Source organism: Peromyscus leucopus, chromosome 4 (assembly GCF_004664715.2).
Source record: "Peromyscus leucopus breed LL Stock chromosome 4, UCI_PerLeu_2.1, whole genome shotgun sequence".
In the NCBI taxonomy this organism is placed as follows: domain Eukaryota; kingdom Metazoa; phylum Chordata; class Mammalia; order Rodentia; family Cricetidae; genus Peromyscus; species Peromyscus leucopus.
Window position 1 is genome coordinate 80,071,970 of NC_051066.1, and position 144,179 is coordinate 80,216,148.

At 46.0% G+C, this 144,179-nt stretch overlaps 2 protein-coding genes across 9 annotated transcripts; one reads left to right on the plus strand and one right to left on the minus strand.

Moving 5' to 3' along the window:
- The first annotated feature begins 38,260 nt into the window (after positions 1 to 38,260).
- On the plus strand, positions 38,261 to 87,054 carry Wt1 (WT1 transcription factor). 8 transcript variants are annotated; one of them, XM_028877880.2, is made up of 10 exons: positions 38,261 to 39,206; positions 44,623 to 44,745; positions 45,155 to 45,257; positions 54,815 to 54,892; positions 55,854 to 55,904; positions 77,112 to 77,208; positions 80,067 to 80,217; positions 82,403 to 82,492; positions 83,326 to 83,418; positions 85,656 to 87,054. In XM_028877880.2, exons 1-10 carry the CDS (start codon positions 38,762 to 38,764, stop codon positions 85,775 to 85,777), a joined length of 1,353 nt encoding a protein of 450 aa, XP_028733713.1. In that variant the 5' UTR covers positions 38,261 to 38,761; the 3' UTR covers positions 85,778 to 87,054. The 8 variants fall into 8 exon arrangements, with proteins under 8 accessions (XP_028733713.1, XP_028733714.1, XP_028733715.1 ...); XM_028877882.2 differs by lacking the exon at positions 38,261 to 39,206 and adding an exon at positions 42,787 to 42,884; XM_028877883.2 differs by lacking the exon at positions 38,261 to 39,206 and adding an exon at positions 42,787 to 42,884 and having other exon boundaries at positions 83,326 to 83,409.
- A 17,720-nt stretch (positions 87,055 to 104,774) lies between these two features.
- Positions 104,775 to 105,297, minus strand: LOC114698956 (40S ribosomal protein S16-like). The gene is given in 2 exon segments (XM_037204395.1): positions 104,775 to 105,143; positions 105,146 to 105,297. Coding segments are annotated over 2 exon segments (432 nt in total). The 5' UTR covers positions 105,255 to 105,297; the 3' UTR covers positions 104,775 to 104,820.
- Between the last annotated feature and the right edge of the window lie 38,882 nt (positions 105,298 to 144,179).

The window sequence follows — 144,179 nt, forward strand, 5'->3', positions numbered from 1 at the left end:
AAAGGAACTCTAGAGTTGGGGGGAGGGCTGCAGATGAGAGGGAGATAAGAGAGGGTGTGGGCAGGGGTGCTAAAACTAAACGTGCTCTCTACATATATGAAATTAGTCCAAGAACAAATTTAATCAATACAAATGGGAAATTTGATTCTACAAAAACATAAAAAGATAAGACACTCTTCTGCTGTATCTATCATGTTATAGCATTAAGTCTTATAAGCATACAGTAAACATTTATTGACCAATGGATAAAGCATTTTTTTTTTTTTTTTTTTTTTGGTTTTTCGAGACAGGGTTTCTCTGTGTAGCTTTGCGCCTTTCCTGGAACTCACTTGGTAGCCCAGGCTGGCCTCGAACTCACAGAGATCCGCCTGGCTCTGCCTCCCGAGTGCTGGGATTAAAGGCGTGCGCCACCACCGCCTGGCGGATAAAGCATTTTTAAAGCTAACTCTTGAGGGAGACGGGAGACCTAAGGGAGGCAAAAGGGCTGGTTTGCTTGGGAGCTCACTGGATTTGTGGCAAGCAGATGGATGAAATACCTTCCCCTGGACAGTTCTGGGCATGAGTGACACCTTGGATAGACCCAGTTGTGTGCTATATTTGCCTCACACAGACTTCAAGGCCAGGCCATGCCCTGGGAGAGCTGGAGTGGATGCTCCAGAGACTTGAGGTCTCTTCTACAAACCGAAGGGTTGGGTTTGGTGGTGGCTAAGCCAAGCTTGGGATTTGGCATGTGCACCCTGAGCCTGGCCAACCCCAGTGTCTCCAGACTGTCATTTCTGATTGGCACAATAGTTAAATATTCTGACTGTTATCCTTACCCTCGGGTTTCTTCCACAGGAGGACAACGTTTTGCAGGTATTTACAAGACCAGGGTAGTTTGGTTTGGGGGGAAGAGAAGATTCACACAAGTTTGCCCAAACTGTGTTTGCTTATCGCTTCTAAGTACTCTCCTGGCTACTTCAGGTGCAAGTGTGTTCTGCAAACCAAACCACCTTCCTGTCGCTGGCTCTCTGCTCCCAGTCTCCATGTGTTAACCTCCTCCGAACCTTTCCTCCCTCTACTCTAGAACGATATTTTCCTTGGCTCACAACACGTGCCCAGTTTCCTCGTGAGTGGGGAAAGTAAGAATGGGAAGTTTGAACCCCGAGTGTCCGGGGTTCTCTCTTGGTCCCTCCCTGCTCCGACTTGGGAGAAATCCAAACACAAAGAAAGGACCGTGAGCTGCCAGGCAGCCAGAGAGAGGCAGGCATTCTCTCACTTCTCTGTTTCCCTGTACTCTTCCTCTCTCATCCACTCTGGAACACCTCATCCCACCGACTCTTCTGCTACTGTAACATTCATGCATTTGTACACAATGAAGTTATCGTCTCATAAGTGTTACCTGTACATTTATATCTCATGACTAGGAGATGGGTTGCTTTTTTATGTGCCCCGTTGTCCAGCACAACACAGGGCATAGAGAAGCCTGGTGTGCTGTAGCTGTCAATCATAGTCTGGGTAGCACTAGCCCCCTCCAACCTGCCTCAAGAAACAACTACGTGAATCAGAGCATGCACATGTGACCCTGGATCTGGGAAGGTAAGATTTCTGTGCAAAGTCCCCACCTCTCAGTCTTAGGGACTAGCAGTCAGAAAATATGGCCACTGGAGAGTCACACAGAACTATGGCCACCAATCATGACCTTGAGATGATGTCAGTGTAGGAAGTTCACCTGAGAGGGGGTGTCAGGAAGCATCCATGAGATGGGGGAAAGTGAGGAAGGGAAAAAGAGAAATGTGAATAAAAGATGCCCTGTGAGCCAGTTACCGCCTTGAGAAACTGTGGCTGACTCTCTTGAGACTCCGAGACTCCGGGGCCAGGTTCCACTGTCCTATCGGGGAACAGGAAAGACTGGCCACATCCACTTGTTTGTCATTCACTTGATGACTTCTCGCCTGCGCTGGCTTTGGTTGAGTCTGCCTCCAGCCCAAGAGAAATTAGAGAAACACAGTTGAACACATGGGGCATGTGATGACTGATCTTGGCTGTCAACTTGACTGCATGTGGAATCAACGAAAACCCAAGCAACTGGGCATGCTCAGGAAGGGTTTGCTTGACTAGACCATTTGAGGTTGAGAAGACACACCCTAAATCTGGTCCACACTTTCTGGTAGCAGTCCACATAAAAGGACACGGAGGAAGGAAGTTCTGGCTTTTTTGTCTGCTTGCCTTTACTCTCCACAGCAAGTTCATCTATCCTGTTCCTGAGCCATTCCCTCACCAGTATTAGAACCTACATCTTTGGAATTCCAACACAGATGGAAGACCAGCAGCTCTCTGGCTTTTCTGGGACTCCAGGACCAGATTAGAACTCTTGAGACATCCAGTCTTGAGGGCTGAACAACTACCGGATCTTTTGGTCAGGAGATAGTCATTGCTGGACTACCCAGATCACAGCTTGTAAGCCTCTCTGATAAACCAGTTCTGTTCCTCTAGAGAACCTTAACTAATCCATAACAGTCTCCAAGGCAGGACAGAGGACCTAAGCAGCCCATTGACGGTGCTAGGCCTGCTGCAGTAACTCTAGGCCAAACCTAAGCCCAAGTTGTGCTGTGGCCTAACTTACAGAGCCCTGCATCAGGGGCTGATGGGTTGAGAGAAAAGTGTGGTGAAGAAGCTGGAGCAACGGCCTAAAGTCACAGGGACAGAGCAGAGGCCTGGCCGTCACATCACTGAGTTTATCAGCAGCCGCATGAGCTTGCTGGTGTGGTTGCTGTGGAGCCATGCCCCAGGATTGGCCAACTACAATGGCTCTTCAGTTCTCTGACTTGTTTGTCTCAGCTCCTGTTCATACAAATGATGGTCAGTCTTGAGCTGCTCTTGACGTGAATGATGCTCTCCATGACATCAAAAGACTCTTCTGTCCCCACATCTGTCTCCTGAGCTACATGAACCTCCTTCTTGTTCATGTAGCCTTTGGAATGTCTGATTCTAACTTTCAGTACACACACACACACACACACACACACACACACACACACTTTTAAAAATTTCTTTGCAGTAGTTGTTATCATCACACATAGTAGTGTTGGGTCAAAACTGCCTGTCCAAACACAAACATGGTATCAGACGAGGAAGCCAGAGCAGAACAGTGTGGATCACAGGGTGTGTTCAGCACTCTATAGAAGGAGCTCCGCTCACTGGCTGGGAGCCGCTGCAGGCCTGTACAGGAAGGCTCACTGACCAAGACTGGCCAGTGTGTTTTCTTTTCTGTATCTGTGTATTAGTCCATTCTGCATTACTTTGGTAAAATATCTGAGGAAAGCTAACTTCAGAAAGTGAGAAGGTTTGCTTAGCTCACAGTTCTGGAGTTTCAAGAGCAATAACTCATCAGCTCCTCCCTGCTGAGGATGCCCATGGTGGACCACAGGACCACTTGACAAGGGTGAAGTCATAGCCCGAGAATGGGAAGCCAGAGTCACTAGGGTTCCACAAGCCCTTTTGAAGAAGCACCACTGAATGGCCTTGGGATTCCCGACTAGACCAAACTTCTTAGAGCTCCCACTCACCTCAATGTTCACACATCATGTAGGCACATCTCCCATATGCACTTTTGGTCACCATCCACATCCAATCATAGCAAGCTACTATTAGCCAAGGATGTGTGAAGGTTAAAACTATTTCCTTTAAAAGTATCCCATTGCTTAAATGAGAAACTTTCCATTTCTGTAACACCAGCGAATCATATATAAAGAGTATACCATGTGTTTGCCTCTGTCCGAAGGGTAGGAGAGAGAGAGAGAGAGAAATTGATTAAGGAATTGGCTCATGCACTTCTAGAGTTTAGTAAATCAAAAATCTGCATGGTAGACCTCAGGCTAGAGACACAGTTCAAGTCTAAAGGCACCTGCTGGCAGAATTCCCTGTTTCTTGGGGGAGGGAGGAGTCAGTTGTTTTGCTATCAGAACCTTCACCTGATTGGATGAGGCCCACGCATGTCATGGAGGGTGGTCCATTTCACCCAAAGTCTGCTGAGTTAAATGTTAATTTCATCTTAAATGCCTTCGTGGGCGTGTCTAGAACGAGGTTTGATCATATATCTGGGTTCTATGGCTTTGCCCATTTGACACATACAAATAAATAGCTACGGTACCACACACCTCTGATCCTCAGCAGTGGTGTCTTAGTTTGTGTTTGTCTAATGAGTGAATAAGTGAAAAAAATCTTCCTGACTTTGTCCTTAAATTTAGAGACAGCCTTGACTTTTTGCTCAACAGACAGACTGAGCAAAACCTCACTTGCACACACACACATGCTCAAGAATGCTCTTCTGAGCCTCGTTAGCAACATTCCTGCACTGGAAATAACGAGAATGCCCATCGACATTCTGTGACCCAAAGGCCACTGTCACAACCAACATAAACTACAGTTGCAGGCAAGAGGGAGAGCCTCACACAGACGAGGTGGAGCCGAAGAGGCCACCGCAGAAGAATTAGTTCCGTCTATGTAAAGTTTTGAAGTGGATGTGGTCGAACCCAATTCTATTTATTAAGAGATGATGTCTACTCAGGTGCTAAACAATTTAGAATTTCTCTGGGTACAAAAGAAACACTGTCCCCTGACACCTCCTGACATCACTACTAACTGTCACTACTGGCTAAGCTTCACTTTTCTGTATGACTGTCACACTTCACAGTGAAAAGCTTCAACAGTTTCCTCCAAGGTCCCCTCATACCAACTCCTAAAAAACCGAAAGTCGGACCCACGCCTCAAATGACTTATGGCTAAGGAGGTCAGCGTCTTCGCTCTGGACTTGCTGCCCAATCGCTTCTCCTTGAGACCCTATTCCATCTCTCCACTTCCTCCAGGACAGATGTCTCCATCTCAGCACTGTGGTTAGATTTACAATATAACCAGTTTAACAGTTGGGAGTCCTGAAATCCAGCCCCGGCGGAACTTGCCGAGCAGCTGCAAAAAAGATGGATGTCTCTCCTGGGATCAAAAGCCTGGAGGGTTTTCGGGGAAAAGTTCAGTAGTGTGTGCATGCAAAGCCTATTTTAAGCAGAAGGCCCTGTTAGGGTTGAAGCACCCGTCTATCTCATTATTAGCTGGGAGAGGCCGAGGTGACATGCTTTGAGCCCCCGACCCCCTATTGCTGGCCTGAAACCTAGGGACAGCCGGTAGGCTGTCTCGATCCAGAGCTTCCGGGATTCTGAGATGGCAGTGGGCTGCAGGGCAGGTGTGGGTAGCTCCCTTAAGCATCTTTTCATACCTGTTAGTTAGTAGTTGTAAATGTGCAGTTACATATACTTTCTCCCCACTCCCCACCCAGGAACACACCCCACACCCTCCCTCTCTGCCTGGAGAATAACAACTTTCACACGCCGCCGCCGCAGCCGCACGGAAACCCGAAGAGAAGCATGCGAGCCTCTAGACACCTCTCCTCAGACTGGCTGTCACAGATGCCGGCTTCAGTCCGGCTGTTTAAACTCCGTCAGAGTAGCATTTATCTACACCGGGGTCATTTTATAGATCCATTAAACCTACATTTTCTCTTGGGCTCCTTTCCCCCAGCTCCCCTCAACCCTTCTTCCAGTCACACACTCTTAAAAAAAAAAAAAAAAAAAATCCTTAAGCCCCAGAAATAAATCTCTATAAACTGCCAAGCATTCAATCAGGCTTTTACTATATCTCTTTGCAATTAGAATAAATTTACTGCTTGGAGAGATGAGGGGAAATATGTAAGGTACTCCTTGGATAAATATACTCCAGTGAGAAAAGTAGAGGCTCTGTTAAAATTATCTCTGTGAATTCAACAAGAATCAAGGTCACGGGAACAGCCACATACCAGGGAACGTTAATTAATGGGCCTGCAGCTGGTGGTACCACTTGGCCGCTCTGCTCCAGCTGCCTGCTCTATATTTCTCTCATTTGTAGGACCGTTCTTGGCCCAAATCCCATCTCTCTCTCTCTCTCTTTTTTTTCCCTTTCCAAGTACATAAGTCTGTTCTGGAAGGATGCCAACTTTTCAGAGCACTAAGGCAAGGGGTGTTTCTTCACTGTTTTTATCTCCTCTTTAAAAGGAAGGCTACTCTATCACCTCTGGAGTGGGATTACTGGTAATCAGTGATGGGGCTGTGGTCTGAGGTCAGTGGTCTGGCGCTGTGTGCTAAGCCAGCGAGGCGAGGTCCTCTTGTGTCTTCTCCTCCAACAAACAGAGAAGACAACTGAAATCTCCCCCTATCGTCTTTGCAGGTTTTTGGGTTAGGCCAGGCTGGGGGAAAGGCGAAGTATAGTCAGCAGGCAGTTACCACATCCGCACTGCAGAGGCAGGAGGAAGGAAGCCGGAGCTAAGAGGCGAATGGAGAAGCAAGTTTTCCCAGGGTCAGAGGAGTATATACCAGTTAAGTCTACTGGGAAGCAGTAAATGAGTAGACCTCTCAGCTGGGACCCACGAAGTGGGTTAATTACAGTGTAATCTCACAATGGAAGCCTAGCTGTTCAGTCTGGTTTTCCCCACGATGCTTTAGACTGTATTTCAGCTGTACATCATTCTGGCTAAGCACAACTCAGAGTTAGAAAGATCTGGAAGCTAGACACTGTGACACACACACACACCACACACACACACACACACCTATAATCCCAGCATCCAAGCAGCTGAGATGGAAGGATGTAGAGTTACAGTTAACTTAGTTAACTATCTATCTATCTATCTATCTATCTATCTATATTACATAAAGTTATACTAGTTTACCTAGTCTACATGGTAAGATCATGTCTTTTAAAAACAAAAACAGGCTGGGGACCTGGCTTAATGAGCAAAGCCCTTGGCAGGTGAGTGTGAGGATCTGAGTTTGAATCTCTAGGACCCATGTAAAGTTGGACACAGTGGCCCACATCTGCAGTCCTGGTGACCCTACAGTAAGATGGGGATCAGAGACGACAGGGGCAGCCCTGGAAACTTGTGGGCCAGACAGCCTGGTGTATGCAAGAACCAGAAATAAAAGACTCTCCTTTAAACAATGTGGAAGGTGAGGGCTAACACCTGAGGTTGCCCTCTGACCCCTACAGGTTTGCTGTAACCCTCACACACCTGTGAGCGCGCGCGCGCGCGCGCACACACACACACACACACACACACACACACACACATCTGTATAGCACACAGATTTTTTTTTTTTGAATCTGTGTTTGAATCTTGATCGAATACTAAGCGGCTGTGACCACAGGCGTTGTCACATGGGAAGTTAGGCAGCCCATCTACACCTTGACTTCCTCCTATGTCATACAGAACTCACAGGAAGGCACTTGCCTCGCTGCTCTCTACAGAGGAGCTGCATATGGAATCTGAGGCACAGGACTGGGTGTGCTGGAGCTCCACGAGTTCCTTCACTGTGACCACTTGGCTCAGGAGCTATGGCTAAGCGTTTCCATGGCAGCAAGGGATGAGGAAGGGAGTTGGCCTCTGAGCTGATGAAGGCAGAGCCCAGTGCAGTGGAGTGTCATCCCATTTACGGCCTGCCTTGTTTTTCTTCTCTCTTGGAAGCTTTCTCTCCCTCAGTGTTGTGTTTTGGAGGGCCTGGGCGTTCTTCCACACAGTGACAGACATGCGAATCTTGCCCAGAAATAACAGGGAAAAGGCCTGACTCTGCAGTTTGAAGGAATTCTCCAGGTAGTCATTAGGCATGAACTCAAGCAGAGCCCTAGGGGAGGCTGCCCCCACCCCCAAGCCAGGAGACTGGCTAGGGCCAGTCTCTGCAAAGGAGACTCAGCTTTACTATGCCCTTCAAGGAAGGAAGAATGTTCAGAAAACATTTGAAAGGTTCTCTGTTACTGCTTCCAAACTGTAAAATGATATTTGGGTCCTTTAAATGACTTGGGAATTTTTCTGAAATTAAGGAATATGGATTTGATGGAGGCCTTGGTGGATTAAAGTTTTCCTTCTCTTTGAAGCATTTCAAACAACTTTAATCTGCTTTCAAAAGTGCAGCTCAATTCGCCACGGCATTCTTAAAGTATTGTTGCCTTCTGCACGGAACTGATACTTTCGTGTCTTGTTTTAAATGCATTTGCAGAAATATTTGAGGTACAAGAAAAAGTTAATATTGCTCATGAAGCCTAAGACTATACAGAGTAAAGACCTGGCTTCTAAAGTGCGTGAAAGACATTTAATTTTTTTTGTTTGGGGCATAAGAAAATTTAACGAGTGGCTGGAAAGATTGCTCAGTGGCTGTGGTGTACATGCTCTTATAGTACAAGATACAAGTCAGTTCCTGGCATTCACATCAGGCAGCTCAACTGCCTGTAACTCCAGCTTCAAGGGAGTCTGACACCCTCCTTTGGCCTCTAAGAGCACTGCATTCATGTATAAAAATTCACACACACACACACACACACACACACACACACACACACACACACAAACACACGAGAAGAGCCAGTTTGGGCGCCTTCAATTTCTGTAACAGGACTCTGAAATACCCAGAGTTGATGGGCTTTCCTGTTCTCCATCATTTGAACCTCCAGGACAATGATCCACAGTCCTTGTGATAACTAGGCACTAGGGAGAGAAGGATTGAGCTAAGTTCATTGAATGGCTCGCATCCTCTTTTGATGTCCATCCATTCAGACAACATAAGCAGCAGCGGCAGCCATTCCCTAGTCATTGGAGTCCAGTGTTGTCTGAATCTTCATCAAGCCAGGATCCAAAACCTGTGCCCATCTTCCCTCTCCATCCCCACAGAGCACATCAGCATGTGATTCAGGTGTTCAGAATCAGTCTAGGGACACAATTATCTGCAGGGAGGTAACCTGCTGGTCTTCTGACAGAGAAGAATGATCTGAATTAGGGCACTGTGGCTCAGATGGTAGAGAACTGGACTATAGTCTGGACCATCGACTATGGACCTTTATCACTACATCTCCATGCTTGGCTTTGAGGTGAATGGAACCACACTGGATGCATTCTTTTGAGTGGCTCCCCTCACATTGTATACTAATCTTAGCCTCATTCTTGCTGAGTCATACCTTAGCCCTTCATCTCTTTTTATCCCAGGCTGTTTTGTGGTATGGACACAGCACATTTTGTCAGTCCATTTGATAGTGGAGACTTGATTTTGTGAATTTTACATGATGAAAGATTCATCCATGGAGAGTGTGCAGCTGCTGCTATTTCCACATGTAGACTGTTCATGATGTATACAGGCTACATGGTCTGTTTTCCTGTTGGTGAGTATGGCCTACTGAGGACCTTCCTCACTTTCTACTACCAAGGATGATGGAGCAAGTTTTATGAAAGGGGGTTTATTTTGGCTAACGCTTCTGAAGAGCCATGATCAGAGGCCCTCATTTGGTGACAACCTTGCTGGCAGAATCCCGAGGCAGAGCAGGAACCTGAGGCTGCTGGTCACATCGCAGCTGCACTCAGGAATCAGAGAGCGAACAGAAAGTGAAGCCGGGTTCTAGAAGCCCAAGGCCCTCTCCCAGTGACCCACTAGCAAGGTTCTGCCTCCTAAAGGATTCTGCGGTCTTTCCAACCACAGCCACAGGCTGAGTGAGGACCAAGTGTTCAGATGTATAAGGCCGGGGGGGACATTTCACAATCGGTCCACAGTGCCTTCCCATACTTAAAAAGCAGCATATAATAAGATCATGAGGCTAGTCAACAGGCCCTTAGTACAGGTCAGATGGGATAGTGCTCAGAGTTACAGAAACTGTCTTTGTGGGTTTTACAAACAGCCTTAAGAGGCAACTTTTATCATTAGCCCCTTTTACAGACAAGGAAACTAAACTCAAAGTGAAACAGATAACAAGGAGAGAGCCAGGATGCGAGCATAGGAAGGCTGGCCTAATCTATGTTTGGAGGACTTGACTGATAAGTCCTGTTCCTGCCAGTTGGAGTGATGATTGTGTGGCAAAGCTTTTCCTGGGGAGACACAACACATATCTACTCACCCCAGATAGCGATCCCACAGCAGACTGAAGTATGTATACAACGAGGTACAATGTGGTTAACCAATGAGCTTTATTGGGATTACTTACAGAAGTATGGGTAAAGGGTTAGTTACAGGAGCAGAAATGACTCACAGACAACTCCATCACCAGAGTCCACCCCAGCATGGATGACAGCTCACAAGGCTGGGAGCCTGGAGCACACGGCACAGCCTGCGGGCAGCTCAAAAGGTTGGAGAGTGTGCTTTCCAGGTGACTCTGGTCTAAACCTCTTCCAGGCAGCAGGTCTGGTCTCAGTGTCCTCTGCAGCTCTGTTTGTCTCACAGGGACTCTGCACTTTGATTGTTTACTCTGGCTGGGAGGGGCCTAGTGAATCTGGTCAGTTTCGGGAACTTCCTCAAGTTATTTTGAATTTTTTTTTTTTTTACCTCCTTGTTTAAGGAGCTTTCCTATAGGATAGGATGGTTCTTGAGGAAACTGTTACACACAGTGATATGATCTCCGAATGGATCCTGAAACTCTCTGGGCCTGCTCTTCTGAATCTGTTTCCACTCAGGAGAATGAGAAGCATGTCTCGTGGCAGAGCTGCTGCGTGGTATGAGTGGGATGCAAACGTGGCGGCTTCGGGTGGTGCCCGGCACACCGTAAAGGGTCAGCATGTTGCAGGCAGTCAGCATGGTCCACCTGTGCCAGTGGGGAGAGAAGAGCATGGTTGTCAGAAGCAGGTTCGGTTCCTGATGCTGTAATATTCTGGACTTGGGTACAAACAGGGAGCGGAGGGACACACAAGGTGGAGTTCACGTCTCAGCTGGAAAAGCAGCTTTGGGAATGACCGTCAGCATCTGTTATCTAGGGATGGGCCTGGCCAGCGGTGAAGCAGCTGATGTAGAGTCGTGGAAGACCTGGGCCTAAGAGGCGCAGATGCCCACATGTGCCAGCCTTGGGGTCAATGGTAAAGAGGCTGTGGGGTCACAAGACTGGGCTGAAGAGAGTTAATTAAACTAATTAGTTGTAAAGGAGGCTGTAAAGGAAGATATGGGAAGAAAAAAATGTTATGAATAACAAAGGATGAAGCATATCCATATGTAAAATATTATTTATCCATAAAAAGAATGGCATACTGTTATATGTTACAGAACTGATAAGCCTTAAAAACAGTATGCTCAGTGAAACAGACACAAACGGCCATGTATTATATGGTTGCATCCATTTTAGAAGCACAGGTGGAGAGATAGTATACAGATTTGTAGTTGGCAGGGGCTAGAAGGGAGAAGGAACAGAGCCTGGCAACGGGTTCAGGGTTTGCGTGAGTATGATGAAAACGTCCTGGAATAATAAATACAGTGGCAAAGGAGGCAAAACATGGGTAAAGGGGCTTGCTACCAAAGCTGAGGGTCTGAGTTCAATCCCAAGCCTTCACATAAAAGGACAGAACCCATTCCTACAAGTTGTTCTCTGACCTCCACACAAGCATGAACACAATGAATAATCATGATACCATTATTTTAAAATAGTGGGTTATGTTATGTGAAGTATATCTTAGGTGGAAGATTAAAACCAGAAATTAAGCAATTAAATCCCAATATTCTAGAACAAATACAAATGGTTTTAAATGTTAAAATTAGCAATATTATATTTTTCTTCATCTTTTATAATTCTCTATAAAAATATAATTCTATACTTCTCTATAAAAAGCATGAATTGCTTTTTCAAAAGGCTTTTTGTTTCTAAAGCATTGGCTATTCACAGGAAGTTGCAAAGACGGTAGGCCAGGTCCCAGTACCCAGTTTCCCTTCAGTGGTTGCAATCTGGCATTACTGTGTCCACATGGGATCCAGGAAGTTGACATTGATACAATCAATGTTTGCTAGTCTAACCCTGAGAGATTTGTTAGTGCTAAAATAAAGACACACAGCCATTTCTTCCCCAGTCAGCTCTGTCCTGCTGGTCCTTTCATTTACACCTCTACCCTCCCCACCCCCAGTCCTAACCAATGGCGACTGCTCATCTTCTCCATCTCTGTCATGTTGCCATAACTAGGCTGTTTATAACTATGTAGATAGAATCCTAAAGTATTTGACTTGAGATCAGCTGTTTCCAGTCAGTAGGATGCCTGTTTCTATGAACACTGGTGGGTAGATGTTTGTGTAGATATAAGCTTTCTTTACTCTGGGGTAAAGGGCAGGAAATACGAATGCAGACTCCTATCAAGGATAGGAGTATATGCTTAGTTTTTAAGAGAGTCCCAACTTAGCTGCAGAGAGTCTGGACCATTTAATGCAGTGTTCTCAACCTTCCTAATGTTGTGACCCTTCAATACAATTCTTCATGCTGTGGTGACCCTCAACATAAAATTATTTTTGTTGCTACTTCATAACTGTAATTTTGCTACTGTTAGGAATCATCTTGTAAGTATCTGTGTTTTTCAATGATCTTAGGGGACCCAAGAGAAAGAGTTGTTCGACCCAAGGGGTTGTGACCCACAAGTAGAGAACTACTGACATCACCAGCAATGCAGCAGTGATCCAGCTCTCTGCATCTGGGGGTGGGGGAGGGCACACAATGGTAGAATTTTGCTGGATAGCCTCGGCTGACTTGGAATTCTCAGTCCTCCTGCCCCAGCCTTCCTAGTGCTGGACACCCTAAATGTTTGCTTCTAATTGTGCTCATTGTGTTTCCTCACTGGGGGAAAGATTCTGGCTAGCTTTTCATTGGCTTAGCTTTTGTTTTTGTATTTTTTCCCCTCCTTCTACATTTATTGCTTTCAATATTGAATTTTGAGAAATACATATGAGTCCTGTCAGAAGGTGTGGTTTGCAGAGGTCTTCTCTCATCCAGCACATCGTCTCTTCTGCTCCTTTTAGCAAAGACTTTCTCAGGGCATTAAAAAATTTTTTTTTTCTTTTCTGTGAAGCTTATTTTACCCGTTGTTCCTTTGGTACGGATGGATTACGTATTTGCTGTTGTCTAAGAACTGCCTTCCCCAAACCGATCCTGTAGATTCTCTATGACCTTTTCTTTGAAAGGTTTTACAGTTATGAGTGTCTTCATCGCGTGGATGGATGTGGAGGGAAGGATGTGTACCACATCAACTACACAGAAGTCAGAAGAGCCAGTTCCCTCCTTCCATCCCCACGGATGGAGTTCCTGCTGCCGGGCTTGTGTGCTGACAATGCCTTTACCAACTGAGCCATCCCATCAGCCCCTACGAATTATTTTATAAAAGTTCCCTCCCCCCTATTCCTGAATATAGACGAAATGCGTGCACATCGCTGACCATTCGAAACATAAAAAGAAGTTAACGGGAAAATTAAAATAGTGGGGCAACAACCTCCTGAAGCATGTTTTGATATTAGGCTTCAATTTTAATAAAAATGTGACCTCTTTTGTAACATGCCACTGGACCCCTCCCACAGTGAACCAGAGAGAATCAGCCAGTTGCTGAGGGAGAGAGAGGTAGGTGCCTCGCTCAGAGCTGAGCTCAGCTGGGGGAGTTGGCGCTCAGACAAGACCAAGAACTACTGACCCTAACGGTAAGACGCGTGTTTATGAACTGCAGCGGTTACTCACAGACCGTAATTACCTCACCAGATAAAGAAGCTATTTAAGACAGCAGGTTGCTATGACCAAAAATGAAACAGGAAAGTCTTTTTGAAAATCACCGGCTTGTAACCAAGGAGAACGTCAGTTTGGAAGGGCGGAATGGATCGGTGTGCACTGCTCGCGTGGAGACAGAGGCTGACGCAGCACAAAAACAGCCAGGCCTTGGCTCTATTCCGTTTTATGGCACAGCAAACCCCTGAGGTTTCCTTTCTCCGGCCTAGCCTGTGGGGCCTTTCGACAGGCAACATCCTCCTATTCTACTCACTTCTGATTCCGGATGTACCGAACTCTGCCTTGGTCCCACACCTTGACCTGTTTGCTTTGTTGGCCAGAGGGGAGCATCTTGGATGGGAGCCGTGGACTCCCATCAGCTCTCTGTATTCACAACAGAGCAAGTTAGTTTCTCTTTTGTTTGTTTGTTTTGTTTGTGATGGTACCTTGCCACGTAGCCCAGGCTAGCCTTAAATTAGCAATCTTCCTGCCTTAGCCTCCTGAGTGCTGGAGTCACAGGCATGGGTCACTGGAATGCCTGGTTAGTAGGTTAGTGGGTTGGGGATGGGGCTCAGTGGTAGAAGACATAGGCAGAAGTCCGTGGGATTCATCTCCAGTAAACAAACTAAAAATTAAAATCAATCAGTCACTCAGTCGTGGGGCATCAAGAAGCCACAGACATATTTCCCCACCTCCCACATAGCCTGGAATTCTAGGTTAGTTGATAATAAGTGAAACTTGACACAAATTCTTTTATGAAGTTAAGAAACACTTCTGCATTTGATTTGGTAAATTTTTGTGTTTGTATTTCAGGTTTGCACCCCTTGGAGCATTATTTAAATTTCTTGGCCCATGTTGGCAAAGAAAATCTTACTTTTAATTACCAACTAAGAACCACTGTTATATATTAGATATGAAAAAATTGAGCAGATCTTCTGGATCCCCTTAGAGGCATGTAAAAATTCCACAATATCTAGATCCAAAGTTAATTATATAATGAAAAGCCACAACCAAAATAACCATCAAGAGAGCATTGGTTAACTGAAGTTGTGACTACCCATATAAAAACTAGACATAGATTGTCACGGAAAGGTGTCTACATACACTGAATTAAGAATCAGCTTACAGATTGTCATGTAGAATTTAACTTTTTTTTTTTTTAAGATATGGAAAAAGAAGGCTCTTTAAGTATTTTCCGTGGAGAGGAGCACGGTGCCATACACCTGCAATCCCAGCACTCAGGAGGCTGAGGCAGGAGGATTGCTACAACTTTAAGGCCAGCCTGAGCTATAAAGTTAGACTGAAGAAAACAATGAGTGGAAGAATGAACGAAATATTATCAGTGGTAAGCTGGAGAGATGGCTCAGCAGTTAAGTGAACTTGCTGCTCTCCTGGAGGACCCGAGTTCAGTTCCTAGCACCCAAAATGAATGTAGGTTGAAATGTGAGAATTCTCAACCTTTTTTATCCCTAGAACCTCCTCGGTGTGTAACAACTTTCTGGGGGTGGGGAGTATTTTAAAATCAGAGATTTCACACCAAGAGTCGATCAGCGGGCCTTGAGAGGGCTTTGCAAGAGGTGAATGAAATCCGCCAGCCTGCTGCTGGCCAGCTCTTCACCTGTATCGCACACTCTCCTCAAGGCACTGCCCTACAAGCAAGAGGAGTCCCCTTCTTTCCAGTCTCAGTGCGTGGGTTCCCACAGACAGTGACCCTCAGCCAGGCACACAAATTAGTGTGCTCTCCAACCCATATGAGTCAATTCAAGTTCAAGTTGTTCATTTCAACGGTGAGTGGCATGGGCAGCTGGCCTTGCTCCTGCTGCTTGGAGGCTCTCTCTCTCTCTCTCTCTCTCTCTCTCTCTCTCTCTCTCTCTCTCTCTCTCTCTCTCTCCTGCATCACTTGCCTCCTTGTGTTGGATTTAGTAGTTTAATAGTGACCCCCGAGGTTTTAGTGTAGCACAGCCGTAGATTGTATGTCTTTAGGTAAGTCCAAAAGTTCCAGCCCCAGCACCAGAGGGAAGGCAGAAGGTTGGACCTTCTTCTCCCTTGGTACTTCACCTTAAATGTCCTTTGGAGGAGACAGCGGTAGGCTAAGCTGGCAGAGCCAGGCCCTCATTCTCCATCATACCCCTCATCTTATCGCTGGCAGAGCTTACTGAAGTCTGTAATTTAGTGTATTGATGCCTCACCTTGGCCTTCTTTCTCTTCCCAGGTCGTAAACACCACAATAGTGGGGATGAATGTATTTGAATTCACCTTTGTTTAGCTGGTTTACAGGCCAGAATGGACATTCCACACAGCCCATGATAAGACAGACAGTGTTAACAGTGTTTCCAAGCCTTTCTTTGGGATGAACTCTAACTTCATCAGTGCTGTAGATGATGATGATAATGAATTCAGTCATTTTTTTTCACACACTCTTTCATTGAGGAATCAATACATTTTCACTGAGCCTGCGATTGGCTGGACTTAGCTGCGTACTGGGTGTATTGGTGACTTACTGGACCCTTCGGTCTAGCAAGGAAGAGAAAAACAGACAATTACGATCCGGGGAGATGGGGGTTGTGCTGAGTCCCACACAGCTTTGAGGACACACAGACAGCTATTTCCTAATCTTTTTGAGGACTACAGCTACCTTGACATCCATGCAGACCCAACCACTTCTCCCTAACCTTCACGTGAGAGAGCTCCAAGTTTGTGTAGAAAGGCTGTACCTTGCTTTTTTAAGCAGAGGGTAGATAATGTACAACCTGATGACATAACAAAGGAGAACCAGAGAATTAGTTTTATATTTGAAAAGTCCAAGTTTATAAACTCACAATTGTGGGCTGGGGATGCAACTCTGTGGGTGGAATACTTTTCTCTGTGGGTACAGTGCTCGTCTGGCTTGTACAAATCCCTGGATCCTATCCCCAGCTCTGCATAAATCAGGTATGGCAGCTCATGCCTTGTAATCCCAGTGCTCAGGAGGTGGAGGCAGGAGGATCAGAAGTTCAAGGTCGTCCTTAGCCTAATAGCAAATCGGAGGCAAGCTTGGGATATGTGAGACAGTCACCCGGCAACCAACCCTGAAAAAAAAAAAAAAAAAGGAAATTACTCTTTCTTCATCCTTCCCTCCTTTTTTCTTCCTCCCAATTTCTTCTCTTTACACGAGCAGATCAGACACAAGACGCGGACAAGCAAATGTTTTCTGGCTGGATGACTTCAGCAGATTAGCGCTCCTTTGAAAGTGATATTGTTAGGGCCATAGAGTGTTTATGTGCAACACAGACATCTTTATGTATAACACAGACATGTCTGTGGGGGAAAGCTCAAACCCTGGCCTTGTCAATTAGTAAGGTAGGAAGTTCAGCCTGGAGCTACAGACCCCAGAGCTCTGGGGAATCTTGATATGGGATAAGGAGGGAATTGGAAAAAAGAAGAGAGTTTTTTTTTTCAAAGGTTATTTATCTTTTTTCTCCCTTTTCCCATCTCTCCTGGGCTTACCTCCTACTCCCTGAAAAACTATTCCCTTCTAATTCAGCTGGGATGGCTGTCAAGCAGGGGTACCTTGTTAATGATAGCAGTAATAAAAAAAAAAATAAAATAAAAGAGGGTCTCAGGTGATTAGAAACTGCGGGTAAATCAGAGAGACACCAGGGAAGTTTTATTGTCACTTGATGGGAAAACATTTATTTCAGACGCCGACAACAGTATCACAGGAATGAATTAGGGGGAAGATTCTCACAGTTTCCTTCATACATCAAAATACAGTTTAGAGGGCTTGGGGGATGATTCCGTCGGAAAAGGGCCAGCTCTACAAGCGTGAGGATCCAAGTTCAGATCTTTGGCACTCATGTGTAAAAAGCCAGGAATGTGGGGCACGTGGGGCACACTTATAGTCCCAGCACTATGCAGGTTGACACAGGAGGAGCCCTAGCGTTTGTGAGGCAGCCTTCCTACTAACTAGTGAGCTCTAGGCTCAGTGAGAGCCTCTGTCTGGAAAAACAAGGTAGGAGGCAATCAAGGTCAACCTACCTCCGACTTCCACACATAGGTGCGTGCATACATGTACATACTTACCCTCGCACACAGGTGCATGCATGCAAACCCACACATATACACACACAATGTATACAGGCATAATCATACAAATTAACTTCTCTTGAGTGACTTAAGATCCTTTATTATTCTTTGTAAATGATGAAAGTAACCCATGTGTACCATAACAAAATCAAACAATACAGAAGTCTATAAAGTAAAAAAACCTCCAAGCCTGGCCAATCCCTCCTCCACTCAACTCCTATGAGCAGTGAGTCCAGTAACAATGCAAGGCCAGCCCATATGTGGCCTTTAAAACAGGAAGAGGAAATAGGTGACATTAATTTTAGTCGCACATTTTGTTTAGATTGATGTATGAAAATGATCATTTCAAAGTGTCGTCAAATTATTGAGATGTAAAACTATTGTTGAGACTTGTTTGTGATTGTTGTGTTGCCTCTGTATCTACTGTGTAGTTTATATTAGACATCTCTCTGATGATGCTTGCCTCTCTCGTTGGAGACGCTCCATCTATGTTTTGAATCACTAAAACTCACAGTTGAAAAGCAGTTCTGGCTGAAAAGCTAGGTCTATGTACTCAAGTTACTGAAAGCTTTCCAAAAACCGAATCAAATATCAGATTTTATGTAAAATTTCAAGGAATTCAAATGAAGTCCATTAAACTTTTCAGTTTGTCTGTTACACCAGCACCATGTTGGGTACTCAGGAGTCACTACTCTGCAGAGCTATGAAAGTTTAACCCTCTTAAGTTTGATCAGAATTAGTCTCAGCTCTTTATGTTTATACCTATAAATAGAAATGTATAATTAAACAAATATGATCTACTATACTCCACAATACATATATCTAAATTTCATTTCAGGAAATTTAATAAATCATTATGTATATTTTACTGAACAATCTAGTTTTCACATGAAGTTGTATTTGGATGCATGTTGTATTGTGTATGCGTGTGCGTGTGTGCATGCGCGCGTGTGCGCATGTGTGTGTGTGTTTCTTTTTAAGATTTATTTTTATTATATATGTATATATATACATATATACATATATATAATGTTTACTTGCATGTATCTATGTGTACCACATGCGTGCCTGGTGCCCTTATAGGTCAGAAGAGGGCATCAGATCGCCTGGAACTGGAGTTAAGGACAGTTGTGAGCCACTATGCAGGTGCTGGAAACAGAGAACCCAATTCCTCTGCAAGAGCACCAAGTGCTCTAAACTGCTGAGCCATCTCTGTACCCCGTTTTTTGTTTGTTTGTTTGTTTTGTTTTGTTTCTGTTTTTGAGACAGGTCTCTCACTAAACCTGGAGCTCACAGTTTTTGGTTAGACTGACTGGTCGGTGAGCCTCCAGGCTCTGTCTGTCTCCATCTCTTCTGTGCTGAGGTTCCAGGCACATGCCTCTGCACCCAGCTGTTACATGCGTTCTGGGAATCCAAACTCAGACTTTTATGCTTGCAGAGCATGCACTTAAGAGGTGGTTACTGAACCGTCTCTCTAGCCCTTGGTTCCTTTTAGAGTATGTGGATCTGCAATCATAGTGGTTGCAGATTTCTTTATCTTACCCCCTGCTAATGGGCTTCCGAATTGAACTTGATGTTTTACTGTTCCAAACATCCACACTTGAATATTTATGCTAATATTTCCATATAACACTGCTTAAGAAAGGACATTTCAGGGCCAAAGGGTGTGCCATTAAAAACACTGGAAATAAACCCCACCAGTCCCCAGAAGTCATGCCATTTCTTATCAGACACTCATGGCTTGCAGTGTTCTCTAGCATCTGTAGATGCTCCAAATGCCTGAATCAAAGAATGTTGGGGGAAGGGGCCTTTGAGATCATCTGTTCCGATCTTTTATTTCAGGGGCCTGAAGCTCCAAAGCCAAATGCAGGGAAGAGGGAGCACTACATATTGGTAGCAAGGCTGGGATCTGAGCCATTTTCTTGGCCTCTCTCTTGGGTGCAGCGGGGGCTGCCCCAGTCTCCACAGCATCCCCAGGAAGGTGGCTCTCCCTCCTGTTCCCAGGCACCCTTTGCCTGTGGTGCTGTATCAGTATCAGGCAGCCTGGCAAATCAGCAAGCCTTTCAGTGGAGCATCCCACACCTCCCCAGTAAGCAAGGCAGGGGAGCCAAGGCTTCCTCTTGATATTTATATCCAGAGTAGAACTGAATCAGCTCAAAGACTCGCTACAGTTTCAAAGTATGCTTTCCTGCCTCCCTGCAGCTGAGCACAGCCAAGTCACAGACCCTGACAGAAGTACCTGGCAAGCCAAACATTTTGCCTTGAATAGAAGCCACTGGGGAATACAGAAGCAGAGGGTTTTCTTGTTAGGGAGCACCCCTTCCCTCCAATAATTCACGCTGGTGGGCTGGCAAGAGGTTAAAGCCAGCTATGTGGGCAATCTGTGTGATAACTGCGTAGAGCTTAGTCGTCTACTGAGTGTATGGCCACAAATGCTGGCACGTCTCGCCAACTCCTCACAGAGTTAATCGAACAGGGAGATTATCAGAGATTTCTATACTGGAGTTCATTGGGGGCAAAGCCAGGGCAGACAACAGTTTCCCTGCCTCTATTTCTAGAATGTTCTCCTCTTCCCCATCAGTCCTGGGTGTCCTATATCCTGGACACTCTCAATAGGCTTAGGATGAATGTTCCTCACTTTCCACAGCTCTGCCTCAATTGTGTGAGGAACATGAAAAAAATATTTTATACTCCACAGATGTATTTTTTGTTTAAAAGAAAAAAAAAGTCAATCCAGCCAGCATGGTGATGGCCATCTTTAATCCCAGCACTTGGCAGACAGAGGCAGGCTGATCTCTGTGAGTTTGAGGTCAGTCTGGTCTACACAGTGAGTTCCAGGTCAGCTTGAGCTACACAATAAAACCCTGTCTCAAAATCAATCAATCAATCAATCAATCAATCCAGACATTTTTAATTCTATTTATTTTCTTTTTTAATTAAAACTTTTGTTTATTTATTGGTGGGGTGTGCTACAGCTTGTGTGTGGAATTAGGTAGGGTCTATGGGTCAAACTTAGCTTGTCAGGCCTGATGGCAAAGTAACCCGCTGGGCCGTCTCATGGCCCCTCCATTTTTCTCTCTCATCTTACACTCCTACTTTCTGGCCTATCACAAGGCTTTCATGATCCCGACACCAACAAGCTGTGGTACAGGGAGAAGCTAAGTCTCCTGTTTCTCCATGCATGCCAGGAAGTCTGTCTTATCTATCTTAGCAATCTAAGGAAACACTGATAGGTTTGCCGTTTGGGGGGAGTCATTTTATTTTTTAACCTTAATGGTCACTATGGAAGTTAATGGCAGATGCTGAGGTTTTTATGTGAAGTGACTCTGGGTGCTGAAGGGATTTGGGGTGTACCGGTCAGTCTTTTATTGACTGTCAGTGTGAAAAAGAAATAGGAAGAATCCACTTTTCCTAAAAGACAGGGCGAGGGAGGGTGAGTTCCCAGCCTAAGCACAGCTCCAGCTTCCACGGGTGACCCCTCTCCTCTCGAAATGCCAAAGCTGTAAGACTCAGCCAGAGGTGGGCGGGGTTTCCACTTTGCTCAGGATTTAGCTCAAGAGTCTCCGGCCTTCCAGCGGGCAGAAGGTGAAACTATTACCTACTCCAGGGATGGGCTCCATGAAAAAGTGCCCCTTTGTCAAAAAATAATATTATTAGAAAACCCTGTGAGGAAATTGTCAGTTGCCAGATTCTGGCCCAATTAATCACTGAACAGTCACGGTCGGAGACCTCCCTTCCTGGGGCTGTTCTCATGCAAGGATCATTGCAAGGCAGATTTATGAAACATGGCCCGAGCTGCTTACATTCCATGTGCTACACTTTACACATTCTTGTGGGGTCAAGGTGGGGAAAGGCACGCACACTAATAGCTTTCACGCAAACCTTCTTCCCGGCTCATTTTACCGGCACATTACAATACACTTTTTTTAAAAAAAAAAAAATAAATGACATTTTAAGGTCATGAATGAATGCTTCCTAATTTCCATTTTTAGAGGATTACAGATCTCAAAAGGGCAGTGAGAGGTTTTTAGACTATCTCAGTTTCCTGGCCACAACTCTATTTGAACCATCTCAGCAGACCTCCAAGAAGACAAAAGAACATTTTCCTGTAAGTCTCACAATCTCGATTCACCCAGGTCCTTTTTCTTAAATCTCTGGGGTTTTGTGGTTATATGGGCCCAAGCATATGTATTTTACTCTGTGTTTAAAGTCCTAAAATAAGGGCCCCCTTGCGGAATACTTCTACAAAAGGCTTGCAAGGTGGTTCAGAGGGTAAGTGTGCTTGCTGCCAAGGCCAACGCCATGAGTTCAAGCCCTAGAACCCACATAAAGGATAGAAGAGATTCCTTCAAGTTGTCCTCTGACCTCACAGACCCACAGTGACACATGTGTACCCACATACTTACACAGACACACTAAAATAGATGTTTAAAAAAGTAAAAAGAGAAAGGAAATATTCAACAAAGCTGTTGAATCCAAAGGCCACCACGAAGTGGGTCTACCATTTTGCTGGAACCCTCCCACCCACCCACCCACCCACCCAGGGTGTTGGCTTCTTGGCAGGAGGCCGAAGGTCCTAAGGCTTTGCGTTAATTTTTTTTCTGACCTGAATGGTCAGCCAGAGTCTGTCTTTGTTCCATTTGTCAAAACACCATTGTTCTTTCTCTTCACTGTGGTGGTTTCATTTCCATTGTTTACATTATCAGAAGTCAGAGCAGCCTTGAGTGGATGGACACAGAGCTTGTTGACGGCCTTTGTGGCCAGGAGCCAGGCTCATCTTGGGTGTTCAGCGGACCGTGGAAATCATAGCCTGCCAACCAACTTTGGCTCCGTCGCAAGGTTACCACTCACAAAAGAGTTTCTGTCACCGTTCGCTCTGTCCCAGGGCCACGGCACACTGGATGGTGAGTCCCCGAAGAGGGCATTCTCTGCTCCCAGACCTGCTATCTTTATGTACAAGAGGCTCATTAAGGAGAAAGCACAACATTTTGCTAAGAGAAGTATCTGATAGGCCGGGTTTTGTTCTGTTGTTGCTGTGTTTTGTACTTTTAAAGAGATTGTGTTCTTACATTGTTGTGAAAAGACACTCACTGTTCAAAGTTAACCTGGGACCTCACCTTCATGGGGGACAGAGTAACTGGGACATATTAGCTCCTGGAAGAAATAATACGTTTTGAATGATCCTTCAGTTGTGAATTGTTTTATATTGGACTCTTATTTGCTCAAAAACCATATCTTAAAACAATTTAAAATGCCGTGTACCCATGCTGGGTGAGGTGGTGCAGGCCTATAATAATCCCAATACTTGGGAGAAAGAGGCAGGAAAACTGCGAGTTTGACACCAGCCTGGGCTCTATAATAAAATCTTGTCATAAATAAGTAAATAGAATAAACAAAACATAGGATAACAACACTGAAAATCCTGATTCTTACGTTAAGTGTCAAATACTGTGTGAAAGGGGATTACTTAAAAAATGGTAATTGCCTTTTCTGATTCTATAAATTGTCATCTTAAAGTTTGTTGGGATCATTTATTAAATATGTGAATATTTAAAAAAATAATTACGGGAATTCAGTTGGGCCATTTGGGGTATTCTTTCAGAGAAGGTCTGGTCAACTTTCCTGAGGGAAAATACTAGTTTCATATATGGGCTCCATGCAAAGGATGGCTTTATATTTCTAGAAACCAACAATAGATGTGAAAGAACAAAGAACAATGTCTTCAAAGCCTGAGTGAAATAATCCTTATTCTGTAACGACCAAAACGGGGAAACACCGGTGAAAAGGAGGTTAACATCATTTTGAGATATATAAGCTCCGAATCCACGTCGCTTTCGGTGTTTTCTGGCCCTGGACACTAGTCTGCATGGACGGTACTGATGAGACCCAGCCTTCCACTCCCAGGAGTCTGGCCATTGGTAAACACTGGCTGAGTTGAGAAGGAAGGAGAAAAATACATCATCAGCCTATTTGTTAGCTGTGTTCCTTCCCGAAGGTCAGCCCTCCTTGCGGACAGACCTCCTCACTCTCTCTGGTCTGGTCTCTTCTCTCAGGCACAGGGATGGGGATAGGCTGGCTCCCTGCTGGCCAGAGCCTGGAAAGTCAACACCCCTATTAGTTTTACTTAGTCTTGCTTACATTTTAAGATATAGACTATGCATTTACTATCCCTCAGTGACTCTACTGGAGTGTATTTCTGTCTCCTGCAGGACCCTAACCCACATGGTTGCCTGGAAGACCAATGGATGGTGCTGGCTTACTTAATTCTCTAACATGGCACAGTGGTTAGAATTACTTTGGACTCACCTCCTCCTGGGCTCTGCCACACCCCAGCTGTAAGAGTTTGGACAAATGACTAGCTCTCTATGTCTCATATGAAAAAAAGGAGATTTAGTTGATTGACTGACTGGAGATTCTAAGAATAGAGTTTAAGACCTCAGGCATGTACTCGACCACCTAGTCACATCTTCAGCTCAAAAATGGGGTTAGTTTTTATGACTTAATTTTTTTCATATGTATGTGTGCTGGCATGCATGTGAGCACACGTATGTGGGGTGTGTATAACGTGTGCACATGTGCATGTAGAGGCCAGAGGCTGACATCAGGAGTCTTCCCCAGCTGCCCTCCATCTTGTTCTTTGAGGTGGGGTCTCTTAGTTAGACACAGAACTCACCAATAGAGCTAGCCTGGCTAACCAGCTTGCTGTAGGCATCTCCTGCTTCTGCCTTCCAAGTGCTGGAATTGCAAGCAGACCTCGACTGTAAATGGATTCTGGAAAGACAAATCGGGTCCTCAGGGCGGCATGGCAAGGGTTTAATCACCGAGCCTTCTCCCCAGCCCTGTTTTTATGACTTTTTACTTGGCATGTCTGTGAGGACCAAATGATACAATCTTAGAAAACATGTCGTACGGTGGCTGTCACTTAGTGAGAACTCTATAAAAAGCAGTTACTGCTATTTCCTATGATTATCCCAGTGCCCTTGCTAGCCTGCCCTGCAAAGAGGCCAAGTGGGAATAAAGCCCCAAAGCTGTATTTATGCTTTCTTAAAGGTTTAGAAGGAAGCTTCAATGAGGGGAAAGCTTCATCAATGTCTCTGCAATATGCCTTTGGGGTGAGAATGATGCTCTTGCTTCCTGGGTTGAATCCTAGCAGGCATGGCTGGTGGCCTCTGACAGCTGACTCTGCGTTTTGCCCACCGACCTCAAAAAAGGAACAGAACTAAGACATGCATTTTAGAGGCTTGGGAATTTCCAGCTACCTGACCCGCTCTCCTTTGAAGAGAGAATGATTCAGAAATGGTGGTGGGGGATGGGAAATCACCGTGGGATTCCTGAAGGAGCAGAAAAGCAGATTCTTTTTGTAATTTCCACACAGTGCATTGGCATTGTTCTTTATTGTAATTAACAACACGATAACAAAAAAAATCCATTTTAAGGAAGCAAAATGGGGAATGCTAGGACTTGGTCTGAATAGGGAGTGCGGTGCCAGACTTCAGCGCTGTGTGGAGGAAACATTCTGTGACAAAGCATTTGGATTCCACTCTGGCCTGTGGATCTTTCTGTGATCTGACTGGATCACAGTTGCATGAATGACACCAGAGGCTGATGCGGATGCGCATGCGTCTCAGACCCTCAGCCATCTCCACTTCCTCCCTTTTGGAATTCTGAGTCCTGAAGGTTCTATCCAACCCTACAGCTGCTGCTGTGCCCACACTGTATTTTGGATGGAGAAGGGTGGCCATCCCGGTCTCCCAGCTTAGGCTTCCTTGTTAAGGATGCGGTGTAACGACCCCTTCTTGAAATGGCAGTTGTGAGAAGTAAAGAGAATGGAGGAGAGCCTCGAGGATGCAGTCAAGAATAGCTAATAAGAGCGCGTATCGCTGTAAAAAGAAGGCAGGAGGAGGAGGGAAGGAGGACGGAAGAAGAGGGAAAACACATCCTGATTCCACGGAGCAGCCACCCCACAGCAAGCCATTTGGGACGCATAGGAGTGAGTTTATACATACTTTGAAAAATCTGACCGCTCTTTTAAAGAGGATCGTTAAATTCCCCACTAGGGTTGTTTCTGTTCATAAGCTTCAGCTTAGAAATATGTCTTGATTGTGGCAATATTTTAGTTTTTACATCAAACATCATCAGTTCTTTTTTTCGTTTTTCTTTTTTATCTTTTTCAGTTTCATCCACAGCTTTGGTTACTCTTGCCCAGTCATCCTAGGGTCACCCAAGTGCTTTTATTCTAGAGACCTTCCAAAGTCAGCCAAGGCAGTGGTTTTGAAAACTGTCCTTGTTTGTCGACAAAAGTACGTTAAAACAACCAAGGGCCTGACTCCTGCCCAGGATGATTATTTTTAATGTCTTACTGGACACGTTTGAAATGCTTTTTGGGTCCTTGGGGAGTTGAATTGGGAGAAATTGCTTTTTTCTTCTTGTATTTTGTTTTAAGTCTTGAGATGTGATTTTTGGTGAATGTCTGTGATGTCTGCACATTGCGTTATACTCCCTCCAAAGGCTGCTGGGATTTCATCAGCATCAAAAGGCAGCAAGGGCACAGGATGGAGAAGATGAGCCATGTCTCCCAGCTTCCTGCTCCTCTTCCCTTGACTATGCTGCTCCAGGAGCTTTAGGGGATTGGTCTTTCAGGTTGGATCAGCCAGGCGCTCCAACTCTTTCCACATCAGAACAACTTCCGCTCCAGGCGTCAGTGACTAAGTCTAGAAAAAGACACCATCAATATGCCAAGTATCCCAATGAAGTGCAATGATGTTTTTCTAATTATGACAACCTCGTAATTAGCCCATTATTTGCATACTCACCAGAGACCCTCTCTGTGAAACTTGAGTGGTCATTAGTCTCTCTAGATAACACAGTGAGGAACTGAAGAGAATCCAGACAACTTCCTGGATCTGGTGTAAGTGAAAATTTTTCTGTAATGCTTCTGTTTAAAATAATGATTTATTATTATTAATTATTAATATCATTATTATTATTAATGTATGTTTGGAGGTCAGAGGACAACTTTGCAGAATTAGTTCTCTCTTCCATCGTGGGTTCCAGGAACAAAACACAGGTGGCAAAGTTTGTGCATCACATGCCTTTACCTACGCTGAGCCATCTCACTGGCCCCCAAGGACACTTATTAGAGGAGAAAGTGCCTCAAATTATGACCAAATCCTGTAGCATAACCAGAACCCAGAAACCAGTATTATACGCCCCAGTTTGGTTGCTGGGCCTGTAAAAGTTACTTGGCAAGGGAAAGTGAATGCTCTTTGTAAAAGAAAGTGGGTCCTCCCTTCACACAACCCATATGTTATCTTATCTGAGAGAGGGATGAGACATGATGCTCTCAAAAGTCTTGTGCATTGTGTAACTTTCTGCAAACTTAAGACTCAAGTCCGTGAAAAAATGTTTTCCATATCCCATTCAACTAGGTGATACCTGAAGAAGGTGCCAGGTTGAATTAGGAAAAGTTGAATGACATCTTAGCAATACTTAGACTCCCCATACCCACATGAATACTAAAGACATGGGTGGTATTTCCTTTAAAACAATGATGAGCAGCTACCTCCAGGATTCATCTTTCATAAAAGCTCAGTGGATGAAGGTCTGACACACTCTCCATTCTATGGCACTGTGTGCATGTGACCCTCCTGCTGTGAGCAGGCGATGTGGTCTCTTGTTTGAAAACCTAATTTCTGAGCACAGAGCCAAGTGAGGGTCGGGCTGGGTGTTCTACTTCCTTCTCGGATCCATTTGTGATGGACTCCGGGCTGCATTCAGGGAAAAAAAAAAAGAAAAAAAACAGAAAAACAAAAAAAAACCTTGTCTTTACAGAAACAGGGCTAGCTTGACTGAACAGATGGCCCTGCTTGTCCGATAATAATAATGATACACTGTGTTTATTTGAAAGATGACTCAATTATTCATTCTGACTCCAAGGTCCCAGTGCAAAATCCTGGATTCCAATCCTGTGGATTTATCACACCCACTGGAGGATTCTGGCTTTCCAAACCTCTGCATGGATCGTCGTCTTCCATTAGAGTGGGTTCGCCCTTTCCAAATGATAAAATCTTTCTTCCCTAGCCTGAGTTTGCCTCAACTTCTTTCAAACCACGATCTGTGTAAACAATGTGTGAGAACACAGGACAATAGGAAGCGCTGGTGGGAACGCTGCAATAAATATGTCAGGTGCATAAACTCGCCGATGATATTTATTTGGTTCTCAAGAAGAAAGTATTGGGATATGATAAATTACGACCATTTTTCAACATCTCCGATTTCTCTAGTAATGCATATATGTTGGCAGACCTCAGTGGATCTTGCTAATTTATTTGTAGATCATCAAAGAAACACATAAAATGTAAGTCTCCAGGCAAGCAAACTGACTGGGAAGCTGAATTGGGTAACAGCAGTATTTTCCTACACCGTAAGTAAACATGTCAACATGATGACAAGGGTTTTTGTCCCACTCCTGGCTGAACTTTGAGGGGTGAGATGGCTAATATCGAGGGACTGGGCTTTGTAGTCTCCCTCACAGAGTGTCTCGTGACTCCAGAGAAGGATACTCTGCAGCTTGACACAGAGAACAGGGTCAGAATATTTCTTAACAGAGATTCCTATGGTGTCATTGAATTACAGCAGGGGTTCAGGATTTTCTGTGCCTTCATAGGCTGTATTTTAAAGTTGGCACACTTTTTTAAAGCTAATGTGCTATAAAATGGAGTCACAGTGAATCCCCATTATGAAAGTGGTGGGAAATGACATGGGGAGAGGAAGTAAAATATGGATCTGTACATACGCCACAAGCTGATATTCCAAAGATGATCTTTGTGAACATAAAAGTTAATGCTGTCTTTGATTGGTGAGATTTCAAAACACACTCGCACAGATTCTGTTACCAGATGAGAGCCATGGACCTAGGGTTATTTCCTCCTTTTGCTTGGCTGTCAGGAAACTCAGAGCCACATCTTTCTGCTTGATTATACTAACTATTTTCATCCTTTGATTTTTAATATTTTAATATGAGACAATCTTTTCATCTCACTAGCCCCACTTAACGCTGGCTTGCTTAAGACTTCTTTTCTTGTAAAGAAAAAAATAATTTTTTTTTTTTGAGTCAGGGTTTCTCTGTGTAGCCCTGGCTGTCCTGGAACTCACTCTGTAGACCAGGCTGGCCTTAAACTCAGAGAGATATGCCTTCCTCTGCCTCCTGATTGCTGGGATTAAAGGTGTGCACCACCACCAACTGGTCACATTTTTGATGTATAAAGAGAAAGAGGTGCCACACAGACAGATTCTGCCATTTTAAGAGCTAATGCTGCCCTCACGCAGCTTGGTGATGACATCTCTTTCCTTCCTTCCTTCCTTCCTTCCTTCCTTCCTTCCTTCCTTCCTTCCTTCCTTCCTTCCTTCTTTCCTTCTTTCCTTTCTTCTTTTCTTTTCTTTTGTTTTTTGAATCAGGGTTTCTCTGTGTAGCCCTGGCTATCCTGGAACTCACTCTATAGACCAGGATGGCCTCCAACTCACAGAGATCTACCTGCCTCTTCCTCCCAAGTCCTGGGATTAAATGTGTGCTGTACCATGCCAGTCATAAAATAAAAATTTTAAGTAAAAGACGTATACTTATTATTTACCACCCAAACTAGGGCACTTTGGAAATACAGGGAGAGCAGTTTATAATTAACTGGGGACAGCAGCTCAGACTGAGACAGTCTTTCCCAAAATGAATGATCCTCCAGTACAGAGTACACATCACAGATAATGGTTATTCCATTCCCGGGTAGGAGATAATTAAAGACAAATATGGACCCGACACAGAGAACCATGGCTAAGTTATGTGCTTATTTATCTTGCATCACACGTGTTGATTGGAGTGTAATATTTATTATCTCTTGGGAAGTTTTATAATTAGCCTCTGTATCAATAGAGAAAAACATGCTGGGCTTTGGATGTGATTTCTACAGTGATGGGGTTGTCTCAGATCTGGAAGAGTGATCACAATAGGACACCCACTATTGGACTGTGATTTATGGAGTCTTGGATAAACACACTATAGAGTAGTGTTAGATTTCCAGTGACTCTGTCCTGTCGTTCCTGAGTCACTTCTCATAAACGTTTGTAATTCTTGAACAGCAAGCTGATACCATGCTTAAGCTTATTTACAGAACTCTTAACAAATGCTATGAGGTAGTTTCAGGAAGAGGCTCAAACTGCTTTTTCTCTGCATTTGCTGAAAACACTCTCCTTCTTCTTTGGGAAAACACGGGATTGCCAGAGTCCTGGATAGGTGCTTCAGATGTCGTAAACAGTAATAGTAATGGAGAGTCAGCAGAAGGCTCAAAGTCAAAGGTCTGAAACTCAGCCAGTGCCGGGACACGACCGGACAATTTTTCAGACATGAAAGAGTGGGATTTCAACATGCGGAAAGCATAAGGAAGATAGTAATTCATTTCTGTGCATGGTTAGAATGTGTGCTTGTGATGCACGGAACATGCCATTCTGTGAAGGCTGTAATTCAAGCTGAGGCTGGCTGACTTATTTTTTGGTCAAGGTTACTATCTGATTAGCCAAACTGAAAGTTTAATAACTATCAGTTATTAATGTTCTATTGTATGCCAGGCAACACACCAATACTTTATATATTTTTTAATGTACTGGGATTTTAGGAGTATTGCCTGACCTTTTCATTCACTCATTTGTCCCATCATTCAGTCAACATTCATTGGTCTCTTTTCCTTTGCCACGCATTGTGTAAAAAGTATAAATGAATCATAACACTTTTTTGTGGCTCTATTAGTTCATTCTCAAAACAAAGCGATGGCTGGTGCTATCATCCGGTCCTGTTCAGAGTCAGGAAAACGATGGCTCTGAGAATACAGAAGTCACCTTGAGTCAGGAAGTTAGAGCAAAGGAGGACTTGAACCTTAGCAGCCTGGCCCGAAGGACCTGCTCTTTCTGCCCAGCGGGTGCCTGCACAGTGAAAACCCATCAGTGGAAAAACTCTAAGCCTCAGAAAGAAGATCACTCCCCCAGTCATGGTGGCACCCACTCTGTCCTAGGTAGAGTTCTGAAAGGTTACGGGTATGTTCTCATTCACTCGTCTTACGCCATGCTCACTTTAGGAAACGCAACAGCAGCCCAGTCTGAGAAGATGGCTCCCTGGGTCCAATGCTCTCTGTGAAAGCATAAGGGACCTGAGTTTCGATCCCCAGCACCCAGGTAAAATAGCCTGGCATCGTGAGGCATGCCTGTAACCCAGTCCTGGGGATGGGAGAGTAGAACAGGTAAAGAAACCCCAGAGCCAGTCAGCTATTGTTAAATCACTGAATGTCCACTCAGGAGAGACCCTGTCTCAAATAAAAAACCCAAAAAAAAACCAAAAAACAAAACAAACAAACAAACAAGCCATGGAGAATGATCAAAGAAGACACCAGTGTTGACCTCTTGCCTCCACATACATGTATGCAGCGAGCACACCTGCGCACACGCGCGTGTACACACACACACACACACACACACACACACAATGTAATATGCAGCTTTCTTCTTTTTTTTTTTCATGTCCACACATAGCAGAGGCTGGTCATCTGCACTGTCTAGCACTTTGGTTTTTATTATCATTCTAATTTACAGATAACAATACTGAAATATGAAGGACTCTCCTTATTTCCTCAAGGTCCTGACCACTGGCAGAGGCAGGCCTAGAGCTCCGTGTTTTCATACCTGATCCGAACTCTTTATTATTATGGACATGCCATTCACACTTGACGACCTTCGGCTGTGGAGTCAGGGCAACCCCAGGTCTTACAAGCCTGTGTGAACGTCTAGTCTTGAAAAAAAAAAATCTCCATTTGATTTTGAAAGAAAAGCTCTCTATTTCCTGTCTTAGGACAAATTTCAGTTTCCTTTGAAATGGCAAGTTTTGTTTAAGGTTAACAAAGTTTTTTACTTCCTGCCCTTCTCTGCTATCACTCATACTTCTAAGCCTAGAACGCACCAGTTAATAACAAGCAAAACAGGCCAAGTTATAGACCATCCTCACGAAGAATAACCACCCTGAAGGACTGCTTCCCAGGGGCTAAGAAATGGCCATGCCTTACCTCTTCTACTTTTCACAACAGCAGTAGGCCATGATTTCCCTCTCCCCCCACCCCACCTTGAAGACAGGAAAACTAAGTTTTTATATTTATAACTCCAGAGTCACTTGGCTGGGGGCAGAGGTGATTTATTTACTCTAGCTCTGCCTCGGTAACTGTCCTTAATTCTATAGGGCTGTGTAGGCTGTGTGGAGACTTCTCTAGACCTAGTGTTCCAGATCCTTCAAACCCCTTCTATCTGTGAGTAGGGTAGGGCACTCACTGAACGCATTCCAACAGGGCCGGTGACAAGAAATGCGGGCCCTAGGTCATTCCCCTCCCAAGCTCCTTTTCCCGGTTGTCCAGTCCTATAGCAACCCTGTTCCTTCACAGTGTTTGATATTGTTTCCCAGAGAGCTGCCTGCATGCCTCCTGGAATGGATGGTCCCTGCGGGCAAAGGAGGGCTCTCCTGTCGCTAATGAATTCCAAGTCTCTGCTGCAATGCTGCTAGTGAGCGGTATCAATGCAGTCACCACGAGGTGTATGAGTGCGTGAGCGGCCCCAGAAAGATGAACATGCTCATCCCTTTTCTCTCATAAGCACTCCACTTACAGAAAATCTGGACATTTTTTTTTTCAGCTGTTCTGTTTGAACTGTTTGTTTTTTAAAAGATTATTTAAGTGTGTGTGTGTGTGTGTGTGTGTGTGTGTGTGTGTGTGTGTGTGAGAGAGAGAGAGAGAGAGAGAGAGAGAGAGAGAGAGAGAGAGAGAGGAGAGAGAGAGAGAGAGAGAGAGAGTCGGGTGGGATGGGGGGTGCATGCCACAGTATCTGTGTGTGGAAAGTCAGACCACTTTCCCAGAGTTGGCTCGCTCCTCTCATTCCGGGGACAGAACTCAGGTTGTCAAGCTGGGCACTAAGGACCTCTCCCAGCTGAGCCCACCCACCCCCCTCTCTCTCTGGCTTGGTTTGTCTGATTTCTGTCTTGGTAAACTTCTGCTAGAAATTCCCTTCAGTCAGTCTCCCTTCCTGACTCCCCGCCCCCCCCCTTCCTCATCCACCTCCAGTGAACAGTGATCCCCCTGCCGGCTAGCTGGGCTCAGACAGAGACCCAGGTGGTTGGTTCTTCACTGAAGGCTAATCTGTTACCTTCAGGAAGTGCAGGGCCCTTTCTAACTGGATTTTTCTGAAGCTGACTGATCTTAGGAAAACACTGATCCCTCCCCACCCCCTGCACCACAAACATATCTTGTAGACTTTTCTACATCTCCCCCCCCCCCACAACAAACAGAAATGGAAAAACCAGCTCTGTGGAAGACTGAGATGCACACTGTCCAGAGCTATCACAGACTGGAAGCCCAAACAAGGTTATCACCCTACCGTGATACCACCTTCCTTATTCCTAATTCAACATTTGCATATTCTTACAACGTGCACTCAGGCTGAGTGTGAATAGGGATACTGTGTTTTATATGAACATTTATACACCAGTACCCTGGCAAGAGGCTGACTTCATTGGAATACTTTACGGCTTAATACATCTGAATGATTTATAACTCATTTTGTCTGGGCATTTATGCTAATAAATTAACAGGTTCCCCAGTACTGCCTGGTCCTTCGTCTCTTCAGGGAGTCAAGGTGAGAGAAAAATAAAAGAGCATACTATTAATGGAAAGAAGAAATTGCTGTACTGAATTTAGAACCCAAATAAAATTACAACACAAATAAAATCTCTGATTAAAGCTAAACTGAAGAAAAGGCAGGGGAGGGAGAAAAGGAGAGAGAGAGACAGAGACAGAGAGACACAGAGAGCTCTGAGTTCACATGCAGTTCTGTATTTATGCTACTTATCAAAGGGAAATCACAACGTGATGTTTAGATTTAGCAAGCTAGTTTTCTGAGGAATAATTCATTCATCTATAATTAAATCCAACGATGACAGAAAAGTGACAGACTGAGTGTGGCCAGGAGTGAAGGGGATGAGATGAAACCCTGCCGATAAAAGATACTATCTTTCATAGGTTAAAAACACAGAAACAAATACTTTGAAAACATTTTCTAAGATGAGGAGATTTTAAGTCTTTTTTAAAAAACAGGTGTGGAATAAGTCGACTTCTTTTCCTTTTCTTCTTCTTCTTCTTCTTCTTCTTCTTCTTCTTCTTCTTCTTCTTCTCCTTCCTCTTCCTCTTCTTTTCCTTTCTTTTTTCTTCTTCTTTCCATTTCTTCCCCTTGCTTGCAAAGTTGAATCTGGGGTCAGGAGTTCTAATTGTAACCTCAGACTGGAATTCCAGATGGTGCGCTCTGGACTGGAAGCTCCTCTCAGTTCATCAATTTCATGGGCTTCCAGACCTGCGCTGGCCACGGCCTGGTCTCCATCCCCACTGTGGCATTAATGCAGAACAAATTGAGACATATCCTCTATATAATTAGTTCCAGAATTTAAAAAGATTTACGGGATAATAATAGAGGCAGCCCTGCTGAATCCTTTCACTGGGGCTCTTTGAGAGCTGGGGAACCGGTGGTACGGCGTCAAAACACTGCGGCTCCAGGCACTATGAACCGGAGAAAGGGCAAATTTTGCCTCTCGCACCAGGCAGCGCTAGGTGGTTCTAGCCCCTTAACCAGTCCAAGGAGGAGAATTTAAAGCCCAGATGTGAGATCAGTTTAAAGGGGGGGGGGAGGATTGAGACAATTTTCAAATGAAAGAAGCCTAAGGGTGGGCTGTGTCACAAAAGGCCCTCCGATGTTTACATTTTTTCTTTTATTTTGCAAAATGAAGCTTTGGTTTTTGCCAACTCTGTCAGTCTGGAAACTGCGCCCTCTGCGCCTTCCCCACAGGCAGCCTTAGGCAGATTGCTGACTTAGAAACGCTGGGAGAGAGAAACAGAGCTGGCTGGTTTGCCCTGCTCTTGGGGCTCAGGACGTTCGCTCGGCCCAAGGGCAGCGGCTAACCCGATGATTAGTGGCTTGGAGGTCGGGCCACTCTTCACGCCATTCCCTTGCCCCGGGCGGGGGCTGGCGGCCTCAGCCATTGACAGATCCCAGGGCTTTGGCGTGTTTATTCAATTGTCAACAGCCCCGGGGTGACCAGCGGGATCGCGGCCCTGGCGTGCGCGTGCTGGTCCCTGGGGCCACGGCAGAGGCCGGGCTCTGGGCTCAGCTAGAAGCAGTTGACGGCTCTGATATGAAAGATCTTTGCCCCCCCTTCCACCAGGATGCAATGTCTTAATCTTGTAATAATTATGCGCCTTCTAAGACGAGACGGGTACACTTTGTCCTCGCACTGAAGCCACATAGACTGCCAGGGTCTCTCTTTTCTTCCGTATGCCATCAGTACTAAGGAAGCAGAGACGGTGGTTTAAACCACCCCTGAATGAACTGGACATTGAAAGTTCTGGTTTTCGGTTGAGCTTGACCAAAAATCTTTCTATACGTCTTTGAACAGTATCACTATCAAAGCCCTGTGGTTTTAGAGCAAACAGAACACTACCTTTCACCTGATTCGTCTCCAACCCTGAAAGGTGGAACGCTAGCTAGTGTCAATATTTTCTCTGTTGATCACCAATAAGGAAACTGAGGCTCAAAAATACTACAGCACTCATCTGGGGTCATACAGCTGTTGGTTACCAGGTGAAAGTGAGATCTCATTCTCAAGCTGCCAGGCCTTGCCTTGAACCCCAGTGCTGGACTAAGGCTTGCTTTTCCTACCTCGGTTGCGCATCAGTTTCCTCGGCGGGCTTGAGTTTAATCGCTGGCTTTGCTTACGCGGACAGATGGTTCAAAGTGCGATCCTTCCGAGGCCTGAGTCTTTGCGCCACCGTGGTGGGAAAAAGAAAGAGGGTAGGAAGCTCTTATTTCTCCGTGACCTTCATTTTTCTGGAACCCCGGAGGGCCTCAGATGAAGGAGGTTCAGGGTGGGCAGCAGGTGCGACACCCCCTGGCCAGGCTGTGGTTCTCGCAGCCTGAGTAGCAGCGCATCTGCTGGGAGAACCTCAGGACTCGAGTAAAGAAGGTTCTCGAGAGGAGAAAGGTAGGACGCGGGAGGAATGGGTTATCCTGTGACCCCAAAGGTGTGCGGGTCCTAGAGCACTGGCTTACCGGTGCTTGGGCTTCTAGACCAGGGTGGGCGAGGGTATCTCAGGAGCGGCCACTCTTACTGGAGGCCCTCCATCTGGGCTGCGGCTTCCCATTCTCGCTCTGCTGGGAACTTCCTACCACTTTTATGCTGGGAGAAGTCGGGTCGAGAGGGCACCCCGGGGTGGAAATGAAGAATTAACCGTATGTTTCCTAGGTTCCCCCTCAAAAATTCTGGGAAAAAAAATGACAGAGAAGTTCGAAAAAATTTGGAGCGTCGCTTTCCTCTCACCCATGTTTATAAGCCCCCCTCTTCTCACCGCAGCCCCCCCCCGACACAAACGAAAACTTTAGACAGGGAGGCAGAGGTGTGTCCTTTCTCATTCCCGAGATACAAAACTCACAAGCGCTCACATCACAGCAGCCTCTCTACACACCGTTTCCATTCATACCCCTCCCCCCAAATCTGCAGGGGACTAAAAAAGAAATGAGCTCCACTTTCCTTTGGTGATGAAACCCCGGCTCTTCCCAAAGGGCTCCTCTACCCTCCGTGGCGGAGTTCAAGTTAAAGAAAACGACTTCGCAGTAGAAATGAGAACCAGGAGGAGGGGAAGGGGACAGGGGCATGGGGCTTTCGGGGTCGGCCTGGCGGGGGTGGGGGAGTCTTGGCCCAAAGGGTCTGTTTCCGCCAAAAAGACCGATAGCTCTGCGCCCTATTACGCGTTTAGGAATAGAGAATGGAAAAGGAGAGGGCAGGGTGTAGGCAGAAGCTTGTCTTGAGGACCCTGCATTTCTTTAAAATAAAACAAAACAAAAAAAAAGGGGGAGGAAGGAAAAGAAGAAGGGGGAAAAAAAGAAAGCGTCTGGTTCACTACAAATCAGTCAAAATTCCAAAGCAGCGCGCGCGGGGTCCACCACGGTGAAAGTGAAGGGGCAGTCTTTTAACCTTCCTTAGGATCTTCTTTACCTAGATAGATTGTGCAACCCCGAGAGCGGGTGATTGCTTATGCCAGTACTTTCTGAGCCCACAGAATTCACGGCGAGGCTGGATTCATGAGTCTATGTGAGTTAAAACCAACGTGTAGCAACTGGAGAATGAAGACGCGAAGACCACTGAAACGTTAGGTTTCTTCGTATTCATGGTCAGCATCCTTGAGTGTTGCTTTAGCAGGTTTAGTGGGAAAGCTTCGAGCCTCATCCCGGTTCTGAAAGCCCAACTACTACGGCGCTTCCCGCCCCGCGCCGGGCAGTCCCTTCGACGGCGCGGCCTCCAGGACTCCCGGGGGTCTGCCTGGTGCCCAGAAACCCACTTCACTCCGCTACCCGCAGGCTTCTTCTTGCTCACAGATTGTCCCCCACCCCATATCCCACTACTTTAGAAGACCTAAACCCATCCACACCACCCCAAACACCGGTTCTAAGGCAAGGGAGTCCCAAACAGCTCCGGGCGGAGGGAGGAGTTGTTTTTGGGGAAGCCATTCTCTGGGAACTCTCCGGGCGGTGCGAACACACCTCTCGCCACCGGCCAATGACGCCGCTCCCCGACCCATTTCTCGGCGAGTCCTACTGGTTTGCATCCCCCTCATCCATCACCGCAGGTCCATAACGGGTCCCTCATCACTAGAGGAAGCCTTGCTTGGCAAAGCAGCTTTCTAGGCCACACTCTTCCTGCTGGTTTCGTGGCCACAGCTTCTCCATTCCCATTCTTTCTCAACATGGCGTCAGAGCGTTCCCACAAGAATCAAAGCAGGTTTCTGGGCATTTCTGCTAAGAGCACCCCCACAGAAAAACAAAACAAAAAACAAACAACATGAACAAAAACCAGCTGCAATTTCCCCCAGTTAATATAAGGTCTAGTAGATACTCCTTGCTGGGCCAGTAAGTGTTGTTTTCACTGATTTTTAGGTAGGCAGCAACCACCTTCTGGGTTCCAACCTCACCACAGAACCCGCTACCAGACAACTGAATCGCCCCCCCCCCGCCCCGGCGCTTGTCACAACTGATGTCACACTTCAGAGTTACCATCCCGAACAGTTTCACCTTGGATCTCAACCTTTGAACCCGTAGGAACCGACCTCCTAAAGGGACCCCGAGGTTAGGCTCTAGGGTTCTGGACGTGAAAGTTAGGCTAGCCTCCTCAGAACCCAGGAGAGTTCTCTCTGGTTCCCGCCCTCTTGGAGCCCACCCGCCCCTCCCTCCACCCCACCCTCTCTGATTAACAACCCCGACTCTACTCCCACCTCGATCCGACGCGCCGAGGGTGTGTGTGTTTTGGGGGGGGGGCGGGAGGAAGGGGGACACACGACTTACCTAGAGGGCCTTGCCTTAAAGCGCTCGCACTCGGGAAGGCCGGCTGGGGAGGCAAGGGGAGGTTTGCTCCACAGGCCAGCGGAGAGCACGTGGTGGGCCAGAGAGGGGGTTGTCTCTGAGAGGGACGCTCCCTCGGGCCCGCCCCACACCCCCGCGACGAGCCCCCGGGACGGGCGGCGCGCGCTGCCGCCGGGGCAGGCAGGCAGGGGCTGGAGTGTGAATGGAGCGGCCGAGCGTCCTGGCTCCTCCTCCTTCCCCCGCAGCCGGCCCCTCTTATTTGAGCTTTGGGAAGCCGGGGGCAGCCAGGCAGCTGGGGTAAGGAGTTCAAGGCAGCGCCCACACCCGGGGGCTCTCCGCCGCCACCGGATAGCCAGCCTGCTCCCCCTTTCCCTTTCCCGCCCTCCCTCCCCACCCACCCACTCACTCACTCACTCACCCACCCACCCAGAGCGAGGACGGCAGCCCAGGAACCCCGGGCCGGCCGCCTCCTCGCCCGCCCGCGATCCTGGACTTCCTCCTGTCGCAGGAGCCGGCTTCCACGTGTGTCCCGGAGCCGGCGTCTCAGCACACGCTCCGCCGTGAGCCCGGGCGTCTTCAGCAGCAGCAGCAGGAGCAGCCGGGGGATCGAGGTCCCCGCGGCACCTGGGCCAAGCCCAGAGGCGACAGTCCGCAGGATCGCAGGAGCGGAGGGCCGTCCGGGTCCGAGCCGCCGCTGATGGGTTCCGACGTGCGGGACCTGAACGCGCTCCTGCCCGCCGTGTCCTCGCTGGGCAGCGGCGGCGGCTGCGGGCTCCCCGTGAGCGGCGCGGCGCAGTGGGCGCCGGTGCTGGACTTCGCGCCTCCCGGCGCCTCGGCTTACGGGTCGCTGGGCGGTCCCGCGCCTCCGCCCGCTCCGCCGCCGCCGCCGCCGCCGCCGCCGCCCCACTCCTTCATCAAACAGGAGCCCAGCTGGGGCGGCGCCGAGCCGCACGAGGAGCAATGTCTGAGCGCCTTCACCTTGCACTTCTCCGGCCAGTTCACCGGGACCGCCGGGGCCTGTCGCTACGGACCCTTCGGTCCTCCCCCGCCCAGCCAGGCGTCCTCCGGCCAGGCCAGGATGTTCCCCAATGCGCCCTACCTGCCCAGCTGCCTGGAGAGCCAGCCCACCATCCGCAACCAAGGTACGGAGTCCGGACAGCCCGCCCTCCACGCGCGACAGTGGCCGGGCGTCCTCGCCCCACGCGGCCTCTCCCCTCCCCTGTTTCTTCCTGATCCTAGCTCTTACCTCGCTGCCTTCCAAGGATTCTGAAAGTAGGGAAGAGTGGACTCTGTGAGTGCTAACACACACACACACACACACACACACACACACACCACACACACACACACCAGAGTCCGATAGTTCGCAGGACCCGGGAGGACATCTCGGGTCCTAGGGTGCCTGAGAGATTCCGGGACTCCACGGGAAGAGAAAGAGGGGATTGGTTGTAGGGTTGGTTGTAGCATGTGGCTCTGCACTGGGGAAAGGTCTGATGCCTCACCAGATTACCACCAGGCACCGACCCTTTCAGACGTCTAGGATAGACGGACTTAGAGGACTCAGGAGTCGGATCAGCGTTTAGGACCCCCGTGATGCGCCTCTGACAAGGTTCAAACCTGAAGAATCCCTAGCTCTCCACAGGCGCCGGCTCACTTCAGGCCCACCAGAAGCAAGAAGGGAGCTTTGGAATGGGGGGAGGGGATTAACACTTTGGGGACCGTGTCGGGTTTGCACACAGCTTGTGGGAAAGGTAGTACTGTAGGGATCTCTCCGGGCCACGCAAAGTCTCGGGCCATGCAGACAGCGGGAATGGAAGACAGCCCGACTGGGCCAACTCCAAACGTTAACCAAATCCGTGGAGGGAGTCTGGGGGGAGGTGGTTTTCTTGCTTTTAGCGCTCCTCGGATGCTTCCCAGTCACACACACGGAGGTTAGGTTGGGGAAATGTTCCTCAGGCGTGGGACATTGCCACAAGAACAAGTGTATTGGCGATCTTCCGTCAACGTACAAGGGACCTTGTATGCCATAAGTATGTGTTCTAACTCTGGCAGGCTCCCCCACACCTCTCCTTCGTTAGCGCCCTGGCGGGATCATGGTTGCTACACCACTGTGGTTATCTTCGTTTGTTCTCATTTGATTCCTTTGCTGTTGAGAATCTAATTTGGTTTCATTCGATGTTTGGGGGAAATATTTACTAACACAGCGGCGGATGCTTTTCTTGAACCAAAAAATTCTGCTGTCCTTGGTCTGGGTGTTTCTGAAATATGTGGGAAGGGCGGGTACTGTTTGCGGGAGGTGTGGAAGCGTTCTCCGGGGCCTTCTGAACCCACCCTGCAGCACCGCGACCACCCGAAGCTCTAGCGAAACCGAAACCGCTGAAGAATGGACGCTCCTGGTCTCAAGGAGCAACCTGGAGCGGACTCAGGGGGCCCCTCCGTTTCGGGTCTTCCTTAAATGAAACTAGCGTTTTGATCAAGAGATGTTGGAAGCAATCGGTGCCTTTGCATCCCTTTCTAGTAGGCAGGTGTTGCCGTTGGCAAACCTCCAGGTCAGTTCGCTGATACCCTAAGAGAAGAGCTGAGATGGCTTAAGGCTGAAAAGTTACAGGTCAAACGCGAGGAAGCCCCACCAGGCTCTAAACGCAGAACACACAGCCCACCTAAACCTCCCTGGGTCAGAAACCCTGCCACTGGCAGGCATGTGTGTGACTTGGGTGAGCATGCCTCTTATTTGGAGAGACTCGCTGACCTATAACCCTCCGGGGGAGCAAATACTAACATGCCACCATCTTTTTGAGTCCTTCTAGGCTCATGGGGGCTGTGTGTGTGTGTGTGTGTGTGTGTGTGTGTGTGTGTGTGTGTGTGTGTGTGATGTGTAGCATTCTGCACTGCAAGTCTAGTAGAAGCCCATAGGAGAAGGTGGGTGGGACTGAGAATTTAAAGCCCGTGGGCATTGCCATTACGTGGGTGGTGGTGGTCCAGATTCTTCTGGAGTAGACAGGCCGGGTTGCTACTGGAGAAAGAGCTTGGGAGCTGAGGACCAGGACCAGCAGGTGAAGCCTCCGCACCACCCTCTCTGCTCTTCTCACACCCCACAGGAAAAGGCTGGTGGGGAGATGTCTTCAGGACAGAGTCATACCCTGGAAGCAGGTTCCTGTCAGGGAACTTACCTTTCTCTCTCCTAGTTAAAACAAGTGGTTGTACAGGTGCAGTCTGTGGGCTCCCTTGGCCGCTGGGAGCTGAAGTGAGGCATTATGGGGCTGCTATTCCTCCCTCCCCTCCGGCCCCAACTCCAGGTGACAACTAGGGCAGACCCTGGAGATCTGAGATTCTCTGAGTAGTCATTCTTCTTACTATGGGAGTTCCTACGGATCGTTTCCATAATGTAGGGTTTAGTTTGGGTTTTTGATGAGAAGGTGCCAGCTGTCGCGGGAAAATGTGAGAATGGCCATCGCCGTGCTTTGCTCAGATTCCACTGCAGAGACGAGTCCAGAGTTACCTGTATGCAAATCATGGAGCCTAACTATGGCGTTCATTCATCTCTTCTTCTGTTTCTTAACGACACCCCCCCATTTCTTATATAACTGTCGCCCCCAATCCTCTAAACATTAATTTAGCAAACACTGAAACCTTACCGGCTCGGGTGAGGGTGTAGATGGACTATGGACAGCTAATGGCTATGGGAACCTTTACAAGAAGCACATAGCCTCTTAATAGTGGACGCTGAACTCCAGGCACTAGGAAGTTAGACTTCCAGAGACCTCTTAGGTCTTGGCAGAGCTAGGATTTGAACCCACAGTTTTCTCCGTGGTTGAAATGGATGTTCTCTGTCCTGTTGAATAGCCCTGACAACTTACGAGTGTGAGATGGTTGGAAAGTCGGCCAAGACCCAGAAGTGAGGGTGAGGGTTTTCCTAGTCTGGACCCAATGTGGGCTTGCGGTCAGCTTCTGACACACACACACACACACACACACACACACACACACACACCACCACCCCCCCCAGCCTTGCTAGTGCTCACACCAGCGTGAGCCTAGGCCCTGGAGATCACTGCCCTTCCGAAGCTGGTCACGCGGGGAGACCAGCTGTGATGGGGCCTAAGGCGCCCCCCTCCGGTCACATCAAAGACGGTTGTTGGGTAGGAGTGAGGGCGGCTGGGTTGTCTGCAACACCTTCCAGGCTTAGCCCGCTGTGGGATCTCCCCCTCAGCTCCTCAGGGCCAAGCCGGGGCAGTCTGTTCCGGGCTCCTCCGCAGTGGAGGCAGGGGAGGAGAGCTCAAGCGATACTCTCCTTCCCGCCGTGTCAAGGTTGCTCTCCCTTCCCTGGTCCAGACCAACCGTGGGAAAGTGGCTACCTTGGCTTCGAGGGCCTCTCCCTTCGCGGCCTGGACAAGAAGCCTTTGAATACGCCCCGATACTTCGCAGAGTCAGCAGCCTCTCCCCCGGCCCCCACTCCCGCCCTCTGCGAACTGGGCTCAGCTCAGCGCGGGTACAGCGGGTTCCTAATCAGCCCCGGTTCCGATAAGCTTCTAATTAAAAGAGCTCGCCCTCCGATCCCTTTCACCGTTGCCCCTCCCAGGAGCCCCGAGGGAGGGGCTCAAGGTTGCTGCTGCCCGCCGCCGCCGCCGTGGTCTGCGGGGCTCATCTACAACTAGGCGGGTAGGGAGCTTTGCCGTCGGAGTGCCGGAGCGCGGAGCGGACGTGCCCAGCGTGGGAGCAGCAGCCTGGCACCAGCAGCTCTCGCTACCAGCGGTTGAGCAGCGGGTCTCAGACTGTGCGTGCCTTAGGTCATTGGCAGCTCGGCTCAGAAATGGAGAAGGGTTCGTTTGGAGAAACTTTATTGCTTCTACCGCCCTGCCCTCCCCCCGGTTTTTTTTTTTTTTTGTTGTTGTTTTGTTTTGTTTAAATGTTCTTTCACAAACTACTAAATTCTGCTGGGAAAATTCGGGTGGGTGCCTAGACCCATATTTCGTTTGTAAGCTGTAGGCCTCAAGTAGGGCGAGGCCTTTTCTCTCAAAAGGAAGTCTCGGAGAAAGCCAAACGTACTTACTTATTGATCCACGCCCAAGAGCTGTTAGGGTTGGGGATTATCTTTCTCCACTTCACAGGAAGAAAAATGAGGCTCTCTGGGCTCTCCCAGGTTGAGAAGCTTGTTGATTCCTCAGTCACTAACCGGAGCTCCCGGGGCACTCAGGCCTTCCCAGGGCATGACTCGGTAATTCACACGGTGTCTCATTCCATTCCTTCTCTGTGAAACACCTCAATCTGGACGGGACGGTGTGCGTTTACTGCTCCGGAGTGACCCCGATAGAAGCTCGGGATTTTGTTGGGGCAGTGGGTGTCCCCTTTATATTTTGAAGTTGGCGCTAACCGGCTTCCTGTCTCTGTACTGAATGAATGGTCTCAGCGACCCCCTTATTGAAGAACCTTGATCCCTAGAGCTTTTGGGGTTGTAGAGACTGGGCCGTAGTAGGAAGCCACCGGGCTGCTGCGAGGGTCGGGAGGGGAGGAGAGTAGCCACTCTCAGGGTCTAGAAGGGCTCTCATTCGCACTCTAACCTGGGAGTCCAGGCTTCTTCTACCAAGCTTCACCACAGGAGGCGGAGGCCCCACCCCCATAAAGTCCCCGGGAGGATTCTTAGGATGCTCCCTCTTACACCAACTTGAGCTTTGGCAAAGCAGGTGGGTTGTGTGTTTATAGAAATTTAGAAACAATATCGTACAAGAGTAAGATTTCGGAGACTCCACATTTCATCCATTCGAGAGATAGGAAAGAGCACCGGCCTCTGTTTCTCAGCAGGGAAACTGAGGCAAGAATTTGAGACACTGCTACCCAGGGACATGTAAGGCCAGTGTCCTGCACACTTTAAAAGAAGTCGGTTTTCCGGCCTGTAGGGCAAGAAGGCTAGTCACTACAGCAGTGGTCCCAGGAGTTGGGCCCTCCAGGCCCCAGGTGGGCGTGGGGGGGGGAAGGACTCGACCCAACTGGAAGGGTCCTTTCTTTCCACCCCTACAAGCTTTCCTAAAGGCTTTGAGTGTCTTGGTGTCAGGCTGTGCAGCCCAGGGACATAACTGTGCCCTGGTTAATTACTCTCCGCATTGACAGCGCAGACCGTTGAACTGGCTCCGAGTAATTAATGGAAGTTGGTGCACGGGCCCCTGATTTACAGCCCCGAGTCAAAGCGGGGTCAGCGGAGGAAACTCAGTCCCCTGGGCCGAGCCGCCCTTGCGCGAGAGAGAGCCACGGTGTTGTTTGTTTTTAAGAAGGGCACCTTCTCCGCCAGGCGGGCGACGGTTTTTACACCTAACGTGCTGGAGCTATTCAGCAATGGAAGAACTGGGGAGCAGAAGGGAGCTTGGGATTTTAGTTGGGAGAAGGGGTGGGATGAGGTCACGTCACAGAGCTTAGTCCCTGCTCCAAGCCTCAAGTCCTAGAGGCCGGAGGGGCAGGGAACCCCTTACTGCTGATGCGAATTCCGGCATCAGGTCCAATGTCGCGCCCTCCCTCGCCTATTCAGGAGCCTAACTGACTCTGTGCTTCTTTCTGGCGGTTCCTCAGGGTACAGCACGGTCACTTTCGACGGGGCGCCCAGCTACGGTCACACGCCATCGCACCATGCGACGCAGTTTCCCAACCACTCCTTCAAACACGAGGACCCCATGAGCCAGCAGGGCTCTCTGGGTAAGTGGATGGGAAAGATGCGGGTCTTTACCCGCGGCTGCCTCCATCTCTTTCCCCGTTTCCTACCTGGATTTCCAAGCCTTAGCAAATTGGGGAAGGAAGCAGAGGCCATCTCAAGGGATCCTAGAAAGAATAGCTGGCTTTACTCTATTTGAAAGATCGAAGCTCCTTCTGCTCCAAGTAAGTTACGGAAAAGTGCCACTCAGACCAGGCAACCAAGGCTAGAGTGCCTGCCAGGCAACCCAAAGCGAAGACGTTTTCGGTCCCCGAGTTGAGAGCGGCCTCGCTGTCACGCGGCTGGCGCCAGGCCCCGCGGCCGAAGCTCAGCACGCTCTCCCCCGCCCCAGAACCCCGGCGTGTGCCTCACACTCTTCAGTCCCACTTACTGCTGCCCTTGGCTCTCTGGCAGGCGAGCAGCAGTATTCGGTGCCGCCCCCGGTGTACGGCTGTCACACCCCTTCGGACAGCTGCACAGGCAGCCAGGCCCTGCTGCTGAGGACGCCCTACAGCAGGTAAGAAGGTGCACCACCCCTGTGTCCTGGTGACCCTGGAGGTGCAGGGGAGCGGGCCGCCGGGGAACGCCAGACCCTGGCCATCGCCGCCAGCAGGAGGGTCTTGGAGGCCAAGAAAGTCTGTACCCGGCCCAGACACTCAAATTAAAGCAGGTGCCTGCCTTGGATATCAATTTGCTTTGCATATAAATGGAGGCCGTTAGGTTTGGAGATTAAAAAAAAAAAAGAAGCTGCGGGCTTCACGGGTTATTTCTTTTATTTGATATTTCGAGACAAGCGTTTTTCTGTGTATACCTGGTTGTCCTGATACTTGCTCTGTAGACCAGGGTGGCTTCGAACTTAGGGGTCCGCCTCTCTTTCTCTCTCTTCTCTCCCCCCCCCCCCCGAGTGCTGAGATTAAACGAGTTGTGCCACCATGCCCGGTCACGATTTATTTCCTAATGGTCTTTGCTGGAAGTTCAACTTCCCCAGGACCCAAAAACTAAGGACCAAGTCCACTCCCACTCCATCCTTTTGTTTAAAGCCTTCCGCCAACTGGCCACAGGGGCCAAACTACTTAAATTGCGTCTGGAGTGGGCCACATCCTTCCTCTGCCCCTTACCCTCCAGCGTTTTGACCTGTGGCAGTGTTCTGTGGACGTGGTTTGTGGCAGCCTTGTGCGCGCTCTGGGGCGAGACCCTTTGCTCTAGAGGGTTGATCAGGGAGACATCTGCACACAAGCGCGCACCCTTCTTGCTCCCGGAGAAGGAAGGTCAGATTTTTTTCCTCACCGAAGCTCTGCTCCCTCCCCCTTCTCTAGTCTCTGGTTCCACTCTCCACCCTTTCTCCCCCAAATTTATTCTTCAACTTTGGGTGAACTTGGCCGGCATCCCGCGTATCAGATAGGGTTGCTTAGTAACTGCGATGCACACACACCGGTCCGCTGGAAGGTGGCCGCGCTGCCGGTCTTGGCTGCAGAGGATTGGGTGCGCATTACCTCACCGCTCCCTCCTCCCCCCGGGTACTGCGGGGATCCTGACACCGACTGCCCCAAACCCATCCCCATCCTCCCGCCCCTCGGCTCCGGGAGGCTGACGTCAAGGGAAGGAGGCAGTGAGGTAATGAAGGAAGGAAAAGCTTCTGTCTTGGGAGATTGGGTGGGGGAATGGCCGCGCCTGGGGACCTCCAGTCCCTCAGGGGGAGGAGGGGCACGTCCTTGCTCTGGAGTCCAGAGCTTGCGGTGCAGCGGTGCATCCTAGGGTCTCAGGTGCATTTACGAAATTGACTCTGGGGCTGGTCTGACTGTCCCATCCGGGTATCGAGGCACAATGCCTGGGCTCTTCTCTTTTTGCCCTCTGGAGGGCTCAGACTTTGGAAACGTTTCTGTTTGGTGTGAAGAAACAAACAAACAAACAACAACAAAAAACAGCCTTCACATCTAACCAGATCTTGGATTCCGCATCGCTTTTCTTCAAATGGGAGGCAGAGATATATATGCCCAAGGTGCGGAGAGGGGACACAAGCCTTTTCTCCCCCCTGGCTAGAAAGTACTCAAGATTTGCATGCACTCCCTGCTGGAAGCCTCTTCCCTTAGGGGGTGATGGTGGTAACAAGCTACAGACATCCTTCCTGTCTACTGCTAAGAGTGTCATCGCTGTTATTCTAGTAGCTATAAGGGAGGTCCCTGGAACAGTTCCCGGTGTGAAGACCTTGGTCCCCTCAGTCAGGAAAAAGGGCTTGGTGTAGGTGTAGGAGTGGACGTTGTTGGGATGGTGCTTGTACCTTCTTGGGGCCTAGGGGCTGGCAAGATGTAGCTCGTGAGTGTGTGTGTGTGTGTGTTACTTACAGACACATCCTTCATTCCTTTTTCTGCCAAAGCCTGGCCCATGCTGAGGAACTCTAGGAAGGGCGTCCATCAGAAAGTGATCACAATCTACAATTTAGTGTCATTTTTCCCAAATGGAGTTTGGATTTTTCTTTCGGATTTTTACTTGGGGAGGATCTGAGATGGATTCTGACCTGGGGATGAATCTGTGGTTACCATCGGAAGGGAAAGTCATTCTGGTGGTTACAGTTTTGTCGCTGGGACCTCTTGCATGCCAAGCATCTGCTCTACCATGGAACTATATTACCTTACCCCAAGATCATATTTTATTATAAAACATATTTTCTAGCCCAGCTTCTGACTGGCCATTGTTGAAAGTAATTTTGTCAGATTCACCTTGCATAAATATTCGTTTTTCCCTTTATTCTTTCTATGACATTCTACAACATTTTTTGATCTTGTTTTTTTTTTGCACTGATCTCATAAAAACACCATTTTCTCCCACTACAGAAATTTCCTTAGTAGAAACATAGCAAAAACAGTTGGACCCTTGTAGGAAAAAAGCCTGCTCCCTTGAAGCATTCATGTGGGCCTCTGGTGCTCTTTTCACCCTCAATTCGCAGTGTCGAGAACCCCTTTTCCAAAATCACGTAACTGTGCCACAGGAGGGATGAGTAGGCAAATATACTGAAGCTGCAAACTTCTCTTCTGTTTCTGAAATCATTTGGAGGTGTTCAAACACTTGTGTGAATGTAACAGTTAAGATGCACAGAAAATGGGAGCAAACTTTAATGACTAAATGGCGTCAGTTCTGAATTTTAGATGGCTAGTGATTGGCTACTTATGGTCCTTGGCTTGGTACCCTTTTCCTTCTAAAGCTGGGAACAACTGGGAGAGAAAGGCTTGCTTGTCCTTTGTCTGCCTTGCTGCCTTTGGTACCCTGAGGCAGACGCTCTGCCTCCTCTTCTTCTGCCTCCCCACCACACCGCACCCATCTCTCCCCAGATAAACTGTTGTCTCCCCAGGCTTGGGATCCACTTTCCTTCTGTTGTTTGGGATACAGGAAATGGTACACACCTGTGGCATTGAATAAGCCGAGGACTACTGTGAGCCTGTTTTGCGGAAATCTCAAAACGTCAGCTCTTTTGTCCCCTACACCATTCCCTCTCTCCAGTAGCATGCTCAGCCCACCCACTAATCTTACTACCTATGAAGGAGACACTATAATTTCCACCTTACTGATAAGGAGGTGAGAGACCTGAGACATCTTGATGAAGATCACACAGTAAGTGAGAGTCCAAAGCCTATTTATACTTGGAAAGTGAGTGATTCTGGACCACTTGCTTGGATTATGCCCCTTTCTATGCCAGGATCTTTTATTGATAAACAGTAAGCACAAATACTTGCTTGCATAGACCTTGTTATGTGTCAGGTGCCATTGTAAAGCACCTTATGGGTGCTGACTTCTTTAATCCACACCACTGGTTTGGGAGGTGGCACTAGGTTATCACCTCCGTTTTACAAAGGAAGACACTAAGACCCTGGGAGGTGATTTTTTTTCCCCAGTGGGACATAGTAAGAAATATAATTTGGATTCGAATTCAGACAACAAGGATGCAATCTTTTCTTCCTCTCCCTCTCACATGGCTAAGTGACACTCTCTAAAGATGTTATGTGTCATCATTCTTGCTGGAGGATGGACTTTATCTCCCACAGTAGTGGAAGTCCATTTTACTCATAGCCACCATAGAAAGTGTTATGGGCAGTGTTTGCCCCGGTGGGTATTGTCAAAAGCAGCATTCTCCAGACTCCTTCAGCTTCATCCTTACCGTTGGGCATATTGCACCAGGATGAAACTCAGAACAGTAGAAGCCTCCTAAAGACTTCTAGAGCATAAACCTCTCTTTTCACCTGTCTGCTTTAGGAGGCTTGCTTCTGGGCCCTCCTGGTGTGTGCTTGCCCAGAAGCAAGGTCTCAGGGAAGAGTGGACTGCATGATCTCCCAGAGTGAGGAGTAACCAAGTCCAGCCTCATGCAGTAGACCCCACTGCAGTCTCTAGCCAGACAAGGCAGCTAGCTGGTCACTGTCTCCAAGCCTTGCTGTTAGGCTCTTCTGCTGGCTGACTGCCTCAGAGCTGCTGCTCCCTGCTGTCCATGGGGTGAGCCTCACAGCTACTGTGAACAGTGCTGGGCACTGTGTACGGAACACATTCCTATTTGTACTGATTTGTTTCATAGTCTAGTTTTTTTTAACCCATCCTTTTGCTTTCCTATTAGCTTTATACGTCTCTCTTTTTTAAAATTGTGTTTGTTTTCTGTATACGGTGTTTTGTCCGCTTGTATATCTCTGTACCATATACATTCAGTGACCAAAGGAGAGTGTTTGATCCCTGGGACTAGAATTATAGGTGGTTGTGAGCCTCCATGTGGGTGCTGGGACTTGAACTCTGGTCTTCTGGAAGAGCAGCCTGTGTTCTTAACTGCTGAGCCATCTCTCCAGCCCATAGCTTTACTTGGATTTCTTTCTCCGTGCTGTGGGCTTAAATGAGAAGATTTCCTTGGGTTCTCTGTTTGCTCTTTAGCAGATAGCACTACTCCAATTCTAAAAAACTTATGCTTCAGATATTTTAATGGACTATTGATGATTCCTGAATACTGATGTGGTCAGTAGACCCGTTAATTTCACAGACGATCAACCACCTTAGCAACCATAGAGTTTCTGTGGAATTTTGGAAACTGTAGGTCAAAGGGATATCCATGACTTGCCACGTGGACTTGGCCTCAATTAAGTCATAAATCAGGCGACAGCTGTACTCAAAATAAAATTACCATTAATTTTGCCTGTCTTCACTTGTGAAACCATGTACAACGTACAGTATATTTTTATATTTGTTTCCCACAGAAGCTAAAATGGAAGGACTGAAGTGGTTTCCAGCGTGGTGGGCCATGTTATCAAAGCCACAGGCTTGAATTGAACCCCGTCTCCAGGGAGGGGGAAAAATCTAGTTCCAAATATTCCTGTAACTTGTGTGCTGACCAAGTGTTTATTATTAGAAATTGAATCCCTAGTGGGTTTTCCTTTGGTTAGCTGATGAGCTTGAGAGCAAATACAATACCAAGAGAGCGACTATGAAATAATTATTCACTGTAGCCTGCTGGGCAGAAAGTTCAGGGCAGTCAGCCTCCACGGCGCCACAGTGGAGGAAGGGTCGCAGGAAAAAAGGCTCCGTGGAAGTCTGCATGTAGTCTCCCCGTGTGTACCTGGCTTAGGAGGTAGAGGCAAGGCCACAGAGACTTCTCCTTTGGTACAGGGCTGGGCCATCATGGCAGAAGCCCTTATCTCAAAGTCTTACCACTGACTTCAGTGGTAAAATCCTTTTCAACAATTGTCTGTCTTAATCCTATGGGGAAGCTTCACCTGTGCTGAGATTCTCTTTTCCCAGCCACAGCCACAGTGGTTGAAGAACTGTGATCTCAAACAGACCAGTCAGAGGATTCTGACAGGATCCTTTCATCCGTCTTCTGTCAAATATAGTAAACACACTTACAGATGGAAACGTGCTCGAGTCCACTGTATTTGAAGGTGGGGGAGTTCTAGTCTAGATAATAGCGGAGGTTTTTTTCCTTCCTTTCTTTTGTGTAGAGGTCAAGAACACAGTAATTCTGCAATCCAGGCCAAAACAAACTATACGATCTACTACTGATTTCCTTTTAAGTTCCCCTTTTTGCTAGGACTGACTTCCTTTCATTTTACTCCAACTCGCATTAATCCCAGCTATACAAGTTGCTTTCCTTTCTCCCTTGCCTCTGACTTCAAACATTCTTTTTTAACATAGGAAACAAGTGACTTAAAAAAATCTACTTAAAATATATAAAGGATATCATGACATTGGGAATATATTTTGGTAGTCTGTAGCTTCAGGTCCACTTCCGACCAGGCAGAACTTAATGGTTGGAGCTGAAATGTCTACGTGACCACTGGGGCTGCCTTGAGCCAAACCACATGTTTATCTGATTCCTTCTGGGGATGAGGTGGTGGATACTGACCACGGCCATTTAATAAGTAAATGCTCCATTTGCCAGAGGTCAATATTCCCTGCTCTTTCCCCAGGCTTCCATGGTGAGAGCTGGGTGTTAGCCGATTGCCTAAAGAGATGGGAATCGTCATGACTATGGTGTGTCTCAGTATTTTTTTGACTCAAGTTGACACTCTGCCCTCGGCAGCAGTGGGTCACTGTCATTGCCTCCACGGGCTTTAGAGGAAAGCTGTGCCATGCAGCCAGTCTACTGAGCCAGCAGAAGGCAGGGTATGGTTAAGGAAACCTACTAGTAGCTTGGAGATTTTCTGCAACCCCTTCTCCTCTATTCCATCTCCCAGCCTCCCTCCTCTGAAGCTTTATGGCTGAGCTATCAGAACAAGTGGAGCACAGAGTGTTGGGAGGTCAGTCACCTGGCGGGGGGGATGCACTATCCTCAGTCAGTAGAAGAGTCTACAACAGGCATCTTGCATCCCCGCAGCTTCCATGAGCTGCTGGTCCTGATGTTCCTTTGGATAAACCCCTCCTTTGGTCTTTCACCTCCAGATTCTTTGCTGTACTGTTACATAAATGATAGTATAGGTTCAATTGTTGGATCATGCCCAGGAGCCTCTAAAGGAGCATGGAAGAGGGTCATCAGACATCCTAGCAGCAGGTATCCCTCTGAGGGCCAAGCCTTGTCTCACAAATGGGGATGATAGCTTCATGAAGTTGTTGGGAACGATGCCGAGAACGCACAAATGTGGCAGATAAAATTTGACAGGTTAGAGAACTGTATATTCTCCTTACCATCTTCGGAGCACTAGTATGAACATCAATCTCTTTGAGCCTTACAATATCCCTATAAAATGAGACTAAGATTAATTTTCTCATTTGATAGATGTGAAGTCTAAGGTACAGAGAGCTGTACGGTAATTTCCTTAGATTTTTCTCACAGACTCAAAACATAATCCCTTTGATTCCTAAGGGTCTTTATGCAGAAAGGTTACAAAGAGAAAACATATTTTTAAAATTAGTGGTGTTATTTAAAATTTTTGCTATGATTATTATTGTGAGAGTATGATTACTGTGTAAATGACAGTGAACTAGACGAACTAGGCTCAGATGCCAAGTGCTTCCAAAGGAGCAGAACATACCAAGTGCCACTCAAAGGTACCACTGTCTAGTAGAAACTTAGTATAAGCCATGGATGTATTTGAAATGTGCTAGTAACCAAATTAAAATAAGAAAAAAAAGAGGCTTGTTATATGAAACATTGTACTTGACCCAGTGTAGCCCAACTTTATCTCAATGAGGCTCTATGTCTGATGTTCACTAGCCACACATGGCTAGTGGCTGCCATATTGGACAATGCAGTACAGAGGTTTTTTTTTTTAAGTAAATATCCCATAGGAAGACATACATGTGTATGTTCTGCATTTGAGAAACTTCTTCTGGGGACCAAAGAAATGCATTTAAAGTTATTTGTCTTTGATATCTTTTATGTATTGAGGCAATTAGGAATCAACAGGACTGTGCATTGAGTCTTAGAAAATCTCTAAATATGGATTTAGAGATTTGGGATTCATTCATCCAACCTTAGGCATCAACTTCTGTCACTCACCTTATTTCCCAACTTTCTTGAAAATGACCATAGCCAGGCATGGTGGTGCATGTCTTTAATCCCAGCACTTGAGAGGCAGAGGCAGATGGATCTCTGTGAGTTTGAGGCCAGCCTGGTCTACAAAGTGAATTCCAGGACAATCAAGACTGTTACATAGAGAAACCTTTTCTCAAAAAACCAATAATAATAATAATAATAATAATAATAATAATAATAATAATAAAATAAAAGAAAATGATAATGATAATATTCTGAGTCCTATGTAAGGGTTAAGTCATTCCAGAGAGACCCCACATCCCAACAGGGCCAAGGAAAATTGTCAACTGCAGCTGAGTGATTTTAGTTGGTGAATAATTTTTTAAAAATCAGTGACAAAAATATAGAGCTACCTGGGGAATACAATGCCCCTTGGCTGAGATTAATGGCAAGATTAATAAATGGATTGCTTGATGAGAAGGCACAGGAGAACAAAAACCAGCAGAGAGATTGTGGAGGAGGCCGCTTATTAATGAACTGTCAGCCCAAAGAAAGTTCAAGAAATTCTGCTGTGGTAAATGCAGCAGGCTGGCACTTCTAATAAAAGTTGGGGTCTTTCAGGAATTAATTACATCAGCCTTACAGAAAGAATTCGTGGAATTGCGAGACGCAGTGGCACAGACCAGCACGGGCTGCCGCTGCCAACGAGGAAGCTCCAGAAGAAACTAATCTTTTTTTTCCCCCTTCCCATTGATATGTAGGATATTGTGCTAGCATATAATAGGCAGTGAGACACAGGGGTGAGTGATGGCGTCCAGATACACACTGACTAATGAAGCTTCACATACTTGGAGTTTGAAGTCACCCTACCCTTCCTATGCAAAACTCTCCTCCTGGAAGCTGACTTCCTCCTCAGCCCGGGTACTGGCCTTAAGGAGTTCTAAATAATTTGCAGTGAGATTATAGGAGAGTCCGATGGATGCTACCGTTATTTACGGAGCAAGGTTGAGTTGAGAGTGAGCGAGTGAGCACACGGCAGTGCCCAGTGATTCAGAGTGGTGGGATTTCTGTCACCCCTTCCACAAGTTCTCAGTTCAGTTGGCCCAGAAAACCCTTTCTGAATTAAAAACTCCTATGGCCTCCGTCTGATAAAGCAACAGAAAAGAATGTTGGGACAAGACAGGAGATTGTCCGGGATTTGTGACCTGGTAACACGCATTAGGCATTGAATGCTTATCTCTGTTCATTCTGCATCGAAGGTAGGGTGAAAATTTTCTTCTGCAATACATTTAGACTGAAGGTTTCCAGGCAAACCATTAAATTCTTGGGCTTCAGATTTCATAATTAACCCTTTCGATTCCACCCTAAATGTCTTCCTGATAGGGCTTTGTAGATTCTTTGTGTTAGTAATGAGATACACAATGGAGGGAGAACAGCTCTTGGTTGGTTTACCTGGAGGTATATTTTGCCCTTTGAGGTCTTAATGTAAATCATAGGCTATTTAAAATGTTTTTTTTCCCCTTAAAACTTCACTTGACTTTCACTAGGATTATAAAACACATGCAGAATAATTCCTTAGCTGTGTGCTGAGATCACTGCCCTGTTTCTTTTGCTCGTCACATCCTTGGGTGTTAGCCAATTCATCACCCATCACCCTGACCTTTCGGACCCTCATAATCCACATGATACTTATCCTTTTGATTAAACGAATGTAATGGCCTTTTCACGAATAATTAATCCGCTGTCACTTTACTCTCAGCTTCAGGCTTTTAACTTTAATGTTGAGCATCCAGCCTGTGTTACCTTTCAAAGGCGTACTCCCTCGAGCCTCTTCCCTCCAAGGTTGAATATCGCTTTAGAAACTCCCAAATTCACTGTGCCAAGGCTTTTTTTCTCTAAACAACTGAATTACTCTCATCCTTTCTGCTGTGTGTGTGTGTGTGTGTGTGTGTGTGTGTGTGTGTGTGTGTAAGTGCAGAGATCAGTGAGATGAAATGAAAACCATTTTAGATTCACATATTCATTGTTTTAGAAAATGTGGAGGCGTATGCTGTAAGGTGAACACTTGGCTGTGTTTAAAGAAATAGTTCTGTCTAAGTGTATGTGGCCATGTTTCTAACTATGGATGTTTTCCACAGTGACAATTTATACCAAATGACCTCCCAGCTTGAATGCATGACCTGGAATCAGATGAACCTAGGAGCCACCTTAAAGGGGTAAGGAGCTTATAGCTGTCTAAATCATTTCCAGGGCATTTATAGCGTATAAAGGGAGCATAGGCATGGGCCGAGAAAAGGGTGTGTGGCTCACAGTGGCACTCAGAGACTTTCCTCCCTCTCCAGTTGGAGGGGTGTGTTCAACGCTGAATTTTCAAAACTGGAAATGGGATGTTTTTGTCTGGAGCAAGGGAACAAGGGATCTTGGGAACCTTAGTGTGTCCCTTCTTTGTTGAATGTTTTAGAATTCTTCAAAGACACTGTGCCCATGAAACTTCAATGAATGTTTATGTTTTGCTGGCGCTATCACTGATGTTAAGCACTGTATTATCTTATCAAGAAATGCTTTGCATGTACGAAGTCTATGAACTGCACTGGTGTGTGTTGATTTGAACAATCCGAAGTTAGATGTGCCACTCCTGGGACACTGACAGGCTTTGCTCACACAGGGTGTACAGGCACTGCGGGGACGTGTTACGGCCACACATGTACAAAGCTTCCCTTTGCTCCTAAAGTGAAAGCAAGGAGGGCGAGGGCAGGTGGGGCTGGGTTTCAACAGTCAAAGGACTCACATGCAGTTTCTAACGAGTCTGAGGAGGTGACAGTGGGGTGTGCCTGAGGTACCAGGTGCTCTTCTAGCCTGCTGCACATTGGCCTCCTAACAGGCTTCTGGACTCCAGGCACTGTTAACTGTGTTACAGACGAATTAATGAATCCTAGAGAGCCAAATCACTTCCCAGGGTCCCATCTGGTTAGCGGGAGAGCTTATAGTCCATGCCCAGATCTGATTCCGTCTAGCCTTTCTGGGGTGTCTTGGACCCCACCGGTGGTACTGAGAACATATTTCAGCACTCTTGACAAGACCCTTAGCCTCAAAGTTTCTCATCGGATTCTGGGAGCCAGGGGCTTGCCAGACCATGCATCCTCCATTCCCCATTCCCTACCTCTTCTTCTCTTCTAGAATGGCTGCTGGGAGCTCCAGCTCCGTGAAATGGACAGAGGGGCAGAGCAAGTGAGTGGACAATGGCTTTGTTGACTGACATCCGGGGCAATGCAGGAGTCAGAGCTAACGTGGGGGAGTCAGGGTAGTTGCTGGGGATAGGGAAGACCTGTCCCCGCCTCAGCCCCCCTCCTGGTTTATTGTAGGCTTATCACAGGGTGCATGGCATTGGTGATATTTTTCTCATCGACATCCGTGCAAAACAATTAGAAAATCCACGCAGCAGGAACCCTGCTGACTTCCTTGTCTCACAGAGCACTCTATTTGTGGCATCAAATGTGTTCCTTGTAGGTCGTCGGTCAGGTCTTTCTTTCAGCCTTAGTTTATTTAACCTTGCGATTCTCCACAGCTTTCCATTTTCCAGGGAGAACTGACTTTTGACTCTGATTCTGTGGGCAGGTTTTGCAAAGACATTCATTCCCCACTCATTCTATTCGTAAACTTCTGTAATTCCCCAGCCCTATAGCCCACAATCTGGGACATTTCTGGAATTCTTTCTTTTGATTTTGTTTTCTCTGCTTAAACATCAGGACTGGCCTTCGTCTTCTTTTGTTGGTTCTGTCCTTACTGGATCTCCTTCAGCCACAGAGGAGTCACTTTTTGAGACAAAAAAGTCCCTGTCCTTTGATTTTTCTGCTTTTTTATCCAAGTTTCTAGTCCCTCTCCATGGATCTGAAAAAACAAAACAAAAGCCTCTACAGCTTTGAAATGTTTCTTTCTCCATTTCCATTACCTTCTCTTTTCTGGGTCCCACCCTTTAGTAATTTTCGCCAGATGAAATGCCAGAGTGTGATTGTAAAGTAAGCGGTATGTTTTAATTATAAAATATTCATGTCAGGCGGTGGTGGCGCATGCCTTTAATCCCAGCACTCAGGAGGCAGAGGCAGGTGGATCTGTGAGTTTGAGGCCAGCCTGGGCTACAGAGCAAGTTCCAGGACAGCCAGGGCTACATACACAGAGAAATTCTGTCTCTAAAAATAAAAAAACAAAGCAAAACAAAACAAAGGTTCTTCATGTCAAAATACAGGTTTCGTGGTTTTTTTGATTCAAAAAGTTATGAAAAAGGAACCTTGGTGTGCATTTGATTCTGAGTCTTTCGACAATTGAGATAGTTTTGGTATTTTTTATTTAGGCACTAAGCAATTTTGGCTAGCCTGGAACTGACTATGTAGACCAGGCTGGCTAGGAACTTACAGCGATCTACCTGATTTGGCTCCCAAGTATGATACCATGCCTGGCCTACTTTGGATATTGTCAGGGTCTTCTCTGTGTAAAGTGTATCACTTGGCAAGGGTTGGGAAGTGTGTCATCAGGATGAAGCTAAGTATGAAAAAAAAAAGAGTTTTTTTCACTGATTCATTACTTTCATCTTGGAAAAAAGAGTTTTGATGTAAAAATGGGTTTCTTGAATACTGACTTTACTCAGAGCACTATTCGAAGAGAATTGGTTTTTCCTCAATAATGAGAAACACTGACAATTGAACTCATAATTTCAAGGAAAAAGTAACTGTTCACATATCACATAAAATGTCAGTTTTTAATTAAAATCTCATGTACCTCGAACTGAATCCTTCTGCAGCTTGTTCTTGTTTTCCACCCTGGAAGAAATTCCATCCGTCCATCCATCCATCCATCCCTATCTATCTATCTATCTATCTATCTATCTATCTATCTATCTATCTATCTATCTATCTACCTATCATCTATCAAGATTTCTTTTATTGGCCTCAAATTAAAGGTAGCACACACCTTTAATCCCAGTACTCAGGAGTCAGAGGCAAGCAGATCTCTGTGAGTTTGCTAGCCTGGTCTACAAAGTGAGTTGCAGGACAACCAGGTCTATGTAGAGAGATTCTGTCTCATCACTCCCCACGGAAATATTTGATTGAATGTGTGTTTTGCCGGCATCTACCTCTGTGCACAACATGCTTGCAGTGCCCACACTGGCCAGAAGAGGGCATTAGATCTCCTGGAACTGGTGTTACAGATGGTTGTGAGCTGCCACATGGGTGGTGGGAATTGACTCTGTGCCCTCTGGCAGAGCAGGTAGTGCTCTTAACTGCTGAACCATCTTTGCAACTCTTCTTTGCCCATTTTTTAATCCCCTCATGTCCCTTGGGCACCTTCTTCTATCATTCTCCACATTATTGCCTTGTGGTAGGTTCTCCACCGTCCTGGAATGCTACCCTTTTTGATTGGCTGGCCGGCCAGCAAGCTCTCACTTCTGCCTGTCTCTGGCCCCAATGCTGGGGTTATAGGCACATGCTGCCGTGCCTAGGTTCTTGTGCCGAGTACCGGGGATTTGAACTTGGGTCTTTATGCTTGCAGAACAAGTACTCTTACCTACGGTGTCATCTCCTGAGGCAAGAAATTCATTTTTTAAGTGGGTTCCTGGGACAAGACACATCTGGGGCGTCCTTGCTGAGCATAAGTTCTCCATGTTGAAAACTTCTCTTTCTGACGTCTTGTTCTGTCTACTTTGTGTTTGTTTGAAAACATCTTCTTTGTGTATTCTTAACGGCTGCTGACTTCCTAAGGCTGCTGACAAACCTCAGCTACCCTGCTGGCCTCTGTTTTGTCTCTTCTGAAGAAAATAGCCTGCAAAATGGAGAAACACATCAACCTTGACTGTGGTCCAAGTTATTAGAACAAGGAGGAAGTTACTCTCTGGGGACTGGGTAGGGGGAGTGGGAAATCCAACACAATAGAAACTCAAAAGGAGTGCTGAGCAAAATCAATGTCCCTTTGCTAGTCCAAGAAGTTCACAGACGGTTGGGAACACACAATGTTTGACCCGTGGATGCTGGAAAGGAAAAACCCAGAAGTCTCCCAAGGAGTGATGTATGGGGAAACAAAGCTGTGTGTTTTGGTGGGGGCCAAGGCTGTCAAAGCTGGAGAAAATCCCCACTAGACATGGTCTCATCCCTGAGAATCTCTGCCAAAAGAGATAGCCGAGGCTCTGGCTGGGAGCTCCGGCACAGCCCCGCACCTTCCCTCGGCGCCTGCGCATAGAATACCTGTCCCCGCGATTGAGTTCTTGAAAACAGATAACCCGCTCTTAAGTAGCTCCTGGCACTTCAGATGCCAAAGCAAAGGTGGGGAGCCATGATCCCAGGAACACCAGCAGCTTCATGAACAGACCATTCCCGAGCTTGCCCTTTCACCCCTGCCCAAATAACCCCCCTTCCAAAGAACTCCTTTTGTGCGGCGGCAGCCAGCAGCCGTCCCCTCCCTGGCTCCTGTATTGCTGGGACCGAACTCCTATCTCACGCATGCTAAGGAAGTTCTCTGCCACTGAGTCGCACAGCTCCAACCCCACGTCTTTGTTTTTGCCTTGCTTGGGACCTGGCCAAAGTTTGATAGATCTACTCTCTGAAGAATGGGTTTCTGGACTCGGAGACTGGAGACAGAGATTCAAGATTGAGTGTATGTCCTCGTCCCCCTAGCTACAGAAGGACAGGAGGACTTGGTCTGCTTTCTCGTTCTTACCCGCCACCCCACTCTCCGCCCTGCTTCTCTCTGAGCATTTGCCTTTGGTGCAATTAATTTTTAAGTTCTTTAAGTAGTTGTGAAAACCAGAGCATTCAGAAAAGACCATAATATGGGAAGGCAACACCCTCTCCCCCCAAATCCAGTAGCCCAAAGGCCTATTATTACTATTGTGTTGAACACTCCTTTATACTTTCTATGCATACATTTACCCCTGTGCCATTTTCCTTCTTAAGAAATAGTTGAGTCCAGCTATTGAGTCTAGTAAATGCATATTGACAAGCCATCCCAAAACTGGAGTTTAAAACCTCATGAGGGTGTTGATTATTGGAAAATATTCCCTTCAAATTGTCTCTAATTTAAACATATTTTGGGGGCACCGTAGGCTGCTTGCATACCGTGTTTCTTGCTGTTCAGTTTTAAGGTGAGAATTATATTTATCTCATAAACATGAGGGGAAATGGCAGATTTTTTTTAGATCGGGGTAAGAAAGGAAGGATGGGAAAGGAAAGTGGTACCAAGGGACCAAGTTGGAAATGAGGATCACGGCGGTTTCCACACTTGGGGATGAAGTGAGGTTAGTCAGTACTCTGATGGGTGGGGTGGGGAGAATGAACCGTGTGTTATAGGAAGAGAGGTTCACCAGATGAGGGGAGGATATGTCACGACCAAGGCATATTTCAGATCTGGTTCCTCCTGGCCTTTCTGAGACTCCCCCCCCCCCCGTCGCCCCCACCCACCATTTATCCTTCTCACTGTCATCTGCCCAAGACAAGATAAAAATCTCCAGCTAGGAAAATAAAATACTGATTGGAGAATGTACACTATTAAAAAGTCATCCAAATGGTTCTCAGAAATGAGGGGCTACTGCATATTTTAGTAAGTATTTTTCTACTGAAAACAAACACATTTACTTGCCTTAGCTTTCTTCCCAATTCTTCACTTTTGAAACAAAGCCACAGATAGAGTGCTCCATAAAGCAAAGATGCTTTCTTTATCAAAACTGAAATCACTCTCCCCCCTTGATTAGGAAACAACACAAGCACTAAAACATTGTAAAGAAATGGCCTGCCATCTCACCACCTAGATAAGTTTTTAAAAGTAACCATTTGTTGTGTGTGTATCTGCAGAAAGAAAATGCTGGGATCATTTCTCTGTTAACAAACAGCACTTACCCCTGGATGGATTGGAGAGAGCCAGGGAAAGCCTGATGGATGGGTTTAAGGGATTCTGAAGGGCTGCGCTGTAGTGCATGGGTAGTGTGCTTGCCTAGCATGACCAAGGGCTAAGGGGAGGAGATAATACACTGGACAGAGCCCATAAAGACAGCTTCTTCAGGCAGGTCTACACAAAAAGGAACAAAGACCCAAAGACAAGGCTCTTGTTGATTGGGGAAGTTAGGAGAGAGTGGTTTCTTCCATGCTTGTTAAAAAATTGTTTTAATTTATAGGTAAAAGTAAGTATAGCGTATTTGTTTGCTGATGGGAATGATCAAAAAGATCAAGTGGATGCTGGAAGGGGATGATGGAGCCATGTGGGTAAGAGGGAGGAGACTGGATTCCTTTGGCTCCGCAGAGCGGCTGTAGGTAGAAGCTGGGGTAGTTGATCTAGTGATGGAACTACCTTGTGTTCTTTGTTTAGACAGTCTTTCCCTCGTCACGTGCACTGCAGATATTCTCTCCCCTGTGTTTTGGCTCTTGTCAATGGCTGTTTTCCTCCTCTTAAAAGAGTTTTTTTTGTTATAGTACAAATTATAATCCCTTTGAGATTATGAGTCACTTGAATTATTGCATAGGATTTCCTCTGAGGCTTCTGTTGGTTTGTTTTTCTGTCCTGGAGATGGAACCCAGGGCTTCCTGCATGCCAGGTGAGCATGTTGCTTCTGGGACACCCTCACCAGTCCATTCGTGGTGCTATATAAGGTCATTTTGAAAGGTGGGTCAGAACAGATATATATATAATATATATATATATATATTTTAAATTTTCATCCCCCCACACCTCCATTGTAACTGGAAATGCAAGAGTTTAGTCTCCAGAAGCCTGTGCTGATCCAGAACCTGAGTTTTGAGGACTATTGGATCTTTTCTGGAAGTTTTCATATAGTTGGAATAGCTTTTCTCAGACGTAAGAGTGCACGAGCAAGCTGGATGTGTTTCTCTGAGAACCAAGGTGAAAAGATTCCACTTCATCTTTCCTATTACAGAAGATGGAGGATTTACCTATGATTTAGGTTTAGGGTACTTCTATTCAGATGGAGCCAGTAGAAACATCTGGTCATAGAGCCAATCCATTGGGAATACAGAATAACCCAGCAAGATAGATGAAGTAGGGATTCTAACAAATTGGCCCCCATTGCCAGCGATGTATAATGGAAGTCCAAATATTTCTTGTGTGGTCCAATGATGTGGTCTGTGAGACTATGGGTCTCTGTGTTTGTGTGTTTATGTAGGAAGGAAAGTTCCACCCAAAAAAGTTCTGCTGAGCCTTCAAGGCCAGTGGAACTGGATAATAGAGTATCTTTTAGCTCTGTTTTGAGTGTGAAATGTGATGAGATCAGCTGGGAGAAGTTTGGGTACCATTGCATGTGATGAGGATTTTGATGGTTTTTAAGGACTGATTTATACAGCAGGAGGCTGGTTATTAACCACTGAGTCTGTGTCCTTTATTAAACAGTGGCTGAGGACTCGGCTGCATGGCAAATGGAGACAAATGAACCGTATCTATAGAGAAACTTTCAAAAGGGGAATATAGTCAAGGTTTAGCAATAACAACATGGATGGAATAAACAGTCATCTTCTAAATGGTAAAAAATGTAAAGAATCCGTATTCCAATTACCTTTAGGTGACTATTAGATCATGTCCTTTTACATTGATATATCCCAGGTATGATTGATGTAAGTCAAAGAGGGAATTCAGTAAATTATTTTATTGTATTTAAAAAAATTTTTTTTTGTTTTTTTGAGACAGGGTTTCTCTGTGTAGCTCTGGCTGTCCTTGGCTGACCTGGAATTCACTCTGTAGCCCAGGCTGGCCTCAAACTTACAGAGATCCACCTGCCTCTGCCTCCCTGAGTGCTGGGATTAAAGGTGTGTGCCACCACTATCTGGCTTACTGTGTTTTTTAAATGTTGATTTTTTTTTAAGTATGTGTGCATGTGCCTGTGAGTGCAGATGCCTGCAGAGTCCAGAAGAGGGTGCTGGATCCCCACAGTCAGAGTCATAGGTAGTTATGAGCTGCCTTACATGGCTGCAAGGAACTGAGCTCTGGTTCTCTTAACCACTGAGCCATTTGTCCAGCCCCAGATTTATTGTATTTTAAAAGCCTTGTCTGGATTCAGGGTTTGGGCAGCCAGTAGAACACTGTTCTGCTGTCACCTGCCTCTCTCCAGTCTGTATCAGCTTCCTTCTTAGATAGGCTCTCTCCACTGTGGCAAAAACAGCTTTGGATTCTGACACCCGTGCCTTGTCAGGGAGAATGGCTTCTATTGGTGCTTTAGCAGAAAGACTCAGGAAAGGGCCTTGGTTTGTCATGGATTGGTCATGTGACTGGGCATGCAGTGGTCTGGTGGGTGAGGTCTTGGCCACATGTTCAAGGCTGAGAATGTGATTAGAAGAGAGGGCTCCTGGAATGCACCAGAAGACTCTGTTGTCCAAGGGTGCAGGGATGTCTGTGGGCAGCAAAATAAGAGATATTCAATGAAGACATTTTAAAAGCCAGGGTTGGTAATGGTCGAGTGTGTGTGCTTGTTCCCCAGAAGTCAAGCTGGATGCCACGGGATGTGTGAGTCAGGATGGAGTAGGAGTGAAGGATGGTGGCAGGGTAGGCTGTAGTAAAAAGTACTCAAGGCCAGGCACAGTGGTGCATGTATTAAATCCCAGTTCTCTGGAGACAGAGGCTGGTGGATCTCCAAGTTCAAGTCCACTCTAGTCTACAGAGCAAGTTCAAGGTCAGCCAAGGCTATACAGAAAAATCCTGTCCAAAAAAAGTGCCCAATTCTACACAAAGGTACAGGCAACTGAGGAACGCTGAGAGCAAGAGAAAATCTTGTCCAGAGAGGAACACTGTAGCTAGAGTTTTTCTGCCTTGCCCACAGTCAGGACAAATCTTTGTCACCCGCCAGTCCCACAGCCGCTCAGACCCAACCAAGTAAACACAGAGACTTATATTGCTTACAAACTGTATGGCCGTGGCAGGCTTCTTGCTAACTGTTCTTATAGCTTAAATTAATCCATTTCCACAAATCTATACCCTGCCATGCGGCTCGTGGCTTACCGGCATCTTTTCTTGCTGCTTGTCAGGGTGGCGGCTGGCAGTGACTCCTTCTGCCTTCCTGTTCTTTTATTTCTCCTCTCTGTTAGTCCCGCCTATACTTCCTGCCTAGCCACGGGCCAATCAGTGTTTTATTTATTGACCAATCAGAGCAACTTGACATACAGACCATCCCACAGCACAGCCAAGTGCAGACCATCTCAGACACCTGCACTCAGGCTCGTGGTCCTAATCATCCTCTATGTGGACCTGCTGGGTAAAGCCACGAGGAACCTGAGAACAGGCTCCCGCAGGACATACAGAACATCCCACAGCAGAGCACACCAATTGTTTATCCAATACCAAATGGTCAGCCCTGAAAACATACATACAAGTAATATACAGACTGAGCAGAGTGTATTTATGTATTTAGGAATATATATCTATATACTTAAACATATATGTATGTAACAAAAGTTAATGAAAAAAGAGGCTATGAATTTGAAAGAGAGCAAGGAGGGGTCTGTGGGAGGGTTTGGTGGGAGGAAATGGAAGGAGAAAATGATGTGATTATATTATAATTCAAAAAGAAATATTAAATGAGGGGCTAGAGATGGCTCAACAGCTGAGAGGCCTGCTGCTCCTGCAGAGGACTTGGGTTTGATTTCCAGTGCCCACATGGTGGGTCACAACCATCTATACCTCCAGTTCCATGGCATCTAGCCCCCTCTTCTGAGCCAAGTACACACGTGGTACATAGTCACAACAAATCAATAAATCAACCTAATTTTTGAAAGTAGTAAATGTCTCTGAGCCGTCTTCTGTCATGCAGGCATACATGCAAGGAGAGCACCCATGCACACAAAATACATACATAAATAAACCTTTATTAGAAGTTTGTAACATAGTACTAAATGGTCTGGCAAGGTGGCTCAGTAGGTAAAGGTGCTTGCTGCCAAGCCCAAGGACTCAAGTTCAATCCCCAGGACTGAAGTGGTGGAAAGAGAGCCCCGACTTCCATCAGTTTTCCTCTGACCTCCATACTTGGGCCTTGTCACTCCCACGTGCATGCATATACATAAACAAGCAAATGAACAAATCGATTAACACGTTATTTTCTTGAAAAGCAAAAAAAAAACAAAAAACAAAAAACCTAAAACCATCATCTCTCTTTAATCTCTAAATTGAAATGAATCAACACTTTCCAAGTTAAAACAATAACCGATTCTTTCCTAAGGCTATATTTTTATTAAGAATTTTAATTCATTTTACATGCCAATCACAGATTCCCCTCTCTTCTCTCCTCCTGCCCCACCCCAGCCTTCCCCTCCAACCCCCCTCCAGTTCCCTCCTCTGAAAAGGTAAGGCCTCCCATGGGGAGTCAGCAGAGCTGGGTACATTCAGTAGAGGCAGGTCCAAGTCCCTCCCCCTGCATCAAGGCTGTGCAAGGTGTTCCACCATAGGTAATGGGCTCCAAAAAGCCAGTTCATGCACCAGTGATGGATCCTGATCCTACTGCCAGGGGCCCCTTAAGCAGATCAAGCTACACAGCTGTCTCGCCTATGCAGAGGGCCTAGTCCAGTCCCATGGAGGCTCCACAGTTGTTGGTCTAAAGTTCATGAGTTCCCACTAGCTTGGTTTGGTTGTCTCTGTAGGTTTCCCCATCATGATCTTGATGCCCCTTGCTCACAGAATGCCTTTTCCCTTTCTTTAACTGGACTCCTGGGACTCAGCTTGGTGTTTGGTGGTAGATCTCTGAATCTGCTTCCATTAGTTATCGGAGAAAGGCTCTGTGATGACAGTTAGGGTATTCACTGATCTGATTACTGGGGAAAGCCAGTTCAAGCACCCTGTCCACTATTGCTAGTAGTCTAAGCTGGGGTCATCCTTGTGGATTCCTGGGAAATTCCCTAGCACCGTGTTTTTCTCTATCCCCATGATGTCTCCCTTAATCATGGTATCTCTTTCTTTGCTTTCCCACTCCATGCCTGTTCCAGCTCAACCATCCAGTTCCCTTATGTTCTCATCCCCCACCCCTACCCTTTATTGCCCCTGCCTTGCCTCCAGTCTACTCATGGAGATCTCATCTATTTCTCCTTCCCAGGACAATCCATTCATCCCTCTTAGGGTCCTCCTTGTTAGCTAGCTTCTCTGGAGCTGCGGATTGTAGTCTGGTTATCCTTTGTTTTACATCTAGTATTTACTTATGAGTGAGTACATACCATGTTTGTCCTTCTGAGTCTGGGTTACTTCACTTAGGATGGTATTTTCTAGTTGCATTCATTTGTCCTAAGGCTATTTTTGAAGAAAATTTGTGCTTATCAGATGATAGGTGTCTCTCTCTCTGTGTGTGTGTGTGTGTGTGTATGTGTAAATTCATTTGGACTAGTTTGGTTGTTTTATTTTAGGTTTTTATGTTCTGTGCTGTCTAGTAAAGGCAGGCCCATCTCTCCAGCCTACCCTTTATATGCACAGCACAGAACAATCCTTTTTTTAGAAAAAAATTTCTATATGTATACTGTATTTACATACTTCTCCCCCCCTTTCCTCCATCCAAATTCACCCATGTCCTTTCATACACTCTTATTCAAATTCACAGCCTCTTAGTCTTTATTTGTTTTCTTATACATACATATATACATGCAAACTGCTGAGTTCACTTAATGTTGCTCATGTGTTCATATGGATATGTATTTACAGCTGACTGCTTGGGATTGAATCATCTATGAGGGGCTTGTTCCCAGAGAAGACTGATTCTCCCCCTCTCAGCAGTCATTAATAACTTGCAGCTTTTCATTCCGGGGTGAGACCTTGTGATTTTCCCCCATCCACGTTGATGAGTCAATTGGTGTTCTTCGTCTATGAGATCATATCATTGAGAGTTTATGCATACAGCTTCCCTAACATAATAAAAAACACTGTCTCACAACAGACATCTTGGTCCTCTGGCTCTTACAATCTTTCTGGCCCTTCTTCCGAGCTGTTCCTTGAGCTTTGGGCATAGGGGTTGTGTTATAGATGTATCAACTGGGGTTGGGGTATATACTGCCGTCGGTGTTCTCTGCATTCTGACCGGTGTGTCCAACACGTTAGTAATGTGGTATAACCACTAGAAAAACTGACTTGAATTTCACAGAGAGATGAGAGTGATTAGGTGCCTTTGCTGTTAACACCTGTGTAGAACTGTGGATTCTACTTACCTTGCTGTCAGGTGACCACAGTCAGGCAGAATGAAGTAGTACTCACATTGATCTAGAAGCTTCTATGCCAGGTTGTCACTAGCTCTGAATGTGGATAATCAGGCAGCTCCTCATTTCCCCAGTAAGATCTTGTCTGCATTCATGAAAGTGGGTTTTGAAGTTCCTCTGGCTACAAGGAAGCTGGCTTTTCATTTCGGGTTGCTCTAGCCTTAAACATTCAGTGGTGACTACCAGGACTTCCCAGGGTTGGTTCCTGGGTCCTTTGGCCTGAAGTGTTCTAGGGCTGATCAGTTTGGGCTGCCTGTGGTTCATCCTGCTCTCTGGCGAGCATTCCTTAGGAGGCTTGTATTGTTTTATTTTGACTGTCCTCTCTTGAAGTCTTTGTCCCTGCTGATGTGGGAGATAGCAGGCCAGGTGCTTGGTGGCTGTTCTTCTGGCTTCTGCCTCCATCAGACTTGCAGTCTTAGACCTTAAAGTCCTGTATTTCCATAATCAGATAATGATATCTAGTGGCTTGACTAGCTGTGGGCTCCTTTGTCTTCAGGCAAGGATAATTTGGTAAATGATGCAGAACTCTGGCTCAGCTCCCTGCTTAACCTTCAAGGCAGTCCAGTTTCTTAATGTGGCTCCTTCACTGTTTTTTTTTTCCCCTGAGAAATTGCTCACTAGACATGGGGGTGATGGAACCCAAGGTTTGCAGCCAAGTTCATTGTCAACACCAAAAGGAGACAGGCGCTTATTTGCACATCTCATGGTTAAGCTCTGGGTGTTGAGGATGGGAGTGCAGAGAGCCTTCTGGGTAAATTCCATGTCCTGATACAGAAGAGCTACAGGTTGTCTGCACACTTCCCTGATGAGCTCTGTAGAGGCGAGAAGACAAAGGTGATGATGGCGTGTAAGTGTAGGGTCTTGCACACCTGGTCAATAACTAGAGGTGGGGGAGAAAAATCACAGGCCAAAATCCTTTGTTTTGAATTTTCAGATTAAATGCTAATTGTCTTTAAAAAGCTCCTTTTTTTCTTTCTCTATTTTTTTTAAACTTCTGTTGATAAGGGATTTCAGGGAAGCTCTGGTTTTCTTCATCTGTAAAACCTCAATTCCTTCTTATTAATCTTCCTGTGCCTGTAGAATATCAGAATTAATCATTTATAAAGAAGCTTCTCTTCAAATGTTCTGTCTCTTTCCTGAGCCAGACCTCAGTGCACACATTTTTAGAAGGAAGAGGGTTTATAATTTGTGTTCTGTGAAGGACACTTTCCTCTTTCCGCCTGCTTTCTAAGGAAGCCAGCTGATGCACTCCAAAGCTGGGTAGGAAAAGCAGACTGGCTCAGGGCACAGTTGATGCCTGTGAAAGTTGCTGTGGGGGATGAAGGCATGAGACGTGTGCTCTGCTGGTAACTGCTTCTGTGTGGTTAGATGGAGGGAATGGAGGGGGAACGGTTGTTTTCAGTAAGAATTGTGCAGTTTAGACTGCTCAGTCACCTGTAAGCAGGACATTTTCATCAATTAGCATTTCTCTCTCTCTCTCTCTCTCTCTCTCTCTCTCTCTCTCTCTCTCTCTCTGTCAGAATCCAACATCATGCTTCTTCCTCATTCACTACCCTTTTACCTTTTGAGACAGACTTTCTCACTGAACCTGGAGCTCTCTGATTTAGCTAGGCTGGCTGGCCAGTGAGTCCCAGGAATCCTCCTGTCTCTGCCTCCCTAAAGGCTGGGATTACAGGTACACTTTGTCATGCTGGCTTTACACTTTTATTTATTTATTTATGTGAATCGATGCTGGTGATCTAATTCAGATCCTCATGCTTTTGCAGCAAGCATTTTACTGGCTAATCTATCTCTCTACCGCTATTGGGCTTATTTTTATACCCAGCTAAATACAGGCTCACAGTAGAAGCTGCAGTGTGCTCAACTACTTGTCACACCCATTCCCTTTTTCTTTCCCTTTACCATGGCTACACTGTAAAACATCAACAAGCCTGATTTGATTCAAACCATGGAGGAAAGAGCTGGAGGTCATTCAAAGGTCATGATGATAGAAGATGGAGTTGTACCACAAACACTGTCCTGCTAGCTGTACAGGAAGAAGAGATGCACTCGGCTGACTCAGACCTCAGCTCTGCCGTTTGCCCCTCCTCTGACTTTGGACACACAACTCAACTTCTTCTTAAACCTCAGAATATTTTGTAATGAAATGACAGTGGTAACTATGAAAGCAACAGTGAACATTTATTTAATGTTTGTCCTGTTCCAAGTATTGCATAATGCTTCCCTGACCTGGTTTGGGTTTTTAGCAGTCATATAGGGCTGGCGTTGTTATTTTCACTTTACAAGGAGGAAGGGGCCAGGGAGATTAAGTAGTTGGACTAAGGTGATGGGTGCATCTTTAATGGTTTCTAGGGTTTTACTCAAGATAAAAAATATAAATTTTATCAATATACATCACCAGACGCATATGAAACATGGAGTAAATATTTTTTTATGGATGTGGGTCACTGAGTGTTGACAAACAGACCTCCTGAATATTGCTGGGATATAGTTACTCAGTGATATTTAACTTTTGCTCTCTGAATAGTTCATATCTTTAATCTTCAAAAGAAACTGAAAAATAGGTTATTAGTTTTATACTGCAAATGATGAATCTTGGATGCAGAAACAATGAGATGATTCACTAGCCACAGGGAAAAATGTGTTATAAGTGGGCCTGGGACTTTCAGATTCAAGAACAATGTGTTCTCAGAGGAATCTGGAGATGTAGAATCCAGATTAATTTAGTTTTTTTTCAGCTGGATCTGCAAGAGCTGGAACACACTAGTTCCCTCTGTGTGATAGACAAAATACCTAGAGATACTCAGATCCTAATTTCTGAAGCTGTTCATGTCAATTTATGTGGCAACAGGCATAGTAATTCAGCTAAGGTGTTGAGGTGGCAATGATGGATTGATCCTGGATTGTCTGGGTGGGTTCGGTTGTCTACATGTAGGCACAGGTGTCTTTATAAGAGGGAGGCAGTGGGAAACTTGACTCAAGAAGACTAGTAGGAGGCAGAGAGACGGTACAGTGGGAAAAAAATGGACAGACACATATGAGCAAGTACCAGAAACAGAAAAGACAAGGGAAGAAACTTGTCTTTCAGAGTCATTGGAAGAAAGAGGCCCACCCAGTATCTTGGGGCTTAGGTTGATTTTGAACCTCCTTTTTTTGAGACAAGGTTTCACTCTCTATCCCAGCTGGCCTTGTACTCACTGTGCAGCACAGTCTGGCCTGGAAGTTGCAGCAATCCTCCTGCTTCACCCTCGTGCTGTGCAGGACTGTGAGAGGATACATTTGCTTTCATTTAAGCCACTCCCATTTACTTTATTACAGCAGACATGAGAAGCTAATGTTCTTGAGCTGGTGGTATGGCAGGAATGGTTTCCTGCCTGTAATTTCAGTGTTTACACCTACTGTTTAATGGACTAGTAAAGCTAAGAGCTGACACCTACCTATAAAAACTAGATTCTTCCAGAACAGCAACCGTCATTCCTGCTGTGTAAGTACAGCATCCATGGAGGCTGGAGAGATGCCTTGGTAATTAAGAGCATTTGTTGTTCTCGAAGAGGACTTGAGTTTGGTTCTCAGTACACACACATCGCTCAAAGACATCTGTAACTCCAGTTCCATGGGATCTGTCCCATGCTCTTCTTACCTTCATAGGCACCGGTCATGTATATGGTGCCTATACATTAATTCATACAAACACACACACACACACACACACAGGCAGAGAGAGAGAGAGGAGAGAGAGAGGAGAGAGAGAGAGTGATAATTCTTTCAAATTTTCAGGGATTGGAAGAGACTGGTACCAAGTTTCCAAAGCATCAGGCATGTCTCCATTCCTATTTAATTGACATGTGGGAGAACGCAGCAGACTCGAGATGGGAATTTTTTTGTTGATAGTTTATGCTTCACTGCTTAGCCTTGGAAGTAGGAGATGCAAATTGGTAGCTCTTAGGTCAGACATAGGTTTTTAAAGTGAAGTTATTCGTAAGAAGGCAAAATTCATGAAATCTTGGAGAAGTCCTTCAAGAATGGGAAGAGATGGCAGCATTAGGTTCATGGGGACAGTGGTGGGCCAGCAGAGGTGTGACATATAGTCAGCATGACTGGGGTTGTTCTCTGTTGGGGTGCCATTGGTTCCTCAGGGGTTTCATAATTTACTTCTACTAATTTACTTGGACCCATCAGGGGTATTTGAGTTTGTGGTTCTGCTGTAAGGAAAAAAAGAACCAAGCCCACATTTTGTCATCAAACAACAGTCCACTTGTCCAATACTCCCTGTAAATCAGAGCATAAGAGAGATGGAAGAGTTGAAATACATAAGCACCTTGAATTTCAAGTAGGAAAAAAGCCATTGCATTCTGAAAACCCTGGAGCAGTAGGGAGAGTTATTAAGCTATTTCTTTCAGGAATTTGAGGAAGAAAAACAGACCAGTAAGAACCAAAGTTGCTCAGCCATGTACAAGACACAAGCCCAAGTCCATTCCTTATTGTGGTAGGATTGTCATTCTGAGAGTTGAAGGTAATAGATATGGTGAATCTGTATTACAAAGAGATACTTGGATAGTTCTTTTACAACTTCTGTGGGCATGATAGAGAGGGGCTAAATGCTTCATAGATGGTTTATTGTTGGTTGGACAAGAATACCAAAGGTGGTCTAAAGTGTCTTTGTCAACCTAGTGAGTGACTTCTAGAATAGAGTAAACTCTTTCAGGTTGGGAAAAGTAACGACATTACCCAAGGTTCCCCTTGCCCGCCTTCACCTGCCTGTCCCAAGCCCACCTGCTTCTTTCCACCAGGCCTATAGATGCCTATCACACCTCACTGAGAATCCTCGTGGCCTCCCTGGTGATATTAGCCGTAAAGTCATCAGACTCCCCGCCCCCTCATCACTCAGTTGAGTCAAGTATCTTATTTTTAAAGAGGCAGATTAAGAGGTAGCAAAAATAGGAACACTGCTTTCTAAAGCAACAGTTTCTTAGCTTAAGGAAGGCCAGGCTTACTCACGCTTGGTTCATCTATTTTGCTGTGCATACATCTCACTTTCCCTATTTCCCCTCGTTATCTGTGTTGGATGATAGGAAAGCTATTGCATTCTTTTCCACCTTGAAGAAGGAGCCCCTTGGTTATTTGTCATGCTGGGGTCCATCCTCTGCTCTAGAACCCACTTTCTAGCCTTGGCTCTGCAAACGACATCTTCTGTCTCTGGGTTGTTTTGGATGTGCATCCTTCCTCCAGGGAAATCTTCATCACGGCCGTGGCACTTCTTGTCATTCTTGGCAGGCGTTGTAGCTCTGGGTCTCTATGAGTTCTACTCTCACTCTGATTTCGTTTGGTTCATCCACAGCAGAGTCATGGGCTGTTGCAAGGAGACTTGTCCTGGTATAAAGCCTGGCTTCATCTAAGCCAGCAGGTGGGTTTTGGCACTCTGTGGCCACACAGACCACCATCAGCTTTTATGAGTCTTTCTGTCTCAGGGTAACTTCTGCCCGGACAGACTGGACCCCATCTACATGTGTATTATTTTTCTATTATAGCTTCTTTCAAATTGTACCATAGAGAGATCTTCTAGAATCCCATCACCTCAGTATCCCTGAGAAATATTTTTCATATATTATGTAACATGTAATATGCATCAGTAGCTAGTAAGGGCACCTCTTGTATGCCTATGTGTCTATGAATATGCATTTGGAGTGCATGTGTGTGCTCATGGAGACCAGAGGACATCAGGCTTGTTCCTGGAGAACCATCTACTTTGTTTTTTGAGGCAGGCTCTCTTCATGGGCTTGGAATTTGCTGATTAGGCTAGACTGGCTGGCCAGTGAGCTCCAGTGACCCATCTGTCTTTACCTCCCAGGCTGGTCTTACAAGCACATATCACTGTGCCTAGATTTTTACATGGCTTCTGGGAATTGAACTCGGTTTCTCATGCTTGCGTGGCACACGCTTAGCTGACTGAGCTCTTACCTCAGCCTTGGGAAGGTGCTTTTTAGATGTAGAGATGATATGAGGTGGGGGTGGAAAACAAATGTTCTGGAAGCCAAATCCAGAGTCCGAAGGATTTCAGCAGTTGGGAATGACTCATTGAGACAAGTCAGACAGAATCTAAAACATCGATTCCTACCTAAAACAATGATATCTTTAAGTTCAGGCCGTGGATATCTTCCTCAGTTCATGGTAGTTAGGGATGGAATTTGGGAGAGTTGGAGATTTTATTAGCCTGAGAAAGAGCACTGTGGTTGGAGTGCAATGGAGCTATTTATTCTGAGTCATGCCAGAAGCAGTCTTATGTTCACACTAAGCTGAGCAACCCAAGCCCAAGGCCTGAGCACTGGCAGACTGTGGACCACAGCCACAGTGATATATGCTTGATGAAAGAACTGATTTTGAGTGTTTTGGATGGAATCCCTTCGGATGAGGCCTGCTTCTCTAGCCTCTTGCATCCATGTTACAGTCCAGATTCTAAACTCTTTAGACTCCATTTCACCTCGTTATAGTTGACACAGCTTTGTAGCCTGGAAGCCTATCTTCCAAGAACTGAAAGATTAGCATGTGGAAGAGGGTTTAGACTCAGACCATACTGGGGAATGTTTATGGGCTCTGTGCTTACTATAATTATTCAGGGTACAACATGCAAAAAGGAGAGTAGACTCTATACTCAAGGTCAAGTTTAGCATTGAACAGAAGGGATACACAGAAATGGCTGTGATATAATAACACACACTTTATGGTTCACCAGAAGGCAGCAAAAAGGGAGGTTTCAGCCAACTGACCCCAAATGAAATGGTCATCATGAAAGCTAGCCACCAGTCATGGCCGTGAACTAGAAGAGATTCCTTCGTTGAGTAGGGAAGAAGCCATGACCTTCCTAGGTGCTTCTACCTTTTTTGATCTATGGCTCAAGACAGCCAGCTGGCTTTCCTTTCCTTGTTGAGAGAGAAAGGAGAAGGAGAAGAAGGTGGAGGGAGAGAGAGAGGGAGAGGAAGATGGAGGGAGAGAGAGCACACACAAGCACTCTAGTTAAATGCCCATGTATTGAACTTGGTGTTCTGGGAAGACCACACTGGAAAGCAAGCTGGCTTACAGGGTTTCTACCATGTGGTGATGGTATGAGTGTTCATCCCATGGGGACATAAAAGCAAGAAGACAGGGACCAAGTGTTTTTTTATTTACAGACTTGGCAGAAGAACTTAGCAGTAGGGGCAGGTGTGGTCTTGTTTCTAGTGACTTCTTTTGTTCACTGGCTTGCATGAGGCCCTGAGGACCAGTGCTCAAAGTTGTTCTCTTGAGTGACTGACACTTTCTGTCACTGGACAAGTATCCTGACGAAAATCTGTTTTTCTTGCTCCCTATTTCTACCTTTGATGAAATCAGCTAATACCCAGAGAACAGCTGTTGGTACCGATTGTTAATTCTCCCCACCCTGTAACAGAGCTCAAGAGTAGTTCAGATTCCTACATATATGCCTCTCAGCTCAAGAAAACATCCAAGTAGGGGCTGGAGAGACGGCTCAGTTGTTTAGAGCACTGGCTGCTCTTCCAGAGGACTCAGTTCCCAGCATCCATCTGGCGGCTCACAACTGTCTGTAACTCTAGTTCCAGGGGATCTGACACCTTCACACCAATGCACGTAAAATAAAGTTAAATAAATTATTAAAGAAAAAAAAAGAAAGAAAATGTGCAAGTCACAATTTGGCTCCCTGTCGATGGTGGAGCTGAGTAAAACAAGCATCTCCAGGCTGTTGAGGCACAGTGTCCCATTGCCCATTCTGGCCCTCTCCTCTTGTGCTACCATAGTCAATGTTACTTCCCTCCCTGACACCCCCCGCCCCCGCTCTCTCCCAGTGTTTGGAACAGTTCCCACTTCCCTACTGAGCACATTCTGAGGGTCAGAAAGGCAGATGCTATTTGAGAAAAAAAAGTTGAGATGCCCCAACTTTTGCATGTTTGACCCTGGTTTAGCTCTCTGAGGCTCCCTGTCCACTTGACTCGGCATATACAGACATGGTGTAGTAGGCTAGGAGAGCAGAATAGTCACCTCCCTCCCCAAACAGTCCAAAGAAGACAGACCCTTCTTTCCAAAATGCCTGAGCCAGAACTCAGTGTGAAACCCCACAGCTGCTGTGGCCCTGGGCTCTGTGGACACTACAGCCTTCCTGGCAAACACTTCTCTCTTCCAGGAATTCTTTCCCCTGGGGAGTTAGGGGTGAGTCAGCCCTAGGCCTTCCCCAAGTCCATCAGACAGAGTGGGCTGATGGACTAGGTCACCTGTCTATGCCCTGGGATCCAAGACGCCGGAGCAGCGGAGGCAGAGGGGCAGGGTCTCAGCCTGACAGTCAGTTGATTTTACTTGGAGACCTTTAACGATGCTACTACAAAATTTATTATGGTTATCATTTTGTGTGTTTGTTTGTTTGAAGAAAGGTCTCATGTAGCCTAGGCTAGTCTTAAACCCCTGATCCTTCTGTCTCCATCTCCCAAGTGCTGGGATTATAGGTGTGCACTGCCATGCTCAGCTTGCTATGAAACATTCCAAAATAGCTTTATTGATTTTACGTGCCATATAGTTCCCATACTTACAGCGTACAATGCAACGGTTCTAATAAAGTTCCAGACTTCTGTGACCATTCCTTCATAGGTAGGACATTTTCAGTAATCACTCCCATGTTTTCCCCAACTCAGTTTGTCCCAGGCAACCAAGCAGTTGGCTACTTTCTCGTGACTGGCTTGCCCTGAGCATGTTCTGTAAGTAGAATTCTGCAGCATATGGTCTTTGTGCCTTTGTTCTTAAACTCACTATAGCATGTCAATACTTCACTCCTATGTTGCCAAATAGCACTCCACTGTGGGAACATATTTCATTATTTATTCCGTCAGTTGATAGGTGAGTTGATTCTAATTTCTGGCTTTTGAGAATAAAGAACGCTTCTGGTATATAAAACATCTTTTTTTTTTTTTTGACATCTGCTTTTATTTCTCTTAGGAATACACCTAGGATTTCTGAGTAATATGGCCACCTTTAGCTATTTGTGTGTGTGTGTGTGTGTGTGTATGTGTGACTTCTAGGTATTTTTGAAGTAGCTGCCTCCTTTCACAGAGATGTGCATGAAAGCTGATTCATCACCATCCCCACAATGACTCTCAATATAATTCTGATATATTGCCAGCCAGTGTGGGCTAGAATTTTTGTGCTAGCTAGATTGGAAATAAAATCCCTGTAGAAAAGATTCCAGGCCTGTAACCGAAGGAGAGAGTCTTTGCAGAGCAGAACATTCTGGCTTTTCAGGTTGTTCTTTTTGAGGCTCCACGTCCCTCAGGCCTTGTTACCCCAGAGCAATGCATTTCCTAGGAGGTGAGTCAGTCTGGAATGAAGGACAATTGTCCAGCACTCATCGATGGTCACAAAGAGTTAATCTGGGGGAGGGGAAATGGCTCAGGCAGTATGCAAACATGAGGACCTCAGGTCAACCTCCCGGAACCCATGTAAAAATCCAAGTGTGCTTGTAATCTCAGCACTAGGGAAGTGGAGACAGGGGTCCCTGGGGATCACTGTGTGACCAGCCTAGCTGAACTGGTGAGGTCTAGGTTGGGTGAGAGACCCTGTCACAAAAAAATAAGGTGGAGAGAGACCAAGGAAGACACAGGATGTCTATTCAGGCCCTCCAAATACAAATTCACATATAATGCACACACAGGAACACACACACACACACACACACACACACACACACACACACACACACACGCTTAACTTGATCTGGAAAACTGATCAGTGGACTGAGTGGAGCCATAGACGCGCACCCCCCCCCCCACCTCCTTCTGAGGACGTGACATCTCTTCTTGTAAATGTCATCACTTTCTTGGTGCTATCTGGTAAGAACTGAGTCATGAGGTGCTGACAAAACCCCAGTGTACTTCACATGAAGCCTGAGGCATTCTGCTCATTCCTGAGATACTCACACTGTCGGCTTGCTGCTCGGATGGTAAACAACTTGCCTGGGATGAGCTCCTGCTTCTGTGGCTTTTCTTGGCTTGTCTGAATAAAGCACAGACCCAGACAATTTGCCTCTGGGGGCGAATTTTGGTTTTGGGGGGGGAGTGGTGGCTGAAAGGTGGTTAACACATCGATGGAAAGGCTTCTGCTTTCACAGAGCTCTGTTCCAGAGTGACCCCACAGAAGAAGGTAAGACACAGTATTTCCAAAAGGTGGCCCTGAATCAACTTCAACCTTTTGTTTGCAGCCACAGCACAGGGTATGAGAGTGAGACCCACACAACCCCCATCCTCTGTGGTGCCCAGTACAGAATACACACCCATGGCGTCTTCCGAGGCATTCAGGTGAGTGCTAGCATGCCCAGCCAAGGGCTGCCTTCCCTGCCTCTTCCTCTGCTCATGCAGCCTCTGCTGATGACCATCTGGTCCTGGCAAGCGTTGGCCATCAGAGACGCTCCTCTTCCATGGGAGTGGAGGTAGCAAGGCTCTCCCTTCTTCTACCCCTGCAGAGATTTTGTCTTGGCTGACCAAGCTACTGCCTGCAGAAGCCCGTCCTTTCCTCCTTTATTATTAGTTCTGCTTCTCCACGGTGGGCGGTACAACGCTTGTCTGTGGGTCATCTGCGCTTGAATTGGTGACCTGGACCCTTGACTTCTAAGATTTGATCTGTATTGTCAAGTGCTCAAAGGTGGACTGTCTTGCCTAGTGTTGATAACAGCATGAACATGTCCACTTATGGCTCCACTTCATGTTCTATGAAGTGAGATTTAGACACAGCCTTTAAAAACACGGACTTTATCTAGCTTCTAGGTTTACACAAAATACGCACAGAAACCTTAGTGTTCCTAGGTGCTCCTGCTATCACGTTCACATAATGTCCCCCGGTGTGCTACAGTTGTTACAGTGGATGTTGGTGTATCGTTGCTAACTGCATCGCTTTGTTGTGTAGTCCTATGGGATTTGATACACATATAATGTCATTTATTATTATTTCTATTATTATTATATGGAATATTTTACTGTCTCAAAAATGCTCATACTCCACCACCTGTACATCATGGCCCTTTCCAGTCCCTCTCTCTCCCCAACAACCACTGCCCCTTTCTCAGAATGTTGGATACTCCGTTGCATTTTCAGGCTAACTTCTTTGACTTAGCAATGGGCGTTTATGATTCCTTTGCATGGCCATTGTTCTCTGATGTGGCCCCACTGCACACTTAAGAGGTAGACATTTTGTAGTTGGGGAAACCGAAGAGAGAAGACAAGAGGCTCGTCTAAACCACATAGCTAGTAGGTGGGAGCTGAGGTGTGTGATATACATTTTATTGGGCTCCACAATCTTTAGTTTGCTCATTAATATTGTTTATTAGAAGAACAGGAGAGAGAGGTCTCCAGGGTGAGCAGAGAGTCTCAGAGAATGTAGGTTATTCAGGGGAGACCCCACCCCAATCCCAAGCCTCTTTTGGGTGGTCAGAACCACAATTACCAAGGACTCCCATCTATGACTTCTAAACCCAACTCAATGACCGCCACAAGAAAAATGACTAGTGTATCTTTTCAAGGGAAGTTAAGACCCTGGAAATAAGTTGCATGAGGGCCGGGTCCTGTGTGATATGGGCAAGGAGCTCCACTTCATGAAAATCAGTGTGCTCTGTCATCCCAAGCCTTTCTATGGTGATAAATAAACGAGCCACAGAAATGTGGAGATGGGACAGAGTTTCATCCGAGAGTCTCGCAACAGACATCACCAGCATCCTTTGCCAGACTGCAGACTGACAGTGGTAGCTGCTGTTCAGTCTTTAGTCCTACATATTCTTCATGTAGGATGAGGAAAGCTAAAAGAGACTGAATTCACCTTCCGTCCCATCAGACTCAGTTTATCAGATCCACTATCGGGGCCTTTACAGACTTCACTCCCTGTAGATGTTATTTCCCTGCTTACTCTTTTTCTTCTAGAATATGCCAAACAAACCACTGGCCTACCATTTACTTGTATACTACTACCATTAACCCTGGAAGAAAGGCAAATGGTTGACATACTATGACATACCAATAGTGTTTATGGTATGACACTTTTGAGCTTTTTCTTACAAGAAAGAAAGCACCCTCTCAGGGCAAGGCAGGTGAACTAGGAACAAGAATGTGAGTGTGGGTAGATCAGAAGACACATGGGATAGGAAGTTGTTGAGCAGTGGTTCTCAATCTGTGGATCGTGACCCCTTGAGTTAACATATCAAATATTTACATTATGAATCGTAACAGTAACAAAATTATAGTTTTGAAGTAGCAATGAAATATTTTTATGGTTGGGGGTCACCACAGCATGAGAAACTGTGTTAGAGGGTTGTAGCATTAGGAAGGTTGAGAACCGCTGTCTTAGAGGTTGTTCCAGGTCTTTATACCCTCACAGATGTGTTCCTGGGTCAGTCAGCAGTCCATCTCTTTGGTCCTGACAACACATTTGTAACTGAACAAGGAGGAACCATCTTGCTATCCAGGAACCATTGAGCCTGAAGTCAAGAAAGGATTTTTGCCTTCCCTGCTGGGTGACAGGGACCAGTAAGTGTTGTGGGAAGGACATGGGAAGAACACAGAAGGCCGATAGCTTCCAGTGTTTTCCTGTGTCACTGCTGAAGAATACACAGATTATACTACAGCATTCTGGTGGACTCAGAGGCCCCAAATCCAGAGACTTCTTTGTCATCTATTGATATGTGAAGCTCAGGTCAGTCTGGGCCTCACTCAGTGTCTCATGTCTTTCTCTACTAAGAACTTTCTCATCCATTTTCTTATTGAGTCCATAATCACATGGTCAAGTCTCCAACTGCATACACACAGTCTGGTACTCTGGATTCTAGACCTCACTGTCACAAGTGAGAGATAGACTGGGAACTTTTCCAGACACTGATGCTTCCTCTCTAGAGGTTTGTATCAGGGACCCCAAAGAGGCTTCATTTCAAATCCAAGTTCTGGTGATCAGCAGTAATGACATAAGAACACCGCATTATAGAATTTCCTAATCTATCATCCATTAGTGATGTCTGCCACAGGCATCCAGGGTATGGAGGCAAACGTTCTTTTGGTTTCATACCATACCTGCCTTTTTTTCTTTTGATATATTTCAGTACTCAGTTTCCCATGGAACTGACATGAATGTTCATGTGTGGCACAAGGCCTCCATTCCTCTTCTATTTTGCCTGTAGGATGTGCGGCGTGTGTCTGGAGTGGCCCCAACTCTTGTCCGGTCAGCATCTGAGACCAGTGAGAAACGTCCTTTCATGTGTGCTTACCCGGGCTGCAATAAGAGATATTTTAAGCTGTCCCACTTACAGATGCACAGCCGGAAGCACACTGGTAAGTGTGTCCCCTGTCCAGACCTGAGTGACGGTGATTTGGGAGCTTCCGTTCTGGGCTCTCATGCTGCTAAGGACACAGGTGACTTGTGGGATGGAAGGCGGGCACTTTCAAAGGTCAGGCCAGGGTGCTTGGCCAAAGTGCAGGGCTATTTGCATGCTGGTTTCCCATCCTTTATTAAAGAGTTCAGTAAGCCATCTTCAGGAAAGCAGAGCGGGGTGGTGGAAAGCAAGTGCCATAGAAGGAAGGTGACGCACCCTTGGACGTTGAATTCACCGCCAACTGGTGAGACCTTGAGCCAATTGCTCAACATCCCTTTGAGCTCCAAGTACTTTGTGTGGACAATGAAGATGATAATGCCCACACTGTACAATTCTTAAGCCTAGAGGAAATGGAATCAAATTGTACTACAGGAGCTGTAGCCTAGGACCCCGTGTCTCTAGGCCTGAATAAGTGGCAGTGTTACTTCTGAGGGACCATCAGCATCTTCAGCAGGGAAGACAGGCCTGGGATAGAGAGTACAATCAGATGGCTCAGAGCCTGATGGACAGAGTCGTCATAGACTTTAAAGGGTGGGTCCAAACACACACTTAGGTGCTCTAGAATTAATTCTGTGATAAAGAAGGCCATTAGGTTTCCAAGCAGGTTGTACTAGGTCTTTCTCTCACCACTGTGGCTGAACACCTGACGCGTGGCCATTTGGCTCACAGTTTATCACAGCAGGGAAGGTATGGTGGGGGGAGCATCGTTAAGCCTTTGGGGACAGAAGCGTGAGGCTGCTTGTTCACATCTCCGGACCAAGAAGCAGAGGCAGACAGGGCATAGGAGCCAGACGTGGCAGGCTAGAAGCCTCAAGGGCCACGTCCACTTTTCCCTGTTAGGTTTCACTTCCTAAAGGTTCTACCACCTCTCAAAATGGCACTGTGAGCTTGAGACCAAGAGGTCAAATGCATGAACCTGTGGGCGACCTTTCCTATTCAAACCGTAAGGTGTCACGGCAGAGCAAATGGCATTTATGAGGGGTGTGTGATTAACACTTTGATGGGTAGGAATGGAGACATAAGGATGAAGGGCATTGAGTGAGGAGGGCTCGGGAGTGGTGAGGTCAGCTACACGAGACACATAGAAAAACCAGGGAAGCATCAGAGGTCCCGAGCAGGAAAGGCAGCTCGGAGCTGTTTGTCGAAGGACAGACGCTGCTGACCTCCCAGTAGCTTGCTCTCTATCCCAGAATTCAGTGACTCAGAATTCCAGGAGGTGGGGACACTTGCAGAAGCTCGGCGCACTCCAGGGGCCTCTTCTCTCGGTGTTTGGCTGAACTTTTCCTTCGGCTACAGGGGTGTGGCCCTTCTTTCTGAGTCCAGGGTTGCACAATCCTACTGCTGACTGCTCAGACTAAAAGACAACAGTCTTGCTAGATGCTTCGGCTTCTGGTTTAATTGAGGTGTCTCACCACCATGGAGTCATTTATGTTGGACCCAAGAACAAGCAGTCAGTAGCAGAGAACACCAGCTATTCAGGCTGTAAAACAGGGAACACTTAATTCACAAGGCCAGCCTCAAGGCGCGTCTATCCAAAATTCTATCTCAGATTCAACCAAGGACTCATAACTTTTTCTTTCTTTTTTATTCCTTTAAGTAGTCTCTGTATTAACATGTATTTTTTGAGCACTGCCTCAGTGCCAGGCACCAGTCTTCCCCTTCTACATGGATGATCTGGTCTAATCTGCTCATGAACCCTTTGAAGTTGTCAGATTATTGACTCTATTTCACAGCCAGTGAACTGTGCCACATCCAACATCCTAAGTGCCAGAGCATCCCCATCCACTCCCCACTGTATCCATAGGCACGTGTGTAAGTGGTACCAGAGCATCCCCATCCACTCCCCACTGTATCCATAGGCACGTGTGTAAGTGGTACCAGAGCATCCTCATCCACTCCCCCCTGTGTCCATAGGCATGTGTGTAAGTGGTACCAGAGCATCCTCATCCACTCCTCCCTGTATCCATAGGCATGTGTGTAAGTGGGATTTTTATCTTCCTGGAAGTCTACAGCACTACCCTAACAAGCTCCCCGAAAGTGCTTTGAGTATTTGGGGGTCCTTTCATCTGCATTTAGGAGGGGTTGCCTGTGATGAGGTTGTATTTCTAGCATTGTACTCAGAAACAACATGTGTCTTCCCTAAGGTGAGAAACCATACCAGTGTGACTTCAAGGACTGTGAGAGAAGGTTTTCTCGCTCAGACCAGCTCAAAAGACACCAAAGGAGACACACAGGTTTGTAGGTTAACTTCTCATCGCCAGCAGTCACAGCCCCTTGGGTTAGAGCTGACTTGGTGACTGTCTTCACTGTTGAACACGGACGAGAGGGTGATTGATCTGTCTGTCTGTCCATTTAATTTTACAACTCTCTTCCCCTCACCTGGAGACTTGCCTTTTAAAAAGGAGAGGGGCTGTGGAGATTATGGCTCGGCAGTTAAGAGCACTTTTTCTTCAAGAGGTCTCAGGTTTGGTTCCCAGCATCCACATTTGGCAATGTTTGTAACCACAGCTCCAGGGGATCTGACACTCTCTTCTGGCCTCCAAGGGCACTGAACACACATGACACACACACACACACACACACACACACACACACACACACACACACACACACATACACACACCATAAATAAAAAGTCTTTCTTTACAAAGAAAGAGAAAAGAAAGGAAACAGCTCCTGTTTCTCGTGAGAACCACAGCACATGGGGGATCCCACAGCAGGCTGGTGATCCGATGATGTTCAGTTAGGAGCCAGGGCGATGGAGAGGAGCCAGTTTGCAGTGATCCACTTTTCTCAGTCTCTAACCCTTGTCTGCTGGTGAGAACTGGATGTTTGTGGTTAGGAAATGTTTTTTCCCAAGTCAAGTGCAGCACCTGGAGGTTGCTATACAGAACCAGGTGACTTCTGCTGGGCCTGGGAACCAAGGAAATGTGAGGTCCAGGTAGACACAGATCTGGCCGATGTGATGGATACACCCGGCTTCTCCAGCTGCCAGCAAGCCGGCCTTATGTGTCTCATTGTGCCCCTCATTGTTAGGGCCGAGGCTAGACCTTCTCTGTCCGTTTAGGTGTGAAACCATTCCAGTGTAAAACTTGTCAGCGAAAGTTTTCCCGGTCCGACCACCTGAAGACCCACACCAGGACTCATACAGGTAAAACAAGTGCGTAAACTTTTCTTCACATTTATTTTTCATTATTTTTTTAAGCTACTGTTTAATGAAACTGTAATGAGATTACGTAGGAATTCTAGAGTTGAGAATCCATTTAGAGAAAGGCAATGTCTAGCTACTTTTACATGATTAATGATAATATTTTTCAGCAAAAGGGTCAGAGAACACTGAGTAGAAAAGAGATGGGAAGAGAATGTCCAGGGGTTTCAGAACAAAGGCGGGAAGATAAGTTGATCCCCACTGCCCCCAGTTTGCTGTATTACTGAAAGATCAACCTTACAGCATGATCAGAAATTCAAGACGTTCTTTTCTTCTGCGAGCTCTTGTTTTACAGCCGTGACTGGAGAGTATGCGCCTAGAGCCTTGCGAGGAGTCTGGGTGTCTGCTAGATTAGCACAAACTCGTGGCTAGCTTTCCTTTACAGCAGCACAGGGAGGAGAATGGGCGTTGGTGTAGCCACAGGCTGCCGAAGCACTGTGCTTGTCCACAAAGCTGATGAGATTCTTAGTGGAAATGGCACCGCCCTGTGGTACGCGCGCTTCCTTAGGAAGCAGAGCTGTCTCGCAGGGGAGCTCTTCATCTTTCCAGCATCCTCGGAAGAAGAGTAGGGTAGCTGTTTTTAATCCTCATTAACAGATGAGTCTGTGATGGGGAGTGATTAATTGATTTGCCCAGAGCCACAGAGCAACTGGATAGCGATCTCAGTGGTGACTGCCTGCCCCACCTCATCCCGAGAGGGACGTGTTTAGATAGCCAGCCCGAGAAGCCAGGGAATTGAGGAGAAGGAGCCAGAACAGCCAAGCTGAGTCCCACTAAGGGGACTAATATGAGAAAGAGTTGCAAAGTGCCCATGAGGAGGCAGCCGGAAGAGCCAAGCTGGGTGCCACTGAGGGGACCAATATGAGAAAGAGTTGAAAAGTGCCCATGAGGAGGTAAGAGTGGCAGGCAGGAACCAGATCAGGAAAAGCAGATGGACAGTGAGAAGGCCATGGCATTGTAAGTTTCCGGGGAAGTTCCCAGTCCTCAGCACAGACAGGTTATACCTTAGGATATCACCAAAGCACCCGTGCCCCAGTGTTGGAGAGATATGAGTCTTATTCTCCTTCTTCAGGCATTTTTGATATATTGTCTTTTAGTCCCAAGCCCATAGTCTGGAGATTGTCCCCTGCACACTAATTGCCTGCAAACCTGTGCCACCAACAAATGCCATAGTTGATCAGCCACCCAGTCTGGCCTCAAAACAGCACATTTCTTGAGGAATTTCTCAGTGGGACTATCAGTACCCTGGGAAGAGCCTCCAGACGGCACAGGGCTTAGCCCCTGAGCCATTTCCTCAGCAAGCCCTGGGGGGAGGGGTGTGATACAGGGATGAGGGTAGGTTTCAGGATTAGACCCCCTGAGTTTGAATCCTGCCTGGATATGTCTGCAATAGCCATGCAACCTCATCTGTAGAGTGAAGATAACATTTCTTTGTGAGGCTGTTTTAAGAAATATACAAGGCAATGAATATACCTCTATGAGCGATGCCTGTATGTTCAGCATTACATACAAGCTATTTACTGTCTTTAGTGAGAATGAGAGCTCCTGAGATGGAACAGTCTTAATCGTACGGCGAACCAGTGTTGCAACTAGAATCTCCCCTCCCACACAGCTCGGTTCTGAGTCATCCTTTGCCCTGAAAAGAATCAAATAGGATACAAACTTGTACCCACGATTTATTTTAAATCATCCGTATAGAGATGGTAAAGCTTCAGTCCCAGATCGATTGCTGACCAGCCCTTAAATCAATAGTATCTAGGGCAGTGGTCCAGAGCAGCCACCAATCAACAGTCTCCAGGGGAGTGGTTCAGACCCTTGCAGCTCAGATCCCACCTAGACAGCGACAGGGAGACATTGGCATCTGTCACGGAGTGTTCTCAGAGATGGAACAGAGGTTTCCTAAGCCCTCTTAATTTATGAGTCGCTCAGATTTCCACAAACTCGACTTCTCTCTCATTTCCCAAATTTTCCATTTTATTATGTTTACAGTGCTTCCGGTTTGCAAGCCCTCAAAAGGCGTTGCTAATCTCAGGCTGCCAGTGAAGAGCCAGCCAGTTGGTTAGCTTAGGGAACGACCCGCGGGAGTCCAGGGCAGGTGTCTTGTGGTGATTTAACTCGGGCCTTTGATAGTTGAACCTGCGCCCGGTCACGCTGCCGCACGCGTCTCTAACTGGCAACTGTGTCCACAGGTGAAAAGCCCTTCAGTTGTCGCTGGCACAGCTGTCAGAAAAAGTTTGCGCGGTCAGACGAATTAGTCCGCCACCACAACATGCACCAGAGAAACATGACCAAACTCCAGCTGGCGCTTTGAGGGCTCCGACCGACCGGGGGACAGTTCGGCATCCCAGGCAGGACAGTGTGCAAACCGATTCCAAATCTGATTTCGAAATTCCTCCCCACTCACCTACAAAAGGACGCGATAGTGGATCGTCATCCAGCTCCCCAGACAGCACACGTGTTTGACCACATCCTATCAGGTTTGCCGGAAGTAGTCTGTGCTCCGCCTACTCTTGGCCAACTCACAGGCCTGGAAAAAAAAAATGGCTCAAGATGTCTTGTTAGTTGAAAGCACATTGCCATTGGGTCTGAGTTTTCCACTGTTCGAAGAGCCATTGTTAATAATGTCCCCTACCTTCCTCTTCTCCATTCTGCACATTTTCACCAGCATTGGAGCGATTGTTCCATTTTCCATCATGGGGTATTTATAGGCCAGGGCATGTGTATGTGTCTGCTAATGTAAACCTTGTCGTGGTTAACCTTCACTAACAGCCCTAGAAAGAAATAAATCAGAGGGCAAGGCACCAGGGGGCAAATATCGCCGAGAATTCCAGAGGTCAGGCTGCAAACCTGGAATCCTGGAAGGCAGAAATTCTACCAGGCGGCTTTCAAAGCTCATAGGTTTCAAGTAACTGAATAGTGGATTAGAATTAACCAGAACCTCTGTATAGAAACCTGAGGAGCCTTCCTGTTCAGTTATTCATTGTTAACATTAGCACTGTGCTCTTAAGAGATAATGTTTAAAGAACTGAGATTTTTTTTTTGAAAAATGTTTTTGATTTATTTTTTAGTTGTAATTAGGAACATCTTCAGAGATGTACTTTCCTTTTCATGCAAAAGGGGTGGAAGAACTCATTTCCATCATCTGGGGTATCTTTAGAGTGTAAAGACCACACTGGCTATGTGGTTGCAAGTTGTAAAAATTAAAATGACTTTAAAGGAAACTAGGGGCTGGTCCAGGATCTTCACTGGGAAGACTGTTCTTAAGTAACTTAAGTATCTGTGACTCTGCAAGTATGTGGGAAAAAAAGATATATTATTGTGAGGAAATCCATTGTTTAAAGGAGTGTGTGTTGTTGTTGTTGTTGTTTTTAAAGGGAGGGAGTTTATTATTTACAGTTGCTTGAAATACTGTGTAAATATATATGTATATATGATGTGCTCTTTGTCAACTAAAATTAGGAGGTGTATGGATATTAGATACATCACTGTGTGGATGTCAATCTTACAGTGTATTAATGATAATACTAAAAATGTAACCTGCATTTTTTTCCCACTTGGCTGTCAATTAAAGTCTATTCAAAAAGAAAATGCAGGAGTCTATTGGTTGTATTCTGTTCGAATCTCAAGGTCAGCTGAACTTCTTTTAAACAGGGAATCACGCCATCCACACTGAGAGCTACCAGTAATGGCCCACCCAGATCCCTGACCAAAGCTGACTTCTTTCTGTTGGGCTTTGGGAATGATCTGTTTTCAGTGTGATCAGGGTTGACATCTTTCCCTTGCACCATGAAGAGATTGCTCTTGTGGGATGGCTGGGTGGCTTGCTCACAGTGTGGCGGCATTGTGGTTCAAGGCTTATTTTAATCAAATAGTCGTTGTATCGTGTCCAGACCAACAGAAGACATCTACTGAGGTCTAGCCATTTTGAAAAGTTCACTGATGCCTTCCCAGGATCAGGAGGGCAGAAGCTGAACACCTAGTATGACTGAGTTTACAGCTGAAGTTGCTGTGATTCATCTCAGCAGGTGGGAAACTGCTTCGACTCCCCAGAGAAGCTGAGTTTGAAAGCAAAGAGCTACACTCTCTGTGATCTGTAAACCCCCTTTCTTGTTCTGCTGTACGGTTTTAGATCATTAGGACGTGCATTTGTTCGGCCTCTCTTAGCTCCATTATCTTAGAGCTTGCGTGCATCCCAGATTTCATTTCTTCATTTAGAAGGATCTCGAGCACAAAGGAGTTTAGCTGCAGAGATTCTTTGCAGCTCAGAGTCAGGACAGCCTAGAAGCGAGGTCTGGAGGCCCCTCTCCTTCTGCATCTGGCTCTTGCATCATCGTTAATCAGAGCGAGTGCGGTGACTCATGTGTATCAGTCGTTTTTATCTTTTCCTGCCAGAAGACAGCATTTCTCTGGAGAAGCTCAGGGCAAGCATGGCAGCCATCAGCGAGTTGGAGAGCCGGTTTCACAACAAAAGTCCAACCACGCGTTGTTCCCACTGCCCAGGGCAGGCCAGAGAGTCGGTGACTGCAGAACAATCTGGGTTCAAATCCCATGTCTGCGATATGTTTTGTTGTTTTTTTTTTTCTCATTTATGAGAAAGCAATAGCCCCTTCCTGACATAAGCATGGGACAAATGAAAAAAAAAATCTACTATATAGAAAGGCTTACAAGAATTTTCCAGAACCATGGCCCATGAACTCACCCGTTGATTTCCTACCTCTCCCATTCTTTGCTTGCAGTGTCTGGGCATGCTCACAGGTTAGCCCTGCAAAATGACAAAACGTCCTCTCCCCTGTACCTTGAACCACAGCGATGATTTGCAATAACTGGGCTTCTTGCCAGCTTCGCCACAAAGACCACATCTGCTGGTTTTGTGTCCTTTGCAAAGCACCCGTTGACACTGTGTGTCTGAGACCTGTGGTGCTGACATTCTGCAGGCTGTCAGGAGGCAGCTGGTGGGTGGTGGTCAGTGGGTGCTCCCTGTGGTCAGGTCTGGAGCCTGGTCAGAGTGCACATTTTTCCATCTTGTTTTCCTCTAGTGCCTGGCTCCAAACTTCCAGTCTCCCCTGCCCTCTTGGCTGGTTTTTTTTTCAACACTATTCCAAGTGTCCTGAGCTTTCTCATCTCTGAATTTCTCTAGCATCCAGAGTATGTATCATAAAAAAGTGCCTTGCGGCATTGTGGCACTTTCCCGTCTTCTGTTTTAAGGTAGACAGGAAACCTGTCCCCATTTTACAGATGGAGACATTGAGTCTCAGTGACCGTGCATAGCTAAAGAATGACTTAGTCACCGGAACATGCTTGGTGATGATCACCTGCATTCTGCCCCATTGTTTCACGCCTGTCAGCCCTATCTTCCCAATTAGGATGTGAACTTCTAAATGGGTGCTCTCTCCCCTTCTCTGTGTTACTCATGTGATGGACTCCCAGCTTTAACATCCATAGAAACCACCTGAAGTTCGCTGAGGTACAGGCTGTGTTGTAGAAGCTCCAGCAGAAAGCCTGAGCATCTGCATTCTGACTGCTTCCCAGACGACCCCTGCTGTGGAGGACTGTGAGCAGCAGACGTGTAACAAGGACCTATAAGGCGGGCTCAGCAAATATTTATTGAAAGGGACCCAAACCTGACTGGTGAGACTCACACTTGACAATACTAAGATGCACTGAACCACACTAACCCTTGAGGATGGTCATGGCGGTGGCTCACAGTTCTGTTTGGGTAGTCCATGGGGCTGAGGGTCAGAAGGATCATGCAGAAGGCACCAGAGGAACGGTGCACACTAGCCCAGGAAATACCTTCCCCGAGGAGGTTACTTTTCAGACCCAGTCACTCCATCTCCTCTGGTCGACAATCCCAACATCTTCCACATTCACTCAAAACTGACATGTCAGGGCCGTCACAGCATTAGCCAACTCTTTGGTACAATCATCTGTATTAGTCATTGTTCTATTGCTGTGATAAAATACTTTGACCAAGGCAACTTGTAAAAGAAAGTGTTGGGTGGACTGCCCCAGGCTCCAAGGAGGAAGCATGGTCCTGCCCAGCACCATGACGGATTGAGCAGGACAAGGAGACCCACATGAAGATTGCCCCCTGGCTCTGAGGAGAAAACATGGCCGCTCCAGTGCCCTGTGGTGCTGAGCCGATTGACACTGTTATGGTGGGCAAATGTATGGGATGGTATGAGAGAGAAAGACAGAATGGTTCGTGTCCTGTGGACAGAGGCAGATCTGAAGATGTGAAAGCAGTGAGGAGCGTGCTAAGGTGGGTAGCTTGATTGCCACCCAGGGCCATGGCGATGATGTCTTGGCCAAGGCTGCTGCCGGGGTCCATGTCTGGGTTCATGGCCCCGATGCAGTCATGGTCTGTGCTGGTGTCAGTGGCTCCCGATACCACGGGAGGCCGAGGGAAGAGGGCTGCACAGAGTTGTCAGCCGCTTGCTGGCTGCAACACGAGGGAGACCTGGCCTTGCCCCTCGCAGGCTGAAGCACTCAGGAGACAGGGTCCTGCGGCTCTCTGGGCAGCACAGTAGAGCTACCCTCTACTTTGCAGGGCCAGGGGTGAACTGGCTCGGAGGGCATGAGAATGGGAGAGCAGGTCACGCCCCCCTTGTCTGCCATGTGGTAGTGGCATGGGTGAGGGAAAGAGGCCCTCCTCCCCTTACCATTCACCACCTGCAGTAGGTGGGGGACCTGACCCCAACCCTCCCCAGTTTCAGCACTAGGGAGAACGGGCCCTGCCCCTGACCTGAGCGACACAGCAGAGCTGACCCTGTAGACAGGGGCACGAGTGAGCCAGTCCGGAGGTCATGAGAGGGGCATAACTGGTACCGCCTCCCTCATCTGTGGTGTGGTGGAGGGGGCAAGGGAAAGATGCCCTCCGCCCTCGCCCCTACTGCCTCCAGCTGATAAAGGAGCTGACCCTCCCCGTTACCAGCTACAACACTCAGGAAAGCATCCCTGCACCTGTCTGAACGGCACAGCGCGGCTGATCCCTGTTGATGGGGGATGGGCGGGGGCTGGGAGGGGGAGGGGGAATGGGGGAGAATGAGGGTGGTGTGTGTGTGTGTGTGTGTGTGTGTGTGTTTGTATACAGGTGAGCCGGTCGAGAACATGAGCATGGGGAATCTGGCCACGCCCCTCATCTGCCATGTGGTGATGTGGGCGGGGGAGAGATGCCCGCCCCTCCCCTTGTCCCTCACAGCCTGTGGCAGGCGGGAGAGCTGGCCCTGAGGTCGTGAGAGCAGGAGCGCTATCACTGCCCTACCAGCGGCAGCACTCGGGAGAGTGGTCCCTGCACCTCCCCTGGGCCACACAGTAGAGCTGGCCCTGATGGGGTAGGTGAGGGAGGGCTGACCCCGAGGGAGGCTGTGAAAGCAGGAGAACCGCCCGGAACTTTGCTCACTGCTGCAAGGGGTGAACTAGCCAGGGCAATGCTGGAGAGCTCCCCCTGGTGGTGAGGACGGGGGAGAACTGGCTGCCGACCAACCCTGCAACTCTCCAGGCCTAGAACCAGGGTTGTGAGTTGACCGACCCCAATACCCACCCCGTCTGGGATCTGTGGGAGCACATGAAGTGGCCAAAGCCGCAGAATTGCCACGACACAGGGCACCAAACAACAGGATATCCAAAAAGGAGTGCCAGTGAGGGAAAACTAGAGGCCTCGAGCCAGACCAATGACTCTTTAGAGTGAACACTTGCAAAGCAAAGGTGTGTGGACAAAAGAGGGGGAGAAAGAGAGAGTGTTTAACTGGAGGGTTCGAGTCCGTCATGGCAAAGAGCGGACACAGTGGCGGGAACAGCTCAAAGCTCACATCTCAAAGCCGCGAGGCAAAGAGCGCACTGCGGGGTGGCAGGAAGCTTTGGAAGCCTCACCGTGTTCCCCCACGATGACGTATCTCCTTCAGTAAAGCCCCATCTCCAAATCCTTCCCCAACAGTTCAACCAACTGGAGACGAACTCTTCCCAGTAAGAGTCTCTTGGGGGGCATTCTCATTAAAATGAGCCCAGCACCTTCACCAGACCCAGGCTCCCCAGTGTGTCCCTGAGGGTGTACGCATGCGCACACTAGTGGGCCCGGGGCTGTCCTGGTTAGGGTTCCTATGGCTGCAACGAAGCACCATGACCAAAGAACAAGTTGGGGAAGAAAGGGTTAATTTGGCTTAAACACTTCATCACTGAAGGAAGTCAGGACAGGAACTCAAACAGGGCAGGAACCTGAAGGCAGGAGCTGATGCAGAGGCCGTAGAGGACATAGAGGAGCGCTGCTTATTGGCTTGCCCAGCCTGCTTTTTTTTTTTTTTTTTTTTTTTTTTTGAGACAAGGTTTCTCAAAAACTGGAGAGGAGAATGGGTACAGTTACAGTGCTTTAGAACTGACATCTGCATCCACCTTCCTGAACCAGCTAGTCTCAGGAGGCCTTTCTCTTTGAAGTGTCTGAGTAGGCAGAGGGGTCTGTAAGAATCTGAGATGAATGCCAGCAAACCACAGGGAAAACAAACCTCTATTCTTTTCGCCGATGCCTTTTCTTCTAGTGGTCACTCATCAAGTGATTGGAGTCTGTATACAAACTTATGTGATGGAATCTTGCAGAAGTTAACAAAAACAAATGCAAGAGGAGACGGCTGGGTCAGTAACATGCCTGTTGTGTACACACGAGGATCTGGATTCGGATCCACAGAGCCCACAGAGAAAGCCCGGGGTGGCAGCACACCTCTACACTCTCAGCACCGGGCACAGAGACAGGTGGAGTCTCAGAGCTCTCTGGCTACCCAGTTGATGAGTACTGGATTCATCAATGAGAGACCATGTCCCTCAGAAAGGAAGGTGGAGAACCACAGGGTCAGACATTCCACACTGACCTCTGACCTCCTCATACGGCTGTCCTCGCACGCACAGGGCACACCCGGAAATGCATACACTAAAAATGCATTTTTGTGATGATGGTCTCAAACCTGGTAGGATGTCCACCGTCGCTGAAGCTATGCTGGGAAAAGTAGCTACTTCTGTGGGAGGCTCTGGGTTTTTCTGTTTTTCGATCAGAATCCTGATTCTGTTAGTTCTTAGATGGGTTTCGAGGAGAGTGGGACAGGAAACAGAGGGAGGGTGGGGTCTCAGAAGGCTGGATACCTCCCAGAATAGCTCACAGGAGCCCTCACATAGCAGTTCTGGTGCGCGGACTTTCCATAGATGGGTCGCAGGGGTTGGGAGCGGGAGACAAGGGCACCCTTGGAGTTAGGACTCTGCAAGGCAGGGCTGGTGAGCACAGGCTGAAAAATCAGGCCTTTAACAGTTAGCCTCTGGCAGAGCCTGGAGACAGTCGTAAGCAGTGAGAGCAGATCAGACTCCGAATGTGCGCGGAAGAGACACTGAGTGATTTTCACGGGGCAGGGGAGGGCGGAAGGGTGGCCCAGGGGATGGGTCTGAGATAAATGTCAGGGGGTGATGGTTGGAACCAGTGGATTTCCTTTCTTGCATCGTCCCCGGAGCATTGGTGAGGCTGACAGTAGTGGAGAAGGATGGCCTGACGTGAGGGACTCTGAGGTCCATTGAGAGGACAGGCGGACTCCTGGGAGAAAGATGGAGGGGTAGAGAGAGGAAGACAAGACCAGGAGGAAAGATGAGACAGATGAGGAATGAAGTGTGGATGTCAGGGAGGTCTGACAAGACCTGACCCCTGTGTGAACCTGGACCTGACGGCTAGCACCACCCCCGGACTCACATAGGGCTGCCTAAGGGACACAAGGGGAACAGTTGTACACATCCACAGCCGGACCTCTGCACGTCAGCACCATGGCACATGCGTGCTCTCTCTGAGAGTGATCTCCAGTTTGCAGACAAAGACACTGAGGTTCTGAGTACCTCAGCCAGGGTCATTCAGCTCTGCCTGTGGCACAGTGGAGACTGTAGTCTAACTGAACCATGGCTGGCTCTCAACCGTTACCCTGCTCTGTACCTTTCCCTTGACCTCAGGGCTTGCTGGAGGCCTTGCCGTAGGAGTAGGGACTGTGCAGAGTGTCACAGCTGCCCTGCTCACCTACACTGGAGACACCGATGACGTGATATATTGTGTACCCTCATAAAATTTGTCTGAAGATCAGAGAAGCAGAGCAAACCTCATCCACCACCTCGTACCTCACCAACTCCTCAGCCTGAAGGAACCACTAGTTCTGTCTCCTCACGCCTTAAATGCCTTTCTTCGCCCAGCCATCACTTCCTGGCATTAAAGGCGTGTGTGCTTCCCAAGCAAAGGCATGTGACTCTCAAGAGCTGGGATTAAAGGTGTGTGCCACCATGCCTGGCTCTGTTTCTCTCCTAGACTGAGTCAATCTCATGTAGTTCAGGGTGGCTTTGAACTCACAGAGATCCAGACGGATCTCTGCCTTCTGAGTGCTAGGATTAAAGGTGTGTACCACCACTGCCTGACCTCTATATTTAATCTAGTGGCTTGTTCTGTCCTCTGATCTTCAAGCAAATTTTATTAGGGCACACAATGTATCACCACACACCTATCACGTTCCCAGAGACAACAGGCATGGTTGGCAAAATGTTCCCCCTCTTATGTTCATAGAGCTGGTTTGTTTAATATGTTCATTCGGTGTTTGATATCACATACCAGAACGCACGAACTAATAAGAGTATGATGTTAACCAGGCCTCGAGAAAGGGAGAACACTGAGAAACACAATGGAAAATTTCAGGGTCTGTGTTCTCTTCTAGAGAGCAGCATCTTGCTTTTCCAGCGAGCTTTACATCAGGAGAGGACTGGGAGGAAGCTGTTGGTATCTGGGGATTCTGGGGCTGGTAGACTCTCACCTGGATGTGTCACCAAGGATACAATTGCCCCTCTTTTTATCAGGCAGCCTCCATTTTTGTGAGACGTATCTGAATCATTACATTCCACACTAGGAAGGCTGGGTTTGTGGAATGATTAATGAAGACACTTGAAGTTTGCCTCTGACCTCCACTCACAACTGCACAAACATGCACCCCACATGCACACACGTGTACATGCATGAACAAGAGCACATCCACGTGAATAATGAAGGTCGGAAGCCTTCAGAAACATCTCTTTCCTGACTGCTGAACGCTGTCGATGTAACATCCTGTAGTCCTCTTTGTCTTTCAAAGAGGCCACACCTTCCTTCTATCTGGGACCCCAATAAGCCTCTGCCCTAGCGAGGGAAAGACGCTGAGAATCATTTGGTAAAAGGTCATGGCAATGTTGTGGCAGAGGAGAGGACAGCAGGCAGAGCCAGAAGAATCAGCTTTTGCCTCTACCCCAGAGCCCCTGAGGAGGAGTTTACGTCTTCCTGTGGATGCTCTCCTCATAAACATGCCCGAGATCACTGTGTGGTGAGCGGGCTGTGGTGGTCTTATCAGGAAAGGCCAGGTTTGGTCAGTGACAAGCTTGCCCTGCTGAGAGATAGTCTCTGCCTTTCTCACTTGATGTGTAGCTGTCAGAATTTTCTAGGGACTGGGGTGACCAGGCATTATGTGACTTTCCATGGGGAAGTGTTAACTGACATGTATCTGCTGTGGGTAAGGTACCGGTAACATCAAAGAAATGATCCTATCCAGTCTAGCTAGAGAACCAGTGGATTTAAGTGGGTGACAGGAGCGTGAGTGGGATTATTTACAGAAGCATGGGCAGGTTCTGGGTAACCACACCACTGATATCCCCCCTCCAGCAATTGTTAGCCACTTGTCTATCCTCAAGGAGGAGCCTCATCTGCCTCCCAAGCCACCTCATGGTCTGCCTCGTGGGCCTTGTGAGGCCTCTCCACTTCCACAGGGAAATATTCCTGGGCCTGGTTTTGTGAAGTTCTGGTGTGAACATTCCTAACTTCTTTGTTTCTAAGACAGCAGTAGCTAGGCCACGCTTCCAGGGCAGAGTTACACAGCACTCAAAACCTCCCTCTGGTTCTTACATCCTGCCCACTCCGTTCAAGATGTTTCCTGAGCCTTGGAGGGGTGCTAAGATTTATAATTATACTTATTTTCTCTCATTATTTTTATCACTGGACTGCTTTGCCATAGCAACAGTACTTTGATTAGCTATGAATCTGCAGTAACAATCACCCACTGCGAAAAGCTTCTCTACCCGAGGTCAACATCAGCAATAACCGATAGGCATAACCATAAGAATTTAGAAGGCACTTTGACAGGCATCTTATATGTAATTAACAAAACAAAAACAGTAGTTCCCCACTATTGCCTATGACCTTCCCAACCACAAGTTTTTGTTTGTCTTATGATACCCAATGTGAGTTCCTTTCTGTGACATGTACCTTAAACCCAAGTAGAAAGCAGTTGTACCCACAACAGTCTTACCACTACTACACCAGTGGACACATCTTGTTTGGCATGCTGTTGACATTAACAGACTATCTTCATAGCTTAACAATAAATCCACTGGTAGCCTTAGATGTAATAGCCTATGCTAGCGGCCTTTATCATTCAATGAGTAGCCTTTAGTAGTCTGCACAGACCCTTTGGCGGGAAGGGAGAATCCTGTTTCCAATTTCTTTATGTACTCTAGCCAGAGTATGTGGTGACTTCAGCGACAGGAGTACGTAATCGGATCTGAGCATTTAGTTTTGGCATGCGACCAGCAGCGGTGGCATGAGCTACTATTGTGTCAGGGGCTTTAGAGGCATTCCTGGACCAACTTAGAGGGAGGTAACTTACCCTTGACATGGAGTTCTTAGTCAGTAACCTTATGACTTCTGGGAGTATCTCTTTCCTTCCAGCGCTATCTTCATTTAAACTCTTTAAGTGTTGTTGCAACAGTTAAGGTATAGGCTGTTGTAAGTTGTTGTTTTTTCTCAATGACTTTTTTAAACATCATAATATGCCTCACCCAACCATAAAACTCCCAAGCGATTTCACAATTGTGCCTAGCTCTTCATCCTGTGAACACTGACTTCCCGTCTTTGCTCCTTTAGTTACACTCACATATCTTTTGTACGTGTTTCTGCATCTATGAGACACTCAAAAGTTAGCACTATCTAAAGAAATCTCTTGTAGGTAGGTAGGATCCCTGAAAGCATATTCCAGTTGGTTTGAGGGTTCAGCAGACAAAAAGATATTTTTAAACAGTTAACAAGGTCTAATACAACATGAAAAGATCCCACCACTTGTATCAATTATTTCCTCAAAGAGTAATGTCAGCTAGAGGCGTGACTAGAAGGTATGACCTCATTTAACTCTATGGTCCACAATCATTGCTCATGAACCATCCAACTTCCTCATCCTGGGATGCTACTTTGGCCTATCATGTATCTCCCCACCGAAGAGCTGGGGGCAGGGACAGCTTGCATTGCTTTGCTCCGACTAAAGCCAATGACATAGGGCCATGCTTTCTCTTGCACCTGATGCTTGGCTCAGGTTGAATCTCTGCCTCTGAGAGGCTCTCAAGCTCTACTGTAGTCACTGCCTCTCAGTTAGTCACATCTGGCTGCTGAAAATGCCCTGGACTGGGTGAACCAACTCTACACTCAGTCAGTGGACTTTTTGCAGGGAGAAATATACACAGTGTACTATCTTGGAGGATTGTTGCCTATCCTGGGGCAAGCCAAATTCCTTTCATTTTTCACCATTCTATCTTCATCTCCACTGATGAAGATATCTCTAAAGCTCCTAAGGGCTGCCCGGACCCAACACACACTAGAGGGGTCAATAGATTGGTGGGGCTTCTGGTCACCCTGCACAGCCCTCACATGCAGGCAACCTCCACTACCCAGTCAGGAAGAAAGTGGCTTGGGTGGTTCTCACTGATGAGCAGCAGACACAAGAGGCAGCACCTGTACCTCTTGCACCCTTTGGGGGAACAGCTGTTCAGGTTTTCAGCATCTCCCAAGTGCTGACTTTGGCTTCTTGTCATTTATTTTCCCTCAGAGCTCTAGCTACACCCAAATACTGCTGCATTTGCTTTTTCAATGCCCAGGCAGGCCCCCTCGGGTGACTCATTTCTTCTGGATTACATTAGCGTTTTATGGACCTGAGTGACATTCTGGTCCAAATCATTCTAGAGCCTCTCCTACCTCATAAAGATCATGACCCTCTGTGGAGCTTGGCAAAGCCACCAAAGCCCCTATCAGTTCCAAGGTCCCTGCAGAATTAACTTCCTTTTTTAAAAAAGTGTCCAGTGAGCATAGCCCTATCCAGCCTGGTTAGCTGGGTATCAAACACTGCCTCCCTCATGACCAGTTCCCTCACTGTATCAGTTACCCTCTCCCATCGATTTGATAAAATACACGTCAGAAGCAGCTTAAGAGAGGGAGGATGATGCTGGCTCACAGTTTGAGAGGACACAGGTCAGCCAGGGGCTTAGGGCATCGTGCTCAGAGCGAGAGGTTAAATGAGGCAAAGTGCCTCTCACAGTGTTTGACACGAGAGGGAAAGTTAGCCATACCACAGCACTTTCACGTGTTACTACCCCAAATATGTGGGTCATCCAGTATGCTGTGCTGCGGGAGCCTCTTGACCTTTCCTGGGCGCCCTCCACCATAACTCCACGGTAAAAGGACCAGGGCAGGATGGCTCTGGGAGGGACAGGTACTTAGCCCGGGTGGGGCTCCTGTTCCTTTCCTGCTGTCTGCATTCCTTGCTGACCCTGTGGGGGCACAGCACAGTCTCCCCCGCCCGCCCCCGCCCCCGCGCATGTTCGGTACCATGCCCCAAAGCCCCGGATGCTCTCCCAGAAGCAGATATGTGTCGGCTCCAACCACTTGGAAGAATCATTAGGACATTCTGCGATACGGCGCTGAAACCAGAGGCTTGCTCTGCCGGGCCAGGGGTGGGCAAGTCTCATCCCTGTTGAACTTCTGCAGCTGATAAAGGCAGGGTCTGCTGGCAGAAGTCATTTTTCACTGGGCCATCTGCATCCAGTCAAGCAGAACTTGTCTTTCTGAGAAAGCTACTCGGCAGCCTGGACCCGGCACAACCTCCTCCCGATGCGTCGGGCACTGCTCCTGGTGCCGGGTCAGGAGGGCTGGACGGTGTCAACAAACTGGGGTCATCATAATATACATGGAGGCATTGAAGGGGCTGGGTGTTTATGTGGCTGATGCCCTGTTGCTTTTTATCAGCTCGAGTTATTGCCCACGGAGCTCCGTGTTAGCTCGTCTATAAATCTTCTGAGCAGTGTTTTTATTTTCTGAATTTTGCCATTGCGGTTATCAGCTTTTATCACCTGTTTATGTAGAGCCCATTACCACTCTTTCCAGCTGCCTTGTTCCCCTCCTTTCTCATCCACTGATCTCTTCCCCCTTGTCTCTTACTTCTCTCTTGCAGGTTAGAACCCCCCCCAGCTGAGGCAATTGGTCTGAAGTCTTACATTGCCATCGACAAAATTCTTGCTTGAGAACCATATAATCTAGTTGCAAAACAGAAACAAAAACAAACAACCCCCCCCAAACCTTGCAACCTGTCCCCCCATGATGTTTTAAGTAAGTGTATGAGTTTGTCCTGGGCCACATTCATGGCTGTTCTTGGGGAGTATGAGGTCCATGGGCTACAGGTTGGAGCTCTCAGAGTCTGTTCTCGAAGTCTTTGCCCAGAGCTCTGTGCATGCTGAGCAAGTACTCCGCCTTTAACCTGCACCCTCAGCCCTGCATCCCGTCCTTTTGATGCTCAAGATCTCTTGGAAGATCCTGAGAGGACATCCTGCAGGACACTCTCTTTGCCGGCAGTCCTACATACAAAGAGCTACAGGATTCAGAGGCTTAGGGGGACACAGACGATGGACCAAGTATTGGCCATAATGTCTGTCTCTCCCACGTGGTTGGACTGTCATAAAGTCAACACCCAGAGCAGTGTTCCAGGTGCTCAGTGGACACGCTTTCAGAGTGGAGAGTGGCTGAGAGAGCTCTGTCCCTGGATGTGATCAGCTGCTGTTCATAACTGGAGAAGAAACATCTCTCAGTAGCTGGTGTTGCCCTATCCTATCATTGTGGACCGTTTCTACTGATATTCTGGAGACACAGCTATTTAAACAGGGCCAAGGAGCGATATCATTCCTTCTGTAACTTGCAATGAGAGGGCTCTAATCTCATCCATTTAGCAGACATGGTTGCAAGCTTCCTGAGTTGTCCAACACCTAGTTTAGTGCTGAATCAGGTGTCACCCTCCTCCTCACGGGCCCAGTCTTAAAGAGAGGCAGAAACACAAACAGGCGATGCACACAGTTACCAAGGATCAACACCGAGCTTTGCCTGAAGAGACCAGGGAAACTTTAGCAGGATAGTTTTTGAGTCTCTGAGATTCAGAGGAAGTCTTTTGAAAGGGAAAAAAGGGAAGACACTTCCAGGCAGAGAGAACTATGAAAATGAAAAGGACAGGTAATTTCTTGATTTGCTCAGAGTCAGGGTGGGAAACCACAGGCCCAGTGTCAAAGAAGACACTGTTTTGCTTTGTTTCTTCCGGCTGGCACCCGAGGGGTCTTCAGAGCTGGCTTCCACAGGCTCGTTAATAGGAGCCAAGCTACCTATTCTGACAACTGGCTCAGGAAATTAATCAGCAGGGACAACTGGCCCAAGAGAGGCCATTCAATCAACTCCAATTGGAAGTGTTTACACAACAAGAATTGGTAAATGCTTCAAAATGGGATTGCTTGTTTGGCACTCACCCACGCTCTCAGAACTACAGCAGCCTGATCCCAGGGTTGCTCTCTGTGTGGTGGGCACTTCCAGAGCATCTTGGCAACAAGCCTATTTCATTAGTCAATGATTCCCTCTGTCAGGAAGGTAGTTCCTTTTAAGCACGTAATCTTCACAGGTAGAGCCAAGGAGACAGGGGAAAAAAAAAAGAGGTCAATTCCTTCTTTTTTTGAAGATGCTGTGTTCAGCATAGTCTGTGCTCCTGCTTAACAATGTGTGTCCTTATGCATCCTCTACTGTGCCATTCTGACACCTTCTTGGTGTTTCACCCATGAGATGGCTTCCTTTGAAAGCCTGGTTTCTTGGCTGGTGGGCAGCCCTTGAACAGGAGTCTCTCTTAGCTAGGCTGGTCCCACGTGACTGTGACCTCAGCTCCATTACTACACAGGAAAAGACCAGTTTGGTAAAGAACTGTCTTCCACCTTTTCACAGAGTCGTTGGGTACCAGGTCTGGGATCTCTGGCCACAATCAGTCAGCTGTGCCCATCCGATATGATAGAAGGAGCCAAAGGAAGATGTTTAAGTCGGGCTCAGCGGCTGATCAGTGGTGGTCAGGGGACACATCTCTTACCATCTCCAGAAACTTGTTTTCTTCACCTGCACCATGGGACTAACACACTCAACTCACTAAGGAGAGGGCGAGTCCTGTTAGGATTTAAGGAGCTCTTGTGCAAAGTGTGTGGCCTTTCTAGTCAAGGTCACTTTCTCTTCCTCTCTACTCTCCCCTTGACCACTTCTGCTTCCTTCCTCATCCTCACTTAGTGCTAGCAGTGACTGATGCTGGCCTAAAACACACACACACACACACACACACACACACACACACACACACCTTAGACCTAGTGTCTCCATCCACTTTCTGTTGGCATAGTAGCTATGGTCTAGCTGAATGCCATGGACTGAGCTATGTCTAAGGAATAAAGGTCCAATGGGCTCAGGGTTCTGAAGGCTGATCCGGTGAGGTCTGCCTAGTTGGTGGAGACTTCCTTTCATCATCTTTCTGTACGCTGGGAATATGTGTTACTATCATTGGTTGATAAATAAAGCAGTTTTGGCCAATAGTCAGGCAGAATAAAGTTAGGTGGTACATTCAAACTGAAGATGGAGGTGAAGAAGAGTGGAGTCTAGGAGATGTGACCCAGCTGCCCAAGGAACAAGATGTCGCAGAACTGGTAAGCCATAGGCCACTGGGCGATGCATAGATGAATAGAAATGGGTTAATTTAAATGTAAGAGCTAGCTAGTAATAAGCCTGAGCCATTGGCCAAACATTTATAATTAATATAAACCTTTGAATGATTATTTGAAAATGGCTTCAGGGTGGGGTGGTACAGAGAAAAGCCTCTGTTTACACTCCCTGGAATCCCAAGCTGGTGTAGGGTTTCACACTGTAAGACAGAGAGACTCCTGCTTACTTCTCTTCTTCTGTCATAAAGCAGCTCTGTCAGTCAAGGTTCTCAAGAATGAATATATATATATATATATATATATATATATATATATATATATATGAAGGATTTATTAAGTTAGCTTATGCAACAAGGTTAGAAAAGTCCAGCAACAGCTGCCTCACATCTGAAAGGCAGAAAGCCTGGTAGTTACTTCCAGTCTATGAGGCTGGGGTACTTCTGAAGTCCCAATCTGATGTTGAAGACCTGGAGGGCTCTTAGAAGACCACTGGTTCTCAGTTCATGTTGGAAGTCGAGAAAAGCTGCTTCTAATACCAGCAATGGTATTAATAACCAGCAGCAGCAGCAGCAGCAGAAGCAGCAGCAGCAATGGGGTAAACGAATTCAGTGGCCAGAAGACCAACCAAGAAAAAGGCATGTCATCTTCCTTCCTCTACTTCCTTTTAATTTGGGCTGCTACAAGAAGGTGGCATCCGCATTTAGGGTGGGGCTCCCCACATCAATTAAAGCAATCAAGACAATTCCCCATAAATGTGCCCACAGGTCAATCTCATTTCTCTCAATTGAGGCTCTTTGCTCAGATGATTCTAAGTTGTGGGAAGCAGATACTTGAAACTAACCACATCCATGGTCTCATTGACTAGGGCCTCATCTTTATGGCCATGTGTAATCCCCAAGCCTCATGTGCAAATACTGTAGCCAGAGTTGTTTCAACCCTCCTCAGTTTTTCTAGTGGGGCTTGGATGGTGTGGACCTTCCAACCATGTCTCTACCTACATTTCTTTGTTGAATCCTAGTAGAGTGCATTTGTGAAATGAAGGCAATAGTCAGTGACCATGTGGGGAGAGGACTCACACTGTGGCTGTACTGCCATATGCTCTGAGCTCTTTGCATCTGAAAACAGTGGCCAGGAAGAGAGATGACATCATGCCTTTGTGGGGGAGTGCATTAAGGTGTTGAAGAATTTGCATGGCCCATTGTGAGCTCTTGACAATGAGGAGCCACTACTATTTTAAGTTGCTAGAACTCAACAGAATTGAAAGGTTGTGAGGGTTAAAGGACTGGGGAGCTACAAGGAAACTCGTGTCCCAGTCTCCTTGTACAGAGAGAGACCAGGGCTCTGTCATCAGTAGCAAAGCCAGGACTCAAGTCTAGACATCCGAGCTCAGAGTAGCATTCATTGGTTCTAATCAGTCGGAAGTGGTGACTCCTTGTGTTGAACCCTCTTTCATCTTAGGAAAGCTGGGGAACCAATCCTCAGGAAGGATCATTAACACTGGGAGATTGTTTGGAGCTAATTAGGGATTCACATGGCTGTGTTCCCCAAGGGTTGGCTGCGAGGCAGGGCAGGGTTTGTTTCTGGGAATATGGAAGCAGCTACACGCTGCCTCCATCACAACCTCAAGGGGATCAGAGCCCGTAGAGCTGATGGGAATATATCATGCACAAAACCGGCTGCCTTGAGCCAAATACAAATACAAGACAGGACTCAAAGCTGGGATTTCAGGTCCCTCCAAAGTGAAATGAAGCATTTTAGCTGATAAGACAAAGCTGGAGAAGCTGGCAAAACTCAAATAGCCTCCAAATGGATGCGTTTGGAGCACAGTACTGACCATGTGTAAAGCACAGAAAAACACCGACAAAATTTATGGGGTGGTTTTTCTCCCTTGGTCTTCCCCTGTGTTTATCTTGGCCATTGTCTCAATGACTTTTGACAGTTCTTGACCAATGAAAGTCTTCCTGTAGGTGCTGGCCCCATTTTTGTGTTTTTGCCCTTATTTTTTATCTAAACCATGCAGGGTGAGAAGCGTGAGTGTGGAAGTCTCGTCCACCCCTCTGCCCTCAGCGTTATCTTCACACTCACTCCTAGTTAGGGTAACAGAAGAGGGGAAAAAAAACGATTCCTCAGAGCCAAGCAGTCCTGGTTTGTGTCCAGGTCTGCCACAGTCATGTGATCCTCAGTAAGTCACTTAGCCTCTTGAAATCTCATCCAAAACGGAAATAATAATGGTACCTGTCTGGATCCATCTGGATCCAGTCAAGAGACAGAAGCCACACAGAGATGAAACAGAGGAGGTTTGATCCCAAGTTATATTAAAATTTAACAGGTGATTAACCATAAGGTGTGAGGATAACTTGCCAAGCAGGACAACTTGGAATGTGGAGGCCTCCCTTCAGGCTAGGATTCACATTGGACTGGAAACAGCATGATTTCAGTTCAATTCAGGGAGAAATTTGTTGGGTTGACTAGGCCAGAGCTAATCCAGAGTTTCTGGGCACAGGAAGCAGAACTTCCAGGTAGAAATGAGTGGGTTCAGGGAGTTGTGATGATGAGAATCTGTTTCCCGGCAGGGAGACAACTGGTCTAGGAATATTGTGTTGGTATAAAGGGCATCATGGGGATCTGAGGAGACAGTTCATTTGATAAAGTGCTTGTCTCAGAAGCACGAGGACCACTTGATTTTAATCTCTGGAACCCATATTCCGAATAAGCCAGACGTAGTGGCAAACACTTGTAACCCCAGCTTTAAGGAGGTGAGAAAGGCCTGGGCCTCAGTGGTCAGCCAGTCTGGTGTAATTGGTGAGATTCAAGCCAAGGTGTGTGTGTGTGAGAGAGAGAACATACACACATTAAAAATATTAAGAGGATCATGGGAATCCATCTTCCAGGACACAGGCAGATCAAAGTTGGTGTGTGTGTGTGTGTGTGTGTGTGTGTGTGTGTGTGTGCCTGAAAGTGTGCTGCTGTACCAGTGAGGCCATGGCAATGTGGTCTTTAGGTTCCAGTCAACACTGAGAGGTCGTTCAGTGACTGGGCATTCTGGGAGGCTGGATGGGACAGAAGGCCACTGGATGCCCTCACTTAGGCAGAGGGAGTATCATAAAGTGACAGATGGAAGCAAATGCATCCCAAACCATGCCCTTTCTCTAGCGCCCTCTATTGACGAAGTGTAGCATTGCCTGTGCTGTAAAGAAGTGATGAAAAGTCTCATAATTCAGAACAGGTCCTGAAGGGACAACTCAGAGATGAGAGGCAGTGAACTGACTGACTGACTGACACATGGCCTCATAGAACTCTTTGGGAGACTAAGTGAAGGATGCCAGATAGAACTCTTAGCACAATGCCCAATAATATTCCAGCCATGGAATCTGTTCTCTCAACTACTTTAGGGTATATCAACCCACATTGCTCAAAATGTGTTCTGAGGTCTTTTTTTTTTTTTTTTTTTTTTTTTTTTTTAACCTAGGACGTTTATTACAAAGGTAAACCCCGATCCTTGAGATGGGCTTATCGGTAGGATTTCTGGTATCGAGCACGGGCACCAGGACCTCCGAACTTTTTGGATTCACAGCGGCGTGGATCGGCTGCAAGCAGGGTCCGGTCATACTGGATGAGGATATCTTTGATCTCCTTCTTAGAGGCCTCATCCACAAACTTTTGGTAATAAGCCACCAGGGCTTTGGAGATGGACTGTCGGATAGCATAAATTTGGGCCACATGACCACCACCCTTCACACGGACCCGGATATCCACACCAGCAAATCGTTCCTTGCCCAGCAGCAGAACGGGCTCCAATAACTTGTACTGCAGCATGCGCGGCTCGATCATCGACGTCCGTTCACCTTGATGAGCCCGTTTCCCCGTTTGCAGTGCGCCACGGCTGTGGCCGTCTTCTTGCGTCCGAAGACCTGCACGGACTGCAGCGGACCCTTGGACAGCATAGCTGCAGGTATGACACGAGCTCCTCACCGCGCGGTGCCGCCACCGGAAAAGCGTGTTCTGAGGTCTTTATATGGTGATTATGAACAAGACTTCATCCCCAAATCTTGAGGATAATTAAGTTATAGGAGGCCATCAAAAGCCACCTGTCCCATCCTCAGTTTTCAGATAAAGCCCAGAAAGGTAAGAGACATTACCCATGGTCATCAGTGCCCTGGTACATCTGAGCGTGACTCAGTCTTTACCTTACTCTTTCCACCACCAAATAATTTAAGCCAATCTTACCCGAGGGTGGTGGTGAGGCGGACTGTAGAGCAAATTGAGTCAATTAAAATAAAATAACATAGATTCAATAACTTATCCACTATAGCAATATTGGTTTATTCTGGGAATAACAAATATAACGTTTAGGGTATCTGTTTCCTACTCTACAGCGAAAATAATTACCTTTGTAAACTTAAAACGCCTTCAACAAAACAATTGTAACATTTTCCTTGATCAAACATAAAGTAGATAGAATGTTTCTTCACGTTTGTATTTGTGTTTTAGTCTTTTCAGACATGTATAAGAGAGCACCCTGGGGTGGTGGCATGTAAGTACAAGTTTATTTCCCATGATTCCAGGGACTGAAAAGTCCAAGATCAAGATTTAGCCAGATTTGGCATCTGGAGAGAGAGAAAAATAAATAAATAAATAAATTATTTTCTTTTTCTTTTTTTCTTTCTCTCTCCCTTCCTTCCTTCCTTCCTTCCTTCCTTCCTTCCTTCCTTCCTTCCTTCCTTCCTTCCTCCTCCTCCCTCCTCCCTCCTCTCCTCCTCCCTTCCCTCCTCTCCTTCCTTTCTTTCTTGACAGGATTTCTCTGTGTAGCCCTGGCTGTCCTGGAAGTTCTGTAGACCAGGCTGGCCTTGAACTCAGAGATCTGCCTGCCTCTGTCTCCTGAGTATCGAGAATAAAGGTGTATGCCATTACCTCCCAGCCATAATTTTAAAAAAAAATCTAAAAGTCAAATGTAAAGTGCAGAAACATTCTTTTCCCTTTTTGAGATAGGATATTACTAATTTTGTTCATAAAACTTATAGTCCTCTTGCCTCAGCCTTCCAAGTGTGGGTATCCTATGTATGTATGTATGTATGTATGTATGTATGTATGTATGTATGTATCTGTCTATCTGTCTGTCTATCATCTCTCTGTCTCTCTATATAAAACTAATAAAAAATTTTTGCATGTGCATATATCTTTTGCCTGCATGTATTTCTGTGCACCGCTTGCATGCCTAGTGCCTGATGAAACCAGAAGAAGGCATCAGATCCCCTGTGACTGGAGTTACGAACAGCTGTGAGCCACCATGTGGGTGCTGGAAATCAAACCCTGGTGTTTTGGAAGAGCAGCTGGTGTTCTTAACTGCTGAACCATCTTTCTAGTCCTAAAAATGTAAAGCTATTTATTGACCACTGTTCAACATTATTTACAACAAAGTAAGCAATATGCAATTAGATATTAGACAACATTCTAATATAACAAAATTATTTTCCTGGCTTCTGTCGACCCAGTAACCTAGATCAGTAAGGTGAGGCTGGGCAAAGCGAGAACATTCAGACTGATAATTTATAATACCATATGTACAAGTAATAAGATGCAGATTGATTAGGTCATATTTATGTATTTAGGGACATATATGTGTATAACAATGAAAAAAGAGGCTACGAATTTGAAAGAAAGCAAGGAGGGGTCTGCAGGAGGGTTTGGAAGGAAAAAAGGAAAAAGGGGTGTAATTATATTAGAATCTCAAAAAATGAAAGAAATAATTTAAAAATCCAGTGCATGAGGGGCTAGAGAGATGGTTCCATGGTTAAGAGCACTTACTCCTCTTGTAGAGGACCCAAGTGCAGTTTCTGACACCCACATGGTAGCTCACAACTGTCTGTAACTCTAGTGCCAAGGGTTCTGATGCCCTCCTCTGGCCTCTGTGAGCACAGCATGTGTGTGGTGCATAAACATAAATGTAGGCAAAGCACCCATACACCAAATGGAAATAAAAACATTTAAAAACCAATACATTAATTTTCCACGAGCTTCCAAATAATGCTTATAAGTTATTTATAGAGCTAGCACAATGCATAAATCTTTGGTTAGTGTTTGATTTTATTTAAAAATTGATTTTACTCTTTAACATTTAAAGGCATATTTATACACAACACATTCACATTACTTTTAACACTCTACTTATATGATTCAACAACAACAAAAAACTTTCTGAGGACTGCAATAATTCTTTTTAATCCAGTAAACTCATAAATATGCCGAGTCTAAAGCCCTCTTCAAACTTGTATATAAATTTAATCGGAGTTCAACTTGAATACTTCTGTGAACATTAACCATTCATTATATTTTTAAAAAGAGTTGTAAGATTTGCCTGCCAATTCTAATAAGCTAAATCCTTTAAACGTTATATTCAACCTGCCAAATGGGTACAGACACTATGACCCGCAAATACTAATATTTGTATCTAATTTTCTTACCATTCTTATATTTCTGTATTAAAAAGTTCTCCAGGTTGCAGGACTAGGGACACTTGGGACACTTTTAGGAGATGATCCCACTATCTAACACACTGGGGATCCCTTTGACCTGGAGAAGTGCTGTCTCCAACGTTGCCCTGGATGCTGAGGGAAGCCACTGAGTTATACTTATGGCTGACTGGTTTAGACTGTCCAGATGGCGGGTAGTCTTACAGCCAAGTCTTCACACTGCCAACTCCACATTGCATTTCCTTGACTTTTCAGATATTTAGATGTTTCTGGTCCAGTTCTGAAGACTGGTTAATGTGATTGAATACTATATCTTTTTCAAATTTCCCAGTCTACTCACCAACAGATAAAAGGTATCAAAACCAACACAGCACCAACTGGGTCCTGGAGAGTTCTCATTGCACTGTCTGGCCACATTCTGATGGATTCCAATGAGGTCCTATCCACAGTGGAGACCAGGCAGAGGTGTGAAATGCTGTGAATAGTTAGAGGCTAATCTTCCGTGAATTCTATTTTTCTTATTTTCTATTTTTCTACCCTCAAGATGATCATGTTTAAAAGAAATAAATGGCCTCTGGTACTTCATAAGTCATGAAACTTTCTTCTACCAAATGGCGCTTCTCTCTCAAGGCCCAAGTGCTAATATTAGAGCATGAGGAGAAATTGCCCTGGGTTTATAGGTGCCTATGTTGCCCCTCATGGAGGCATGGGACTCTCTTCAATGATGGGGGAGGCTGGGTCAGAATGAAGAGAAGACTCACGTGATTACTATCAAGGGAGAATTTTCCTCACCCACCACACTCTCTCTGCTTCCTTTAAAATGTACCAGCGTAGGGCTGGAGAGATGGAGCAGTAGTTAAAAGGACATGCTGCTTTTCCAAAAGACGAGTTCAGTTCCCAGCCATGCCAGGCTGCAACTCCAGCTCTAGAGGATCCACCTTCTGACCTCTGTGGCTACCACACACTTGTGGATGTGCACACATGCACAAATAATATTTAAAAAACACACCAACTTAAGGTCAGTTCTAGAAGTCAGCCAAATTTCCCTCCTGATTCTCACAGAGACATCGGAAAGTCTTGTCTAGAATTGTCTTGATGGTTCCTGGAACTGTAGAAGCAACTGGACTCATGGTAGCTCCCTGCCATCCCTCTCCCCTAACATTATGATCTTAATCTAAAATTTCCCCGACAGTCCTGTGTTTTGAATGCTCAGTTCCAGTGTGTGGTGCTATTTTGAGGGCCATAGAGCCCTTAGGATGTGGGGTTTGGCTCACAGGAATAGGTCTCTAAAGGCCTGTCTTTGAGGGCCATATCAACTCTGGGTTCTGGTGTGTCGCCCTCTCTGCTTCCTGGTCTGCCGTGATGTGTAGAGTCATTGCCTCATGTTTTCACTAATGGAGCGGCTCTGTCACCATGCCTTCCTTATGTGATAACCTGAAACATAAATCAGAATAAATGTTACCTCACTTAAATCTTTTCTGTCAGATATTTGGTCACAGTAATGCAAAGTAGCTAACATACTGAGTCTACATCTAACTAATACCAACTAGTGCCCCCAGAACATCAGGGAAACTAGGGAGTCTATAGAGAAGTAACAGCACTAGCCCTCTTTTGAATAAGTCAGCTTGTTACCTTTGGGAGATTGAAGTGGAGATGCCCAGGAGCCATTTGGTCACTGGGTCATGTCTGGGGTCCTCGTGTGTTGTGGGATAAGCTTTTTGTACACTGTAAAGGTGTGTTTCTGCCTAAGGTGCCTTCTGATTGGTTTGATAAAGAGCTGAATGGCCAATAGCTAGGCAGGTGAGAATAGGTGGGACTTTCAGGGAAAGAGAGGACTCTGGGGATGCCAATGAGACACAAAACAAGTCAGACATACAGAGTGGGAGAGAGTAAAAGCCACATGGCAGAACCTAGATGAATAGAAACAGGCTAATTTGAGTTATATGAGGTAGATAGGACAAGCCAAGCTTTCATATTTAATAATAAGGCTCTGTGTCATTATTTGGGGGCTGGAAGCCAACAAGAAAGTCCTAAAACACATGATGTTCAATATCTGGCCATGTATATCCACATAAGGCCTGAGAAAGCTGAAAAGAAAAAAGTTCTGAACACGGAGTCAGATGAGGCTTCTTGATGACATTGGTCTTGGGTAGGCCCTATGCTCTCAATGTATAGAGGTGCAGCTCTTTTAAGAGGCCCTGCTGTGCATCTGAGCACTTGAATATCCCGCACTGGGTACAAATACCTGTTGCAGGTGGACACAAAAAATTCCCAGAGCTAGGGCAGGTAGATGCAGCTCCGGGCTGGTACCTGCCCAGCATGAGGCTAGGCTTTCATGGAAACAACAGGGCAGAGCCCAGTACCACTCGTGGTGGTAGCCTGGCAGTTTAAGCTTTGGCTCATGCAGAGATCGCTGTAGGTGCTTAGTAAAGCCAGGTCCAGACCAAAAAACAAACAAAGAAACAAAAAACAAAAAGCAAAGCAAAACAAAACAAAACAAAAAACTCTAAAATAGGTACAAAATGTTTAAAAATGTGCCTAGATGCTAAAGAAAGAAAAAATGGGTATAGACATAGAAAAATAGTTTAAAAATAATAAAGTTTTTAAAAAAGAGTAAAGTAATATAAAATGAATAAACCAAATAAAGATGGGAAATACACAGGGTGTCTGAATCCTATATACTGCTTTATTGACTTTAAATTTTTTGAATGCTGATGAGTGAAGGGCAAATGCTGCCGAGAGACATTGGACTGTAGAAAAAAACTGCTAAATCAAACCATCATATATATTTTAAGAATGTCTTAACTTCAGAGTGGAAGTCAGTAAATATGTTATGTTGGGGAAAAGGTTTTTGTTTTCTTTTTTCCTAAGGAGATTAGATTAGGGATCTCATTCTGAAAAGAAAAAAAGGGGGAATATAGGAATAATAGGAAAAGGGTAGATTATTGAATCTACTTTTAAACTAAAACACAACTACTAGTCTTAAATATTTTACATTGGTGTGATTTTTATATATTGATACAAATTTAAGGCTATTTTTGTTATACTGTATATATGTTTCTACTCTTGTTTAAGGTATTGTACCTATGCAGCTCATTTAACAATATAATGTAAATTACTAGTCCTTGAAAGCTATTATTATAAGATAATTAGGATAATTAAGAAATGCAGTTTAGTATTTAGTCATCTACAACAATCAAACTTGTAGTCATGTTAAGTATATTTTCAAGGTTAAACAGATATATTTTAGATAGATAGTATGGTCTTCAAACACTTCAGAGATCTACAGAATATGGCATTTAAGATGTTTTAATAACATAAGGCTTTTCATGACAATAAGATACATCTGCACCTGACAGTACCAATTTACTTCAAAAAAGGGTGATGGGCATCAAAGAATATCCATATGTGTTGTGGAATATTAATTAAATATTAATTGAAGATGTGTTACATTTGTTTTTGCTGTGGAGGATCATTTGTTTAGTGATACAAGGATATGTTGTGTTCTTTTATGTTCCAGTAGTTTAACTCTGTTACTTTGTCTGTCTAAAACATCTGATTGGTCTAATAAAGAGCTGAATGGCCAATAGCCAGGCAGGAGAAAGGGTAGGCAGGGCTGGAGGCAGAGAAAAGAAATCTGGGAAGGAAAGGTCAGACATGAGAAAAGACAGAGAGGAAGATATCGGGCCAGACACTGAGCTACACAGCAAGCTGTGGAATAAAAAGTAAACAAAGGTATATAGACTAGAGAAAGATAAAAGTCCAGAGGAAAAGACAGATGGGATAATTTAAGAAAGGCTGGCTAGAAATAAACCAAGCTAAGGTTGAGAATTTATAAGTAAGAATAAGCCTCTGTATGTGATTGTTTGGAAGCTGAGTGGCAGCAACCCCCTCCCCCCCCAAGAGTAAAGAGTGAATAAAAACCAACTACACACATGGAGTTTTCTTTTAATGTGGTAAAGCTAGTCATTTGGGCAAGAATCTGCCCTTGCCTTGACTGCTGACTGTATGCTTTCCAAATTGGATAAGCAGGACACAAAAGAAAGTGACTGTCAAACTTTGCCAAGACAAGGTAGGACAGTCCTTCAAAATCCCAGCTTCACAAAACATCTGTCAGATATTCTAGGTCTGTAGGCCAAAGATGGATGCCCCAATGTTGCAGAGGAACCTTGGGTGACTGTCTAGGCAGCCAGCTATTTTTGTCATTTCTGTAGTTTTGGAAGTTGTTTGCTCTGTACTTCCTTTTTACTCAGGTAATAATATATCCTTGGATCTCTGATGGGGTTGAAGACTAGATAGTTATAGTTACAGTTTTCCTTAGTTAAGATAGAAGTAAATTAGATATAAAACTTTGAATTCACCAAGATAGGATAGATAATAGAATAGTTTCTCTGGATTGCTAAATACAAATGGACTGGGCATTGTGAATGTAATTCTTACCTGACAACTATTTTTATTGTATATGCTTTCACTGTGTTAGAGTTAAAGCCTTTCCTTTTTAATTAGATGAAAAGGGGAAAATGTCGTGGAGTAAACTTTTTGTACACTGTAAAGATATGTCTCTGTCTAAGGTGCCTTCTGATTGGTTTAGTAGAGAGTTGAATGACCAGTAGCTAGGCAGGGGAGAGTCACTTCTTATATGACCCCATATTTCACCATTATGACACCACAGTAACTCAGACTAAATCCTTGATGGCAGGTAGAATAATGGCCCTCACAGATGTCCAACCTGGTCCCTAAAAGCTAAAAAAAAAAACAGATCTAAGATGGTTGAGGGGTGGCTAAATGGATCAAGTCGATACCAGATATAGATTACAGAGGTCTAAGATGGCGGGGTATGATGAGATGTGGGTGGGCCCTCAATAAATGGGATTCAAAGTACGCTGATAAGTAGAAATAGTTCATGGGCGACGGTAGCAGAGAGTCGAGGGTCAGACTCCAAGAAGGACATATAACAGAAAAAATAGTGCTGGGTGATGTGGGACCTTGAGGTAAAGGGTAGGAAGCCAGACAAAGCCCCAGAACACATTCTCCCTCAGAGCTTCTGGGAAAACCCCAGCCTGCTTGCCTTCAGCCCAGTGAGAAACATTTTGGACTGCTGATATCTAAAACTACAACATGATACATTTTTGACTTGTTTTAAGACACACAGTTATTTGTTGTGGTGGCAACAGGAAACTCACATCCCTTGGGGATTTGGCTCATTTCTCTTTAACACCCAAAACAATTACTGGCCTATATTATGTGCTGAATAATATGTGATAAGCTGCTTTTTTTTTTTTTGAAAAATTACCCTATTTTTCACACAGCAGTCTGTTTTCCTCATTCCCATTCCCAAAGCTAGTCTCTGAATTTTTTTTACTCAGAAGAGATATGGTAAGAGTAAGTGTTAATGTAGTCTCTCTTTGGAGATTTTTAGACACTTTGGGGTATAATTATTTGCCATGTAACTATGTTTGGGCCAATGAAAGATCACATATATATGACACAGATTTTCTAAGGTTTTTTTTTTTTTTTTTTTTTTTTTCCGAGACATGTTTCTCTGTGTGCTTTGCGCTTTCTTGGACTACTTGGTAGCCAGTCTCGAACTCAAGAGATTCCTGCTTCTGTCCGATGCTGATACATGCGCCACCACTGCCCGGCTTTCTAAGTTTTTAATGAGGCTAAAAACTTCCTGTTGCCTAATGATGTCAATAGACATTGTAATGTCACAGCAAAGTACATTGCTTTTGTGTTCTTGATAATGTTGGTGTGAACGGAGCTACTATGCTTCAAACTGTATAAAAACTACTATGTACAACTGTGTATAGTACTTAGTACTTGATAATGATCATAAAATGACAGTGTTGATGGGTTATGTAACTTACTATGCTTTATAATTAAGCTATTTTATAACATATTCCTTATGCTTATAAACTGATATTGAATAAAACAGTATGCTGTGTTTTGCTAGCAGGACTTCTATATTATGTTCACCACATCTCATGAGGATCAAGAAGTCGTATTGAGTGATTGACTGCACTGTTTGTGTAAGGATGCTGTCTAGGACATTCCCTAGTCACCAAGTTGCCTAGCATGGTTCTCAACAAGTATCTGTGATCTCAAGCTGTACTTCTTTGCACTGAATGGAAAACGGAGGAAATGCCTCTTTTAAACCACCAAGATTTCAACAGAAAGATTTCTCCTGAAGACTTGAAGAAGACGCCTTCAGCAGATGGAGATGGGAAGAGAAAAATGGAGCTCAGAAAAGAAAATGTCATGACTCAGAAGCAGGAAGTGGACAAAGGGCTGTGTGATGTCTTAGGAAGTCAATGACATGTGACAAGAAAGTGGAAGGGGAACTATGGGCGTATGGAAGGGACCAAGTGGAGGTAAGGGGCATGAGGAGGTGAGTAGTTGGTTGTTTTACTCTTGGGGGGCCTGCCACCCACCTCCCAAATAAATCACACTTGGAAAGCTTATTCTTACTTATGAATGCCCGACCTTACCTTGGCTTATTTCTAGCCAGCTTTTTTTTTTTTTTTAAACTTAAATTATCTCATCTACCTTTTACCTCTGGGCTTTTTCCTTTTCTTTCCTCTGTATATCTTACTTTCACTCCTACTCCATGGCTGGCTGGCTGACTGTGTGGTTGACCCATTCTTTTCTTGCTCCTTGATCTCTCTTGCTTTCCAAACCCTCTTTTTCTCCATTTATTCTCTCTGCCTGCCAGCCCTTCCTATCCTTTCTTCTGCCTTGCTATTGGCCATTCAGATCCTTATTAGACCATCAGGTGTTTTAGACAGGCACAGTAACACAGCTTCACAGAGTTAAACAAATGCAACACAAAAAAAAATACAGCACATCTTTGCATCATTAAACAAATGTTCCACAGCATAAACAAATGTAGCACATCCTAAAATAATATTCTATAACAGAGGTGACTCGACAAAAACAAGTACTATTTGAAAATGCCATAATGAAAGCTAATGCTGTGTTGTCTGCCCATTTTCCTGAAAATTTCACAATTTCATTTTTCTTTATAAGGGAATAAAATTCCATGGCATGTATGTACTATGTTTTCATTATCTCTTGATGGGCATCTAGACTGACTCATCCTATTGTGCTTAGAACAACAATAAACATGGATAGGAAAGTGCCAGTTCTTTGAGTATATGCTCAGGGCTGAAACAGTTGGATCATATGGAAGGTCAGCTTTTTATTGTGAGAACTCTTCGTACTGATTTCCATAGTGGCTGTACTAGTTTACATCCCCATAGCAATGATTAAGGTATGTGCCTCCATGCCCATCTTTGCCAGCATTTCTGGTCTCTTTTGGTGATGATAACTACACTGACGAGGGTGAGATGGAAATGCAAAGCGGTTCTAATTTGCATTTCCAAAATGGCTAAGGACACTTTAAACAATGCTTACTCGTCATTTGTGTTTCTTCTTTTGAGAACTGTTTGTTCATTAGCCCGTGTGTTGATTGGCAGTTTTTGTTTTTCTGTGTTTTATTTTTTACGGTTCTTTATATATTCTAGATAGGAGCCCTGTCAAAGTTTCCACACCACTCTGGAGGTGGTCTGTCTGCTCTGTTGCTTGCTGCCTCGCTGTAAAACTTTTATACCGTCCAGTGTTTGTTATGAAATTCTTGGTTGATTACTCTCTTTCCTAATATGGGTGTGTCCCTCTTTATCTCTTCTGACTGATTTTGACTTGAAGTCTAGCTTATCGAGTGTAAGGATTGCTATGTCTCTTTATTTATGATCTGTTTCCTCGCAGTTCATTTCTGCTCTTTGACATGCAGATTTGGGGCATCTTTACTAGTTAAGTGTGTTTCTCTGAGACAAGTGTATTTCCTGATTTTTTTTTTGTGTGTTTAAATTTCTGTTTTATGCGTGAGTGTTTTACCTCACTGTATGTGTGTGTACCATGTGTGTATCTGGGCCTGGGTCTAGCAAAGGACAGCATTAGAACTGGAGTCACAGATGGTTGTGAACTGTCATGTGGATGCCAGGAACTGAACCTAGGTCCTCTGCAAGCACAGGAAAGACTCTTAACTGTTGAGCCTGTGATGCAGCCTTGTTCTTGGGTTGGTTGGTTTGTGTTTTGTTCTAACTCAGTGAGATAGTCTGTGTCTTTAATAGTGACGTGAGTGCATTGTACTGTTAAGGTCACTATTGAAAGAGACTGTCTCCTATGGCCTTGTCAGGAAATTGGCTGGATTGATGCTGCTGCCTTTCCCTACCCCCTATTTGTTTGGGGTCTTTTCAGGTTTGCTATGTTGGATATCATCGATTCTTTCCCAGCTCTTCTCTTTATCTGTTCCTTTCTGAATACACTGTGGAGTGTGTTCTTTCAAATGTTCACTTAGGTGCATTCTTTTCTTCTTTCTCCCTTGATAATATTCCCTTAAAAATTTTCTGGATTGGTTATCATAAATTGCTGAAATTTGGGTTTATCTTTAAATAATCCTTATTTCTTCATCAATCCTGAAAGATAGCTTTGCTGGATATAGCTATTTTGATTGGAAGTAATTTACTTTCAGGGCTTCAAGTACATAATTCCATGATTTTTCTGGCATTAAACATTGCTGATGGAAGCTCTTAAGTTAATCTGATAGTCCTGTCTCTTTGTGTGAGTTGGCATTTTTTCCTTCACAGGTTTTAATTTTTTAAAGTTATGTTTTGTTTTTCACATTTATGATGTCTCATGAAGATATTCTTCTTTGGTAATGTTTAAGATTCTAAATGTTTGTGTTTGAATGTCAACCTATTTCTCTAGGTTTGGGAAATTTTCTGTTATAATTTCATTAAGTAATTTGGTTATTCCTCTTGGTTTTTATCTCAGCTCCTTCTACCCAAATGAATTCCAAAGTGTTGATCTTGAATGTATCCTAGGCTTCTCGGAAGTATTGATGATATTCACATTTTGTATATATCTGACTATATTATTGTCTTGACTTGGTCCTCCATCTCTGAAATTGGTTCTCCTGCATGGCTTCCTCTGTTGGTGATGCTTTCTGGTATAGTTTTATTCTATTGATGATTTCTTTCATCTACAGAATTTCTGTTTTGTTATTTTTCAGTGTTTCTACTTCCTTGCTTAATTTCTCCTCTTTTTTTTGGGGGGGGGGTGTTTCCTCTTCCCTTTTACAATTGCTCCATTCACTTGGGAAATTGTCTTGCTGATGTTTTGAATATATTTTCTTTGTTTATATGCTTATTTAGTCATTAATTCTCTTTAAAGGCAGTATTCTGAATTCTTCCTTGGACATTTCAGCTATTTTCTGTGGCTTTGGTTTCCATCTTAGGGGAGTTGAGGTGCTATAGAGATGGTAGATTCCCATCATCTTTGTGTTTTTGTTATTTTCTACAAAAATCTGTTGGGATAAGGATGAATGTGTCTTCCGGATTTAACTGCCTGTTTTTCTACCTCTGTTTGGCTATTTGTCCTGTTTTCTGTTGGTCTTTCCAGAGCGATGTCTTCATTGGGAAATTTGCTTCTCCCAGCTATTAAGGGGAGAAGATGAAACGATGCTTCCCCTTTCTTCCTAGCAGCCCATGTTTCCCCTAGTTGTAGGAGACCCTTTGTCTCCCTGTGTCCTGTTATGGTTTAGAGCCTGGCATTGGGACACTGGTTGGAGAAGGTGTGGTTTATATATTCTTCAGAGCAAATGGTGTCAGCAGTTAAGTAGAGAAACAAAGAAGGAACAGGGAAGGGAGGGAAGAGTGGTCCCGTGTGAGCGAGAAGGAAGGTCTAAAGGCTGGAGGTGGGAGAGGTAGGAAGATAACTACAGATGTGGAAGAGAAGGTCTTCGTGGGTGTAGAAAGCTGGAGGGCAGTCATGGAGGTCTATTCTTTTGAGATAGAGATTAAAGCACTGTGTCTTAACCATAAATGCACAAAATCGCAAGTAGTTATAAAATAAGAAAGAAAAACTAAACTACTAAAACATTAGACAAAAAAGACTAAACATTTGAAAATACATAGAATGAAAATATACATGCAAACCCCCCAACCAACAAACAAAAAGGGTTGGTAACCTGCCAAATGATATATCAGTTTAATTTTTTTTTTTTTTTTTTTTTACCTTAGTGGGATGTCGAGGTTCCTCTTTCGCCAGGGTTGTTGTTTGTATTAGTTTTAACAGGAGGGAGAGAGATTGCCATCCAGCCAGGTTAAGCCTGCATGTCATTTGAAATTAGGATTTTGCGTGCTTAAACCTTCTGCAGGAGTTTCCTGGCTTGGACTCCCTGCCCTCTTGGCCACATGCAGACCAACTCCCTGTGAGTGAGGGACTGAACCTTCCATAGGCAACACTTGCTGTTGTCCACATTCTAAATGGATGCAAAATCCTGCTCATCTGAGAGCCTTCTTGTGCTGGTGGGGAGCTGGATTCTACCCTACTGTGCTCCCTTTCAGCAACCCAAGGATGGTGAGGACAGGGGTTGCTATCTCTAGCTGGCAAGCTAGTGTTCGGTATTCGCAGCCTTAATTCTGGGGCCACTACTCATGCGCTTGTTCTGGTGTTTTCAGTAGTAAAGGGTTCCCTCTGAGACCGCAGGAGTAGCACCTGTGTGAAGTTCGCTCCCAGAGTTTCGTGGCCGAGGGGTGGCTGAGGTGATGCCTCCTGGGCTCAGGATGGCTGCTGCTACGAAGACATGGACAGTGTGTCTGGGGTGCTGGTGTGTGACTCCGTCCACCTTGGCCTTAGCTGGTTGTCCCCAGATAGGGGTTCCTTAAAGGAAGAACTTTCTTAGATGTGGCTTTGTGGCCCATTCGCTATGAGAGATACATCCAAGGTTGCTCGGGAGAGCTCTTAAGCCGCTGGCCATGTCCCAGGTGGCGGAAGTGATGGGTGCCGAGTTACATCACAGAGAACGGTCACTGACACAGTGTTTTGTCGGTGAGGGTGGTCATGGTGAAGCAGCTTGGCCGGGCAGTACAGTGATCCCCGGCCCTCTGTTAGGCTCAGTGTAATCCACTCGCTCACATTTGGTTTCTAACCACCATTTTATCTGCAAATCCTGATTATTGATAAAAAATTATTTAAATTTATATATACAGACTATTATGGTTTGAGGTCCTGCCTGCTTTACTCTGTGTGACGGTGTGTGTGGGTTTGTAAGATTTTTATTAGTAGTGTGTGTGTGTGTGTGTGTGTGTGTGTGTGTGTGTGTGTGCAGGTCAGAGGTCAGCCTTACAGGATCTGTTCTCTCCTTCCACCTCTGCAGAGGTCAAACTCAGGTCATCAGGTCTGCATCAGTGGGCTGCAAGCACGTTCACCCTCAGGGCCATCTCTCAGGCCTACAGTTCGGTTTTCTTTTTTTCAAACTTTTTATCCCCAGGACCTGAACTACTACTCTCTGCTGTATAACTGGTGCTCACAGAAAAGACAGGCTGTTAGTAAAAGTGCCCCTATGGAGTCAAGCAGGTATAGAAGTGTGAGGTCTCATGTAGATTCTTCTCTAGGTGCTGGCAACAGCAGTACAGAAATACAAAAAAATAAATAAATTTTTTTTTTTAAAAAGCTGACAAATTCACCAAGACAGAAGGCAGATTTTTTTCTTTGTTTTCCCAACGGCCAGGGAACAAGAAAGCCTGGGACTGGTTGCTTCGTATGTATAGATTTCCTTTAGTGTTGATGCATAGCTTTGGATGTAGATGAAGCTGAAGGTTTTCTAAGTTGCCAGCTAACTGAAAGCCTGCTGCACGCTGCACTTTCTTAACTGTGCCCGTAGTTATGCGTGGTGCTAGGGAAGGAACCCAGGAACTTGCTAAGGTTGGGCAGACACACTACCACTGAGCAACACCCCCCCAACCCCAATTATACTCTTGTGATTGCTTGATTTTACATTATAGAGATTTTACTTCAACAAAAGAAATCCAAAAGACTGAGTGGAAACAGGGTAGAGCCGGAAGACCAGTGAAGAGGTTCTTACAATAACCCATCTGAGGGGCAGAGGTAGTGTGGGCAGCCAGTGGCAGGGATGGCGACGAGGTGAAGTCTAGAGACAACTTAAAACAGAGGAAGAGGTCCCTCTGTATCCTTTCTGAGGCTCAGAGGCCCAAAGCGCTCTGTTCCCGTTGGAGCCCTGGAGGTTACTCTCAGCTCTGGTAGGTCTAGCTTTGGGAAACCTGGGGGTTCCCCATCTTAAGGCCAATGTTGAGGCTGAGGACGGCCACACTGACCAGAGTGCTGTGGGCCATAGACTTTACATCTGGAACAGTGCTGGAAGTCACATTATCCCTGATGAAGGATTACAGCCCACTTAAGAGTGGATAGTTTGCTAAATCTCTCTATAAACTGTTTTCTTCCCTCCCGTCAATAAACATTGCTTTTTCAAGAGACCTAAAGGCACTTAACAGGTCTTAATTGTTCACAACAGTGACTAAGACCCACTTGGTCAAGCTTTCCCTGACTTAGCAGCTGTCCAAAAAGTGAGAAATTTATGATTCGAGAGCAATTTCATTTTTTCTGCCTGAACCACACAATAATTTGTGGGAATTAGCTACCTGATAAGATAAGGGCGCGGGGTGGGGAGATGTGGCTGGGGGAGGGAGGAGAGGGCATTCAATGCCCTTCAGTGTTCCAAGGAGGGCTGTGGAATTTTTGGAGCTGCTCTAGACACACTGCAGGGACCATTAAAGGATTAGCCGGCCCCGCCAGAGCGGTTATGCGCTGTGAGGTTAGTAAATCACGGGGCCAGGTCATTATCCTGGGAATTAGCTCAAGCTGTATCCGAAGAGACACCAGCTATCAATCGGAGTCACAAGAGAGAGGCCAAAACCCGAGGCTGAACTCGGGTCTCTGCAGGCCCGAGACTTCCAGGTCACAGGCAACAGAGTCTTGTTTTCCTCTTGTTTTGGCACTGATACCTCCAGGATCTTAACTGCCCTGTCTTTATCAGCACATTTTTTGTGGGGGCCAGCCACTGAAAGTTTGTTCCTCTTCACCAAACTGCATTCACTTCGTGCCTGGTTCCCTGAGAGGAACAAATTGCCCAAACAAGATGACAAGCGTTTGCTGGATAAAAAGAAAATTTTCTTCTCTGGCATTTGTCAACATGGAGGTTGTGATTTTTTTTTCCTTTTCCTTTTCTTTGTGTGTGGTTTTCTTTTTCTATTTGGTAGAGGTAGAAAGGAGGAGTGTTATTTCACTGAAGCATAAAACTATTTTTTAAAAAAACCCAACAACTGATACATCTGGCCTATGGAATATAGAGGTTCTTGACAAAGGCAATAAGTGGAAATAAAAAATGCATTTGAATTGCTCGTGTTTCACTCCCAGATGCCCAGGCAAACGGCAGCAAACCTTTCCCCCACAACCTTCTTTGAGACATTTATTAATTATGCTGCCGAGTGAGGCTCCATTTGAGAAATCTATCTGTAAGTCCTCCTGGAGTTTGACTGCCATCTGAAAGAGCGATTCTGCAGAAAAAGGATTTTGTGTTCCTGGTTCAAGGGCTCCTAGGCCCCTAATGCTCCATTGCAGGGGGAGTGTTAACAGATGAGGTGGAAGTGTTCAGCTTGATTCAATCAAGTGACCTGCTACCAAGCCGAGGTCCTGAGGGCCTCAGGACCAGCAGCCTGCCTGATAAATGAAATGATGAACAGGCCCGCAGGGAGGGGGAGTTGAGTCTGGTGGTTAAAAGTCAGGACCTCCACAGTCCCACAGCCTGAATGAAATCCACTTTTCGTCTACAATTGTGCACGAGTCACTTGATGTCTTGAGCCTCCAATCCCACAGCCATAAATGAGGACAATATTGGTCTTTGCTCTTTAGGGTGGCAGTGTGGTTTGATCCTGAAATGTCCCTCATAGGCAGGTATTGAATGGCAGGTCTCTAGCTTGTAGTGCTAGTGAGAGAGTGCATGGATATGTGTGTGTGTGTGTGTGTGTGTGTGTGTGTGTGTGTGTGTGTACAAATGTGTGTGGATTCATGGTGGAGTCAGGTGTTGTTACTCAGGCGCCATGCATCCACTTCTTTTTTTCCAGGCAGGGTCACTAGCCTGGAGCTCAATAGGTAGGCTACACTGTCTGACTAGTCAGCCTGTGGATCTCTATTCTCCAGGGTTGGGGTTATAGCTTTCACCATTATGTCTGGCTTTTTTAGATGGCCTTTGGAGATTGAACTCAGGGTCTCAAGCTCAGATGTCAAGCATCTCACTGACTGAGCCATCTCTCAAGCCCCTGGGGTACCATTTTGAAGGCTGTGGAATGTTTCGGAGATAGGACCTGACTGACCAAAGTAAATCACTAGAGGTAGGAGTTGGAAGGTTCTGCCTTTTCCTAGTTCCAAATTCCCTCTTTTGCTTTCTGATCCTCCAGGGTGTGAACAAGCCACTGCATCCTCTTGCCTCCATGAAGTAAGCTATTCTCACTATGCTTCCCCTCCATGATGAACTGAAATCTTTTTGAAAGCAGGAGCTCAATAAACCTTCCTGTCAGAAGGTGACTCCAGTTTGTGGGGGTCAGAAGGAAGAGGGTTGTAAAGCCTTGCAGAAGAACCTGGCACAGGGCCAGGCAGCATCAAGAGCACACCAGTTGGTTACTGTTATTTTTGTTTTCATGAAAAGAGCGTTTCCTTTCCTTTGTCTAGGATAAACCCTGAATTCTGCCTAGGGACAGCTTCCTGTTTACTGGTGGACGGTGTTTTGTTATGTCACTTACCTGCTCTTGTCCAGGATGGGAATGAGCATGGGACTTGGGCTCAGAAGACCTAATTTCAAGTATCTTCTCCTCCATGATGCACGGAGGGGGCTTGGAGAAATTTCCTTGTCTTCTTTAACTGCCAAGTGAAGACATTCATCAGGACCTTACTAATGCATCAGGAAGATCAAATGAGATGAGTGGTTCATGACGAGGGAGGCTGTCCCTAGTAGACTGAGAAGGACTCCATGAACTCATACTGGCTTGGATCCCAAGAAACTCATCATAAGTTTGAAACACAGTAAGTTGAAAAGACATTTAATATACCCAGTCTTCCAAACATTGTAGCTTCTCTATACACTGTACAATGCAGGAAACAGTTGTTTCCATTCATGATCATGTGACTACCTAGAGCCCAGATTCACCAGAAAGGATTATACTTCATGTTGCTAGCCTTGGAAAAGATTCAAACTCAAAATGTGGTTTCTACAGAGCAGGTATTGCATTTGTGGGATCATTAAGTCAAACCCCCACAAGTCTAAGGCTTTCTGTGTAAGGTAATGAGAGTCACAGCTTGTAACAATGAAGTCACATGGACTATCGATGTCATGAATTGTTCCATACCACCTGACAGACTTGGACCCAAGGAGGAACTAGGAACAAAAGATGGGAAAGATAATGTTCTTAACCCATCAATGCCTTTTGCTTTCTAAAGATGAGAGAAATGTATAACCCCCACTCACAGACATCAGCTAGATTTCCGCAGATTATCCTTGTAAAACAGCATATCTTTTCATGTCATTGAAATCTCACTAATAATAGTAAACACCATTGCTTCCTTCTGTCTCTCTTAGAATAGCAATTTTGAAGAGTAAGGATTAATCTACAAACACTTGGATCTCACGAGGATGGACCAAGTCTGCAGTGGATGGATGGTCCCCCAAAGCTAGAGGGAAACAGAGCAGTGGCTGGCCCAGGCCTGGTCTCAGCTCATCTCAAACTTTCAGACATCCTTGTTAAATTGCTAATGTGAGATATTAGTCTAATGAGGTCTTTTATGGAATTGCTTTTAAATGCTAAGTACCTTGAGCATAGCAACTCACAATAGCTCAATAGCCTGGTCAGTAGATCTCATTGTCCCTCTCTCTGCTCTGTGAAGTTTATAGCAGCTTTGGATCAGAAGGGAAAGTAAAGAAGCTGGCAAAGACAATCCAGGATGTAACTCAGAAGAGAAATAGTTTCTTTTTTCCTATCACAGTTGAGGTCTTACATAATGTACCATGTAATGTGTTAAGCTGTATATTTTCCCCCAAAAACCTATCTCTAAGGCAATACGTGATTTCCAAATGCAAAGTACTTTATTTAGTACCCTTCCAAGGTTCCCTCACCACCTCAGCAGGGAGCAGCTTTGGGTCAGAAAGGAGGTCATAGTTTGGTATATTATATACCCAATTTATCTTCCTTCTGTGAGGATTCATGTGTGTATGAACAGAAATACCCAAACATACTTCCCCATGATATAGGCCCAAGTGTGGGACAATCAAGTCTGTGTTTGTCATTACTATTTTCTGTTTCAACTCGATTTCTTTATGAAAAGGAGTTGATCTGCGCTGGTACTGTTACTAGTCTGCAAGCAGATTTTGGTTACAGTGATTCCTGTGGTTGAGCTCGTCAGTATGGATTCCAATTTGACACAAAGATCGGAGGAGACCACCTGATATGGACAATTTGGTCTCTTCTCATGGTAGACAAACTCTATCAGAAATATATTTCCAGATTATTTCTGGTCTACCCAGATAATCTCCTGTAAATTCAGCAGCCTTATGTCTACTGAGTCCCTAGCTGTATCTCCCATGTGACATTTTTCTGCCCTTTCTTTTCTATATCCTCCTTAAAGTAACTGGTTTCCGTCAAAAATAAGTGCCCAGAAATGTCAAAAACATCCTCTGATTCAGATGGTGTCATTATTTGTACCTTTTTTTTTTTTGGTTTTTCGAGACAGGGTTTCTCTGTGTAGTTTTGGTGCTGTCCTGGAGCTCGCACGGTAGACCAGGCTGGCCTCGAACTCACAGAGATCCACCTGGCTCTGCCTCCTGAGTGCTGGCATTAAAGGCATGCACCAACACCCCCCGGCTATTTGTAGCTTTTAAAGGTTTAATTCTTCCTTCCTTCCTTCCTTCCTTCCTTCCTTCCTTCCTTCCTTCCTTCCTTCCTTCCTTCCTTCCTTCCTTCCTTCCTTCTTTTCCTTTCTTCTCTCTTTTTTTTTGCTTGTTTGTTTGTTTTCTGAGACAAAGTTTTTCTGTGTAACAGCCTAGGCTGTCCTGGAACTGGATTTGTAGACTAGGCTGGCCTGAAATTCAGAGAGATCATCCTGCCTCTGCCTCCCAAGTGCTGGGATTAAAGGTGTGCGCCACCAAGCCCAGCAAGGTTTAATTTCTTAAGAAAATCATTGTCACAAAAATAACGAGTTTGCTAGGTAAAATAATTCTCGAACTGGAGAGATGGCTCAGTGGTTAAGAGTGTCTGCTGCTCTTACAGAGGACCCTGGTTCAGTTCCTAGCATCCACATGATGGCTCACAACTGCCTGGAACTGCAGTTTTAAGGCGTCCAGTGTTCTCTTCTGGCCTTGCCTGGCTCCTGCACACATGTGATACACTTAAACTCATTCAGGCACACACATATACACATTAAAAAAACCCACAAGTCTTTTAAAAAGTATAAAATATTAAAAAACAATATAAATAAGAAGAAAGGTATGCACTGCACTTACCCTTTCAGATTGCAAATGTTCGTTTCTATGTAACACTTCAAAGCCAAGAAAAATCGTGCTCTATAGACTGTCTGCTTTTTTTTTTTTTTAATTTAAAGTACCCAGGATAAAATTCCACAAATATAAATTTTAAAACAGGAAACTGGGGTCCAAGGATCCCTAGGGGGACCCATGTATGGACTTCGGGAGTTCATGGACCCTGGAATTTTATGTGACTACACATGTGAGCCTTTTCTAAGGTTCATGGCATTCATCAGGGCTCAGAGGACTCCATCACCTCCAAAGCACATAGGCAAAATTCCCCCAACTTTGTGTGCAAGGCTTTGGGGGCTGACAGCTCTGAAATCACAGCCCAAACCTTCAGACAACCTTGGTGGATTGCTATGGTGATATATTAGTCTAATGATGGCGTCTATGAAGTTGCCTCTAAACACTAAGAACCTCCGAGCGTAGAAACTCACCCTAACTCAGTGATTTGTTCAGTAGACCACATTGTGCCTCTCTTGGCTCTGTAAATTTTGCAGCAGCTTTGGGCCAAAAGCAGTAAAATCTGACCTGGAGAAATCTTTACAGCAACAGCCTGGCTGGCTATTTCTAGGCTCTCTGGGCCACGAGGCTGTGTGAGCTTCCATTCAAAGCAAATGGGAAGTGGGAGAAAGGGAGAAAAGAGTAAGGGATTGTCCTTAGATAAGTGACCACTGCAGAAGAATGATTGGAACCCTTAGAAAAATCTGTGCATTTGTGTGTGAGCATGGAGCACATGTAGAGGTCAGAGGACCACCTTGGGTGACAGCCCTCACCTTCCGCCTTGTTTGAGGCAGGTTCTTTCTGTCATTCACTGACGTTGTGTCTGCCAGGCTATCTGTCACATGAGCATCAATGGGTTCTCCCGTCTCCACCTCCCATTTCCCCATGGGAATGTTGTGACTACAGGTGCATGCCACTGGGCCAACTCTGGGTTCTGGGGATTCAAATTCAGGTCCTCACATTTGTGCAGCAAGTACTTTACCCCCAGACCTGCTACTCAAATGTAAAATCTCAGGTTTGGGTTATTTGTTCCCTCTCACCAAAGCCGAGTTTGACGATCTTTCCAAGCCGCCCAACACTCTCCTCTCCATCTTCATCACCACTAGACACGATCCTGCTAATTCTGGTATCTCCATTCACCGTGGTCCCCACTTCTCAGTGCTGAAATCCGTCACTGGTTTTTGGCTGTTGCCTGAGAGGTGAGCGGCTAAAAACAAGTCATTAGCGTTGTTAACAGAATACATGGATGCTGCCATGAACAACTGGGACCTGGGGTTGGACTTTCTCCATGCTTCCTGGTTTCTGAAAGCCGTCACTTAACCACAAGTCCACAGGCGAGAAGAGATGGAAAGATTCCTGCCTTCCTGGAAGGAAGCTGCAAGTCAAGTCTGCAGCATCTCAGCCCTCAGCCAGCGTTAAGAGGCTAACAATGACAAACATTTTCTCCGTGCCCTGATTACAGGATGACAAGGCTGCCTTTTAATTTTTAATCTCACCCTGCATTTTAAGATGACAAAATGCATCAGCATGGGCTACGCCGTGATTTTAGCCTCTGACAGAGTGGAAGAAATTGAGAGGAGACAGGAAACAGCTGCTGTTGCTGTTCCTTGGTCTGCTGACCCTGCTCCTACCCCAAACAAGCAGCAGCCTGTCCTCTTGGCCCGTCCCGAAGCCTGAAGCAAGGTAAGGAGCCAAGGCTCTGGAGGGAGAAGGACCCCCACCCCCGCCCCATCCCCTCCTGAGCACAGCCATGTTGCTTCTTGGACTCATAAATCCTGAGCTAGTATTTGATCCCACAAAGTAAGATTGTGGTTATCTGAGTGGATGGCCCTGTCACGGGGCCCGTAGACAAACCACAGCCAGGCTGGGCTAGGCTGGATCATTAGTCACTGGGACAGAAGTTCTACACCGGGTCAACCCAAGGACCAGTGTTGCTCTGGCCTCAGACAGGGCCCCAGGAGGACAGCTCATTATTGTCTTCAGGAACTCAAAGTCAAGCCTTCTCATTCTTCTGGGAGGTGGTGGTGGGGGAGGTCAGTGAATAAATAAATCTCTTGAATCTGCCTGCAGTGTTGCTCAAACTCCTGTGCACATAGAATTATTCTAGAAGATGTGTGATGAATGCAGATTATCAACCCCATCACCAGAGAGCCTCATTCCTGGATCGTGTTCCAAGCTGACCCTTCCACAGTCTGAAAACGGTCTGTACCATCTCCCAACACTATTTCCCACTGTCTAGCCATTTCTGCTCCCAGCTCCAACCCCATCCACCACCCAGACCCTTTGTAGGAGGCTGGAGGCAGGGAGAAAAGAAGTTTTTAGAATCCGGGCATAATTCAGTGTCTACATTCCTGCTTTAGGGGACAGAAGACAACATGTACCAGGCAGAGAGGTCAGAGCCCAGAATCCTTGGGCCTGCCACTAAGAAACAGGTCAGTTTTTCTGGTGACTTATGAACAGCAACAATGGCTGCCTTAACGGAGCACTCCTGTGAGGTATTAGGACGATAGTTTCTTGTAAGATGTCAAAGGCAATGGTCCTTCGTGAGGTTTTTCAGACCAGGTGGTAAGAGCCAATGACTGGAGAGTGGGTGACAGTGAGTCTGCACTCGCCATCAGCAGTGCGACTATGGGTACTGCACTCCAAAGCCTTGTCTTGGGCGGGCCTGATGACCTAGACAGTAAAGAACTTGCTGTGTAAGCGTGAGGATCTGAAGTGGATTCCCGGAACTCACACGAAAACAGAGCGGTGATGTGTGCAGTGCTGAGGAGGACCCCTGGGGATTGCTAGCCAGCTAGGCTTTCCTGTTTGGTGAGCTCTAGGCCACCAGAGACCTAATGTTAAAAAACAAAGTGAGGCTGGGTGTACTGACGCTTTTAAAACCCAGCACTGGGGAGACAGAGGCAGGCAGATCTTCATGAGTTTAAGGCTAGCCTGGTCTACTGTTCCAGGTGAGTCAGAATTTAGAGTGAAATTTTGTTTCAAAAACAAAACAACAAAAACAAGGTAGATGACTCCTGAGGAATGATGAGGTTGGCCTTTGGTCTTCACATATATTTGTACACACACACACACACACACACACACACACACACACACGCCTCATGCACCTGAACACACCACACCACACACACACACACACACACACACCACACACACACACACACACACACACGTGCACACAATGAAATATTCTGCCTCCCCTACCGATGCCCAGCACTAATGTCTGCGATGGATTCTAATTATGTCACCTTTTCAAAGCGTGGAGCTCACTTCTCTCCTGAGGAGACTAAAGTTAGCGACTTCCTCCTGATGAAGAGAACACGGCGGAGGTGATAGCATGCTAATTCTAGGATTCTGTGTAAAAGTCACGACAGTGGGCTGGACAGTGGTGGCGCACACCTTTAATCCCAGCTCTCTGGAGGCAGAGGCAGGCGGATCTCTGAGTTCAAGACCAGCCTGGTCTACAGAGTGAGTTCCAGGACAGCCAGGGCTGTTACACAGAGAAACCCTGTCTCGAAAAATCAAGGAGAAAAAAAAAAAACGAAAGAAAAGAAAGAAAGAAAAGAAAACCTGGACCAGCATGTGGGCCATTGTTTCAGTTAAATGTCTCAAAGCTCACACAAAATAATAAACATGTGTTGTTTCAGACTGCCGAGTTTGGGGGTGATTTGCCAGGCAGTGATAGATGTAAACATGGCTGTGTCTAGGAGCTTAGAACTACAGACCTCAAGCCTCATCTGCATGCATGGGGTCAGCACTGGATCAAGCTCTCAAGATGGCTTTGCTGTGTGTATGTTTCCTAATGGATAGCTATAAACCACTCTGTTCACAGTCAAATAGAGAGACATAAACATGCGCATCTCCTGGGTACAGCCTTTTAAGCTAGCTTCTCCATGTCTCCCCTCCTTCTCACTCTACAAAAGAAGCCTGCAGCCTCTGCCTAGGATCTCCTTGCAGGCTACCATGTTGTTTGAGCATCCTATCCTCCATCCAGGGTCTCCTTGCATGGACATCACAGCAATGGTTTACTAGAAACAGTCAAGGGAGTGATTCAAAAGAGAAGCCAGGCAGAGCCTGGAATGCTGTGCACAAACTGGAACTGTTATCTAAGGGATATAACGCCATCACATGACAGGGGACTTTGACTAGTTTCCCTGATAAGGGGACCAGCTGCTCCCAGGAGTCTCACTCCATGGGGAGCCTTTGAAGGCCTAGGACACATGCTGAAGAAGAGAGGAAAAAGAGGGAAGAGGGGGGTGTTTGGACTTCAAGTTATCTCAGGGGTCACCACAAGAATCCATATGGGGGTGATCATTTCTTTTTCGTGTCATGATTTACAGTGTTCTAGAACTGGGAGCACAGGTCCTCTGAGTGGACTGAAACTGGCCAATCCCTGCCTCATCCAGGAAGCACCCTCCTTGGCAATAGGATGAGGGGGGACCTTTTGCTGCTACTCATTACCTAGGTCCTGGGATGCCTGGTACTAGGGTCTGTTCCTAGCTCAGACATCCTCTTCCTTGGCCGGTTCTCTCTAGCCACATCCTAGTGTCCTGGAGGTGATTGGGGAACACCACAGGGTAATGAGCACATGGGTAGCAGGAAGCTCCAGCCAATATGTATATGTTTTTCGTGTCAGGGTTTCTCTGTATAGTTTTGGTGCCTGTTCTGGATCTCATTCTGTAGACCAGTCTGGCCTCAAACTCACAGAGCTCCGCCTAACTCTGCCTTCCAAGTGCTAGGATTAAAGGTATGTGCCACTGCCGCTTGGCTCCAGCCAATATTTTAAAGTTCTATTTCTGATCAATCTCCATTGTGTGTATGTGGAGACTTTTTTTTTTGTGCCGCCAAATGCAACTATTCTGCTTTGCAAAATATAGCATGTGCCTTACACCTAGACCTTTGAGCACACTGCTGATCTGCCTGCACTCTCCTCCCTTGGTGGAAGGCTGGCTTCTGTTCATCCTGTCTTTCTGGCCGAGGCATCACCTCCTCTGGGAAGCCACCCTAGATTCCCACAGCCTAGCACCCTGTGCACTTCTCTCATTCTACCATCAGTAGGAACCAGTTTGTTTCTCTTCCCCTCCAGACTACAGACACCGATGGGTGGGAACCCCCTCATTCATTGTTCCATTTGTTGGAGAGTCCGAATGAACAGGTAAATAAATGAATGGGTGGTTTCTGAACCCAGAACTGCTAGCACCCAGTCCTGGAGTACGTCCAGTGTACGTCTATGGAGTGAAGCGGTGTCTTGTGTTTATTTCCCTGAAGAGAGGCTGAAGGTGATCAAGTCCTTGAAAGACAAGGGAAGCTTGAGGGAGGAAGACCCTCGAGTGTTTCTCAATACCCCGGGAACCTACTACGTGTGTCCCTGCCGCTCCCTCTTACGCCGGCTCCGCACACACCCACTGGCACAGGCTCCCTGCTTCTCTCGCTTGATAAATAGGACTGAACTTTCTGGCCTGAGAGGTACTGCCTTGTTGATTCAAAAGCTGGTAACAGTGACCCCGGCCCAGAAACATTTCCTGGGATCAAATAGCCAGCTCCTCTCGTCACTCATCAATCTGCAACCAGCCAAATGTCCACTTACTCTACGACTTACTACCTGAACCCTAACCCGAAGGCCCCCGGGCCAGGGGATGCCCGAGTTATTTACTATCATCCTCATCTCCCAAGGCTGTAATTTAGAATGACTTGCTGTGTGAGGCAAAACAAAGCAGTATTTTGGTTCACCAAGGGTTTGGAGTAGTGCCGCGTTCATGAATTAAAAATAATAATCTCATATTAAAACTGCTTTTTTTTTTTTTTTTGTTTTGTTTTTCGAGACAGGGTTTCTCTGTGTAGCTTTGCACCTTTCCTGGAACTCACATGGTAGTCCAGGCTGGCCTCGAACTCACAGAGATCCGCCTGGCTCTGCCTCCTAAGTGCTGGGATTAAAGGTGGGTGCCACCACCGCCCGGCTAAAACTGCTTTTTACATTCATTTCTTACCCAGGGTACATAAAAAAACATCTAGATAGCCATGAATATCTCTAGTCTTACAAATACAACATCAAAAAAGTTGAGTAACTGAGTCTGCATTGTCCTCAAGCAGGGAATGCAGCGTTCCTATGGATATCAGTAAATATAACAATAGTGAAATTTATTATTACTGATTGTTTCTGTCAGTCATTATTGATTACCAGTTATCAAGTTAATATGAAATATAAATTAACATTTTATTTCTGAGTGTTTAAGTTCAGTCTTTCATTAGTGTCTTCACAATGTTTCATTTGTGTGTTAGGTACTGGAGTTTAGTCCTTTATGAAGACAATTTGATTAAAAATTGTCACAACAGGGGTTGAGGTATGGCTCAGGGATGGAGCACTTGCCTGGCATGCAAGGCCTTGGGCTCTGTCCTCAGCACCAAAACAAACAAGCAAGCAAACAAACCATCATACTAGTTTTGTACATTGTGTGTCGTGGTCATGAGTTGCTTAGAGACATGGATCCATTTTGAGAACTAGGCCTTTAGTCAGCTTTTGACATACAGTAAGAGTGATGGATCCAAGCCTACGTGGTACAGCCTGCTGTGTTCCTAGGTGTTGTAGTATGCACTGTCATACATGTCATCCACCACATGTTACGTTGTAAAGCAGGTGCCTGGTAGAGTCTGCCGTGTATTCTTGATCGACACGCCTGCTAATCTAACATTCTCACTTGCTAATCTCTGAAGGTTAGGACCACAGCCATGAGCCACTGCGGTGTGCTCACTGCCTCGCTCAGTTCTAGCTTGCAGCAGAGTGAGTCTCAACCTAATGCTCTTTCTTGTTCTCCGTTCCGCCTCGAACATGAAGAAAAGACACTGTAAGTTCCTCAGCAGAACCTACTTCCCCGTCTTTCCCAGGCTTCTCATCTCCCCGAGCCTCGGCTTTCTGTAGCACCTTTGCAATCACAGCATCCCTTTACCACACAGGAAATACACGTGAAGGGCATGGTGAGCCTCAGACCCTCTACACAAGCCTTTGAGAAAGACATCGTTCCCTCTGGTTTTAAGAGGGCCAGATGGGATGAGAAGGTTGGTGCAATTTGGCTAGGGAATATAAGGTGAGTTCCAGTGCTGAGTTTGGAACTTACTTCCAATACTGACATCAGCCGCCATGATGGTTTCCTTTCTGCTTTAAACAGCTGTGATGTGACATAAGAAATACACCATTCATACATTTCATACATTCAATCCATTCATGCCACAGAGCTGTACATCCGTCACCACCATCAAATTTAGAGACACCCATTGCCCAAATAAAGAAATCCTGAATACCTTACCATGTCTAAGCTCAAGCTCACCACCCTCCTCAGCCCCAAGTCCATTAGGTAAGCTACCTTCTGTTTCTATAGATGTGAATATTCTGGGCTATTCACATGCATGGAATCATACAACATACGGTTTTTTTTATTGGCTTTTTATGTTTTGTTCTTGAAAAAGTTTTTTTTGGGGGAGGGGAAAAGGGTCTCATGTAGCCCAGTTGGCTTTGACTTTGGTTGATAGTAGAGGACACCTTAGAATTTCTGATCCTTCCACCTCTATCTCCCGAGTGCTGGGACTACAGGCATGCACACACAGATTCAGGTGGTACTGAAGATTGAAAGGGGGGCTTGGTATAGGCTGGGGAAGCACTGTACCAACCCAGCCGCGTCCCCAGACTCCAGACTGGCGTCTTTCACTTACACAAGGACTCCAGAGGCGAACCATGTGAAGCGTGTGCCAGTGCTTCCTTCCTTCGCCTTTCCCAACTTAGGCCACACCTTCAGTGGTACGCTGTATGTATTTGTGCGTCTGCTGACGGACCTCTGGGTTGCTTGTGATGTCACTTCTCGAACACGATTGACCTCAAAGGGGAGCCTGAGAGCACACAGAAATCAGTCAAGAAAGCGTCTCCAGGCTGTAAAGCACTCCACAAGTAGGAGGTAGCAGTTTTTATTGAGCTGATGGCTGCAACTGGGGCAAGTTGGTTTGTGTTTATTTACTTGTTTCCAACGAGGACGGCACATCCCGGAGCAGTAGCTGCAAATGTAACACTGGCTAAGCTGTGTGTCTCCTTATCTCCTCGGCCTGCCAGCCCGTGATAGAAGTTTCTATCCCGACCTTTATTTCATTTCACTTTATTATTATTATTATTTTTTTTGCTGTAAAACAAATGATAACAAGTGACTCTTTAAGGGAATGTTTTTATTCAGAGTGATTCAAAAGTCTGGCATTTGGCTTTTATGGAAAACAGGCCTGTCTTCTACCACTAAACTAGGAAATTGTTGACTGGAAATAATCTTACTAAACCAATTAAAAAACTCTTCATGGAGCTTTCTGCTTAGCAGCCCAGCAATTCATATATCTTTTGGATAGCAACTGAGGTTAATCCTGCGTGTTACTAAGGCGCCCACTGCGTCTATTTGGTAAACACACATAGATGAGTTCGAGAAGAAAGCCAGGGCAGCCTGTGAACTTGCATCCTCTCTTCTGTCTTACCCTGAGATGAAATGAACCAGAAGTGGGAGATTATGTTCTTTCCCCCTCTTAATGTAGCTAAGTAGGAACCGAGTTGAGGAAGGCCCTCTGAAGAGCCACGTGTCGCACGGACATCTCTCATCCAGGATGAACTGCGGGTCATGTTCTTCTGAAGCCAGCCCAAAGGCAGTGCAAACACATCTCTGTAAAATCCTGCCTGGGTTTTTAGCAAAAGGCAGCTCCCACCTTTTGCCAGGGCCGTTACACAGTTCAGCAGGTTTCCGAGTGTCAGTTTACCTCCCATGGGACACGGAGACAGGCACACCGTGACAGCGTGAGAAGGCTGGAAGAAAGGACTCCAGGGGGCGGCCGCTGAGCAGAAAGGGGGGTTGCATTAGGACAAGCAAGCAGAAAACAAGCTAAGAAGAACAGAAAATATTAATTGCTAGTGTTTTTCACCCACTCACTGCACACTGTAAAGACGTTATCACTCTATACGTACTTTGTCATACTAGTTTAAGCTAGCTTTCTATTTTGGAACTTTCCTTAAAAACAGGTTTTATTTCCCTAAGCCACACCCTGTTAGTGTTAAGCCAAGTTCTTAACCTCTGTGCTAGACCACATCTCATAATAAAATGGAAACCACTGTACCCAGGATGACCTATAACTGAAAGCAGGTTTGATTTTTCAAAAGGAAAAGAAAGGTTCATTTTCTCTTCATGTGTTAGATAATTGAGCTCTGAAATATGAGTGTTGACTGTGAAAGTGTCAGAACATTGCATTTTTGTAACATTCTGTAATGTCCTTAGGACGAGCATGTTTCTTACAGGGGCCTTGGAGAGGCTGAAGGCAAGTGACTTCTGTCTTCCACATCCCACCCTTACCCAACAGTCACGGCTAGTACTCCTTTATCCCTTTCCAATGGCTCACTCATGCTATAATTGAATGCCCCATGTCCTCGATCTGATGTGGGTTGACTTAGAAGTTATGGAGGGAAGAGTTTCTCACACTGGGAAAATGTCTACGGACATTATCTAGTCTGACTCCCTATACTGGCTGGTTTTGTGTGTCAACTTGACACAAGCTGGAGTCATCAGAGAGGAAGGAGCTCCAGTTGAGGAAATGCCTCCATGAGATCCAGCTGTAGGCATTTTCTCAGTTAGTGATCAATGGGGGAGGGCCCAGTCCATGGTGGGTGGTGCCATCCCTGGGCTGGCAGTCCTGGGTTCAACAAGAAAGCAGGCTGAGCAAGCCCAGGGGAAGAAAACCAGTAAACAGCTCCCCTCCATGGCCTCTGCATCGGCTCCTGCCTCCAGGTTCCAGCCCTGCCTCTGTTCCTGTCCTGACTTCCTACAATGATGGACTATGATCTGGAAGTGTAAGCCAAAGAAACCCTCTCCTCCCAACTTGCTTTTTGGTCATGGTGTTTTATCGCAGCAATAGAAACCCTGACTATGACAAATTGGTACCAGCGTAGAGGGGTATTGCTGTGACAGATCTGACCATAGTTCGTGGAGGATTGTGGATGGACTTTGGAATTTTGGGCTAGAAAAGCCATGGAGTGTTAAAAGCTCTGGGATATTCTGTGGGAGCTTGAAAGGTGAGAATTTGGAGAGCGGTGCAGAGGATGGAGGCCTGGCGTGGGAAGTTTCAAGAGTCCATCCGGGCCATTTGTTATTTTAAATTAAGATTCTGTGGTTCTGGTTAGCTGGGGCTGAAGCATCAGCTGTGGTTAACAAGATAACCAGGACTACTAATGTGAAATCTTTAGGCTACTGGGACAATTAATGCTGGTCAGCGGGAGCTAAGAAATTAGCAGTGATTAAGAAGAGACCAGAATCACTGAGGTGAAATCTTCGCGGAAGTGTTTTCTGGTAGGCAACACACAGAAGCTGTATTCCAGAGGTGGCCATGGTTGTACCTCGTGTTGGCACCAGGACTTGATAATATGTAAGTGTCACCCAGGTGGTACTGGTTTTGAAGGCATGAAGGGGTCATGGAGAGCAGCTGAGGCTTGCCACCATGAGAGGCCAGGAGAGGCCATTGAGGAAGGTGCAGCCTCAAGGCCCAGGACTGAGGGGTCATGCAAAGAAGTTGAGGCTTGGCACCATGAAGAGAGTCTATTGGTGAAAGTGTAGCCCAGTTGCCCCAAGGGAGCCCAGCATTTTGGAGATGCCAGTACCATGGGAAGATCACCGAGAACAGTAGCAGCAGTGGAGTGGAACCAACTGGAGCTTAGAAGACAAGCTATGTGTGTTGCAGAGGGCAGAGCTGAAGAAGTGACCCCAGCCCTCTGGGGGAGCCCAGAAGATTGTGAGTGAATCCCAGATAATTGGAGTTATTTATACTGCTGGAGTTTGGTTTTGCTTGGTTCAGATTGTGATGGTGCCCTGGTTCTTCCCTCTTGAAGAAAGTATTGAATTTAATTTTGATTTTTAAAGGATCCCACAGATGAAAGAGTCGAACTTTACAAAGAGATTAGATATTTTAAAAAAGACTGAAAATGTAATGTGTTTGAATTTTTAAAGATCGTGAGACTTTTAAAATTATGATTTTAATGTGAGGTCTTGGGTATGAATAAGAAAGGAAGGGTTGTGGCCTAACAGTGGTGTATTTGTGTGTTAAGTTGGCAAGGGGTCAGTTGTACTCAGAGAGGAAGGGGCTCCAGTTGAGGAAATGCCTCCATGAGATCCAGCTGTAGGGCATTTTCTCAGTTAGTGATCAATGGGGGAGGGCCCAGCCCATGGTGGGAGGTGCCATCCCTGGGCTGCTGGTCCTGGGTTCTATAAGAAAGCAGGCTGAGCAAGCCGTGGGAAGCAAGCCAGTAAGCAGCTTCCCTCCATGCCTTTTGCATCAGCTCCTGCCTTCAGGTTCCAGCCCTGCCTGTGTTCCTGTTCTGACTTCCTCCAATGACGGCCTATGATCTGGAAGTGTAAGATCAGGAAGCGTAAGCCAAAGAAACCCTTTCCTCTCCAAGTTGCTGTTTGGTCAAGGTGATTCATTGCAGCAGTAGAAAAGACACTCCCAATGTGCAGGTGAGGGAAACAGCGCCTGAGAAGTGATCACCCCAGCTCATAGAACTTGGCTTCCTGGGGGTGGCAGTTCTGTTAGTTGAGGACCCAGGAAGTCAGTCAACAGAGTCTTCCAAAGTCAAGGATGACAGTCAGTCAATGGCAGGCATTTAATAGCCTTGCTGTCTTTACTATCTTGTTAGGTTTCCATTCACGGGAGACTTTCAACTTAGAGTATGGATTCAAAGTTTCCTCCTTAAACACATCTATATTTTTTTCTAAAATGTAGATCTGAGCTATTAAGAGAACAATAGTACAGATGATTCAAAAGAGTGATAAAAAACTTGATCGTTGTCAATGAAGAGCTAAAAGCAGGAGACACAGCTATCGACCATTTGCATGCCAGAGAGTGGAAACACCTCAAATCATACTGCCACACCCCTTCTCTACTCTAAGAAGGGTCACCTTGGGGTAAGCATCTTCTTATGTCCCATAGTTCCCCCACTGCCATGTTGCTCTGTTTTCTCTGGGGCATGCCTTTTCTCTGTTCCTGTCTCTCTCATAGTGAGTGACCTCTGAGTTTTCCTCTCTTTGCCCCATGGATTCTGACACTAAAGGAAGGTTCCAGATAACTCTTGGGGAATTCCTTCATCCTTCATTCAGGATGATGATTCATCCTGACCTCAGTGACCAGACGTGGGTGAGTGAAAAATGCTTCATGGTTCAATGGGCGAGGCTGGCATGGAGGCTTCTGGCATTGCATCTTGGGAGCCTACTGGGGTTCATGCCTGCAACAAGTCCTAGCTCTCTCTTACTCTCCGCAATCCCCGTTGTTACGATTGTAGTCCCACCGGCCCCCAAACCTAGTTCAACTTCTCTAGTTCATCTGCCTTCAGGGAAGATGGGCTGAAGAAAGCAGGCGGGGTGGGGAGGTGGGGGTGGGGGTGGGTTGGGGGGGTAGGTGGGGTTGGTAATGGAAGCTGCCTGGGAAGTGGGAGTTTCCTGGTTTGAGAAAAGAAAGAGATGTGTGCAGACAATGGCTCCAAACCTCACAGGACGGCTCTGCGGTTGAACTAAGATAAATATGCACAGGCATCTGACCACAATACCCAGCATGCAGTGTGTGCCTGAGCAGGCAGCTCATCTTATCGTCTGCAGAAGAGACACTGGCTTCTGCCGACCGGAGACCCCGTGGGAGTCTCGGGCTTCATCTGGGTCGGTGGTGGTGGTGGTGGAGTCATTCCTCAGCTCAGACTGGCCTTTCTCTGGGTCAGACTGGACAGCAGTCCATTCCCTTCCTCTGGGACTGACCAGGGACAGAGAGAGCAGTCAGGAAAATAAGATCAAGAAGAGAGTGATGGGGTTGGGGGCCCTTGGGTGGAGGGGGAAAAATGATGAGGGACCGGTCAAAGGTCAGGAAATCAATTTCTTTCTCCTTACAGATCTATAAGTTTAGAGGCTTGTAAAGGTCACTGTTGTCCTTTTAAAGTACCTCCAGGATTTACATCCTGAATAGCACTCGCTCCCCTCCATGGTAAACATGAAGATCCAATTAGTTTTCCCTATAATTCAAAGAGATCGGAGCAACAGGGGCCTTTCCGTTTGGGAGTGACTTTGGCTATAAAGTTTCTTGCTCTGCTATCCTGAGGATGAACTTTAATCCGTATCTTATCTCCTGCTTGAAAATGAACATCCCTTCTCTTCTTATCAGAGCGGTTCTGCTTTCTTTTTCAACCCCCCACCCCCTTTCCTTTGGAGTCTTGGCCATAGTCCTTTTGGCAATTAGGACAAATTCTTCTTCCTCACTTATTTACTGCACTCAGTTACCTTAAGAATTTTCTCTCTGACATGCCTCCAGGAGGCATTTTAAGGTCCTGTCATCTCAGAATGTTGCTGGAACAGCTTTCTGGGCCCTGGTCCTTAGTCTTCTACAGTGGTGGGAAATGGTGATCACTGAACATTTCTTCTTTTTTAAACGGCATCCTTGACCAGAGATGACGTCACCTACCCAGCTGCTTCATGAATCCTGTCTGCAGGGTGGCTCCTCTGTCTCGGGCCTCTCCTTCTCCCTCCAGGCTTTCTAATCTAACCTGGCCTTTCCAGGGAGATGGAGGGTGGAGGTTAGCTCTCTCTCTCTCTCTCTCTCTCTCTCTCTCTCTCTCTCTCTCTCTCTCTCTCTCTCTATCTCTCGGCTTATGTGCTGCCCCTAACAGGGTTGGTTCTAGATTCCTGGGACTGGGAGATCCTTCACTCCCTTTACAGAGCCTGAGAACCCGTCCTGTACTCAGGACGTTCCTGAAAAACAGGATGGATGTAATAGGCCATCTCTATGTGGATTAAGGTGCTCTGGGGCTATCTTGGAAATCTGCAGAGATCTTTTTTTTTTAAACTCTCTTTATCAAAAGAAGAGGAATGAGCTTTCACAAGATGGCACTCCAGCCATCATTTGGAAGATTAAGAAGGGTGAGGGGCAATTGAGTGGGGGAGGTCTTAGAAATAACAACCAGCATTTACTACATGTTTCCCAACAACCAATCATGTTAGAAATACAGACATCTCATTGGATTTCAGAGCCTCCTTGTGGGACAGACATCTCTGTTTTGTGTATACACACAGGTCATCTTGTTCAAGGCCTCCTTGTGGGACAGTCACTCTGTTTTGTGTATACACACAGGTCATCTTGTTCAAAGCCCAAGCAAGTAGGGGTAGGGCCCATTACATGTGACAGCTTTGTACATACTTGCTGTGTTCAGCTTAGATGGAGAGGAGAGCAGAGGATGCCTACACAGTCACACACATGCCCAACATGGTTCAGAGAGTGAGAGAGGAGTGTTTATGTTTGCCTCTTAAAAGATCTCCATTTGGTTTTCCTCTTTGCCTATTGCCTACCAGTCCAGGTGGAAAGAATATTATCAAGTCAGAATGACTTCTGAAGTGGCCAGTGACAGAAAACCTACGTCAAACTGACTTCACTGAAGAAAATTTACGGCTAAGAGGGGGCTCAGTGGGGAAGGTGCTTACCATACGAGCGCAAAGACCCATGTTTGCACCCCTAGAACACACGGAAAAAGTCGGCTTCGGTGGCTCCTTCCTGGACCTGTATGTACGAGGGGTGTGGAGAGAGGTGGATCCCTAGAGCTTACTGGCCAGCTAGTCTAGGGAATCTGTGGGCTCCAGGTGAAGTGAAGAGATTTCGGCCTTAACAAATAAAGTTGGAGGAAAAAGGTGAAGAGCTATAGAGGAAGACACCTAACCTCACGCTCTGGTCGCTATATGTGCTCACAAACACACGTGAACACTTACATACATGGACACCACACACCAAAAGAGGAAAACAAGAAAGAGTTTGATGGCATCGGTCAACTGCAAGAACAAAGCTGGGCTGGTCAGCTCCTCAGCGAGGTTCTCAGACTTCACCCTCTCTGTAGCCTTTGTGGGTCAACTTTGTCTAAAGGCAGACGTGCCTGCTGGTATAACAATGGCCGCAGTTGTTCTAGGTTTCATATTTATATCATCAAAAAAGATGAGAGAAGGACTAGAGGGAAGGCTCAGCGATTTAGAGTGCTTGCTGCTCTCCCAGAGGACCTGAGTTTTGTTCCCAACACCCAGGCAACTCACAACTGCTTGTCACTCTAGCTTCCTGGAATCCAATGTCTTCTGGCCTCCACAGTCACTGTATGCATGTGCAAACACACACACACACATACACACATATAAAGAATTTAAAAATAAAACCTTAAAAAGGTGAGAGAACATTTCTTTCCCAGCATTCATAGAAGAATCCAAAGATTTACTCTTGCTGAACAACTTAAGTTGGAGACAACCCAGTCCACATTCAAGGACAGGGGAATAGAATTTATTTGCTGTCTCAAGCCAACCAGTAATTGTCTCTGAAAATATGGGCGGGATATATTTCCATTGGCTACACTGAATGAAAATCTGAGTGGTCAGGAAGAGTATGGCATGCTTACTGGGCACACAATTCACATCTTTGAATTGTTTACACATAAAATATGTGTTTGGCTAAAAGTGAGAGAATGCCCAGTGGCTATAATGCAGTGGTTTATTAATCTCCCTACAGGAAATATGAAGACAGGCCATTTCAGTTGGTGCAGAGGTTTTTTGATGCCTGGCTTCTGATACTCAGAACCTCAGAAATAGTCACTAATGGCCACAGGAGATCCAGATACAATCTGTTCAAATGAGGTTCAAACAGGAAGGAGGCAAAGAGGCCAGGAATAAAACAGCTCTCTTCTATACATCCTTCAGCTCACAAGGGTGGGGAGAATCTTTTCCCCAAAAGCCTTGGACATCAACCTCTTCTATCAGCCTGGACCATATGGCAACTGCTGGTGGCAAAGGATACTGGGAAAATTAATACATAGAATATTTTGGTGTACTAGGAAGCTGGCAGGGAAACAGTTGGTTAAGAATAGCCTTGTGTAGTCATCAATGAGGCCATGCTTTGAGAATTCTGTGCTAGAGATTTAGAAACCAATGCGTTAAGATTTTACTAATGTCTATTTTTTTTTTTTTTTTTTTTTTTTTTTTTAGCAAATATCAGACTCCTGAGTAGCCTTCATCCATTGTATTAGTAACTTTTCTATTGTGATAAAATGCCGCAACCAGAAGAGGGTTATGGAAGAAAGTTATTTTAGCTTATGGTTCTAAAGTGATAGAGTCCCTCATGGTGGGGAAACATGGCAGCAAGTGACAGACATGGTGGCTGGCGGAAATGGGAAGCTGAGAGATCACATCTTCAAATGTAAACCGGAAGGGGGAGGGAGGGAGGGAGGAAGAGTGAGAGTGAGAGAGAGAGAGAGAGAGAGAGAGAGAGAGAGAGAGAGAGAGAGAGAGAACTGGAAGTGGGGTGATGTTATCAAATCTCACAGTCCACCCCCAGCGACATAATTCTTCAGCATGATCACATCTCCTCGATCTCACCAAACAGCGCCACCAGCTGGGGACCAAGTGTTCAGATATCAAAGCCTATAGGGGACATTCAAACTACCACAATCCATGTTCTCTTTTGTGTGTGCGATATACATGTGTTTGTGTTTGTTTGTGCAGGTGCCTGAGGAGGCACAGGAAGCCAGGTGTTTTCCTCTATTGCTCTCCGTCTTATGTTTTTGAGACAATGTCTTCTACTGAACCCAGAGCTCATTGATTTGGCAAGATTAACTGGCCAGTGAGCTCCAGGAATCCCCATCTCCATATCCCCAGAGCTAGGATCAGAGGCAGGTGCCACCACATCTAGCTTTCTCTGTGTGTTCCAGGGATTTGAACTCGGGTCTTCAAGCTCGAGCAGCCAGCACTTTACCGCTGGGTCCGTTTCCCCAGTCCCCATGCTCTCTTTAGATACTCGCTCAGTGCAGTGTTGTACAAGTGTTGACATCAGTGAGAGGCTTATCACAGGCAACCTCAGGAATCAGCCTGCTTCCATTTTCAGCACTAGCTGGACACCTCCCATTTAATTAAAACCCAGATGTCTAACAGAGACCTTAGAAAGATCGGAAATTCCAGTATGGATAGTCAATTAATCAGAAAAACTTTTTTTTCTAGATGGCAAAGAAATATTTCCCTACCAATTAATTACCTAATCCTCAGGGCTCTAAACTCAGTCTCAAAGTACATTACAAATACACCATCACTCAATAAATTGCAGTGAATATCAGCAAAGTATCTCTGGCTTATTTGAAGACGGGGCAGTGAGGCCAAGAAAGTGACTCAGTAGATTAGGGGGATCTTAGAGTGAAGGATGCTGAGAACAATCTGATTACACACACACACACACACACACACACACACACACACACACACACACACACTGTGTTTAGTTTTGAGCTATTGCAACTTTGAGAGTTTTTTCCCTCCTCCATGACTTCCTTTGAAAAATCACGTAAGCCAAGTTTTCACTGCAGTTGGAAGCAGACTCTGTTAGGAGACCGGCCAGTGGATGGGGAAACCGTGACAAATGAAGCTGCTGGGAGAAAATGAAAACTTCAGCCCCTCGGAGAGCAGAGATACAGGAGGGCTTGTGCAGCGTGGCCAGGCTGGGCCGGTGCAGACTCACAGTTTGGTACTGACTCACAACCAACATTTCATGGTGTGTTAGCATTTATGAGGCATTTTCGCACACATTGCCAATTGGCCTGGGTTCTCATAAATCTCCGCTAGAGTGTATTTGGTATGTACAATTACAGTGGGATGTAATATGTATTGTGTTTGGCAGTCCAGCATTTCTCTCCCATCTTCCCTTTTCTGGAGGGTGACTCAGTCCTGGCCAATAATAGTACCCGTTCACCTGAACCCACAAGGACCTGTCAGCGTGTCCCCCTGGAACTGGGATACATAATTGTGTGGTCATTGCCACTCTTGGATGTAAAACTGTGAGAAAAGAGCAGAGCTGTAGAGCATCACAGACTAAGAGAACTCAGTGACTCTTTTAGGACCAGGGTCGATCTTTGTCTAAAACCAGATTAATTGGGGTGAGATAGTTGAGCCCGTGAATTCTGCCGCTGCCTTAGGTTGCTTGAGGAGAACAGCTGTTATTTGCATGGAAGGCAGATACCTTTTATACCAGTTAGAATTCATCTTCCCAGCTTCTGCTTGGACTGAGGCTTGCTGGAGGCTCCCTGAAGACCCTTCCCGACAGCTGCACCACTCACTGATGGGAGCTGACAGCCCAGTGGTGACTGCCAATCCAAGTGGGTCTCATGTCTTTTCAGTTGTAAGATCCCGTGGCAATGTCTAATGCAGTCCCCACTTAAGTAGCAGGAAGGGTTTTGATGTTTCTGTTTACAATTTGCAATACATTCCTGTAGGTTAATAATGTAAGCGGTGGCCTGTAAGCTATTTCACAAAATGGGAGCCTACAGTGGAGAACAAGAGAGGTGGCACTCTGGGAACTATTTCAAGAGATAAGAAGCAAATTTGATTGAGGGAACAGAGATTGACGTTTGAAATAGATTGTTTGGGGGGCAATAGATAGTTGGAAGAGGAGTATGTTTTTAAAAATAAAAAATACCAAATGTATACTTCTACATGGTAATACCAAATGTATGCACATGGTAATACCAGATGTATGCTCCACATGGTAATACCAAATGTATGCCTCCACATGGTAATACCAAATGTATGCATCCACATGGTAGAAGTCAGACTGCTTTGGAAGATTTATCCTAAAAAAAAAAAAAAAAATAGCAAGTTCAGAACTGCCTATTCAACTTCCTGCTTCTGGGAGGCAATGGCCTTTAAATCTTTTCATTATTATTTTTTTTTAATACATCTCTCTAACTCACATCTTGATTTTTCTCTCTTGGGTTTTGTCTTAACAATTTCCATTAAGTGAGACAAGAGTTCAACCACTGATCTTACCTGCTCACCTTGACACTCAGTGCTTACACCATCTTCTTTTTTAAACTATTAGTTACATGTATGTATTTATTTTGTATGTGTGTATGAGCACATACA

Excerpts from the sequence above, each read along its gene's own strand:
- Wt1 (XM_028877880.2), top strand. The coding sequence starts at position 38,762 with ATGGGTTCCGACGTGCGGGACCTGAACGCGCTCCTGCCCGCCGTGTCC. Across the intron at positions 44,746-45,154 it reads GAGCCAGCAGGGCTCTCTGG|GCGAGCAGCAGTATTCGGTG; the intron begins GTAAGTGGATGG and ends GCTCTCTGGCAG. Across the intron at positions 45,258-54,814 it reads CTGAGGACGCCCTACAGCAG|TGACAATTTATACCAAATGA; the intron begins GTAAGAAGGTGC and ends TGTTTTCCACAG.